This window comes from Sturnira hondurensis, unplaced genomic scaffold (genome assembly GCF_014824575.4).
Source record: "Sturnira hondurensis isolate 20B ecotype Veracruz unplaced genomic scaffold, ASM1482457v3 Scaffold0001872, whole genome shotgun sequence".
Classification (NCBI taxonomy): Eukaryota; Metazoa; Chordata; class Mammalia; order Chiroptera; family Phyllostomidae; genus Sturnira; species Sturnira hondurensis.
The window spans coordinates 26,344,256-26,488,434 of record NW_028074503.1 but is presented as its reverse complement, the minus strand read 5'-3'; the positions used below and the strand labels follow the sequence as shown (position 1 = coordinate 26,488,434).

General features: G+C 39.2%; 1 protein-coding gene and 2 pseudogenes across 1 annotated transcript; 2 read left to right on the top strand and 1 right to left on the bottom strand.

The window, feature by feature from the left end:
• Positions 1-29,269: 29,269 nt before the first annotated feature.
• Positions 29,270-29,854, top strand: LOC118980196 (39S ribosomal protein L11, mitochondrial-like; annotated as a pseudogene).
• Positions 29,855-30,157: 303 nt separating this feature from the next.
• Positions 30,158-30,742, top strand: LOC118980186 (39S ribosomal protein L11, mitochondrial-like; annotated as a pseudogene).
• Positions 30,743-48,114: 17,372 nt separating this feature from the next.
• LOC118980180 (netrin receptor DCC-like) lies at positions 48,115-108,632 on the bottom strand. Its single transcript, XM_037036654.1, has 6 exons — positions 108,433-108,632; positions 91,610-91,764; positions 62,108-62,256; positions 60,387-60,525; positions 52,353-52,402; positions 48,115-48,285 (listed from the first exon to the last, which is right to left on the bottom strand). Exons 1-6 carry the CDS (start codon positions 108,630-108,632, stop codon positions 48,115-48,117), a joined length of 864 nt encoding a protein of 287 aa, XP_036892549.1.
• Positions 108,633-144,179: the final 35,547 nt, after the last annotated feature.

Here is a 144,179-nt window from a genome sequence, read left to right as displayed (position 1 = left end):
ATATGTCATCTGGTTAACTCACTACAGAGGCCTTTACTGAAGAGGTTCAGGTCAGTCCAATTAGTTACTTGCCTAGATTAACTATTTACTTGTTTAAAAAAATTAACCCAGTCAATTCTGCCAAAATGCCAAGTCTCCTATGCTTGTAATGAGGGACTGACTGGTCACTCTGAGGCAGAGAAGATTTACTTAAAATATCTTATCACAACACAGTAAACTGGGCAGAATTGGTGTGCATTTAATGGAGGGTACAAAAATGGTCTTTTCCTCAAAAAGAAGGTTTAAAGAGAAAATAAGTTGCTGTGCCCATTTACTAGAAAAAGCAAGCAAGGAGACAACAGAGTCACTGGTCTTCTATTAGTCCATAGCGACTCATATTTACCTGAGGCTGACACCTCAAATGGAGCTGACAACTCCCACCTGTTGACTTTTATATCCTGTGAAGCCCCCTCCCCCAGAGTATGGGCTGGACCCACTGACTTACTTCCAACAAACAAAATGCAGAAAAAGGGATGGTTACAAAGAGACTGGATTCTTTTTTGAGTTGCTCCCTTGCTTCTTATTCTAAGAAAAGGCAACTGCCGTGTCAGAAACCTCCCGAAGGAGAGGGGTCCACGTGGCGAAGAACTATGTCTCTAGCCAATGCCCAGCGGGACCTGGGCGCTGTCAACTGTCTCCCATGTGAGCTTCGAGGCAGATCCTCCCGAGTCAAGCTTGGAGATGAGACCAGAGCTCCACTTCATACCTTGATGACAGCCTTGTGAGTGAGTGGCCCTCAGCCAGAGGCAGGCAGCTAAGCTATTTCCGTGACTCTGGATTTCTGAGTCACAGAAATTGGAGACAACGTGTTTGTTGCTCGAAGCCACTGAATTTTAGGATAACTTGTTATGAAGCAATAGATGACACATTGCTTCCTTTACTCCCTCTTTAGTGATATAATAAAAATATCATCTTCACATGTATATTCAATTGTATCTATGGCAGTAGACTGCTTAGGAATATGCATTCAATAGTGCCTTCCTAGTGACTTTTTAGATAAGCAAGCACTTGTAAGTATTCAGCAAAATATTCCAGTATTATATATGGATGAGCACACACACACAGTTTTAATCTATTCTTAGAGGATAGCTGAACGGTGAGCAGCAGAACCTCTAGAACCAAATTACATATCAACACCAAGCTCTGATATATATAATAACTATCCTCCATGTGGTAGTTATGAAAATACTTTTGCCTCAGTTCCTTCAGCAGTATAAGGAGTAATAGGACCCACCTCACAGAGTACTGTGGACAGTAAACAAATAAAGACATTTAGTATACTTATATTAACACCCGGCCCTATATAGGTATTACTTGCATCTTTTGGGAAAGAAATCCTGAAGAGTTTGTCTTAATAATCAGTGGGAATTATGAGTAAAAGCTTAGAAGCATGTTCATTCAAAGAGGAAAAAAACTGAATAAATGTTCAAAATTCAAATCTGCAGGCCTTAAGGTCATAAAAATTTTCCTAAAAGCTAACAATTGACACCAATGTAAAATATGGTATTTTGAAATAAATTAAATTTTTTTGCATCATGAAATATAAGATGAAATTGCAATGAGTAGTTAGTTATTTATTAACACATTTATTTCAAATGTGTTCCTATTAATCATTTTTAGGATAAACTTTCCTAGGATATGAATCCCAGGAAGCAGATTGGCAGTCATATTTTCAAACAAGCCTTCAAAACAGACATTTTAATTTATAAGGCCTGCCAAAATTCTAGGATCAAGACCATGTAACTAATAACATATAATTAGGTTTTTAAGGTGATTTTGAATATCCTGCTCATCATATTAAAATCTCCAACACTTAGCCTCTTCCCAAATAAAAAAGCAAAGAATCACAAAAATCGCCAACTGGACGGTCTCTATTATAGGTAAAATTTGAGAATGACATTTTCAAAGCAATGTGCAACAGTTTCAAAAGATTTCTTAAATCCCCTACATAGTAGGGCCCACCACACTTGAACAAAGGCCTCTGTAGAGGCAAGAGCTTATAGACAGTACTCTTGTGAAACACGCAGGTGAACTCTAGGTATTGGGAGGACAAATGGGGGGAATCTGACTCCATCTCCCTCACTCTTCTACCGGGCTAGAATGAGGTGTACTATGACCAGTCAATGCTACTTGTCCCAGCCTTGCATGAACAACCCACTTTTTCAGCTTGGATTTTTCATTATCTCATGAATGCACCTCAGTCATTCCCTACCTGCTGCTTTAAATAATGTTATTCTTATTGTAGGTTAATTATATCTCAATAAAGATGGAGAAAAAAGAATGTTATTCTTTACCTCTAGAAGCCTCCCTGCCCCTCATCATTCTAATGCTCAATCTATCTAATGCCATCCATTGTCCTGGCCAAAAACAAGGAGGTCCATTTTTAAAAAAACACTCATCTCTTATGAGAGATGTGCTCTGGGGTCAGGTTAGCCAGGTACGATTTCTGTATTGCCAGCCAGATGTGCACTTGGGACTGTTTCTTAACAGTCCTCTGCCACAGTTTTCTCATCTGTGAAATGGGATTAATTATAGTACTGACCATGTGAAGCTATTAGAAGAACCAAGAGTATTGTTATATGCACAGACTACTTAGCATTGTGTGTGGCCCAAAGTAGGTACTTGAAAGACATTAATGATTAATGTTATTGCCGTTAGTATAATCATTACTATTGTAGTTAACATTCTATGCTTTACACTTTTCCTTCTTCCTACATGCAAGAGAATAAGTTTCTTCTGTTTTTTTCAACTAGAATGTGGGTAAATATGGTGGACAGGGCAGAATATAGTTAAAACCATCACCTTGAATGAGACTTTGTGGTCAAGGACTATAGCTATGTCTTGGTATAACACAGAACATTGCTGCCAAATATAGAACATCAGAATGAAGATTCTTTTTTTAAAAAAATTCTTTTTTTTTAAATTTATTTATTTATCTTTAGAGGGGAAGGAGAGAGGGAGAGAAACATCAATGTATGCCTTTTGTTGGTTGCCTTTTGTGCGTCCCCTGCTGGTAGTTAGCCTGCAAGGAACTGGCCTGCAACCCAGGCATGTGCCCTGACTGGGAATCGAACCGCGATCGTCTGGTTCGCAGGCCCGCACTCAATCCACTGAGCTACACCAGCCAGGGCAGAATGAAGATTCTTTTGATTTGGCAAATGCAAGAATAATTAATACAGGTGTGTTGTTAAAGTGAAATTGAGAAGATAAAGTTGCCTTTTTGGTTAAAATCATATTTTATCCTTTTGTAACAAGTAATGAAAAACACTATTTTATCAAACTGGTCAAGCAAGTTAAATCATTAATCCCACACACATATTTCAAGTGCACATAAATACACGTGCACACATGCCCACACTTCTCTCAGGATAATAAAAGATCCAATATTTTTACTGCGAACCCTAAACTGAACTAAAACTTGCCCCTGATGTGCCTTTGCTATTGAACCACCTGTTGGCTCATGGGTGATATTCTTTCCTCTAAAAACACATTTCTAGTGTCAATGACCTGAACACTACAGTCTATAAAGAGCAGTCGCCCTCTATCCTGTGTCCCAAAGTTGGTCTCTGCAAACCTGTGTCCCCCTGCCCTCATCCATCCTCATCCTCTACAGCTCCCCACCCCACTGCATATGCTCTTCTGCTGACACTGGCCTTGTCTGGGTCTACTCATCCTGTTCAACTTGTTACATGAAAGACAAAGAGAACGGAATGGGAACGAGGCTTTCCGCAGTCAGCGTGACAGCACAGTGCTTGCCCCGTAAAAACAAGGCTGTTAGAAACTTACGGGAGTTCGGCAGTTAGACAGACAGGAATTTGTCATTTTTTTAAGGCCATGCAACAAAAAGGAGGAAGAAAGGGAGAATGGGAGGGGCATTGCAAACGAGGAAATTGGAGGCTGGGAAACTTGATGAGAGGCCCTCTTGAGAAGAGCTTATTGAATATGTAAGAAGGCATGCTATATCTAGGGAAAGGGAAAGATGGTTCTTAATTTTAATCCAATGTGCGGAATAAAGTGATAATTCTCTTGTTTTGTAATATTTTTAATTTGCGAGCACATTTTCCTCCCTCCCAATATGGATGTGAGGCTACTTTAAACTCAACATCTTTCTCACATGTTCTAGTTACATAAGTATTATGAATCAGATTAACTCTAATTTGAATTGCTAAAATCTGTTTTTGACAAATCTGTAAAAATCATGATGCTTCAGGGCACAGAAAAATGACCCCCCACTGAGAAAAAAAAGATCCTTTGAAAGAAAGCCAGAGATAACACTTACAATTAATCTTGTTTTTGATTAAATTTACCTCAGAGACCTTCTACAAATTCATTTTTTGTTGCCTGTGTTCAGGTGGAAATCAAATATTACGGACACAATGGACACTCTCAGATACCCACGAAGTAATAGGTTTGCAATACAGTGCTCTCAAAGGGGGGTCTTTGAATACTGTGAAGTGCTTATTTTCTAATACCTATAAAATAATTACCTCTGTGGTTATAATAAATGAATCTTCTTCAGAGGTAACTAATTTGCACCAGGTTTGGATTTTATTAAGTATTAGAAATCCGCTGTACACAGAACCAAATGTCTTTGAGTTATGTCCCCTCAACTTGACAAATCTGAAACATAAAGCATCACCCATTTCTCTTCAACAATATTGCAGATGCACTTGGAAATAAACATTTGGAAATACTAGATCCCAATGCCAACCTCTCCGAATAAAGTAATACAATTCAGGCAGTGTCAGATGCAAAATAGGAACACTGTCTAGGAATTTTACCCAGTCCAAACCTAGTACATGAGGAAATTATGCAGTTATATTTGGCAATAAGTATAGCTGGGTTTAGATACTTTGCAGTTTGGGTGGTGAGTTCTGGAAAGGATATATATATATTTCAAATTCTTTGTCAAGGATTTTTGCTCTAGCTGATGTTCTCTAAGTGAGGAATACAAGCACTAATGACAAATAAAGGAAGCTGTTTTATCCTATCCATTTCCAAAGGGGGACGAGATAAACATGCGGCCCTCCTGGGGGGTACACTACTCATCCTAGGGTGGTAAAAGGAGAATGTGCAACCAGTCAAGTAAGAGAAAAGCTAGATTGAAAAGAAAGGGCACAAAACGTGCCCAGCACTGTCAGCCCTCAGAAAATGCAAATCGAAGCCACCGAGAGAGAGATGCCACCTCTCACCCACTGGGATGGGTATCATCAAAAGACGGATAATAGGTGTTGGCAAAGATGCGGAACCTCACACACTACTGGTGGAAATGTAAATGCCATGGCAGCTTTGAGAAAAAACAGAAGACAGAAAACAACTCTGGCAGTCCCTTAAAAGGTTAAAGATCAAGGAGGTACTATGTGAGCCAGCAATTCCACTCTTCAGGTATCTATCTACCCAGTAGAAACAAAACATATATGCACACCAAACTGCTGCACACATAGTCACAGTAGCATCATTCATAATAACCAAAACAGGAAAACAACCCATATGCCCATCATCAGAAGAATGGGTAAACAAAATGTGGTTTGTATCAATAGTCCATCATTCAGTAATCAAAATAAAAAATTACTGATACATGATACAAAATTATGAACTTTGAAAACATTTTAGTAAGTAAAAGAAGCCAACTGACACAGATAATATATTGTATAATTCCGTTTTTATGAAATGTCCAGAATAGGCAAATCCACAGAGACAGAAGGTAGGTGAGAGGTACCTGGGGCTAGGGGGTAAGGAAGATGGTGACAGACTTCTAATAGATATGGAATAAAATCTTCTAAACTCAGGTTGTGGCAATGGTTGTAAAACTCTGAAAACATACTAAAACCCAGTCTATTGTACACTTTTAAAAAAGGTGAATTTTATGGTATGTGAATTGTATCTTGATGAATCTGTTTTGAAATGAAGAAGAAACATCATGAGAAAGAGATCAGGAACTTTGGGCTGAGCCTCAGGTTTGCATATTCTTGAATAAGTACCTTAGCCTCTTGAGTCTTGCTTTACCCCTGGCAAGGAAAAACTAAAACCAAAACCAAAAATGCAAACAAAACATTTTTTTAAAACTACATACCAGGTGAGATGATATTCTCTGGTTGTTCCAAACAATGTCTTTCTCAATAGTCACAGAGTCCCTATTTTGTGGCTCATGCCATATGAGAAATACAATAAAAACGTCTTCAAGATAGGACAGCGAGATTATAAAAATGAGTTGTAGAGGTACGGAGAAAAGAAACAAGATGATGTGAAATCACATACTAAGATTGATGGTGATGGATTGCAAAAGAAGAAATTCATAAAAATTCTACACTGGTGTGGATCTTAGGTCACTGATTGGGTGCTTGGTTAAGATTGTCAGGGGTGGGAAGAAGCAGAGAAGACTTCCCAGCACAGGAAAAGCCCAGAGGCAGAAACTTGCAAGACATAATGAACATACATGAACATATAAAAACATGTGTGTCCATGATGCAGAACAGAAGTGGAGCTCATGTGAATGGATGGTGTGAAAAGGTGAGGCAAACTGCGAAGGGTCTTGAAGGATGAGTTCAGTATATTTAACAGATATACTTCTGCCTCTGGAAGAATGGAGGTATCAGCATCAGAGAATGGGCTCTGGGGAAGAGGAACCAATTGTGTGGGGAAGATAATTGGTTCTGGGTTTGCAATTCTGGGTTTTGTTTTTTTTTAAATAAATATTTTCTGGTTATGTGAAATGAAGGAGAGTTTTTTTTTAAGATTTTATTTATTTATTTATTTTTTAGAGGGGAAGGAGAGAGGGAGAGAAACATCAATGCAATGTATGGTTGCCTTTTGTGCGTCCCCTGCTGGTAGTTAGCCTGCAAGGAACCGGTCTGCAACCCAGGCATGTGCCCTGACTGGGAATCGAACCACGATCGTCTGGTTCGCAGGCCCGCGCTCAATCTACTGAGCTACGCCAGCCAGGGCTTTGCAATTCTGGTTTTGATGGGATAATGAGACCTGTAAACTTCTGAAAGGCCCAGATAAAAAATCACAGTTGAGGATGTCTGTTGAGTATTATCAATATATACAGCCTTGGTACATTTTTGGTAATAAATTTGTTTGTGACCATCTTTCTTTTTTCTCACCTCCCATTAATATCAGAAGGTCAAGGAAGTATTAAAGTTAACCTTGAGTAGGCTAAGGTTCAGAAAAATAAAAGTTTGTGGTCAGGGTGAGGAAAAACAAAAATGGCTCAAAACATTATTCTAACAGAAGAAACTTCTCTTGCTGTCAATCTTCACATCTATTTAGAATCTGATAATAACTAGCCTGCCATTTCCTAGGTTCTTTTTATTCCTAGAGTATTTCTTCAATGCACAGGTACACTCCTAGGACTTAAATTCATCACTCAGAAATTATTTATGACATGCAAAAACTCACCTTTGCCCTCTAATTTCTCATGAGCTGTCACTTCTATTAGTAATATTGAGACAGGTTATACCTCAGAAAACATAGTGCTAATGAAGCCTAGGACATAGCTGCTCATTAATGAGCATTTGGGAAGAAAAGAAAAACACACCATTTCCCCTAGACTGAATCCCTAACGCCATCCATTTACTGTTGACATAAAATGTGCTTCGATTAGAATGGACCCACTTTCCTACTAGCAAAAGTGTAGGTTTGCTTTCATGGTCCATTTCTAGGCACATAGTTGGCATTACGGGAATGGAAAACAATCCATAAATGCTTGTTAACTAAGGATATAATCTCATTTAAATAAGAAATCCTGAAGCAAAAGTTGTAAGATTTTTACCCTCTATGCATAAACATTACACAGTAGTTCTCAAGCATCTTCTCCAAAAGTAGTTATCCCTTCTTTTTCAGGGTATGAAAGACATTGTTATCACATTACTGGACTTTATGGCATGTTGTTCTGTCCATGCTGGTATTTCCATCCCTATTCTGTTTAGTGAAAAATGAAGAGAATCATTGAGCTAGAGGGAGAGCCATCTGACAACTGCTTTAAAGTGAGCTAAGTGCTGAGCAGCAGGTCTTCCCTGTTGGACTGAAAGACCGATGCCACCTTTTCCAAATTCAGAAGAGAATCAGGGGTGCCGCAGACTTCATCCAGGAGACGGCGGGAGAGGACCAGTCATTACAGGTAAATTCTAAGCCATGGTCAGGCGATGGGGATTCCCTAGTCGGTACCACTAGGAAGTGTTCATTTTAAAGCATCACTTTGCACCATTCTGTGTGAAAGTGTTGTGCTACCATAAGACTCTCCAGGACATTTCCTGTGTTGATGAGATTGATAAATTTTAGGAGCAAAAGACACTTGCAGCTTCCTCTGCTGGGAATGCCTTTGTTTCCTTTTCTACTAGCCCAACACCCCCTTTTCCCTTAGACTGACCCCAGCATTTTTCCCCCTGAAAGTCTAAACCGACCCACACACATTGGATGGAGAACACCCCTTATGGGCTTCCAAAGCAGCCTATTCACCACAAGTAAAGCACAGTCCATTAAAACAAGAGAAGAGTAAAATGTAGAAAATAGGGTTTCCCAAATACAGTTAGCCCTTCTTCGAGTGCACATTTGCGAGTTATTATATATATTCCAGCCAAAATCAGAGAATGTTCTTATAGAAAGTTTAAATCATTGTCAACTCTGAGTTCTTCTCCCATAAAGAAATCAATAATTTAAAAGTTTCTAAAAAAGAGTAGTTACAATTTGAGAGAATAAATTCAGAAGGGCCAGAGTTTATTTTAAAATTACTAAAATATTATAAATATATTATAAATAACATAAAATTATAGAAAATATGAAAACTAATATTTAAAGTGATAATTAATCATTATTACTTAAATTAATAATTATTAATTTGTAGTGATTAATAATCATTGCTTTAAATAATATAAAGCAAGGGGTGATAATTAAATATTAAATATTCATGTTTAATATTAAAATATTAAACATAACATTAATACTTAGTAAAGGGTTTCTAATTGAGCAAATAATTGATTGGCTTATATTAAAACATTATTTAACCAAATCAAAACTGTATTCTACATATCTAGTACAGCACTTCTTAGGCTTTTCTGCCTAAATATATTTGAAACATACATGGGTGCTTCATCATTATTATGTTACCTGCATTATAATAGTGGTCACAACCTTTCCATCCTGATACCTACTTCTATTACTAAAGGCAACTTAATAAAATTTCTATTTATTTAATTTATTTTTAATCCTCACCTGAGGATATGTTTATTGATTTTTAGAGAGAGAAAGAGACAAACAGATAGATATTGGTGCGAGAGAGACACATAGATAGGTTGCCTCCTGTAAATGCCCTGACCAGGGATGGAACCAGCACCCTTTTGGTGTACGAGATGATGCTCCAACCAACTGAGCCACCTGGGCAGGGCTAAAAGTCTTCTTTAATAAACATGTCTTAACTTTTTAATTTTCTCAAAACAATGTACAAAGGATTAACTGATTAAGATGTATAAGATTGTGCACTCTGTGGCCATCATCAAAAATCAATAAACAGCCCTGGCTGGTGTAGCTCAGTGGACTATGCATAGGCCTACACACCAAAACATCCCCAGTCAGGGCACATGCCTGGGTTTCTGGCTAGGCCCCTGGTTGGGGGTGTGTGAGAGGCAATCACACATTGATGTTTCTCTCCCTCTCCTTCTCTCTCCCTCTAAAAATAAGTAAATAAAATCTTTAAAAAAATCAATAAACAACAAGTATTGGCAAGGATGTGGAGAAAAGGAAGCTTTGGGGCACTATTGGTGGGATGTGGATTGGTGCAGCCACTGGGAAAACGCTATGGAGGTTCTCAAAAAATCAAAAATGGAACTTCAGCATGACCCAGCAATTCCACGTCTGGGTATTTATCTGAAAAAAATCCAACAAACAAATCCAAAGCTATATTCCCATGTTCATTGCAGCATTATTTACGATTGCCAAGATATGAAAGCAACCTAAGTTGCCATTGGTAGAAAAATGGATAAAGGAGATGTTGTACATTATTACTCAGTCATAACAAAGCATGAAATCTTGCCATTGCCATAACTTCTAGGATAGACCTAGAAGCTACTATGCTAAGTGAAATAAGTCACACAGAGAAAAACAGATGCTGTATGATTTCACTTACATGGAATCTAAAAAATCACAAAATAAGTGAACAAGTAAAACAGGCTCAAACTCATAGATACAGAGAACCAATTCGTGGTTGCTAAACTGGTGGAAGTTTGCGGGGCTGGTTGAAAAAGGAGAAGGGACTGAAAAGCACAAATTGGCAGTTATAAAATAGTCCTAGGGATGTAAATTACAGCACAGAGAATGTAGTCAATAATGTAACAGTATCTAGGTATGGCGTCAGGCAGATACTAGACGTATTGGGATAATCACTTCAAATGTTATATAAATGTCTATCACTGCCACACAGCTGAAACCAATGTTGTACATAAACTGGAATTAAAGACAAAAAATTTTAAAGATTATTTATTCTGTATAACATTGAACTCATTTGGATAACAGAGGTCAATTTTCTTTCATTTACAGGTATATATTCATCTTTTTTTTGTTAGAATAGCCAGAATTAACTCCCTCACATACCTACCCAGTTCTCAATAGAAATTTTTATGCCCAATGCTTATCAGTGAAAGACCAAGATATAGAAAGATATGTATATTATATTCTTAAAAGCTTTAAAATCTCACCATGTAACATTTTATAATCTTTTGTTACAAATGAACAGCTCTTCTCATTTTATGGAAATATTGTAACATGTATTCTAGGCCAAAATGAAGTTCAATATTTCAGCAATATGAAATTATTGATCCTCTTGAACAAACTTGCGATTATTTGCCACTTTTAACTCACTTATAAACTTTAGAACAACTGCTAAAGCTCTGATCAAAGACTAAGGAAGAATGTTTATATGGCAGTGTTTTTATTTATTTTTTAGAATTTATTGGTGCTTGTCATTATATAGAGAGAAGGAGAGCAATTATGTTACCCCTGAAGTTGTGTTTTCTCCCCAAGGAACGCTACTCAGAAGACTTTCAAAACATATGCATGAAAGGTGAGTACCTATTACTTCTTGTAAAAGTATTATAAGATATTTGGAACTGAACAGGATTATGGCATTAAACATCTGGCCAGGTAGACATGGCAGAAATGAATTATATGGAACTCACTGTGCCTACATATAATTTTGAAAGGTAATTTTGTGAGGGTGTCACATACCACCACAGAACATACCAGAATTTGCAGAAAGGACAGTGTGGGCTATAGAACTCTATATCCAGTTGTTTTGTTTTAGTTGATTTGGGGTTCTGTTAAAGAAGAGGAAAAAATGAACATAAGGTAGGTTTCTGCCTGACACAGTGGGTGCAGCGGGCTGGCGTGTGCATTTTTAAAAGGCAAGCACCACAGATTAAGACCCTTTGTGAGGAGGGGTGGAACGTGTGAAAGCCAGGGATTCGGATCCCACCTTCCCATTTTCCAAACTGATTCATGAACTTGGACTCGATTAGGTACTGAATTTACATTTTACTTGTGATTTGGATGCTGGTGGCTCTCGAATTTCTCTTTCTTAGGACTGTTAGCTGAGAAAGTCCAGGGGGACAATTTGGGAACAATGTCACTCCAGAGACAGACCTCACTATCTTAGTTTGGGCTACTATCACAGAGTCCCCTAGCCAGGGTGGCTTAAACAATACATGCTTATTTCTCTCCATTCCAGAGGCTGGAAGAGTGAGATCAGGGTGCCCGTGTGGTTGGGTTCTGGTGAAAGCCCTCTTTTGGGTTGCAGATGGTCAACTTCTGGTACCCTCTCGAGCCAGAGCAGAGATGAGAAACAAGTTCCACACTGATCCTTATAAGGGCACTAATCCAATTCATGAGGGCTCCACCTTTATCTATGATTAATTGCCATGCTCCTTAAGTCCCCACCTCCTGAAACCACAGGGTTTCAACATATGAATGGAGAGGCATGCAAACATTCCTTCTGTAATGCTCACCCCTTTCCACTTCAGGGATAGGTGAATCTGAGTCCATCCTGTCCTCTCAAGTTTGCTGGTTGGGCTCTCTATCTCCATAAGGAAATGTCATTTCACAGCAAAGAGCGGAAGAAGCTTTGAGAGAACAATTTTGCTTGTCTCTAAGATAGATGATCAATCGAATCATCAGGATGAAGATATTTGCTTGATAAAAGAAATAAATCTGGTTGTTCTCCCTGACAGGAATCATTCATTCTTATCATGAAGGAACCCTGGAAAAATCCCTTCACTCATTAGCCTTTAAAATTGCCCATTTTTGACTTCTGATGATATGTAACTCTTTATGCTAATATGTTTGAAGGATTTCATCTAATCAGACATTGTTTAGACACCTGCCACTTAGCACTGATTCCTATACATCCCTCAACTCACTACCTCATAAGAAGAATTGGTTCTTAAATTAACTCATTAGTCATGTCAGATTGTGCTAGGTGGACTAGTGGGGGAGGGAGGAATGATTTCTTATACCTCTTACACCACGGTAAATAAAATGTCATGGTGCAATCTAACTCCTTAAATCTGTATGAGAAGTTTCTTGGTCTCAGAAATTTGATCTACTCTTTTTTTTTCTTCTGACAACTCCCACTAGGCCGGCTTCCAGAAAATTCATGATCCTTTCCCATTAAGAGAAAAATAATACAATACAATTGACATGAGGGTTAATTAGATAATTTCTTCAGAACACTTGACAAATCCACAGAGACCGTAATATTATTTTTTTTAAAGATTTTATTTATTTATCTCTAGAGGGGAAGGGAAGGAGAGAAGGAGAGAAATATCAATGTATGGTTGCCTCTCGTGAGTCTCCTGCTGGGAACTGGCCTGCAACCCAGGCATGTGCCCTGACTGGGAATCAAACTGTTATCATGTGGTTTGAAGGCCCGTGCTCAATCCACTAAGCTACACCAGGCAGGGCGGGACTGTAATATTAAAACCCAGTATTGTTATAACAAAACCAAACTGGTCTCTATGTTATTTGGGGCAACATGGCACAGGGTGTAGAGTTAGACACTCCCAACTGAAGGTGACATTCAGAATCACCTCTAATTTAAACGTTGATTCTGATATCTAACATTTGAATAGCCTTGAACAAATTCTTTAATGTTGCTCTGTTTCTTTATCTGCAGAACGGAGCTATTGATAATTATTTCCTCTGGCTTTGTTTTAGAATGAGGTAAAATAATATACATAAAGTGTTTATAATCATCTTTGAAATAAAATAAGCTTTTGATAAATATTTACCATTAATGTAGGAATTGGGGATAGATGGAGACCTTAATAGATTCAAAAGATATAGGTGAGAAATAGTTGTGGTAGACTATCAAACATTCTAGACTCAACTGACTGTCTGAGTCCTGGTGATTTATATCTGTGGTTCAGGTAAACTCATATTTTTCATATCTATATACCTATATGTATTATTTGCTGGCAAACAGTGGCATTTTCAATCAGCTAATAGAGAAAAAGTAAACATGAGTACAATGAGTAGGGGACCAGACAACAGATTAGGAGTCAGGAAATCTAAGTACTAATCCTATTACTATCATTAGCTTCATGATTCTGTACCTTAATTTCCTCACCTGGTTTTGAAAAAGCAAATGACAGCACTGGATGGAGTAAAAATTCTATACAAATAAAAACTATTACCAGAAATTAAAGTTTCCAAATGCAAGATTTCTTTCCAAACTTTTCATTTCAACTAATTTGTTATTGAGCTTTGGCTGACTTATATCTTACCATAAAGGACAATTCTATGGTTTAGAATTGTCTCCCTACCTACTTGTTATTCCATTTTCTTTCAATTTCTTCCACTTCACCACAAATTTGCTTAATTCTTCCATATGTCTCTTCTTCCAAATGGATGGAAAAGGCAGCCTCCTGAACTCGGTGATCATACCTTCTACCTCTCCTTCAACCTTGTAGTCTTTCTCTTAGTTCTGGACATAGAGAAGTGTCTGGAAACACACTGTGGGTTTACAGTCATACCTCACTGATACCATTGTTGGATGTAGCAATATTTCATTTTTTTCTCATGGAATCTTTGAATCCTTTAGGATTGCATTGATTTGTTGACCTAAGAATCTTTTTAAAAATATATATGATTATTTCAAAAGGTTGTTTAAAATTGCCTCTTTGTGATACAAAATATGTGTTGTCTTGGAAATATATCTCACTTTTAAGACCTTTTTGTATCGCATGATATTACAATTACTTTGTTCATCTTTGAACATGCTAGCCCACCAACCACCTGGAGTGACTAAGTCTAAATTTTTTCTTGATGTCATTCTTTCTCCCTTTATTTTATCATGTTTTAATACTTTATTTTTATTTTATTTTGTCTATTTATTGTATACCATCTCAAATCCTAGGCAGCATATAAATAAACACATGGAAAAATATATAAACACACAAATAATATATCATCTGAAGAGATTTCTTGCAAAAAACAGAGGTCAAATATAGTGAAGAAGGGTCTTAAATGGTACATTTGGTGCTTTTTATTAGGCAAAATCATTTGGTTTAAGTATGATAACTTTTTGGCTCCTATTTTAATTGCTTTTATGGAGAAATATATTCAAATAGAACATCACAATTCTACAGAGGTAATTACATAGATTTATACACATATTCTGCAACTGTAACAACAACTCAGTACACAGATGGTTTTCCTATACATTTCTGCCTGCTTTGTGGGCTTATATTTTTAACAAAATGGAAGATTTTTCAAGGAGACTCTATTCTTTTCTTTGTTTTATCTGTGGGATCAGAAGAGAAGGCTGCACTCTCTCTTTGGCAGATGTGGACCATGCCAGAGAATATCTTCCTGAGATTGTTCTAGACCCAGCCTGGTGGGCTGAGATGGAAGCACCTCGGCAGGAAGATGTATGTGTGAACCCCTGGAGGCAGACAGTGGTGTGGGATGTCCAGGGGTGGAAGGAAAAATGTGCTGGAGGTGACAAATCAGGGATGATGGTGGGATATGGTGCTTCATCAATGAACCCACTTCCCTAATGACTGATGATATTGAGCTTCCCTAGTTATTGTTGTTGGTCATGCCTATATTTATTTGGTGACCTGTTTGTCTGCACACACACACACAAACACATGCATAACATGGCCAGTACTATATGTAACTTCAAAAGTTTTTAAAAAAGAAAACAATGTATTGACTTCAGAAAGAATGCATACTTTTTCTAGATGAAAAGATTAGGATTAAAGCGTAGGAAGATTCCATTTGGGCTGGGATTTGTGTTCTAGATATAATTTTGACATGTTCTTGATTACTCAGCACATGGATTGAGAAATAATATTTATATTATTGTTATTTATATCTGTAGAACACAGCACAGTGTTCATTTCCTTTCACATGAATTAATCCTGGTTAAAGGTGGAGAAATGCCAAAGTGAGGAGAGTTGAATGTGAAATGGGAAAGAGGACACGATAAAAATAAAAGACAGAGGTTTTGTGTGGTGGGATGAAAGCTGTCTACCATACCTCTTACTATGTCAGGTAAAATCAGGCTGCTCGTAGGCAACAGGGAAAATTCATGGAGCACTCAAGCAGGAAACTGATATAATCAGCGGCAAGCTTTAGCCACTTCAATCAGAAAGCAGGAGGAGGGGAAACACAATCTAACAGAAAGATCAGATAGGGGACTGAAGATTATTATATAAGAGCAAGAAGTCCCATTCAAGAGATAGGTCAAGGGACCGGACATCACAAAGGAGATGCAAGAGGATGGAAGGAAGGACAAGCCAAAGAGAAGCAATTCAGGAAAAAGGAATCATGATGAACCATGCATGAGGAGGCTCAACAATGTAAAACACCCCCCACCCCCCCCAAAAAAAAAAACAGAAAGAAAGAAAACAATGTAAGGGACATGGTGACTTTGAGAATAGAGTCAGGAAAATAATACAGCAGTGGCCAGGTCGCGGAAGCCTATCAAAAACTCAATTAAACTTTGAGGAGTCAGTAGAAAGAAAGGAATTAGAGACACCGAGTGTGGGTAACACTTCAAAAAACATTGCTATGAAGAAAAGGACAGGGGGCAAGAGGTTAAAACCCCTTTCTGTTAATGTAGCAGAAAGGTGATGGCAGTCAAATGCAAATGAGAAGGCAACGGTAGGAGAGGCTGAGGATGCAAGAGGAAGATGACCATCGGATGGAGGGAGACCCTTGAGGAACGTGGAGGAATGCGGGGAAAGGGATGGATACAAAAAGTAATGTATCTTTTGGCAGGAGAGAAGCAAGATGCTGCCTAGTCTGTAGGTGTTTTGAGAGCTGGGCAGCAACCAGACCAGGTCAGGGGGAAACAAGAAAGAAAGATTGATGCATGGCAGAAAGAGTTGGCTAAGTTAGAAACAGCTGATTGCCAAATTACTTGTTCCAAGTCATAACAACTATTTACTGGCAGAGCTGAATGAAAGCCAACCACCAACTCTTCAGGATGGAGACACAGGATAGTAAGGAAAGATAGTCACAATAACCACTTCTCACCATCATCAACATACAACAAAAACTCCCTGAGGAAGTTCAACTACATTCCAACTCTTAGTCTATACAAAGCAGCACTCTGTTAAAGACAAAATTCTATCACGAGTCTGATTTTTAAGGTCTGTTGATGGTTTTCAATACCACAAAGTTTGTCCTTTAGATCCCTATGAGGAGATATATTTTCAAATTAGCTATCAAAAACCCAATTAAACTTTGAATAGAGTATTTTATGATGGAAAATATAATTTGATTTAATACCTATAGAAACCTAATCATAAAAGGATAACATACCTGGGAGGTTTTACGTTAACTCCCTGAAGAGAATCACCTGAGATTCCCAATCAATTATAATGTCACTAACTTTCATTGAAGAGGGATATAAATGCTAACCGCATAGCCACATGGCTGTATGTTTTGATGAACTATGCTCAGATAGAACCTATCTATAGAATAAATCCCTTGTAAAATTCGGTTCTTTGGAATATATTTACTTCAATGGTCATGCTTCCTATTCACACACAAGGAAGAATATGTAATTCACTTTGTCTACTTTTTCTCTTGGACAGCAAGAAATGTAGAGTCAAATTTGGTACACAAAAATAAGAATGAATTCTTCTCCAGATTTCCAGGACAACGATGTCCACTTTATTTCCATTAAAGCACAGGTTCACTTTATCCTTATTTCCTGCATAAAATAGACTCCAGGTACCTCAGCATTATATATGTAGCCCTTGATTTGTCATAAAAAGCTAATTATGAAAGTGTCAAAAACAAACAACTTGATGGAACTTTGTACCAACATTCAGCATGAGGCTTCTCTCGGGATGATACCCACCCAGATTACTTTAGGATACAATATGTACATAGACAATTTACTTTTCTTTGTTAAATGTTAATTACAATAATAATCGTCCAAATAAGAGAAAAACAGATTTGTGTTTTCTCAGCGTTACCAGAGAATGTCATAACAGAACAGGTAATAAACCAGCTCCACGAATTGCCTAAATTCCTGAAGCTCAGTATACACTAAGGTGCGACACAGCACACATTCACATTGGGCCAGACACAGCTGTCCTAAGCACGTGAAACTCAGCAGGAAACCAGCGACATTTCTGGGCTGAAATGTTGTATGTGAACAGCACACAAACTATCTCCTGAAGGTGCCAAACAGAAGCAAGAACAGTCATCCTGATTTTCTGTCTGCAGAGGAAGATAAAATGAGTACTTCCAGGCAACGGTATTATTGGTTCAGAACGGCCAAAAACTACCTTGCCTTAAAATTCATACTTAGGTGTCCATTTTTATTCAATTATTCAGATAGTAAGCTGTATTTTTTTAATTTCATGATCATACATAGACAAAAAAGTGGTGAAGTGGGGAGCTTCACTTTGCTTAAAGTCAGCATCTAGTTTTTCTGTGGGCTAGGAATTTTGTATCAGCGTGATGCTTTTGACTTTGAGTGTTAGCAACCTTACTCTGGCTAGAGTAAAGAACACGGAGTTTAACTGGCCCACAGAAGCGGAAGTGCAGAGATAGAACGGGGGCTTCTCCTGTGATGGGACCATTGACAGCTTGGTTTCTTGGCTGTTTTCTAGGCTCAGTTTTCCTCCATGGAGGGACTTTGTTTTCAATGTGGTTTCTCTCATGGTCATCAAGAGCAGCCACCAGCCAGTTACTAGGGTATGCGTCCTTAATCACTTCCAGTGGAAGACAGTCAAAGTGGTTTCTCACTGCTCCCTTCTAAGAGCAAGAAATACATTTTTAAAAACACCCCCAGGCCCTGTAATCCAATCCTCAAGTCTCATTGGCTAGAATCCACTCACACGGCCTTTCTGGAGCTAATCATTGACAACAACATAGGTTTACCAAACTCATCACAGACTAATCTGGACCCATCTGTGAAATACGTGTTGATGTCAGGATCTATTAATCTACACGGAAAGTACTGGGGAAAGATGGACATATAATCAAATCTAAGCTGCTGCCAGGAAAGACAAATAGTGGAATGGGTACTCATCAACAAACAAACAAATCCATGTGTTTATTCTATTTTTATGGAGCACCCCAAAGCAATCTGTTTATTTATCCAGTAAATGTTTACTGAGCATCTACTGTGTCCTAGCGCTCTACTAAGCCAAGGGATAAAAGAGATCAGCATCAGAACAGTGAATGGGCTGATGTATGTGGGTGAAAGGCCACTGGATTTGAGAAGGTCAAGAAATTATTAAATTAGACAACTGAGTAAAAGGGCCACATGAATATTGAAGCACTCAAGTTAAGGATTAAAGGGTAGGAAAAGGATTCTGTGACTGTTAAGAATAAAAGGAAAAGTTTTTGAGGTTTAACAGACTTTAAAAGAAACCTTATTCAGCATCATCAAGACAAATATGATTACTTTCCAAGCAAAAACAGTCTTAATAGTCAGTTTCCAATAAAAAATTGGGCAAATAGCTTCAAACAATAAGATATAAATATTACTATCTTTTAAAATGATTTAACTTAACTTAATGGCTATATCAAGTTGATATTGATCTTCATATCTTTTCCATGACCAGCCCCTCAACTCAAAACAAAACAAAAAAATACCCCCAAGTGCTGGTGTCCATATTATTACTATTTCCCTTTAGTTATTTAAGTCAATATAATGCTAGACAGTTTCCTATGCTCTTTCACATTTGCTAAACCAAAATATGTAAGTAGGTGAATTTAATGTCAGCTCATAGAATAATCTTTACTATTTATAGGCACATACAATTTTCCCACAAATAGACACATTTGCTCCAAAAAACTACAACTTTGCTTTGAAATGTCTCATCTCACTCACTTCTCACCGGACAACATTGTAGATACATGGAAAGTCAAACTGAATCACTTACAACACTGTTTTTCTTCCTGGTTGCCCAGAACTACTACAGTTCCCAGCTCCCTTCAGAGTTAGATGGAGGGCCATTTGACTATAGTTAAAGTCCATGGAATTGGAGCAGATGAGATAGCCACTTCCATGTCTGGTTCCTAAAAAATATCCTGTGCCTCTGTCTGATTTTTCAGGAATCTTACATTTGCCTAGTTCAGGCCCAGTTTGTCTTTATGGCTTCGTGACCCATATTACTCCACTATATAGTCCTTGCTTTGCTGAAGCGGGAGGGGCTCTCTCCTTTCTGAGCCTTCCCATGGGGAATACACTTCTGGGCCTGTAATCCTGATGTTTACTTAGAACATGTAAGTTCCCTGACTTGATCAATTTATGAAAGTCATCCATCTTTTATAGTATATATTGAATTTCATCTCCTTTTTAAACTAGCTTCATAATCCTAGCTTTGACTGATCTCCATGAATTTTCAATTCCAGGCAACTTTGAATTTGGGATGATCAAAGCACACTTTGTAATATCCAGGCTTCATGGGATTACTCTTGTTATTTCTCCACTAGAAATGTAACATAAGCAATCCTCCACTCCAGTTCTACTCCTACTCATCATTCATGACCCAGATAAAAAGCCCACTTTCTCCGTAAAGTCTTTCTTGGCCAGCTCAGCCCCGAAGTAAATTCTGAACTCTTGCAGCAATTCTCTGTACATCTCTGAGCTCCTCATAAATTACTTGGTGATATCTTCTATATTGTTGCCCTGGTCTATTAAGCATTTCCTTACATTTAATTCACTTTTAAGTTTTCTTTTCTTACATAAGTGATGGTATTAATTAATCCAGATTAAATTATGAAATATTAGCTAAAATATTTATCATTCTATGTCCTTGTTGAATGGCTGTTCCCCATACCCAAGTAACCATGTTTTAATCCCAAATTTGCCCCACCCCCTCCATACATACAGAAAGCTTATGTGATATGCAAAAGACAAAGTTCTCAAGAAAACCAGTTCAGAGTTAAGGCTGCAGATGTTAGACTAAGACGAAATTGAGTGAATAGCCAGATAACACCTGCTCGACAATAAACATTGCCTGGGCTGGAGGAGAAAGAGGTGAGATTTGGATGATGCCAGAGAAAGAGCCTGGTGCCTGTCCCGTGGACAGTGCCTGGGAATGTGGTGGCAAATGACATGTCTACTACTGGGAGAATTCTGAGTGATGAAGGGATTTATGCATTTACCCCTGGGGGAAGGTCATGGTGTTAGCAAGGCTCATGGAGAACTACTCAGCACCATCACTGTGCCATATTTGTGTAACAGATCTGGTGGTAGGTAAGGGCCTAAGAAAGAATGACAGAATGCATGCAGAGAGACCTGGGAGCACATCTGACATGTCCGCAAAACTCTAGGAGTTGCTGTGAGAGGCTCACAGGCCTGAGAAGCCAGAAAGTTAGAGTGAAGTTGATGTAAAGTGACTTGGGGGAGTCTGATAATTGAAAGTCAAGGCATGACTATGACTTTGGGGTTTGTCCAGAGGCAGCAAATAAGAGATCTCTTATTCTTTGAGGCTATCAGCTTTCAGTTTCTTACAGCTTGTAGCCTCCTAACTGATATCCAAGACTATTAGTCAGGGAAGTTCATAATTTCTGAGATGGTCTTGCTTAAGGAGATTGCCTTCAAGCCTAAAAACACATTATCATCAGGAGAAGCAGGTCTAGGGCTAGGGCATGAGTTGAAATAGTAAGCTGACATGTCTGATGCTTCTCTTCATTTTTCTTTATCTCTAGTGCAATACATTCATTACACTAACATTTATATAACTGTTTATGTGCCAAAACAGTTCCAAGCACGTTACTAATATAAGCTTATGCAATCCCCATAGAAACTCTACAAGACAGATGCTGTTACTTTCCCACGCAAAACAAATATGGAACGTGAGATGCACAGTTGAAGCCAGAGCCCAAGGTGATCTGGTTCCACAGCCTGTGCTCTTAACCACTAGCTATGCTGCCTCTTCCTCAAACTTGTGTGTTTTGTGGTATTTTTTTGGATTTGGTCCAAATATAATTATACATGAAAAACAATACAATAAGGTAGATAACAGAGAAGCAGCTCTGAACGAAGTAGGGAAGAGGTATTTGAACAAGTTATAACCTCACAGGCCTCAGCTTTTTCTTCTGCAAAAAACAGAAGAATTAGAAGAAGTCTGAGCTTTTTCTGTAGCATGGGTGATGGTAGGACAATGTTTCTCACATCCCTAGACATAGCTCTAATTAAAATTTCTCAGGATACTGAGGTTTAGAAACAAGTGTCAAAACTATTAAATAGCATAAGTAAATCACCACTGATGTTAATCCACATTTTAGAATGAGATCCTTACAATGTTCAGCTAATCATGTAAAATAATAGGATGTCTTGCTTTTAGCCCCCACAGGCAGGGTGAGTTACTGAGTACAGTGTGGGCAGGGTGAATTACTGACTATAGTGTGGGCAATCTCTTAGTGTCTTGTGGACAATATCACGTACAGTGACTCTGGGATACATGTGTTGGGTGTATGTACAACAGAGCAATTTGTGATTGCTAGTCTCTAAAAATGGACGCTGGTGAACCACACCATTTTGAAGTCCCATCCTGCTTGGTAACTTCATCTTGAAATCTAGCTGACACACTGAGAAGCCCAAACTTCGTGGACGGGACACATGAGAAGAGGCATGGTGCTCAACAGTCCCAGTCTGAGACTCGGCAAAGCCAACACCGACAGCCAACAACCATGGAAGGCATCATGGATGCTGCTAGGAAGTCCCCAAATACCCAGATCACCTGGAACAGAAGCATATGCAGTTGAACACAGTAAATCCGTAGAATCACAAGAGATAATCAAACAGTTATTGGGGGAAGTTCTTAGGTGGCTTGTAACAAACTATATAACAAAAACGTACCTGTCCTAGAACCCCTGGTTCAAGTCATGTAACGTTATTCTGAGGGTCACATGGAGCTAATTGGTCACAGGCACCTTACCATTGGTTTTCCTTCTAAATCCCTATAATCATAGATACTAAAACTGGAACATCACCTTTTCTGCTGGTGGTTCATAGTTGAAGGGGAAATACTTTTCAAGTGCATTTTTACAAAATAAGATTGAAGTAATAAAGTATCGGACTTCCCAGTATGAGGAGAAAGTGAACGGCAAAAGGAAAAGCTGTTACATCCTCAGCAGCAAAACAACATGAATGTTCATTTCTGCAAAACTGGGCATGACAAGCAGAAGCCAACGCATATTTTCCAGAACAATATGGGGGACTACCCTGCGCCTTGCGATGCTTTGCTGAGAATGTTAGAACATTGTCTTTGACAAACAAACCTCTGAGAATAGCTCGTACCTTGTTCTGTTTTCCTAACAAACTTGCTTGAGGGTAGAATCTATTGCAGATTTAACAAGCAAGAGGAGATTTTTTAGAATTAGATTTCTTCGGAGAAACCAGCTGAATGTTTACTCAGAACAGTTATGCTCGCCCGTTCACTTGAGCCGAGTGGCTATGCTATGTCTATGCACGTTATCTGGCAAACACTCCATGAAAATCTCATTTAAAGGCAGAGCCTGAGTCCTGCTTTCTAGTAGTTTCTAGACTGCTAGAAGCCTCAAATTTTCTTGCAGCTTCTTACACTGCAGGATCTGCCAGTAAACTATTCCAACAGACTGCAGTATTGTTTGATAAGCTCACCCTTTGATTACATTGATAGGGAAGCTACTCAGAATAGTGCAAAGACAAAGTGACAGCGAGTCCCAGTACCGCCCGCCCCCCACCCCTGTCGTTATCCTCACATGACTCCTTAGCAGGGGATTGAGCTGATTTTCAGTGTCTGCCACAGAGAGACCCTTAGAATGAGATTGCTCAAGATGGCAGCCAAGTACCAACATCTTCCTGAACTCTCAGGTTGGGGACTGATTTGTTTCCCTATGGTCACTGCTGAAGTGTCTTCCCCAAGCTGTGCTACATAATGGCTCCTCTTTATGAGAGATCCCTCCCCACAAAAGTCTACAATACAGTCAGAAGTTGCCTTCACACTCCTAAGGAGGCCCCGAGTCCTGGACAGTTCAGTGACCCTCCTTTCTGTGCCAGCCTCTGTGCCAAAGCAGGACTACCACCTTCCTCCTCATTCCACTTCCGTTTGGAATCCAGAAATACCCACAGCTTAGAGTCACACCAGTTCCGCATGTTGAACATGTTTCTTCTGAAGTCACAATCAGACGGCTTGCAGAGCCTCGGGGTCCTGTCCCTCACCACTTACAATACCATCACACTTTGAAATGAGGGGGAAAAAGTGAGTGGGTGAACCATGCAGGTTCACTGGTCAGATCTTTCTCTCTCTCACACACACACTCACACACACACATGCACACCCCCCCCCCCCCCATCATTCTCTTCTACAGCAATGGCCAGATCTGGACATCTCTAGGAAATGAAGGGGTTGTTAGTCAGTGACATGGAACAGTATGAGCAACCGTTTCATTGAGACACTGGAGAATGAGATACTGGCCCATTTTTCAAAAAGATTTTTTTTGTAAAGTCACTTAAACTGTCAAGCCCAACAGTAAGTTGCTGTTGATAGTGCGATCACACTACTTTCTGGAATTCATTCGGTTTCTAAATACTACCATGATGGAGCTCAACATTATTTTCTCTTTTCAATAAGACTAAATCTTCTCTACAGGCAAGAACCTTGTTTTAGACTATTATTTTCTTTGCTTGTTTTTAATCATGAATAAAGCTATCACTACGCAGTATCTAATATGTGTTGAACGATCAAGTCATTATTACGTCCACCCTCTGGCACTCTCCTGGGCAAATGGAACAGATGCTGACTGAGCTCACAGTATGTTTCAGCCAGTGAAAAAAGTGCATTATTATACACGTCAACTTATTCCACCCTAAATACAATTCGCAGCAACAGCATGACAAGAGTGTCCTGTCTTTCCCTTCGGAAATGTACATGATTATGATTGAGCCTGAGGTCTTTTTGAAGGCTTCATGTCACCTGACTCCCTCTCTTTTGCTCTCCAGATCAAGGACTCATAGGCTTCTCTCACTCAGACATTTGCAGCAACCATCATTGCCCCCTTATTTCTGGCCATGAAACAAGGTCATGGCCTCCTTATTTCGGGAGTTATAGAACAATCACAGGGTTATAAAGTAAAAGGAATATAGTCAATAACACTGTAATAACCATGTATAGCCAGGTGGGTACTTAAAACCAAGGGGGTGGGGGAGGGGGAGATAACGACAGCAACCACTCAGTAAAATACATAATTGTCTAACCACTGTGTTATACACCTGAAACTAATACAGAATCATACTGATTGGAAACTGCAATTAAAAAATAAAAATAATTAAATAAAAAATAAAACTCTATTTGCGACCAGAGGTGATCACAACGGCTTCACCTGGCAGGCCCTGGGCGGACGCTGTCCTCTCGGAACCGGGCATAGTCACAGCTAAGGCACCGTGGTCCCTGAAGGAAGCTGCGGTCCAGGTCTTAGCCCTGCAACTGGCAGCGGCAGAGCTCTTCTGCACATGCGCACTCACAGCCCAGGGGCCTTCATTCTCAGTCCTTCCAGCAGACGTGTCCCTGAGGCACCTCTGCCCAGACCTCCTTCTGGGGAGCTGAGGGAGACACCATGAAGACACTTTCTCTACTCTGACTCCTACTGTTTCTCCCCTAGCACTTCCCCCAACTCCAGCCTCAAGGTCCATGAGATTGTGCAAACCTTCTCTTCAGGGCTCCCTTGGCAGTGAATGAGACAACCCTCAATCCCCCTGACCCTCCACGCGTGTCGTTCCATGGTGGAGACGGAACAGGGGCATTGGAGTTTTCTCCGGTTGGGCTCTCGTTTAATCACAGCAATGATGTGATTAAAGCCATGACGGTTAGTTTCATGTTGGCCTCTTCCTGACTGGCTACTTCGACACCCAGTAGCTGAGCTTTCTCCAGCTCAGCCAAGCCCTTGACACGCATGCATTTAAGGTACCAGACAGCCTCTTTGAGCCCCAGGTTTAGGCTGCACCACAGCTCACCATCTCTCTGCCCTGGGCGGCCCTGCCCGGTCCTCCTGGAGTTCCCCCACATCACGGCTTCTGGTCCACGTAACAGGTAGCGGAGACTCAGGCCCTTTTAGAAGCTCAGAAACCAATGCTGCCAAAGAGGTCATGTTTCTAACGTCTTCCTGACTCCCCCAAATTTTCCAATGGTTCTTCTACATCAAAAGCACAGGCTATGGCCCTAAAGATATTTCTTCGATGCACTTAAGCAATGTGTACATAAAAAGAACATGACTCTGTATTAGGGAAGATGTCTGTATCTGTCATTATTACAAATATGCTTAAATGGGTTGACCAAATATGAACTTTAAAAAATGACTTTGATACATTAGTCTGTGAGTGTAAACATAGCCTCGGGGAAACACGGAAATATTAATAATAAAAATAATAATACCAACCTGTGCAAAGTACAGTGCACCCACCCCAAACTCACCATTTGACTTTCTAGTGTTTTACCTACCTGTGGTCAACCACAGTCCAAAAATATCAAATGGGTAGTTTCAGAAGTAAACAGTTCATAAATTGCAAACTGCACACAACTCCGAGCAGCATGGTGAAATCTCGTGCTATCCAGCTGCATCCCACCCAGCACGTGGACCACGCCTTTGTCCGGCATCTGCTCGCTGTACATGCTCCCACCCGTTTGTCATGCAGTAGCTGCCTTGGTTACCAGACAAACTGCCTCAGTGTGGCAGTGCCCGTGTTCTAGCAACCCGTAGGCTACTTCCTAATGGCCCCACAGGACAATGGTAGATGCTGGCAATTCAAAGAGAAGCTGTAAGCGGCTTCCTTTAAGTGAAAAGGTGAAGGTTGGGTATTATCTGTAGTTTAAGGTATCCACTCAGGATGCGGGAACATGTGACCCTTAGATAAGGGGGGGTACTATACTGGGCCTTTAGAGGCATTATTTTAATTGGAACAATAATCTCATGAGGGAGGACCCAGTATTGTCTCGTTTTATGGATAGATGGTTAATTAACTACGGAACGGTGACATGACTTAAAATAGGGACTTAACACTGAGTCTGTTCTGACAGACTCAAAGCCTTTATCCCTTGAAGCTCATTGCTTAACACATTTCCTACAAGTATTCCGACGTAGACAACTGAATAGCTCTGTTTCTGGTCCTTTCAGCCATAGAACCAGGATTAGTAGCTTTTATTTCCCTGCTTTTCACTTATAAAATTGGCTATAACTGTGGCAATCAGATACAATTGTTGAGCCCCCAGCGGTTATAACAGATTTTTCATATTAACTCAGGGTGGGCTCAGGTCATCTTGGAAATGGGAAAATATTCAGTGTGAGGAACAGCAAGGATGGCAGCTTTCTGTGCACTCATCTCTGTTGCTTTCTTTTTTAAAAAAATATATATTTCACTGATGATGCTATTACAGTTGTCCTAGTCCCCCCCATATTCCCCTCCACCCTGCACATGGCCTCCCACCTGGATTCCCCCACCTCAGTTCATGTTCATAGAAGTTCTATTGTTTGCTTTATTTTTTATTTTTTAAATATTAGCATTTTCTATCATTTTATTTAATATCTCCTTCCTTTAAAAAATTTCCCCCCCAAATGATCTAATATAAAAATAATTAAACTGTGTTATTCATTCTTCTGGAAAATGGTGAAGGCATTACTGCTTCTGCTTGTGTACTACACACTAGTGAGAGTGTTTTTCTGATTCTAGAACTAAAATTGTGGATGTCTGAATAGTTTTTCTCCTTTTCTTATGACTCTTCTCTAATAAAAGTAAAATTACAAGCAGGTTCTTTCCCTGCCTTAGTTCTTATTCAAATGTGTTATGTTACCATTTTCTGACCACCTCTTTCACATGCTAAAATACAAGGCATAAACTAGAGTATTACATCAACTCTTGAATAGTCCAGATTAAAGAAATTCTATAAATCATATTATCATTCCCATCCCCCTTTAATAAAACCAAGAAGAACCAGAGGTCTATCATCATAACTCTCTGATTCCTGGGATGGAATATTAGTGCTCAAAACATATAAATTCTTCTACTCAAGGGGAAACCTATGAGGTTTTGTTTACCATTCAGAAGCATTTTTCTTGTTGATCATGTCAGAAACTCCAATCAAAGGGCCCAACGATGTAATAATCCATTGTAGGCCTTCCTGTGGCTCTAATTCCCATGCACTGTTATCTCTGCTGTGAATTCACTCATTTATCAGAACAACAGTCATCTCTGGTCTACAGCCTCCTTCAACACAAGCCACCACTAAAGAGCTCGTAGCAGAGAACATTAATAACCAAAAACAAAAAAGAAAACTGCAGTGAATTATGGCTTTGGGGGGCTTGAAGATCTATTAAATTATACACCTGAGAGAAGTTTTGAAGGGTCATTTCATCTTTTCTGTTTATTGGTTTTTTTCCCTTCCAGTTTCTGTAACTGTAAAGCGGAGACTAGTGATGGTTTTTTGCTGCATTTCTTTGAATATTAGATAAGATCAGGTGTATTGTATGCACAAGGCACATAACAGACAAGTGAAGGTCTTTTCAAGAAATATAAGCTGCGTAACCTTTCAGACTTCACTGTTTGTAGCTAAATGTCTCCCATACTGTGGGCCAGGCTCTCCTCCTTCTTAGCAAACTTCTACCATAAGCTTTTCCAAATTCAATTTTACATGATCGGCTGTTTGTCTCACTCGGCCTCTTGAAAATTCATTCCTTAGTTGCACTGATACTTTCTATATTGATTTATAATCTTAGTGTCTACCACAATTGTAAGGCTCATAAAGAGTATAGGGATCTCCTGCAATGTGTGTGAACTTGGATCGATCATTAATGTCTCCTTGAATAGAAATAGTAACATTTCAATTTCTTCTGTGTCTAAAGTTTTTGTAAGGATTCAGGTACATAATTATAAGATTACTATTTCACTGGTTACTATACTCATAAAGGTATTTCTAAAATAATATTAATTGTATGTGATACAAGCCTAGTACATAAATGTAACATTTATTCTCAGAAGGGATTACAGAGCATAATAGTAGAAGCCATGACTACCTACATTCACTAGGACCCAGCATGACATATCCCCTAATTATAAATTAGAAGATTCATTAGAGGGGCAAAAATCAAATAAAATTGCCCTAGATATGGTGCCTTTCTCTATAGTATAAGTAAAAGTAGCTGTCATGAAGAAAATCACCTGTAATATATATTAGGTAAATTCAAAGAATATGAGAAACACAATTACTTTTCACCACTGACATCTACAAGTTTTTCCACATGAAGGTCAAACATAGGGCTCCACGAGGCTCTTTTAGAAAGTAATTGATTTAAAGGTTTTAGACAACTTGCCTTCTGAGGTTTTCTTAGTAAGGGATAGATTTAAAGGTTAAACCCAATTGCTAAGTTTTCTATTTCAGAGGTGGCAAGATAATGATCATCCAGTTGTTTATTTAAATTGATTATGTGACTAATGTATAATTTTGCAACTATTTGTCTTTTGTGCTGTCAGCACAGTTGCCCACAAATTTTTGGCAGAAAAGAATGTTATTTCTGTTTGAGTTTTTATAGTCAATAATGATTTGAAAACAATGGGTATCAGAATTGAGTCTTCTGGCAACTACTTACTTTTAAATAAAGTACTTTTGGATATAATTTTAATGGAAGTTCCACTGAATTTTATAGAATTATTAAAATTACTCTCTAGGCCCAACATGGCAGGGCCTAGAGCAGTCTTTGTTGCTGTCGACCTAAGGTGAAATAGGCCATGAACCCCACATCACGTCGAAGCAAAGCTGGGCCACTTGGACCAGTCAGGAACCCCAAGGTCTACCATGTGATCTGGCCCATCGTGTGGGCAGGCCAGGCCATGTCCATTCTCCCACTAGGCCCCATTCTGGGTCAGTGAGGCATTCCCACCAACCAGTTCTGCAAGAAGTTCAACAAGAAGAGAAAGGACATTAAAGAAGGCATGGCTTTGCCTACCAAGATCTTTGTGAAGCCTGGCAAGACGTTTGTAGTCAAGATTGTTCAACCCGATGCCTCCTGCTTCCTGAAGGCAGCCACTGGGAGTGAAATGGGGGCCTGGCAGACAGGGAAGGAGGCGGCAGGCCCGGCGACTTGAAGCACGTGTGTGACATTGCTTGTGGGCAATGCCTTGGCCCTGGAGGAGGTGACCTTGTCTTTTGTTGTCTGCTCCATTATTGGCTCTGCCTGGTCCCTGGGCATCTCTGTGGTAAAGGACCTCAATTCAGAGGAGGTGGAAGCTTTCTAGAAGGAGTAAGCCACATTCTTGGCTGCTCAGAAAAAAAAAACAGATTTGGCAGCTCAGGCAGGAGATGCCAAGAGGTGACCACTGTCTGCACACTCCAGGATTCTGAAGGAAGCAGCTGGAAAGGGGACCACTGGGAAGTCTGTGCTAAAGGGGAGAAGGGGAGGTGACATGAGTGTCCCCTGATGTTTTCTCTGATGTTATATTATGTATTTTTACATGTATAGATGTATCAAGGGATCAAGCCTAAATAAACATCNTTTTGGATATAATTTTAATGGAAGTTCCACTGAATTTTATAGAATTATTAAAATTACTCTCTAGGCCCAACATGGCAGGGCCTAGAGCAGTCTTTGTTGCTGTCGACCTAAGGTGAAATAGGCCATGAACCCCACATCACGTCGAAGCAAAGCTGGGCCACTTGGACCAGTCAGGAACCCCAAGGTCTACCATGTGATCTGGCCCATCGTGTGGGCAGGCCAGGCCATGTCCATTCTCCCACTAGGCCCCATTCTGGGTCAGTGAGGCATTCCCACCAACCAGTTCTGCAAGAAGTTCAACAAGAAGAGAAAGGACATTAAAGAAGGCATGGCTTTGCCTACCAAGATCTTTGTGAAGCCTGGCAAGACGTTTGTAGTCAAGATTGTTCAACCCGATGCCTCCTGCTTCCTGAAGGCAGCCACTGGGAGTGAAATGGGGGCCTGGCAGACAGGGAAGGAGGCGGCAGGCCCGGCGACTTGAAGCATGTGTGTGACATTGCTTGTGGGCAATGCCTTGGCCCTGGAGGAGGTGACCTTGTCTTTTGTTGTCTGCTCCATTATTGGCTCTGCCTGGTCCATGGGCATCTCTGTGGTAAAGGACCTCAATTCAGAGGAGGTGGAAGCTTTCTAGAAGGAGTAAGCCACATTCTTGGCTGCTCAGAAAAAAAAAACAGATTTGGCAGCTCAGGCAGGAGATGCCAAGAGGTGACCACTGTCTGCACACTCCAGGATTCTGAAGGAAGCAGCTGGAAAGGGGACCACTGGGAAGTCTGTGCTAAAGGGGAGAAGGGGAGGTGACATGAGTGTCCCCTGATGTTTTCTCTGATGTTATATTATGTATTTTTACATGTATAGATGTATCAAGGGATCAAGCCTAAATAAACATCTTTTGCCACTTTTCCCACCAAAAATGACTACTCTGGATCATGTGTGTATTCAGTGTGATAACTGCCTAGGAAATATAGGCAGACCTGTCCACAGCCAAAAATACAGTGGGTGGACCTGATGCAGGCACCCGACATGATCACTCAGAGTGACTACTCACTGGCTGTGACCATCAAGAATGAAAGGAAATCGAGCTGAATATTTTGAACAAATTAATTCTCTGATCCTCACTTTATTCATCTACTAATAGAGATAGTAAAAACTATCTCTTAGACTTTGTTCTAAGCATTACATTTAAATATGACAAGATCTAAAAGGAACTTTTTAGAATGCTCGGTCATGAAAGGTACTCCAAAAAACATTAGTCCTCTTCTTGCTTTATGTCAGTCTCCCATGTGTGCACATATTGGGTAGAAAGTTCTCTTATTGGCCTTACTTGCTTATTTATAAAGGATAATGATCTACATTCTATTGGAATCTAGAGAATTTTCCTAAGATTATATGTTCTTTGTGAAGAATAACAGTCTAAAAAGGAATATAATGGTAATGGTCTATCTCTATGAACAACATTAGGGACCTTATACTACCTAATTTCAAGACTAACTATAAATGTACAGGAAGAAAGACAACATGGTATTAGCATAGGGATAAACAAATAAACCAATGGAACAGAATAAGGTCCAGAAACAGAAACAAGTATTTATGTCAATTGCTTTTAAAAAATACACTAAATATTTTAATAATGAAAAGCAAGACTTTTCACAATGGTGCTGGCAAAATTGGCTATCTATATAAAAAACACAAAAAATAATCTTATAATCTTGGCTTCTTTCTCAATCTACACAGAAAAATTAATTTAAACTGGAAATAACTTGATATCCACCAAAAGAAAAATAGATAAATCTATTCAGTGTATCTGTACAATAAAGTTATACTTAGCAATAAAATGGCACATATTACTGTAACACACAACAATATGGGTGATTCTCAAAAACACTATGCTAAGTGAGATAAGCCAGGCACAAAAGGACAAGTATTGTATGATCCCACTTGTATTAGGTACCTAAAATAGGCAAAATGGTAGAGACAAAAAGAACAGTGGTTACCAGATCCTAAGGGGAGAAGGGAATTGGGGGTTACTGTCTAGTGGATATAGAGATTTTGTTGGGGATGATGAAAAATTTCTAGAGATAGTAATTATGACCATAGAACAATGTAAGTGTACTTAATGCTAATGAGTTGTACACCTAAATGGTTAAAATGTTAAATTTTATATTATGTATACTTTGCCACAATTTTTTAAAAAGGCAAAAATAATTCTGAGCTGAAAGGAGGGAGGAAGGAAAAGTCCAGTTTTTTTCACTCGTTTGTTTGTTTCTGCTCTATTAACTCATGGTCTTATGGTATTGTACAAACACTTCCCTGCTTTTCTCATCAATGCTTTCAAAAAAAGGAAATGGGTGTTTGAAAGACATTAATCTATGTAAAGGAATAGAGATGTGTTCCTATGAATTCTTTCTCTTTGTAACTCTATTCAGACAAAAGAAAACTAATTCTAGGTACCACATGCCATTCTAAGAGGTTTAAATTTTCATTAAAGTGAGACAGCAGACAGGCTTTCATGGAAATAATGTGACTCTGTGCCCACATCCAACAGGGATAATGGTTCTTTTAATTACAAGTTACTGGGCCAAATTAAAGGAGACATGATGGGCAGGCATTAGGTGACTAAATAATAAATAGTAATTGCATTTCTTCCTGTGCATTTTAAAGGGAAAAACACCTGAGAAATTCTACTTGATATTCCTTACACGAGGCACCCTCTGTGTCATGAAGTCACTTGAAATAATGTCATCTGATGCTGTGCATCCAATAACTTTAAATAACATCATTAACATTAAAATGAAAAGAATGGAAATTGGCTATCGAGAGGGCATCCTTCCTCATCCTTATGAGGTTTGTCAAACAAAAACTCTGTGACTCTCTCTTTGTTACACATATTTGTCTGGCATAAGTAATAAAATGAATATATTTATAAGGCAGAGGAGAGGGTGAAAGGAACAAACCATATGATTATCAAAAGCTTCAGCACTAAACCAGTCATTATGAATCAAATTATTATTTTTTTCAAGAGATTTAGGTATTAAAAAGCACTATCAGGTCATGGAGAGTTTGTGAGTGTACATTTTTGCTTTTTTCCCCCTGTATAGAACAGAATACACACTAGGTTAGGTAGAGTTTAGGCTTCAGGTCTGTTACTAAATTGTTGAGGTATTTAGACATGTCTATATTTTATACAGTTTTTTTTTAAATGAGGGATTTAAATGATTTTATCACTAAAGTCACTATCTAAGAGAAGGATGGTTTTCTGCAGGGAATATTTATGATTGGTGTAATACATCTGACCAGGCTTTGTGCTACTACGGGGCCATGAAGAAGAAACAAAACAAAAACCTGGCTGTTTAATACAGTTTGAGACGAGAAAGAATGGGAAGAATATTTACTCTGTTTCTCCATCTAGCTTTTGTGTTGAGCCCTGAAACTATTTCATATAAGAGTATTTATACCAGTCATAAAGTTATAAGTACTGGACCAAAAATAATTCAGGAGACTTTCAAGTAAAATCAGACACAGTTCAGGAGGGAAATCAAGAAGCCAGGCAGGAGAACTGTTTTCCTTATTAATCAAGTCCTTTTGTTGTGGCTTTGAATAAAAATATAATAAATATATTGACCCTGAAACTGTAGGAAATTAAATAAAATGGGAACCTATAATGATTATCTAAATATACCAGATTCAAATATTTGTTAAATGTATAGACAAACTGTTTCTTCATATGATTTTTGTTTGGAAGAAAAAGACCAGGTCGATGGAGTTCAATCATTACATACCAATAGACATTTGAATATGGACAGAAGTCTGGATTTTGGTGTAAAGCAGAATCAATACCTGAATTATTTTTGTGCATGACATAGAGAAATACAGAAAAACCTGAAGGAGTATTAGAGTAATAACTGATACAATGGCAATATGGAAAGAACTGAATAATGTCTACATGAAAAAAAGATTAGTGGCTTGTTTACGGTCCTTCAGATCTAGGCATTTTGACTATTGTAGGATTTTCTCCCATGAAGCTCATAGCTTAACTTTAGGAAGAGGCCGGGAAGTTCATAGGAATGATAAGGGAGACATGAGAATAGTTTTAAAGCAAAGAAAAACAAAATAAAATATTAAAGGTGCTAAATACAATTACTTACATGGACATCCAAAAGTTTCCGTTTGAAAATAAAATGAGATAAAGAGGAAAATGATAAATGGAGGGGGCATGAATGAGTGAAGCTATGTTTATGAGGTAATTGGTCTATTGAGACTGAAGACAGGAAAGGTCTACAGGGAAAGAGAACATCACTTAGGGTGGTTTCAGAGTTTAAGGTTTTGAATGACAGTCCCTTCAAGAGAACAAAAGCACAGTCAAGGTGTGGCCTGGACACCATGGATGAATTACAGTGCAGGGGAAGATTGCTGAGAATGAGGAAGTTGACTGAAGTTGGGGGACGCATCCCAAAATTGGACCACAGAATTAGCATCTTGCACACTGCCTGACGCAACCAATCTGTATTGACCGAAGCTGGATAAATGCATAAAGGTTCCCCGGGACCTCAAGAGGTTGTCATAATAGATTTGATCTAAGACAAAATGTGACAAAGATAAAGAGGCCTTGCTTGCATGTAAATTGTACAAAGTTTAGCGTGAACAGAGTGAAAGAGATGCAGATCGTGGGCATCATTCATGAAATACTCAAGGGTTTTGGAAGAGAACCAGCTCTACAGTGAGTCCATGAGATAATACGCCCACTCACAACACCGTGTTGATTGTGGATTAAATGAATGATAATGTCGTATTTAAGATGAGAAAGGTACCCTAAATTTAATAATCACAGGGCATCTGTAAACTATGCAGAGGAGGATGACATAGCAAACCAGAAACTGACAATCAAATGAAGAATATTTGTAGAAACTCAGGATACTTAGCTTGGAGAAGAACTGGTGGAGGCAAGGGGGCTTGACAAATGTCTTCAAATATTTAGAGTTGTGCCATAAAAGAAAGTCAATAGACTCACTCAGTTTATTCTTTAGAGACTCAGAGGAAATAATTATGACAAATGAGTGGAAGTTAGAGGGTGATAGAGCAATTCACTTTGAATATAAATTTCTGAAAGTGAGACCTACATATGACAAAAATGGCTGTTCCAAGAGGAAAAAAATATGTTCCCTGTCAACAGAACAGTTCAGGCAGGAGCTAGAAGATGTTTTAAAGAGAACTCAAATATATCAGATGAGTGATTGGAAGACTTCAGAGCCCTTCAGCAGTTATTTTTTCAATCAACAAAATCAAAATTATAGGTTCAAGGTAAATTCTTGGGGATTCTATTTTTTATTGTGTATGTGTGATAAACTATAGATTAGTGAGAGTTGAATGAACGAAAACTGTTAATACTAAAAGATCCATCTAACATCTTGAAGATTAAAGAGAATTTTTGTGTAAGACTCACACATTTACAAGTTTGAATTTAATTAATACATAAGTGTTATTTTCTGGGCTCTGAAAACTCTCCATCAAATATGAAGTTCAGTAAGTTGAGTAAGGCTCAAGTTCATTATAGAGAACAGCCTCCTCAAACCAGTTCTATCATTAGTCACAATCCTCTGCAAAGTCAGGCAAAGAATAGTTGGTTATTGGCATTAGGGGAAGACATTGTCCACGTATAATTCATTTCACAGGTACAGCTATTGATAGTTAAACTAAGTATACATTTCTTTTGTTGTGTGCTTCTTATGACAGGTATTATATTATGCACTTGATAATCATTGGTGACTTCTCATCCACGGAGCCAAGAGCATATGCAGAAGTGTATTTCCCAAGAATAGTATCATAACCAAAGTGTTTACATACTCAGTTTGAACCAAATAGCATATGACAGCATGACAGACATTTCTCCCTTTGGCCAAAGAGCACCACTTCCCATCTGTCAGCTCCTCACAAGACCTGCATGTCAGAGAATGAGTATATTTTCATATCGATACTGACTTCTGTGCATGCCTCTGTGTCAAGTTTTGCTCCATCGTAAAGTTCCTGACATCCATGCCCTTCTCAGTGTAGAGGAAAGAAATTAATTCCAGAATCAAAGCTAGGATTCTATAAAATTCTCTCAGAAGGTCACACACTCATTTATTCAGGAGTACACTAGACAAGTGTACATATCTACACACACCTCAGGGAAACTACAGCTCAAACCACGTGTGCAGGTATTTCTACAAATCAAAGCATTTATCATCAGTGAAAGAGAAAGATCATGCAAATGATGGCCTGAAACCAATGTTCCTTTGGTATTCTAAACTGAATATCCATATGCAGAATCTTGAAATACTTTCAAACCTTTAAGTGAAGATTTTTAAGGTAAGCATTAGCTCCGCTTATATCTATAAGAAACAAGAAAAACAAAGAAAAGCAAAACAAAAAAAAAGAAAATGCATCTTGGTCTGTTTAGCTTACCATGAACTATGATACAGGTGGTTTGCCTCAACAATCTAAATTTTAGGTCATTCAATGATAAGCCCTCTTAAATGGTGCCAGTATTTAATTGTTAAACAGTGGGTGCATAATAATTCTTTTTTGAACAAACTAATAAAAAATTAATAAATAACTATGTTTTCTAAATCACAAAAAACTTATCACCATTATATTTTAAAAGGCTGAAATAATCCATTGCTAATGAAATGATATCTGTATTCATTATGAGATATTAAAGGCGCTGTTTAATTCTTCCACTTTGGGGTGTATCAATTATATATTAGTGTTAAAAAGTGTAGGTTATAGATAGTGAGTAAGAAAAATTCTGTAAGAGACTTTGCTAAAATAAATACTAAATGTGGTTTATTATGCAAGATGGTTACTTGCATTTCAAATAAGGTACAGAGTGTTTATCATGCATCATGATCACTGAAGATGAATGGAGGACAACTTTCTGGATCAAACAATAAGTCTCTTCTCCCACCTTACTAATCATTATAATACAAAGGAGACAGAGAAAAGAAAGATAACCAGGTAGCAGAACAATTTGTTGGCTCTACCCCAGTGCTCTTCCTCTAAGATCATGAATAAAGTATCGAGGCTCCTAGTCCCATGATGAGATTTGTGAAATGCATGTGTTGTCCTGGGCTGGGTCGCTCAGTTGGTTAGAGAGTCATCTCGATGCCCCAAGGTTGGGAGTTCAATCCCCAGGCAGGATTCATACAAGAATCACCAGATGCATAAATAAGTGGAGCAACAAATTGATATTTCTCTCTCTCCCTTCCTCTCTCTCTCTACAAATCAATAAATTAAAAAAAAACCCTTAAATAATAAAATGTATGTTTTATATAAAGGACTTGATCTTGCTGATTCTTCCTTTCGACTTTTTCCCTCTGCATGTTCATAGCCATGATATAATTAGGTCAGCGGTTTTTTTTTCTTTGTTGAGCTGTGTTTTGTTTCTTCAAGGGCCTCACAGTCCACTGAGGGGTTTGAAGAAAGAGCTAAGAAATTGTCACCCCTAGGTACCCCTTCTTGTCTAGAGGTTCACTAGCAACTATTTAAAAACCAGCTTGCTAATAGGAAAAGCCTTGCTTTGTAGCATTTGCTGAGTTCTGTGTCGTAGACAGACCCAGCTGAGGCGATATCGAGCCCCAGTGGGACATCGCCACGCAGAGGAGGAAGGACACGTCCACCACTGGACACTATTTCCACTAGGCAGACTGGGGTAAGTCACCTCAAGTCACAGGTCATAGGAAAGTTCAATAAATCATAAGGAAGCAATGGGTTTAAAATATACCATTATAAAATATAATGTATCTAGTTGTAAATTTACATAATTTAATTTTTAACAATGAGAGTGTTTAATAATGGGCTCACAAAATTCCTTGAAATCTGAAGACCCACTCTTGCTAGCCCGTGTTAGCTGGGCCTAGGTCCTAAACTGACCGACAGCGGCTTTCCCTTGCAAAGCCTCGCCTGCTATACCGAGATGCCATGTTAAACTGAGTACACAAAGGCACTTTCTGGTATCAATACTATTTGAAAGCCGTTGGTCTAATTAGACTTTATTAAGGCGGGATCTGCAGATCATCCTCTATACAATTTAAGCTGCTATTTGAACACAATGTTTCCTGGACAGGAGACCTATTTAATCAGAAGTGTGTGTGATTGCGAGGGGGAGGGGTTCTTCATTTTAAACAAGCACCTTATTTAGGGGGTTTTAATGCTCCTTACAGTTTGAGAACTTCAATTCTGGGCCTCCAACTTCCCTTTCTTCAAGCTGGAGCTGGGGGCCTGAGTGCTGGTTCAGCCACACCCAGCTTCGTTCAGTACCCCCTGTAGCACCAGTTCAGCTCCCTAGACCTGGTGCCTCATAAACTCAGAACATCTTTGAGTATATCAAGCCACGTACAATCAGAAAATGCCCCAACCACCTCTAAACCATAGGCAAGCAACTGCTTCCTTTATCAGGGGCAGAAAATTTAGTTTCTTCTATAAGAGCAGAAACTATTCATTCTGAAGTATTGTCATTTGTCAGAATTTCTCATTCATTGCTGCCACTCATGGATGGAGGTGTTGAGGTTTCCTGACTGAGAAGCAACCCAGGAGGCTTCTTACTAAACTGGCGGAGCTGAGGTACTCAGCTCATGCCTGTCACGTGGTATATACTCAAGGAATATCTATAATTACTAAAACAAATGAATAAACACATGAACAAATGAAGCCAAGATTGTAATAGAAACAATCTTTAAATTCTTCATTGCCTTTTTTAAAATGAAACTTTCAAATTAAGAGAGCATTTGAGTATTTTTTAAATTGACAATGTTTCTTCTAAGAGCCATTATAACTGATTTCATCAAGAACATTATGTACATTAGGATCTAAATGAGACACAAATATGTATTTTTCTTTTCTCAAAGTCCACACAAGAAAATTCAACTTGGAAATATTAAAATATACACATCTCTTGAGAGATACATGTTGATAGCATAGCCAGGGACATGGATATATATTCTTTGTGACATTTAGATTCTTCTGTGCATAAAAGATACAAAGTTCCAGTCAGTTTTACATTTTAAAAAGATTAGCTTTACTTAAAGTCAATGTGAGGTATTTCTTCACATACAAATCCCTTTTGTGTGTTTTTCTTCATCCACATAAAACTAAAATAGGCAACTGTCTGGTTAATAACCACCTCCTCTCAGCCAAAATACCACGTGGTCTGTCAAAGAGATTTATCTGAAAGATGATATGTTTAGGCAGAAAAAAATTGGAGTTACTACAAAAAACCCCCCAAATTTCATATTGTTTACCTTGAAACAAAATGATTTATAGGAAACAAAGGTAATCTCTCCCAGTTCCATTAAAATTAGACATGTAATATGACCTTAAGTGAATTTTCTGAAAATATTAAATTGTTCTTCAATATTTTTAACCTATTATGTGCTTTTTGGTGTATTTGAAAAATCCATTTGTTTTAAAAATAGAGTACTTTCTACAAAATGTCCCAGAAACATGAAGATAATGCTCTTGGCTACCATCGGTTTCATATGGAGAGTTTTCCAGTGGACTGAGCGATGTTTTAAACAGCATTGGAAAAATAATGGCAGCTATCATTTTCTATGTGAAAGGGCAACATAATAAATAAGTAGATTTCAATGTTGAGTGTTATTGAGAATACACATTCAGGCTGTCTAATGTTAGTGGGGCTTTTTTCTTAGATATTTATTTTAATCAATAAACTTCAAATTTTAGAGCACCTTTAGGCTCACAACAGAACTGAACAGGAAGTACAGAGTTCCCAACGACCTCACCACCCCATACAAGCCTCCCCCAGAATTAACATCCTGCACCACAGCGGTATATTTATTACGATCAATGACTACATCATTATCACCCAAAGTCCATAGTTTGCACCAGAGTTCACCCTGATGGAGTTGTACATTATATATATTTGGACAAATGTTTAAAACGTATGCACCTACCACTGTCGTATCACACAGAATAGTTGTATTGACCTAAGACCCTCTGTGCTCTGACTATTCATCCTTCTCTCCCTCTCTAACCTCCAGAAACCACTGATCTTTTTACTGTAAAAATAGCTTTGCCTTTTCCAGAAGGTCATATAGTTGGTAGCCCCGATAATTGGTTTCTTTTATGTTTCCTCCAGGTCTTTTCATGGCTTGATAGCTTGTATCTCTTTCTGTTTTCTTTTTATTGTTGTTCAATTACAGTTGTCCCCATTTTCCTCCACTGCTCTCCCATGCCCTACCACCCCCACCCCCCACAGTCAATCCTCTCTCCCGCTGTTGTTTTTGTCCATGGGTCCTTTCTATGTGTTCCTTGACAACGCTTCCCCTTGTTTCACCTCTTCCCTCGCCTCTGGTCACTGTCAGTTTGTTCTTTATTTCCATGTTTCTGCTTATATTTTGCTTGCTTGTTTGTTTTGTGGACTAGGTTCCACTTATAGGTGAGATCATATGGTATGTGTCCTTCATTGTCTGGCTTACTTCACTTAGCATAATGATTTCCAGTTCAATACATACTGTCAAGAAGGGTAGGATCTCCTTTCATTCTGCTGAGTAGTATTCTATTGTGTAAATTTACCACAGGTTTTTGATCCACACATTTACTGATGGGCACCTAGGCTGTTTCCAGCACTTGGCTATTGCAAATTGTGCTGCTATGAACATTGGGGTGTGTGGGATCTTTGAATTGGAGATTCAGGATTCTTAGGGTATAATCCCAGCAGTGGAATTGTTGGGTCAAAAGGCAGATTCATTTTTCGTTTTTTGAGGAAATTCCAAACTGTTTTCCACAGTGGCTGCACCAGTCTGCATTCCCACCAACAGTGCACTAAGGTTCCCTTTTGTCTACAACCTCTCCAACACTTGTTGTTTGTTGATTTGTTTGTGTAGACCATTCTAACTGGTGTGAAGTGGTATCTCATTGAGGTTTTAATTTATATTTCTCTGATGGCTAGTGATGCTGAGCATCCTTTCATATGTCTCTGGGCCCTCTGTATGTCCTCCTTGGAGAAGTGAGAAGTGTCTGTTCAGGTCCTTTGCCCATTTTTTAATTGATTGTTTGTCTTTCTGGTGTGGAGTTGTGTGAGTTCTTTATATCTTTTGGAGATCAAACCCTTGTCTGAGGTATCACTGGCAAATGTTTCCCCATACACTTAGTTCCCTTTACATTTTGCTGATGTTTTCTTATCTATGCAGAAGCTTTTTAATTTGATAAAGTCCCATTTGCTTATTCTTTCATGTACTCTGCTCTAGGGAACATATCAGTATAAATATTGGTGTGTGGAATAACTGAAATGTTCCTGCCTATATTCTCCTCTAGGAATTTTATGGTGTTGTGGGTTTTTTAATAAGATTTAACTAAAATGAGTTCAGGGGATTATATATTAGACTTAGTTTTGTTGCTAAAGCAGCTATATCATAAAACACTACTTTTATTTACATAGTTGTGCTATTATTAGCTGGAAACATTTGCTCTATACCTCTTGCCTAATTTAAGACCATTTGGTTTAATTTTATTTGTTATTTAAATTAACAATGTTTGCTAAATGTATGCCCAGTTGTCTGACTAGAATTTTCTCTGAGTCTAACATAAGATTTCCTAAGGGTTCCACACCACAGGTGCTGAAACAATTACAGGTTTTATTTGTATTGCCAATCAACCTTGAGGGCTGAGGTAATGCTTTTCTCTGGGACCTTGGTTTTTCCCCTTCAAACGTCTAATAACAAATACTTGCTAGAACTTGGAATTGAGGAAAAAACAGAAATTTGTTTGGAAATGGCCAGGACTCTTTTAGATTGTTTAACATAGTTTGCTAAGCCATCCGCTTTGCTCACTTAATGAACTGTACTTCATCTGATGTGTTTTTAGGATTCCCGGGAGAAATACATAGTTGTGAGGGATAGAACCTCACATGTACACTCACTGCGGGAAAAACTGGGAAGTCAGACACTGGATTTCTTTGAATCTCCCCCTTAGTTCCCTTTCTCAGGACTTACACCCATCTCTTCCCTTGCTTTCCGCACACAGCTCTGGTGTCCGCTGGATGGATGAACCCTGGCTTCCGGTCTAGACCTGCCTCTGCCTGGAAACTGATTCCATTGAGAACGTAAGCCACTTAAAAGCAAAGCTTATTCTGAATTCTTATTTGTGTCCCTTCCCTCATATGGCCCTGTACATAGGAAGCGATGTGACCAACCAGCCTTGCTTGGGTTCCGATCCAAGGGCTGCCCCTCCCTCCCTGTGGCATTGGGGTGCATCACCTAGACTCTCTAAGCCTCAGTGTTCTTTTTGATAAAGTGGGAATAATTTATACAATCTACTGACCATATCACACGTTCATATCCACCAATTCCCACCCCCACCTTCCTTTTCTTCCTTAGACAGTTTAGATTCCATGAGTCTTTTTTTTAAATCACTCTCTTGAAAAACCTCTTAACTCACTCCACCCCTTCTCCCCTAGAAAAGACCAAACCAATAAAACCCAACTATCTGCCTACCTTAGTCCTGTGACCAAACAACAAATAATGGTGAGAAAAACAAAAACAACCGTGTTAGCTAATTCCATGCTAAGTTCAGGAAAACAAATCTCAAGTGGTTGGTCTGCACTGCTGAGCAATCATAATTGCAGGTATGTTGTGATCTCTTTTCTACAATCTGAACTCTTATCTTTTTCCCTGTCTTCAAGTTCTCTAAAACTTTACACTCTCCTGATGACCATTTCTCAGTAATTCTCATTGTCCTAGCTCCAAACTGAGTGTCATAACCTCATCCACACCCACTCTCCACCTTTGCTTATCTTGCCGAGACCGACATACCTGTTTGTCTCCACTGAAAGCTGCCTTCCTGCCCAAAGTCCAGCAGTCCTGCCATTTTCACTCTCTCCTCTGCATCACGGTGCTCCCCTGGGCACTGCACTATTTCCAAAAATCGTAGTCCCTCTTATGTTCAAAAGCAGAAATGACAACAAAAATAACTAAATAAAATAAACAATGAAACCTCCCTCAAGCCTATGACCTCTCTTCAAGTTGCTATCCATTTCTTTGCTCTATTTTAAAGCAAAACTTCTCAACAAAAAGGAACGCATCATCTGAAGTCACTGGAGGCAGCCCCTCAACTCTCCATTTTCACGCCTCCTCCCTCGGAGATCACTTCGCTGTTGTTCTTTTATCAAATCCTTCATTAACATGACATAGTGAAGCTGCACCCATCTCGGAAACACTCTTCCCCCTTGGCTGCTGGGACATGAGTCCTCTGCTTTCGCCCACCATTCTCGCATCTTCCAAATGTGCAGTGCCCCAAGGGTCGACCATTCTATTTCTAACTACAGTCTCGCCCTGGGTGTCATTGATATGACAGTTACTCCTAAATTTCTCCCTTCCGGATGACTAGTAATCAGACCTCCAGTCTTACAGACCAAGTTGTCCACATGACTGGCATCCCTAATTGTGTGTCTAGTAGTTTTGTAAATTCAAAATATCCCCCAAATAATTTATTGTTCTCTTTAAACCATTTTTTTTCCTCTACTCAGCCTCGTCTCATTAAAGAACTCTATAACCCACTCAGGTATTTTGTATATTTTGCAGCCAAAAACCTAATATCTATGTTCAATTCTTCTCTTCTCTCTGTCCTTTATATCTGACACACAAGTCAATCTTGTTGGTTCTAGACCCAATACATACTATGACTCTTCCTAGTTTTTTATTAATCTGCTTTGACTGTTGGTTCCAGCTAAAATAATCTTATACAGAGGACTCAGTTACATCCTAATTGGTCTGCCTGCTTCCACTCTGTCCATCCCCAAGAATTTTCCTCAGAGCAGTTTGACCTTTGAAAAAGTTTAATGAGATCACTCCCTGTAAAAAAACAAACAAACAAAAAACTCTCTTCATCATCCACAGAATGAAATTCCAGTTTGTACCATGTCCCTTAAAGCCCCACATGATCAGACCCTGACTCAGTTATCTGTGATCCATTCATATTGCTGTCATACCAGGGTCACAGTCAAGTACACACAGATCCCCCCTCAAGGCTTTTGTACTACTCGTTAGCATTACTGAAAATGATTTACCCCAGTGTGCATAAATAAAGCTGTCTCTTTTTCCTCTATTTGTCTCAGCTCAAGTGTCTTCTTCTTAAAAGGCTTTTCCCCAAATCTGATTTAAACTAAGTTCTTCTCTAGCACATTACTGTGCTTTATTTTCTTCAGAGAACTTACCATTCCATTGTGTTACTTGTTCATTTCTCTGTTTGCTTATCAGTCTTTCTCCCTGTCTGTGAATATAAGTAAGTTCTTGGAAAGAAGGACATTACACTATTGTCATGTAGCTTTTTCAGCAATAAGTACAGCTCAAAGTTAGTGTTCCAGTAGTTACTTTAATAAATATGATTGTTATAAGAATTAAATGAGCCCTGGCTGGTGTAGCTCAGTGGATTGAGCATGGGTCTGTGAACCACAGGATCGCGGTTCGATTCCCAGTCAGGGCACATGCCTGGGTTACGGGCCGGTTCCTGGCAAGGGACTCACGAGAGGCAACCATACACTGATATTTCTCTCCTTCCCTTCCTCTCTAAAAAAGATAAATAAATAAAATTTTTAAAAAAAGAATTAAATGAAGTGCTGATTTGATTGCTTCTCACATTGCCAGACAAAAAAATGCCTATGAAAAGTTCATTATTGCCATTATTATTATTATTGTTAGGTGCTCCTTAAATGTTAAGAATGTTAATTACAACAACTTGAACTAATATCTTAAGTATTTCAGATGAAGTATTTATATTTTTCCAAGATTTTATTTACCTATTTTTAGAGAGAGGGGAAGACAGGGAGAGAGTGAGGGAGAGAAACATCGATGTGAGAGAGAAACATTCCTCAGTTGTCTCCTGTACATGCCCTGACCAGAGACCCAACCTGCAACCCAGGCCTGTGCCCCAACCAGGGATTGAACCAGGGACCTTTCACCTTGAGGGATGACACCCAGCCAACAGAGTCACATGGGTCAGGCTCAAGTACTTGTAGTTTAACAGTTGTTTTCAAGTGTAAACAATATTTTAAGCCACCTTAGTGAATTCCATTTTTTTTTTGCACATAGGGAAATGTTGCAACTTCTCTAAAATCAAATCGCACGGTTAGCAACTTCTCTTAGTAAGTGGCAGAACTGAACCTGTTCGTGTCTTCTAACTAATCAATCATCCCAATGATATGAGAAACTTCTTTGAAATAAATTAAAATCGGAGACCTTATAACCAGACTTAGGTCCATTTAACTGAAGCCCATTATTAAACCTTCCACTTTTCAAAAACGTAGGACTTGAGGGAAATCTCATTAAACTTCATGGAAAAGCTGAAGTGAGCCATGCCTTTGGAGCTGTCCAGCAACGGAGCCATTAGAGATGTGTGTGAGGAAGTACAAATTACAAGGCAATATTAACATGTGACTAGAACTCAAAAGAGGGTGCTATTCTGTCACATAGTTTAGTCTGTGTCAAAATTCTTTGTGCGGATATACCAAAGGGCTGTGACTATAACAAATCTGCAAAGGGCAAACTATAATAACCTCAGAACACAAAAGAGCAAAAGAGCAAAAAATGGTGTATTTAAGTATTTGAAATATGAAGATGAGAACCATCCAGAAAGGGTGGTTTCTAATTCCATTTTCATTCTAAAAAGTTCCTATTGGCAGGGAGAGTTAATTCTATCTCCAACTTATTCAGGTGCTTAATGGACATCACAGGTAATTCTCAGGTCCCTCTTCTACAATTAGCCATGTAGGCACTTGAAAGATTATTTCTATATTCATATTTAGCTTTTCAAAAATTTAATTTTTCTTCCCTCTCTCTCTTTTTGTAAATTTAATATAATCTGCTTTAAATTAATTTAGGTGAGAATAAACCTTTTGTGGAGGGGGGATTGCTCAATTTATGGAGCACGTTGTTCTTGCTGGGAATATACGTGGTGCCTTGGAGTAAGTAAGGTTGAAAAAGTTAAAGATAGCACTGAGTGTAAGAGGCTTTTGAAGAAAGAAATAATTTGGGCAAAGCCGAGTTAAATCAAATACTTCTCACAGCCTTTGGTATCTCTAATAGGGGACTTTCTATTTCTCACCACATTTAAAAACATAGCAAAGACGGTGAGGAAAGTGGTCTCTAGGTCAGACTTTAGGAAGAACAGCTCTAAAAAAATCAGTGATGGTGTGATTCCAAGATACGTTTTGAATTCCCGAGTATTCTCATACTTATGTTATTCATGGAATGCACTTAAACTGGCATGATGCATTTATATCATTAAAAAATTGGTTATCCAACTTTTTTAGCATCCTAATATCCTTCCCATTTATTGTTTATTCTTATCCATTCATTATGTTTTTGCTGAAAAAAGGTGAGAACTGTTGACTTATTGGAACTTTAAAAAACCATCAAAAGATCATTTGCGGTGAGGAGCTCTAGTCTAAATTGCGATGGGATCTGAAGCTCCAGCTAATGGCCAAAATTAGGATTGTGGAGTCACTTGGGGACAATGTCATGCACATAGTCCTGTTTCTTTGTTATTAACTTTGACAGTTAGCTTTATCAGAGATTTTTTAAAATCATAAATGTGGGTCATTGGAACAGAAATATTCAGAAAGTACTATCAATAGTGGGAAGTGAGGTATTTCTCCCTAGCCAATGAAATCATCTGCCTATATCCTTGACCACTGTGATTTATCATATTCTTCCTTTTTTTCCCTGTGGGAGTGAAGACCTAAAACTTTCAAAATGTTTCATTTCTCTAGTAAGATAATGTAAAGAGGCAATCAAACAGTGTTCATGACTTGGTGCCCTCGCCCTTTTATAAAGTAATCAGGGCATAGAAGGTAGAATGGTGTGGGTGTTGGGGCCAGGAGGAAGGGAAAGACTGGGGTATGAAGAGTTGCTAGGTACAGACTACCAATAAAAAAACTGTACCTTTTGTGACAGAAGGATGGGGCTGAAAAACATGATGCTAAGTAACATAAGCCAGTCAGAGAAAGACAAGCGCCATGTGATCTTGCTCGTGTGTGGAATCTAATGAACAAACTGAAGTAACAAGGAAAATGGGGACAGACTCATAGATAGAGAGCAGGATGGCACCTATGGGCGGGGAGAGTTTAGGGGATGGAGGGGTTGAGTAAAAAGGTAAAAGAGACTCATGGACATGAAAAACGTGGTTATGGTGGAGGGGAGGAGGGTGTAAGGGGGCTAAAAGGCAATAGAAAAAATACAATTAAAAAGTAGAAAATAAACAGGAAAAAAGAGAAAGATATTATTTCATTATAAAAAATAGACCTCTGGAGATGGATGGTGGTGATTGTCACAAAACAATGTGAGTGTACTTACATTATCGCACCTTTAAAAATGGTTAAAATGGTAAATTTTGTATGTTACCACGATAAAAGTTATCAATTTTTATAAATGTAAGTACAATAGCATATATGTGAATATGGTTCTATCCTAATTGCAGACCAAATACAGTTTTATTTTTTAGGGGGTCTCATGAATTATTATATGTCATTTGATTTTAACATAATATAAAAATTTATAGTCAGTCTGTTCTACAAATTATCGACACAAACAGAAAGACTATGCTGTAAGAACTGTCAGGGAACATTGTCTCCCTTATCATTATGCTCCTATTATCACACCCTTACCCAAAGTGTTATGACTCCCTGGACATTAGCTGTGCTCAAAGAACAGTGGTGTAACGAATCAATATAGGATTCAATAAGATAAACACACGAGATCTGCATCTCCTTGAACAGAATTGATGGATAGCCGCACCAGGCACTGTGTTCCAACAGAAATCTCTGTGAATTATGATCGAGGACAAACACCAGTGTTTATGGGTTTAAATATTATTGTATTTAAATTGTCCATCAGGAAGCAAATGCCATTTCCTAAGTTATTGTGAAATGGAATCAGTTACCTAAAGTCTCCTTTCTGTCTGCCTTCTCTGTACTAAATCCATTTCAGAGACCTACTCTATTTGCGAGGGGAGGACTTAGAGCTCTGCTTGCAAAACACTCAGTCCCAGGGCGTATTTTATGAAGGATTTAGGATGACTCAAAAAGAAACAAACTTATCATAGTTTTTCCCGAGCTCTCTGAGGCCCGTGCCTCTGAATAACACTTAAAGAGGGATCGCCATTTACAGAAGGTGTGGTGAGCCTGGAGATGTCGTTCAGGACCATCTGAGCAAAGGGGTTTTCAGGGAGGCTGTGACGCAGCAGGGACCAAGGTGAACTCAGTGTCCTCTGCACAGCCAAGAGAATGCAACCCCAAGTTCAGACAGGAAACTGCGGAGGACCTGCAAATTAATATCATAACTCATAGTGGCTCTTCGTTTTCTGTTGCTTTAGCGTTTCCCCACCTCTTCATTTTCACACTGTTGCTCACAGTCCCTAACAAGTGGGTATCACAGATGGGGGTCAAATGCAAATGCTTCCCTCAGCTACTCACTTGGCTATCACTTCTGCTGAAAAGAGAATTATCACTAGCCCAAGGATAGGAGGCAGAAACCTCAGTCTAAACACATGTTTTCACACCACATCTTCAGAAGCATGCCCCTCGGGGGTTAGTGACCCCATGAAATGACACTTCGGTTCCCTCTGTATTGTTTTTTATTTAAAAAGACGTTAAAAGATCTGAGGCAAAACTGATCAGGTTGTTTTCTGAAGTTGGAAGTTGCTGCTTTAGTTCTCGCTTTGGGTAGTTTCCAGGTAAAGGAAATTGTATGATCACTAAAGTCATTTTCAAGTTATTTAAGCATGCCAAATGATGCTGACTGACACGGGAGTGACAGGCGTTAAGGTTCAGGAAGAAACGAGTCACGTTTTCTTCTGTGGCAGAAAAGGCATCACACGCAGTACTGCACTGTGACTAACTGACGGGGTCCTAGCTTTCGGAAATGCAACACAGTGACATCCACAGAGAAGCAGCTGGTGCGCAGGGATAAAGACGCCAACAGTAAGAGGAGTGCGGGAGAGGCACCCACCATTCTGCATTTAAAAACCCGAAACCCAACAATCCACGCCCAGGATATTTTTGTTTTTTTTCAACCTGGGTTTAATATTTCATTCTTTACAATCACTCTACAGTGCTCAGATGGGAAATGTCTGAGCCATTCAGGCGAATTTGGTATATTTTAGCTAATATCCTGTGCCATTTTCTCTAATTCTATAAAAATAAAATGATCGACAATCTATAAGTGGAAATACAGTTGCAGATATTGGAAGCCATGACAGATTTCAGAGATGATTCTCTCCAGCTCTCCTTTCATCAATGAGGATATAATGTCAACTTCAAAGAGTTGAAATAGGTTAAGTGTGACTAGATAAAAAGTGAATTTTCTCTCACATGTTTTTCTGCTAAACTCTGAGCTTCTTAGGGACAAAGACTGTTCATGTCTTTAGCATTAGACATATATAGATATACATATAGTAGATATATAGTATCCAGCACTATATATAGAGCTGAGTGCACATACGAGGTATGTACAGTTTATATATATGTATATACATATATGCTATGTATATATACATATATAATATATAGTAGATACTTGATAAGCATAGAGTAAATGTTGATTGAATGAATGATACAGACACAGTGACTTTACAAAATCTCAAAGAGGTATTGAAAGAGTCCAAGAATCTTGAATCTCAGATACATTAAATTGTTGTACTCCCAGAGTTTTTGTGTTGGAACATAAGAAAATACTCAAGTGCCAATTTAGTAAGCTATTTGCATTCTGTTAGCCTGTGCTTTACACATTAGTCAACTAATTAAGTTGTAATATTTCTTTAAGGTATAATTAAATTTAAAAGTAAATCTTAAACAAATTATCCTTATAAGAAGTTTTCCTAATAAAACAGTCACATTTTAAATTCTATGCTGTAAAGCATTATTTTCTTTTCTAATAAAATATTATTTCTTATAAACACAATTTTAGTACAAAAAAATAGCCATTGCATCACAACTTATTATTGCCTAAAACTAATATCTACAGCTCAAGCCATTCATTCCTTCAGAACAAAATTTGTGTTCACATTTACCCTGCAGAAAAGCAATCTAGTTTTTTTTTTTCTGTGATTACAGTTTGATAAGGTAATCTACCTGGTTTTCTTGAACAAGAGTAATAAAATTTCTCTTTGTTCTTTTAACTAAGTGTATAAGGTACTCTTGGTTTACATACCCTTGATCATGATTTCTTGGTCCAACTGTTAGGGTTAAGGTGGCCATAACCCTAACAAGTGCCTATGAATGAGACTCCCCAGTTTTACATACAGAAATCTTGGCCATCTGTGTGCAAAAATATTGGCACAACCAAATTCCCTCCTTATTTATAAATATAATGATCAATTATGTTTTTTATTTGCAAATATGATTCAGAATAACATTTTAAAACATGACTCACTTCCTCCTATACTAAATAACCACCCCCCAAAATAACATAAAAGTCATAATTCTGTTAGTCTAAAAGAATACAATAATTATTTGATTACAATGTTTCTTTTGAAATAAATTATGTTCCTTGAAATGGTATTGGTCAGAGGTAAACATTAATATATTTGAGATCTTTCCTTTCAAATAACAAAAACACCTCTCAAAATGGAATATGATTTTTGTTTCTCCATCAACATAATGGGAATGATAAAACAGTGTTTTTGTGTTTTGATACACAGTTTTTTTCCTTTTAGTAACAATCCGAGAAAAATAATATGTAATTCTTTAAAAGCTACGAAATAAGATAGCAGAGCTGGTAGAGAGAGGAAGAGGCATGTCAGCACCTGGGCCATCCACATTCATTCTGCAAAGTCCCTGGACAAGTTAAATTTTCTAGCAGTGCCATGTTCAGAGATAATTACAAGAGGACAGGCACTGGATACTTGCATTTGGTTACTGCAAACATTGCAAATAGTAGAAGGGTATGCATTATAGAAGTATTATGGAAGAATATACGGATATCAGTTGAAAAAGTCAATTTTGCAATCCAGGAATTTCCTCTTCAGGAAAGTAATAAATCCATATTCAAGTATAGTCAGCATCCAGCCTTACTCCATAATGCCTTATTCACATTTTAGAAGCGGACACACACCCTCAGTTGGCGTAGACTTTTAAGAGATACAGCCATGCTCTCTCCAGAACTTACAGACTAGTCAGACCAATCCCCCACTTAGGCCAGTGGACAGTGACATGATTCCATGGGTGCACATGACAGGTCATGACAGAGTCATGCCTGACCAGTCCTTGTCTGCTCTCCCTGCTACAAGTTTGGGCTGACTTCCAACCCTGAGACACACNGAATTTCCTCTTCAGGAAAGTAATAAATCCAGCCCTGGCTGGTGTAGCTCAGTAGATTGAGCGCGGGCCTGCGGACCAGAGGATCGCGGTTCGATTCCCAGCCAGGGCACATGCCTGGGTTGCAGGCCGGTTCCCTGCAGGCCAACTCCCAGCAGGGGATGCACAAAAGGCAACCATACATTGATGTTTCTCTCCCTCTCTCCTTCCCATCTAAAGATAAATAAATAAATAAAATCTTTAAAAAAAAAGTAATAAATCCATATTCAAGTATAGTCAGCATCCAGCCTCACTCCATAATGCCTTATTCACATTTTAGAAGCAGACACACACCCTCAGTTGGCGTAGACTTTTCAGAGATACAGCCATGCTCTCTCCAGAACTTACAGACTAGTCAGACTAATCCCCCACTTACGCCAGTGGACAGTGGCATGATTCCATGGGTGCACATGACAGGTCATGACAGAGTCATGCCTGACCAGTCCTCGTCTGCTCTCCCTGCTACAAGTTTGGGCTGACTTCCAACCCTGAGACACACTTGAAATAAGATGTTTCTAGAAAACTGGTTTCTGGCATTAGAGTCCTTTCTTCAGGTACAACTAACCTAATTTAAGCCCTTGTGAAAATTATATAAACTTTCCAGGCCCGGAAACATTAAGCATTGAGTAATACTACTTCATAAATACCCTCTCATTGGACCTTATCTGAGAGGGTACTTATACCCCCTCATTGGGCCAGTTATGGCCTATAGTAGGAAGTACCAGTGACAGACATCTTGTTTTCCTGGTGGAGTGGCCTTTAATCATTATAACATTTATAAAATCAAGTGTTAAATTAAACAAATACTTCCTATAATTAATTCAAGGGTGGTAGATGAAGATGAGGAATCAATGCCACCCACTGTGCAGTTCTGGGACATTTGTCCACGGTGGGAGACACCATTCACTCTGCACAGTGCGGGTGGGTGAACCAAAGTTATATGTGTACAGATAACAAAACAGTGAACATGTCAACAACTTACCCGTGAATTGACCACTTCCAGCGAGACATTCTGAGGCGGGGCACTTGGCACTAAAAGAAATAAAACAAGGGGAAGTAGTTATTCTGGAGTCACGAGAGAGAAACTGCAATTTTCGGGAATGTGTCTTTCTCACAGTTCATGATGATAAATAGGTAAGTGGATCCAGGTGGCACTTTAAAATTTTCCTGAAGGATGAAAAATAACAGCATTTGTTTATTTTTACTCACTTGGTGGGCCAGTTATCCATTTAGGGAGCCTGCAAAACTATTAGGCACGGGAGCACCTGCCGTGATACCAGATACTGACATTTAATTACAGCTTTCTGGCGATAATCTTCCCAGCGAAACCAATCAAAGAACACAGGAGGTTCCCTAGACTGGTTTTAAAGGCTTAGGATACTGTGCATTTCAGGGTCTGTGTGGTTTTAGGATGAAACGTGCTATTCTAATGGTCACTTGTGTTGCTTAATCCCTTTAATGCAATCTTTATTATCTCTTAAAAGGTGAAAAGGAGAACCACAACCAATTTTGTTTATTTGCTGTATGTAATTAAGCCCCTGTGTCACAGAGGGAGGTTACCAAATGGCCTTCAGCGAGTCAATTCTATTAACAAAGGAACGGTTTGTTTTCCTTTGTGGATTTTCTAGGAATTTCGTTCCTCTTGCCTGCATTTTGATTGCTCCACGCTTCATGAAAGAAGAAAGAACATACAGTTTTCTTTATCATATTTATGATGAATATTTACTCTACCAAAAAGTGAATATTTTACCATGTGAGCAACTCAAAGACACCATTCACTGTACAGCTGTTAGGCACTATCCAGATGTCTCCGACAAATCATAAAAAACAATGAAAGCTTGCCCTGGCTGGTGTGGCTCAGTGGATTGAGTATGGGCCTGCAAACCAAAGGATTGTGGTTTGATTCCCAGTCAGGGCACATGCCTGGGTTGCAGGCCAGTTTCCAGCAGGAGATTCACGAGAGGTAACCATACATTGACATTTCTCTCCTTCTCTCCTTCCCTTCCCCTCTAAAGATAAATAAATAAAATCTTTAAAAAATTGTTAAAAAAAATGAAAGCTTTCTGCCCCACAATAGGAATAAAAATAGCATTAAACAAATGTTTAATACGTAATCTATAACATGAGTAATACCTATCTTTGTTCATGATGAATCGGTGAATTTAACAAAGAAGAAATGCTCTTAGCATTTTCGAGAATTTCATGCCATGTTCCCTCTTTTTGTTCTTCAACTTGGACAGTATCTATGTTTTCTGAGGACTTATATTTTAAGCAGAATTTATGTAAGTCCTACTCTGATTTCACCTGCTGAAGAGTAATCACCAGAATGGCATGATACATGTATTATTAATCTCTATATCCTCTTATCTGACATTCAGTTAATATTTACAGACTCAATGATTAAATGAACAAAGGAGTGCTTACTTAAATATTAGCTCCTGGGCCTCTCTGGGCAGGGTGGGAATTGTAATCGCTTGTTTTGTTTTCATTTCCAATGTGTCTCAGCACTTCATAAAGGCTACAGCTGATGCAGCTTGTGATAAATCGCTCACTGGAGCCTTGTTTTTCATGAATTGCATCCACAAGCATCCTTTCAAAAACATTTCATAATTTAGGATGTAGATTTTATTATTTAATTTCTTTTAGTTCATATTATGGTTTTCTTATCTTAGCTTGTCTTTGAGCTTACTAAAAATGAAATCATATTTTTTTCAGCCTGGCTTTTTTTTGATCATTATCAGTTCTTAAGATTTATTCATGTTGTTGCATATAGCAATAGTTTCTATTTCTGTTTTTTTATTACTCCTTAGTATTACAATATAGTATATGGCTATTCTGTCTTATTTTTATCCACTGTACTGATGAATGATATTTGGATGATGAGAGGGGACCCAAAAAGTCTGGAGGTTTGGCCCCTTGTAGTACAGGTTTTCCAACTACATGATTATTCTAGAAAACCATCTGTATTAATATACCAGCTGGAATTGTGAGGAGTTGTGTTTGGCACCAGTGAATTTTTTTTGAAGATTCTTTCGATATGCTGGCCCATTTCATGATGGGTGATTTACGAGTGTACCTGCCCACACTGTGCTGAGTGTTCAGCAGTTTTCAGCCCAAACCAGCATGATTCCAGTGCCCCACCCTCTCTAGTCACCTGGTATCTCTCTGAGCGACATTTTTGTTTCCCTGGATAAAAAAAGTCCTCAAAGGGAAACATTTTGCTGATGTGGAAGAAGTGAAAGAAAAGACAGCAGAAGCATGGAAAAGCATTAAAATGGACAAGTTCAAAAACTGTTTTGAGCAGCGGAAGAAACATCTGGGGAGGCGTATCGCATCAAATGGAGACTTTGAAGGTGATCAAACTTAAAACATGGAAGAATAAATGCATTTTTATAAATAAATTGCTTTATTGGGGTCCCCCCTTTATGTCCAGTTGGAGATACACAAATAAATCTGCTTGAATATTCTTACATATGTCTTTTGGTAGACAGTTGCGCTCATTTCTTTCATTATATACTTACAGGTAGAAATACTGGTAAGAGCGGAAACCCTATGGGCTGACACATACACTAAGTTTTAATAGTTTTAAAGTTTTACTGAAGTTGTTGTGCCCACTTACACTCCTACTAAGAAGGTAGCAAAGTTCTAGGTGCTCCATATCTTTACCAACACGAGGTATTTTCAATTTTTTTTTACATTTGAGCCATGTGGGAGCTATATAGCTGTTTTTAAAACATTTTTAAATTGAATTTATTGGGGTGACTTTAGTTCATAGGAATACTCAGGTTTCAAGTGTACAGTTCTACTATACATCATCTGTGTATCCCATCGTGTGTCCACAGCCCAAAGTCAAATCTTCTACCACCATAAATTTGACTTCGCCCTTTACTACCTTCGCCCTTCCCTCTAGTGACCACTATACTGTTGTCTGTGTCTAGGAGTTTTGTTTCTCTTGTTTGTTCATTTGTTGCTTTCAGCTTTATATGCCACGTATAAATGAAATTTGTCTTTATTTTGGCATTTGTATATCCTTTTCTTGTGGAGTTCTTAAAATAGGTTTTTTTTTAACATTTTTATTTATTTATCTTTAGTAGGGAAGGGAGGGAGAGGGGGAGAGAAATATCAATGTATGGTTGCCTCTCATGCAACCCCCGCTGAGAACTGACCTGCAAGACAGGCATGTGCCCTGACTGGGACTCAAATGCGATCCTTTGGTTCGCAGGCCCGTACTCAATCCACTGACTTACACCATCCAGGGCTTAAAATACGTTTTTATTAACCTAAATCAGTTTTCCCCAAAAGATATCTTTAAATTTGTATTATTTATATCTTATATTCCATATATGTTTTCATTAAAATGTCAAGAACTAATTTTCTCTAAATTAAAATGATCAGAAGGCCTCTTCCACAGCTCAGTTCTACAAACGCTGCGCCAGTAAACCTGGACCTCCCTAAAGTACCTGCACTGACCCCTGGACACCCCAGCCCAGTATCCAGGAAGAAGAAGAACACGGAAGGCTTACCAAGATGACCCCTGCAACCCGTCTCTTAAAAAGAAGAAAGGTCAGATGAGCTGGAGGTAACAATGATGTGTGTGATCATTTACAAGGAGGAGGAAGAATTTAAATCATTCTGTAAAGAACTGAACATTAAAATAAGTACAAACTGAAGAATAATGCTGTCCTCTACATCATGTATTCTTAAAAATTTCTGAAACATGTAATTCGTTGAAAGTTTGGAAACAATGTATGAGTATTCCATGATAAGGGCTAACTTCTTAAACATGAAAAATTTTTTCCAGTTTATATTTCACATGATATTGCAATATTGATGTGGCATATACTTTACTAATCATATTATACTCACTTCTGCACAATTAAATAGTATCAAAATATAATTTCAGTAACACTAGCTTGTTCAATGATAGGTGATTGAATTTGAGAAGAAGGAGAAGTTTAATTTACTACAAATTTTTTTCTAGGTACTATGCTAGTAGATATGTAACCCTCAAATGTCATTTTGATGTAAGTTTATAAATGGCATTTCTAGAAAGCCAAGGATATATAAAAGAAAGGATACACATGTGGACTTCTTTTTGTAACTACCGCAATTTGATAAGTGTCGAGATTATTTTATGTATTGGGAATTGAAAGGCATAACATTCCAAAGGTGGGCTTTTAACAATGGTGTTGATGTACATTGTCTATTTTTGGCAATATAAATCTCTCTTAAGTTCCATTGATACCACACTGGCTACTCTTATCTTACTCATGAAAGAAAGTAAAGCATTTTTTCTATAGTAATTTTTGTTATCAAATGCTACTCCCTCCTTCTCACTCTCAATTCCCACAGAATTTACAGATAAATAGATAACAACACAGAGGATTCGATGTTTGGGAGAAGTAAGTGAAGCCATTTATTTGGGCTTTTTTATTTCCCTTATTTGACGATGTTTCCTTGTCTCATGAGGCAGAAGGAAGGGATTTGGTTCACTGCTTTTCTCTCCAAAATGTTAAGCAATTTATCATTTACAACAGGTTCATTAAATCCAATCAGAAGTGTTTGATCTGAAAATTCCTCTCTATATGGTGGAACATGGTGAAACCCATGGTGATGAGTCTTTCTGTAGAGTAGGTCAAGTTCCCACATTTGCAAATGAATCTCCACATGCAAAGTCATTTGGATTCCTCCTCTTAGCAAGTGTGTACTGTCCTGTACTCATAGTTTATAAACTGTAGTAATTCATACGTGTTTAGAAGCCTTATTTATGAATGAACTAATACGAGACATTTATTAGAGTAAGAGAAACTACTTCAGTATACTTCCATATTGAATCCTGCCTCTTTACTTACTAGCTTATGGACCTGGGTCTGTTGGTTACTAGTTTTTGTGATCTCTGGCTTAGGTTTGCCATCTATAAAGTTGGATAAAATATAGTAGTGTGAGAATAAAAGGTTAAAAATAAAAGTGCATAGGGCATGGCTTTCCATCAATAAACAGTCAATAAATATCGGTGATAACAGTAAGAAGCATATTCCTGTGAGTTAAGTTTGCCTATGAAATTTGGCCCCACTGTTTTTGGATATAGGGAAAGCTGGCAAAGGCACTACTAAGTGTGAATTAATTTGTCAAATCTGTTAATGACCTAACCATGTCAACTCACAACAGACAGTGTTTTGGAACAAACTGGAAGAACCAGTTCTATTCTACCTTAGATGTGAGGCTGCCTAGACTGATGCTCTATGATCCCAAATGGATTGAACACGTGGATCACTGTAAAGCAACGATACACTGCACAGAGGAATTTGAACAACAGCAACAACAAAACCCCCAAAGTTTCTTTCCAGAAAAACAAGTAAAGGAGAGCTAACAACAAGGATGGCTCATCAGGATAAAAGTGTTTATAAGTATCTTAGATAACAGGGTACATTGGGCTAGTTAATTTGGAAAATAGTATTTGCTTTTGTTTTTAAAGATTTTATATATTTATTTAGAGAGAGGGGAAGGGAAGAAGAAAGAGAGGGAGCAAAGCATGAATGTTTGGTTTCCTCTTGTGTGTCTCCCTGCTGAGGACCTGGCCAGCAACCCAGGCATGTGCCCTGACTGGGTATTGAAACAGCAACCCTTTGGTTCACAGGCCTGTGCTCAATCCACTGAGCTACACCAGCCGGGGCTGCTTTCTGTTTTTATTTGATTTGTCCACAATATAAATTTTTTATGGTAAGAATTCCTCTGACCTGATAAAAGATATAATTACCTTTATAAAACACATGTATGTAGACATAAACATATGTTAAATAAGCCACACAAATGGGAAGTCCCGAAGATACGCTTATATACACAGACATTTGTACATATTTGGCTGAGTTGTATGGTTCATTCAATACCTATTCAGTGAGTTAAGGGAAATATAGATGTGACTATAACATCATCCCTCATGTGAGGAGCACATAGTATAATGAGAAAAAGGGTCACACACGTTGGCATAGATTACATTTACTAAATACTTATATATATGTCATGTTCCTCTTTTAGGTGCTTACGCGGATTATCCCATTCAACTTTCACATCGCCTTGTTATAACATCCAGACAGTCGAGGAAGAAGGGCGTGACTGCAACTGTGAAATGGGCGACCATAACATGTGATTAAACGCATGCCTATATATGTCCCCTCAGCATGGACAGCTGCAGGAGAGAGAAGAAGGCATCAGACTGAAGTGCATAAGGGGCTGGGTGACAAAGGCACTGAAGACAAGAGTGGAGGATTTTGTTGGAAATTAAAAGAAGTGAGCTGATTATAAGGATGAACAAAGACCTGATGAAGCAGCCCGTTTCGAGAGAAGTTCCTCTCTTCCCCCCTCAAATGTCTCTGAGAGAAGCTGGGGTCCCTCCCACAATGGTGCTTGTTGGGTAAGGATCGTGGAAATTCTTTAATGTAGCGACAGGCATTTTCTAACTCTTTTTTTTAAATTAATTAATTAATTAATTAATTAATTTATCTTTAGAGGGGAAGGAGAGAGGGAGAGAAACATCAATGTATGATTGCCTTTTGTGCGTCCCCTGCTGGGAGTTAGCCTGCAAGGAACCGGCCTGCAACCCAGGCATGTGCCCTGGCTGGGAATCGAACCGCGATCCTCTGGTTCGCAGGCCCTCACTCAATCCACTGAGCTATGCGAGCCAGGGCTTTTTTTTTTTTTCATTTTCTAACTCTTAAATGTTACTACATTCCTAGATGATAATTCTTGGAGTAATGAGCAATAATCTCTCTTTCTCACTTATGACATTTAAAATCTAAGTGGAGAATAAGGACGCAGTATTATAGTTCAGAGTGTGAATTAAATCTACATAAATTATGTAAAATATTCATTTTCATTTGTTTTCCTTTTATTTTTATAATTATAAGTTGTGAAGTAATTATTCAGCCGATAAATATCCTGTTCCCTCTTCAATGAAAGAATCAGTTGGATGGACATAAGAATTGCATTAAAATTGACACCGAGGAGTTATCACACATAAAACATTTTTTCAAGTTGAAATTGCACATGCGTGCTACCCACGTGTCTTTTTTGCACTGCCCTTAAGAACACGGATGCCCTTCCTCATTCCATTAATATCATGTGAAATGTCTGCCCAGACTCTTTCTCAGAATAAAGAATGCTAGATTGGCCAAGGAATCACAAGCTAAAGTCATTTCTTTTTGAAACTCAAATATTAATAATGTATGGAACTACACACACCAACACAGAAAGCAGTGCTGAAAAGAAAGTTTGTCACCTTTTGAATATTTATGGAGGCCACATCCTTGCATTTTTACATTTGCCTAAGTTTTCACTGGCCCCACATCATGTACTCTGCTGTGCTTTATTTTGATTTTTCAGTAAATTTTCCAACATTTCATTCTCATCCATTTCTTAGATTTCTAATTTCCTCTGCCACTGCTTCATCAAGTCCAGCCTCTTCATTAAGACTTCTTTTCTTCTTTAGCAACATTTAAGAAAATATGTGTAATCTTTCACTTGTTAGGCATGGGACAATTAAATGTATATGTTTTTCTATTCAGTTGTAATACTTTCAATGCTGAACTATTTGGCCTAAATCCTTAATACATACTTTCAAACTAAGACGTATAAGTAGGAGAACTGTCCATTACTTAAATGTTTAACCATCTTCCTTTTTAAAAAAATGGGGCATGAAAGAAATATGCCAATATATTCAGTCCAAATACATGTACAAATGTGTTTGTATTGATGGAAACAAAGAAAAAACACAAACAACTATTTCGAGCTCTTAACTAGTCATCACACCTTGAAGATCACCTATGAAAACATTTTGACTCAGGAAAATACAAATCTGATTGTAAAAGTTTGAGTGAATGAGCCAAATTCCTACTTTATGCAAACATATTTCATACAGTTTTAGTGAGGGAATCTTGAAAAGGAAATCTACAACATACACAAAATATTACTTGATTATCACAATAAATACGAGAGTCATGCGTCAGTGCCTGTCACTTACCGTCAGAAAGAGTAACCACCGTCATGTCCTCAGTAGACACTCCTGGCCCGTAGCGATTATAAGCTAGGAATCGAAGCGCATACTCCGTGAATTTTTTCAGGCCTTCCAGCTTATAAGACAGTCCATCAACCTCTATATTCTGGAGACATAAAATGCCAAGACTGTGATTCAGGAGGCACATTAAAGCAGAAGTGGCAGCCATTCTGTTCAGTCAGTAAATTGGGTATTAGACTCATACTCACAAAACTACACTTCAGCCTTAAAACAAGTCATTGTAAAAACTTCTTGGGACACCCCCCTCCCCAGTAAAGCTTAGACCTGTCTGTAGACTCCCAGTTAAAACAGCACCACGCTACGTTCACAGTCATTAAGTTCCAATTTGATTAACACCAGCCAAGACACTGAGGCTTGTAAACCCCTGGGAACAGAGACTGGCTCCTACTCCTGAAATGAAATGGTTTACCACGAAACAACAGATTTCTTTCTTCCCTAGCTGAAATATACCCACATTTCTTGAAACTGTCAGAGAGCTTGCCACGATTTTTATCTGTCAAAATGCGGTGACGTGGGTTTGGAACTGTCCCTAGCACTTTGCAGCAGCGGGAATGAGGTGCTGGAGGTGAAGGTCGCAGAGAAATCAGAGGCAGTTCACTCTAGAAGGCCCCTGAGTTAGCTCCCCACAACGATGCTCTCCCTCACATCTACCTTGGGGAGCATCACGCTGGAATGTATTTGGATTGGTGATGTGCATTATTGGAGAGCTACAATATGCAGAAAAGTGGGCAGAACAGAAAGAGGGAAATAAGAGCTAAGTAGCAAGCAAACATGGAATGAACATAGGGGGCGCTCTTACACATTCTTATTTTGCAATATGACTTGGGACTTAGAACTGTTTCTGAATAGATGCAAAATATTTTTTAAAAAAACACTCTGCCATGCAGTTTACGTGGTAGCACAGAGGCTGCACTGTGCTTAGCAAACTTCACCACAAACCTAAGGACCCGGCTGTCCCAAGGTCACCTCTCTTTCTTTCCCATTTAAGTGCACACCTCCCTTTACATCTTTTTGCACATGAACTTGAGACTCTGGAAGTAAACCTCTCAATAGTTATATGTATGTCACAAAAGAGAACTGCTGAGCTTCCCATGTCACCATAAAGACTCATTCACTCTTACTTTACCCGAAAGTAGAATCGGCCTATTTTCCGGTGTCTGTGCTACCTGCCTATGGGAAATGAAATGTAAGAAAGGGGAAGAGCAGACTGAAAAACATGAAAAGTGATATATGACAGTCCAATGGTGGCAAGAAGACAGAAATGCCATCAAATATATAAGAATAAAAATAGCAATTTGGGGGAGGCCATTGACTACAAGATAAATCCTCCCATAGGATAAGGACTGAAAATGCAAATGTTTTCCAGGACCAGACAGGTTAATACGAATGTGGTTTATATTGGCTTAGGCACCTACATACTCACATGAAACACCCCTATCCACCCTATTGATTCATTTCATTACCCAAGTGCCTTTCTTACCACCAGAATCAAATTAAATTGCTTAGCATTTCCAGTAACAGGCACTTTAAAACTGATCAGCCATCCAATAAAGCGCTGGACACTGGACTAGACATCAGGAGCTCACACGCCTCTGTCTCCTGTGTTTCTAGCCCTAGAGCCATCCAACAGGTGGCAGCGGTGAGGTGGTGGCCGTTCCCTCGCCTACCTGTTCCTTTCCCGTGGACACCTCAGTGCAGAACAATCTGTAACCTTGAACTGGACCATTTGCATAGGCAGGGGGTTCCCAGGTAATAAGAATTGAGGTAGGTGAGGTAGATACAGCTTGCAGGTTTTCTACTGGGCCTGGGACTTGCACTGTGCACAAGAGAAGTCGATTAGTATAAGGTGGTTCTCTTTCTCAAGACAATCAGAATTACATCTCTTATAGTCTGAGGAAATTACAGCAGCATGTAGTATTTAAAAAAAAACATATGAAATAAGAATATTAAACTATAAAATATAAATATCAAGTAATGCAATTTTAGAGTTATTTCTCATTTTAAAATTCAGAAGAGGACTTATATTCATCTGAATTTCTTATTTCATTTTACAGTTGACAAAACTGGTCAAGGAGATAGGATTCTTAATCTAAATTCTAAGTGTGGAAAAGTTTCCACTACGTCAGTATGCCTTTGCTTGTGTGTCGCTAATAACTGCAGAGGGAAAAGGGAAAATACAATGAGAATACTTGTACATTATGATCTTACTTATAATTCAAATAGGCAGCACAGCTATGGATAATTTACCACATTTACTGTTTTCAAGTCAGCATTTTAAAGTCTTGCCTGATCCTGGGTCCTTTAAGTTAATTTCAGAATTTGATTTTCAATTTTGCTTTCTAGTATTCCATCTTCTCTGATAACTATTACTTAACATAATCAAGGATAAGTAACATCCTCATTAAAGTAATTGGATAGCACAAGTCGACAATCACTTAAGCAAGACACTTGGGTCCAGCTGTGTTTTGAGATCTAGGACTTTTCGGATTTTAGAAAAGTACATGGTACACAGACAGTGTTTTAGGTAACACCCTAGTAGGGTCGGTGGTAGCACCCTAATGTCAAATCACATATTTTCAGCAAAACATATGATATTCACACTAAATGAAATTATTGAAGACTATACATAGGCTAGCAGAAGATCAGGTCTAGGTACAAAAGGAGATAAGAGAATCTGTCAGATTCCAGATTTGCAAATTTTGAACTTAGGCATAATTTTTCATTTTTGAAAATATAACTAAATGTAAATACATTGTTTATAAATGGGATAGCCATGTTCTTTATTATAATCTAAAATAAATAAGTAGTCTCAGCATTGTGAGTATACAGCATTAACTTAAACATTTTGTGAATTCAGTCTTGGATACCACCCAGCTTTGGACAGCTATATGTTAAAGGCCTGTATTACAATTCTGTGAGTTTGAACTTTCATAGCAAAATAGCACATAAAAACCTAGCTGGCATATCTGAAGATACATTTCTTCTATTAGCATTGAGCCTATGTCTCTGAATCATTTTTCAGACTGTGTTCCATGATACTCAGCAACCTTAAGGCATTACTGCTCACATATTCATTTGGGAAAAATAAATATAGTCATGTCAGAAACACATATTTTATGTCATTTTCACAAATTTTCCCACCAGTTGCTAAATCTTGAGAATGCTTGCTGACAACTGCATTCTTTTTGCCTTAACAAATGACTGTTAACAGTTTCTTAGAAACTTATTTGGAAATCATTTAAAACCTACAGACAAATTTAAGGACGAGAATAATACAAAGAACACCCATGTTCTCTTTATCCTGATTTACCCATTGTTGAAACTTTGCTCTATATATTTTATCATAATCTATCTCTCTATACATATAGTCTTTCTCTCCCTCTCTTTCCATATATATATATGCAGGTTGTATTATCACTCACCATATATAAATTTATAGTAAATCTATAATCTATACATAGTGATAAATGCACTGTATACATATATATTGAGAGAATACCTATTATCTCTTGATAAAGAGAATCTATATCTATATCTCTCTATATTCAGATTAAGTTATACATACCATAGCTCTTTACTCCTGTACCATTGGGTACTCCTATGGGTACTCCTAAGAACCCATATGTACACAAGTAACTTAGCTATTATCTTTGGTGCATTTCATATTAAAACAATATTTTTATCAAATCTTCATCTGCATTGCAATTGTGTCCATGGACCTAATAATGTCATAGATGTAGCATTTCCCTTCCTTATCAAGATCCAGTCTAGGGTCAGGTTTACACTTTGTTGCCCTGTCTCTTTAGTCTGCTTTAAGCTGAAGCAGTTCCAAAGCCATTCTTTCTTTCAAGACATTCATAATTTTGAACAGGATAGCCTTGCTTTTATTAGTAGCATGTTCCTCATTTGGGGTTTGTTTTGGCTTCTTCATGTTGAATTTAGGTTATACATTCCAGCCATTAACGAAATGTCAGTGATGTCTGCACTTCTCGGGGCATCACCTCCAGAGTGGGGCACCAGACCTCTGTCAGTCACTCACAGCTTAACGTTGAGTACCTGGCCGAGGTGCTGTTAGATTTCTCCTCTGTGGACTGAATAGTTCCCCCTGCATCCCTAACCGACCTCTGGCCCCTGCTCCACCACTTACAGCTAATAATCAATCTGTGGGAGATACTACATTAGGACCATGCAAATGTCATGCTCTTTACCAACTTTCCTTAGAGTCAGCATCTGTTAATGGTTTTTGATGGGATCAATTTTTACCAGGGTTATAACAAAAGGTGATTATTTTTCATTCAAGTACTACTGCATTAGCCACTTGGCACTCAGCATTCTATTATAAGCAAGAGCCCCTGCCTTTTTCTATTAAGGTATATATTTTTGGTAGGGGGAGATGGTTTCCTACTTTCTTATGATCTTCAACTTATTATTGTCCTTAGTTATTTGGACGTTCGATTTATCCTAGATTTGGCCAGAGGGCAAATACCCCAACATTTACCACAGTAATTCCTTTCTTTTTGGCATAATATGTTCCAGGCTCATCTTGACCCTGCCTCAGAGCTGGAATCAAACATTTCTCCAAAGATTTCTGGTTCCCTTCTGAGGGAATGGTATTCAAGACAAGGATCTGAGTGTTAGATGTGTTCATTGCTACCTGGGTGTCTTTGCTTCTCAATCCTTTTTTGTGAACAAGGAACACATGACTGTGTATATACATACATACACAAATGCATACATGTATATACGTATACTCAAATGTGCAGATACATATACACATTTCTCATGACCCTATAGAGATGCCTCCTATTCCAAAGCACCTCTACAGGGTCCCTATTGCATTCCCCATTCTTCTTTTACATGTTCTTTATTCCACAGGAGGCTTTTGTCTTCCAAACAGTTGCATATACAAAGACACTTTATGAGAGCACCCCCACCTTGGTATTCTTCCAGGAAGGGAAAATTTTTCTATGGAAAATCCCATATTTGACTAAGGGGTCTTCAGTAGACAGTATTGAACAACAGGGAGTCTTGCCTATGTGAACGCTGATAGTGATACAATTAGAACTGTATTATAATGGAGACATTTTGCTCCTTGGTGCGGAGGTGGTAGACAAAGCAAATTAAAAACTTGCCCACTGATATGGTTCAACTAGATTTTCAAAGTGCCACATTTTAAAGAACAATGATAAAAATACCAATTTGCATGCTTCTATAATTACTTTTACATCCACAAAGATAATGCAAACAGTTCATGGGGGAATGTTTCTGATCTGAAGTCTACTGTTCTTCTAAGGAAGGTAGACGTTGAAGTAGCAGGAGAACTGAGACTATACGAACTGCTTACAGAACATGTTGCATGTGAAGTGTGCAGGATTCTGAAAGTTCAGAGAGCACGTCTGTGCAGCCCCGTGATGGGTAAAGTATTAACCCTGCAGAGGTCATAGCTGATCTCAGACATACAAACTTTTCTTAAATATTATTACATATATCAGGTGCATGGGTTCAATGTCATGACTAGCTGTGCATCTGCACATGACTAATGTTAAGCCATAACATTTAAGCCACCAGTTTGGCTATAACATGTGTTTCATAAGGGTGTGTGACACATGTGACCTGCACTGTAATTTTTGACCACGACCTCTGCCGGTGAATGTGTCCCTTCTTACCATCCCACAGCTAAAATAAAAGAGCACCCCTTCCTATTAACATGGCTCATTCTGGGAGCAAATACTAAGGCTTTAAAATGACCAAACTCCAAGGCCATCAGGGCTGCTGTGACATGTAACACATTCAATGAAGGTGGCCCAGAGCAGACACGTTCCCAGGAGGACTAGGAGAGGAGTGAGTATATGGGAAAGGGGAGGGAGCAATGTTTGGGGAGTTTCTGCTCCTTTGTTCCACTGGAGCACGAGAGGGTAATGAAAAACAATTCAGACTGTTTTCAATTTTTGAAGAACAAGTGACCTGAAAATCGGGAAGAACAAGCTGAAAGGACTACCTGGAGTGGTAGAAGCAGGGGGTGCACAGCCCACCAAATTGTGACTTGCCAAGCACATGGGAATCACACAGGCCATCCTCACAGCCACTTCCATCATGCCCGTGGGAAGAAAAGACCCCAGGGACATATGCAACTCAAGACAGCAGCCTCACAAGGACACGCACTAGGCCACACTCCTCTCCTGCCGAGCCCAGCCATGGCTGCTTAGGGTCCTGTCTCTTGGTCCAGAGAATGATCCGAACCTTCCACTTACTTTCCCAAATAAAAAAAGAGCAATTGTTTTCTCCACAGCGATATGCACAATGCTAGGTATACAGACAGGGTTTAATAAATGTGTGTCAAATGAATGACTATTTACAATTAGCAAATGTTACTATAAATCACAAGCCTAAAATACACTATGCAGCCTAACTTATTTGAGGTCGTTAATTCAGCATTGTCACGGCCAGTGATCAGAAAATCATCTTTCCCTGACACACCCGATGAGAACTGAAGTTGATATGCTTGTCCGTGTTTGTCGGATGCATGTGAGCCTGTGTGCATTTTGCCTACAGTGTACGAGCACATGCAGCTTAGTCACCAATGGGAGAACATCAGGCCGTGTGAACCATAATTAAGATTCAGTTCACACTGGTAGTGTCTACTCTGATCATCTCTTCACCCACTGAATTATTTTCCCTTCCTAGTGGCCATTAGACACTATCAGGGAAAAAACGTGTGCCTGGGTTTCTGGAAGAATTTCAAGCAGACAATATAGACACCTGAATTAGAAAGGAACATTTAGGTTAAGTATTCACAAACCAATATATGAGTTTTCAGTAATTTCCAGACATAGGATAACATTGTATTTGCCACTGTAAAGGTTCCAATGATCTTTTTCTGTGAAAAAGACTGACCTTTGGGACTAAATGATTTCCTACTTTAATGTTTATTATAAAATATAATTTATTTCATGATCTGATTGGATTGGTAGATTTTCTTTAATATCCTCAGGTATTAAAATGAAAATACTATCAGCCTATGCTGTCCCGAGTAAATATAAACATCAAGACATCAAAGAAGTATCAAATCACATATTTATCATGTATAGAATTATTTATTTTATCCAGACCAAAATACTGTCTGCATGTGAAATAGTCTTCATTACAACCTCCCTGGTGAGGGCCAATACTCTTTTTCACATAAACTATCAAATGTTTACACTTCTCCACAAACATGCTATAAATTCAAACTCATAAATGCCCTAATATTTTCCCTTTGATTTACAGCTCTAACATAGGTCTGTAGATAATATATTGCATTTTATGGTAATGGTGGGGGTATGTTTATATATGTACATGTACGTGTACACAGTTGTGTATTTATTCAGTTCCATATCCATAAAGTATATTGAAGAATAACTTACATAGATTTACATCTGACTTATTATATTCATAGTAGAAAGAGAGAGGGAAAAAAGGAGACAAAAATGTTCAACAATGTCAATTAGATGTGAAATCAATACAGTTAACGGTTTCTACCTTCCATTTCATTACGTTTTAGTATGTCAGTCAAGAAACTTAATGGGCTTAACTACTCATCATTGCCAAGATGTCATTAATAACCCCCCACTGATCCCGTCCATTGGACAATAATTTTGTGGCAAACTGCATCTAATGTCTTTCCATCGCTATTCAAAGTTACCTATTTCTTCAAAGACTGGAAAGATTTCAGAAAAGATACATAATCCATGCAAGTAACTCATCAATCAATGTCAGCCTCGCCAACTACCTTTTTAAATTTCAATATAGCCTTTCAGTAGAGATTCATTAAAACACCTATACCTAGGAACAAATTGAATAGTTATGTTGAAGTGAATGAGATGTATTATGTGTCACTATTTGCAAGGGGAACAGTAATTTCGGACTATATATAAATTTATAATATATCAGAGTACTTTATAATGAGATCTTATTGCATATTAATCCCCAAAATGGGATATAAAAGTTAGTTGAATTTTTAATAAAGCATGACTTATCACATATAATCAGATTGAAACAAGATGTGTGTGTGTGTGAGAGAGAGAGAGAATATCACAGTTTAATGATCTATAATTGATTAAAGTAAGAGTCAAAAAGTGTGGGGCTTTTTGTCCCTATTCTGCTTATAATAGGAACCAGTCACTGGCATCAAGGCATCCATGGGCCTCTTGAAACTGTAAAAATGTTTCCAAGAATGTAATATTTGTATTTTTTGAGGTATAGCGTCCATAGTTTCCATCACTGGAGTCTGCGATTCTTTCAGTGTTAGCTCCCAAAGGATTAGATAATACCTCTCGCTTCTTTTGGTTGTAAAACATGCTGATTATTATTAAATCATTGTAGTAATTGTTAATCACTTCATGATAGAAAATATAGGAACAATTTCACTTTAGAGAGACATTTTCAAATTTTAATAAACTGCTATTTTTAAAAGCTAAAACATGTGCATGAATAGATTTTAATATTTCATTTCCAAATCATGGGTAATTCAAAGACATTTGAATTTATCTGGTTAAATTCACCAAATATTTTAGGTTTTATACAATGTGAGGGCTTTTGATTATTAAGAAGTCACTTAGCATATATTAATCATTACCCATTTTTTCTTCTTTTTTCTTGGTCTGTTTCTATTCTAATGTATATCTACCCATCTACCTTCCTAACTTTACTGTATATAATTTTGCACTTATATGAATTAGACTAAAACATAAATTGTGATTTATCAGATATATGGTTCTAAAAATATCTTGGGAGTTTAAATAATCCCTTCAAAATAAGAATGTGAATATGATTTTCATAGAAAAAGCTTAAGAAGAATCAAGATATGCCACTGTCTTCATAATAGTGAACCAGGCTGATGTCTTTTCAGCATTATACTGCTGTTTCTCAGCTGGAAGTCAGCGATGAAGACAAATGTTAGTGTCAGAACATGCAGTTGAACATTTGAATATTTAAAGTCTTTTCTAAATGACTGTGCAGTACAATGTATCCGACTGTTCCCAAATCATCGATTTCATAGTCACCAGATCCTTTGTTTTAAGACCTCCTTTAGTATCAGTGCACTTAAAAATATGTATCTCGTGGGGTGGCATTCAGATAATGACTTAGAATTCATATGTCCTCAATTCAGACCAGATTTCTGAGGATGATTTCACCTCCTTCTTCACTTGTTAATTAAGAGAAAAAAAGTTTTTAAGTTCATCTGAAAAAAAGTGGATAGCAAGGGATGTAAGTAATTATTTGTAGTGATCCAAATAGATTTACACCACCACGCCTTCTTATTTAAACAACAATATCCATTGCCAATGATCTCACTGAATGCATCTCAAATGCAAGCCATTTCCGACACTATTTGCATTTATTGATAATAAAGTGCCTGCTTTGATTACTTCTTTGATTCTTTTCCTCCTGTAGTTAACAGCGTTCATGGTAATTTTATGAAATCTTTTCCTATTCTGTATGGGGAATGCAACATCAAAAGCCTGCAGGCAATGTAATGATTAACATAATGAAACCCCCTTTTGACTGAACTATACATTGTTAGAAGACACGACAGTAATTTGGTAAGAAGAAGCACAAACTAAGAGTTATAGTTCCTGTTGCAAAATCACATAAATATGACAAGATTTGATTGGACAAAGTGGTTATTGCCTAATCATTTGGATTTTAATAGGTACTATCTGCTAACTCAAAACATGCACAACTGTGTATAGATATAGATACATCTATACACACACATATAAAATGTGTATAATACATATTGCTTAACATGTATTACTTATATATACATGCATCTATCTACATATATGCTAATACATTAAGAGATAGATATTTTGACAGTGCAGTAGGAAAAATTTTAACAGTTATTTGTTAAGAAGTAGTTTTGAAAGTAGTCTCCCTGTGATTTATCCTAGAATTCAAAGCAGCTTGATAATGAAAGCAATTATAGAAATTGACCTCAAAATAAGGGCTTTTCCGTAAGGTATTTCAGGTTTTTCTCTAACACAGCCAAGTAGTAATAGCCTTGGTGAAGTATGTAGAATTGTTTTTTTTTAACTGCACTTTAGAACACACAGGCATTGCCTCGATATATAAAATACAGTGGATAATGTACATTTCTGACTGCATTATTGTGGTCTCAAACCATTTAAACTGGAGATTGCTAAGTAATGTCAAAAGCAATTGTTTTTATGATCTAGAAATATTGCCTAAGCAGTATCAAACATAGAAGCTAAAAACTTAAAGTTTCAGCCAAATGTGCTTAAGTTTCCATATTACTAAAGGCAGTCTGATGTCACATAAATCTAATGAAACTGACTTCTTTTTCCTCTTAAATTTTCCCCCATAATAGCTTGAGTTCAGTTACTTTCCGCTGAGATTAAGAAATTTAGATAAAAGTATCAGCTAATTTTAAAGAATAAGTATACTTTTATATGTTTAGCATGTGATACTGTCTCCAGTACTGTGAAATATTTTATTATGATTGAAATTTTCAAGAAATTGAGGACAGAGAAAACACACACACAGAGAAAGCACCTACATATAAACAACAGACCATATACGACCAAGACTAACATCTAACTTAGCAGACATAAGATATATAAGAATTTCAAATATAGATCTATTTATGGAGAATATAGTAGGCAGGGACAATTATGTGAGAGTTTGGTCAAGAAGTTCAGCATCACTAACCCTCAGAGAGATGCAAATTAAAACCACAGTGAGATACCACTTCACACCAGTCAGAATGGCCATCATAAACAAAGCAATAAACAAGTGTTGGAGAGGTTGTGGAAAAAAGGGAACCCTACTTCACTGTTGGTGGGATTGTAGACTGGTACAACCACTATGGAAAGCAGTATGGAATTTTCTAAGAAAACTAAAAGTGAACATGCCTTTTGACCCAGCAATTCCACTGGTAGGAGTATACCCTAAGAATCCTGAAACACCAATCCAAAAGAACCTATGCACTCCAATGTTCATAGCAGCGCAATTTACAATAGCCAAGTGCTGGAAGCAACATAAGTGACCATCAGTAAATGAGCAGATCAAAAAATTGTGGTACATTTTCACAATGGAATACTACACAGTGGAAAGAAAGAAGGAACTCCTATCCTTCATGACAGCATAGATGGAACTGGTGAGCTTTATACTTAGTGAAATAAGCCAGGTGGTGAAGGACAAATACCATATGATCTCACCTAGAGTAGAACCTAATCAATAAAACAAACCAGCAAGCAAAATATAAATAGAGACATGGAAATAAAGAATAAACTGATAGTAACTACAAGGGAAGGGAATAATGGGGGAAAGAAAAGGAAGGGTCATCAAGGAACACGTGTAAAGCACCCATGGACAAAGACAACAGAGGAGGAAGAATTGAATGTGGGAGGTGGTGGGGAGAGTAAGGGGAGGGGAATGGGGATAACTCTAACTGAACAACAATGAAAAATAATTATACATATCAAAAAAAGAACTTTTCTTGAAAAACAATTAGAATTGCATTGATAAATGGGGGCATACTAAGATCTTGAACTCACCTGCTCCCATGGACACACCAAATCTACAGTTACATACGGACCAGTTGCTTCTGGAAAAGACTTGAAACCTAGCTAAACAGCTCCTTCACAAAGAATAAAAAATAAGATACTCCAGGCAGGTAAAAGAGGAAGGCAGTCAATAATATTGTAACAATTATGTTTGGGGACCACTTTGGAAAGTATGTAGTTGTCTAATATGCTTCCTACCTGAAAATAATACAGAATAATACTGAATGTAAACTATAATTGAAAAATTAAAAAAAGATATAAATTAAATTTTAAAAAAGAAGAAGAGGAAGAGATGTGGGCTTGCCAAGATCTCACCTCAGCACAGAAACCAATAATCAGAAGGGATCTCATAAGCCCGAAGCTTCCCATTGAGGGGCAGGGGGCTCATGTCCCAGCTCAGTATCCACAACTCTTGAGACCTGTACTAGAGAGATGAGCCCCCCCCCAAATGTCTGATGTTGAAAACCAATGAAGCTTAGCTTAGGTTCAGGATACACAAAGTGCTGTGTGGAACAGAGATATTGCTCTTAAATGATTCATGTGCAGATTTGCTTTCCTGGAGGCCTAATACAAAAGCAATCTTGAGAAAGAAGAACAAAGCTAGATGTATCAGACACTCTGATTTTAAACTCTATTACTAAGCTATAGTATGCAAACAGTGTGGTATTGGCATAAAAACAGAGATCAACAGGACAGAATAGAAAGTCTTGAAATAAAGCCCCACATACATGGTCAATTAATTTATGACAAAGCAGAAAGAAAAATGCAATCTGGAAAGGATAGTCTTTTTAAAAAATGGTCTTGGGAAAACTGGATAGCCACATGCAAAAGAATGAAACTACACTATTATCTTATACCGTATATAAAAAACTAACTCAGAATTAATTCAGGACTTGAAAGTAAAACCGAAAACATAACACTTCTATAAGAAACCATAGGTGGTAAGCTCCTTGGCCTTAGCCTTGATTTTTTTTAGTGGGGAGGGAATCTGTCTCTAAAAGCAAAGGCAATGAAAGCAAAAACAAACATGTGTGACTATATCAAACTAAAAAGAGTCCGCATAGCAAAGGAAACCACTAACAAAATGAGAAAGCAACCTACAGAATGGGAGAAAATATTTGCAAATCACATATCTGACAAAAGGTTACTATCTAAAATATATAAATAATTCACTAAAATCAATTTAAAAATTCAATTCAAATGGTCAAAGGATATGAATAGACATTTTTCTGAGCAAGACAAACACAGAGCCAAGAGGCACATAGAAATGCGTTTAATGTCACTGATCGTCAGGAAAATGGAAGTCAAAACCACTATTATGACAAGGAAATGGCTATTATCACAAGGAAAAGAAATAACAAGAGTTGGCAAAGATGGGAAGAAAAGAGAACCTCAGTGTACTGTTAGTAAGAATGTAAATTGGTGCAGTCACCATGGAAAACAATATGGAAGCTCCTCAAAAATTATAAATAAAAATACTACCTGATCCAGCTACATCTACTCTTGGTACACATCTGAAGAAAACGAAAGCAGTATTTGAAAAGATACGTGCACTCCTAAGTTCGTGGCGGCATCATTAGCAATAGCCAAGATATGGGAAGAACCTAAGTTCCCATCAGTGGATGAGTGAACAAAGAAGATGTGATATATATATATATATATATATAAGTTCTCATCACAGGATAAATATTTCTAACTTCACAGGGTGACAGATGGTAACTGGACTGATTGTGGGGATCAATTTCAGGGTATACAAAGAGTGAAATATTATATTGTATACCTGGAACTAATATAGGGTCATATAACAATTACACCTCAATTTAAAAAATACAATTTCACTGATGGAAGAAGAAAGAACAGCAGAGTTCACGTGTGAAGGAAGAATCTGGTGAGTCAGGATGCATGGGTGTGAATGAGTTTGATAGGTAATGGCCTTGACATTAGCCTTTCTGAAATAGAACATAACAAGCTGGTTAAGGGAGAAAAAAAACACTATATACTTGGGGAAAGCTTCAGATGATCAGGTCTTTAAGTCCAAGTAATAATTCCAAAGTGAGCTAAATTAATGATGGCACAATTAATGCCATATTGAAGAAAAAACTCACAAGCATGAAATTTATTTTCTATTTTGTTAGCATAATAAAAAATCAAGTAATATTCTACCACTTTTAGGGTAATATGGCATGTGGATCAAAACAAAACAAAACAAAACCCCTCCTCTAAAAATAGTGTTTCCTTGGGTCACATTACTTAAACACTCTTGCACATCACTTTCTCTTGGATTCATAATCTACGTAACAGGGCTATTATAAGGGTTATATGAGGTTGTATAGAAAATAAAGTGTTCCAAGTAAGGTGGTAGCTAATTTTATTGTTACCTGAACTCGAGTTTAACTTTTCCATATTTTGGTTCCCTCATCAGACAACTGAAGGAAAGAGTACTGGTTCTTGATTCTCAAGGTTGTTAGGACAGGAGGAGATGATGGATGTAAAAGAGAAATGGGCAACACAGCATTCCACGGATGCGTTGTCATAGTAACAGGTATGTTAAGCTTTTTAACCTCCTCATAAATTCTCCACAGTTACTTCTGTTGTTGTAGTTCTGACCATACGTTCATGTTTAATTCCTATGGAAGAGTCTCAGCATGCACAAGCCCCTCACTTGTTTCACACTGGGCACGTGCATATACTTCAGGATTGCACTATTTCTGCACACAAATATATCCGTCTCTGCGAATGGATGTGCATCAGACAGAAGGTTTCTTCAGCTTAGTGCAACCAGAGTGTTGCCCATAGTGAGAATGTAACTTCATCCCAACAACCTTTCTCAAGTCGGGCTTGTATTATGGTCAGTGTGGGGAGAATCAATATAGGAAGCTTGTAGTTTTAAGAGAGCAGTAAATGACATGTATAGACTGCTTTTATAAAGAAGTTCTGCAACCATTTATCAGAGGAAAAGGAAGCAGTGATCTTTTTCAGACAGTCAAGTGAGTAGTTTTTTTCTACACAATGACAAAAAATATCCTACCTTAAAACATGCCATCTCTTTGGGGGAAAAATTTATTGTGTATCTACTTCCAGGCTTTAAAAACTGAGGAACGGCCTTGGATAAACTGGCTCTTTGGGGAGGGACCATACATTAAGGATGAAATTTAGAATGCTCTTCTTGAAGTCGGAGATCTGGGCTACTGTGATACAGGAGAGACCAACACATGACATCCAGTAAAGCTTTGGTGACAGAGACCGAAGGTGGGAGTGTGGCCTCCACAATCAGAAGCCCTCAGTTCAAATCCAGAACCTTTGCACAGGCTCTGTGGCTGGGGTCAAGGCACTTATATCTTTGATTTTATGTTTTCTTATCTTAAAAATGGGGTTAATACCAGCTCCACCTCATGAGTTTATAGTGAAGATTAATACTAAATATTTTATGAATGGCATCTGGCACTAAGTAAATGCTTGATAAATATTAACTAACTTTACAGAGAAGCTAGGCCTTGTAAGAATTGACAGGGGAAACAATGAGATCTTTCATTAAATTTGAAGTCTTGCTCTGGCTGAGTTGCTCAGTGGGTTGCAGTGCCATCTGGTAAACAAACCAAAAGACTGAGGATTTGATCTCCAGTCAGGGCACGTACCTAGGTTGTGAGTATAATCTCAGGTCAGGGTTCATACGGGAGGCAGTGATTGATGTTTCTCTCTCACATTGATGTTTCTCTTCCCACCCTTTCCCCTCTCTTTCTGCTTTTCTTTCTCTCTCTTTCCCTTTCCCTAACATCAGTGAACATATCCTTGAATGAGGATTAAAAAAAAATTTGCAGCGCCCTGGCTGATGTAGCTCAGTGGATTGAGTGAGGGCCTGCGAACCACACGATTGTGGTTCAATTCCCAGTCAGGGCACATGCCTGGGTTGCAGGCCAGTTCCCAGCAGGGGACTCACGAGAGGCAACCACACATTGATATTTCTCTCTTTCTCTCCTTCCCTTCCCCTCTAGAGATAAATAAATAAAATATTTTAAAAAAATTTGCAGCCTAAGGTGGTGGGACCACAAGGAGCCAGCAGGGAACAGGGTGGGGTTCTGTGTGAGTTCAGAAGGACTGTCAGGGGGGAGGCCACACTGGGCCTTAAAAGCTTTGGGAGAACTTTGATCTGGAAGAATCACAAAAAATTAATGCATTCAGGCATTTTGTACTCTGTTGCCTACACGAAGAGTGAATGGAAGGGGGCAAATGGAGGGGCTGGGAGACCCGTGGGAGGACAGGCCACACTATGGAAGAGAGAGGTTAACAGTTTGAACTCGAATGGTGGCGGCAGAGACAAACAGAAAGGCGAATTCAAGGGCAACAGAAGATAAAATCAGCAGCGTTGGATGGACTGCAGTTGGAGCAGAAAGGAAGCCTCGGGAACAGCTCGTGTTTTTGATCTGCATACCTGGGTGTTTCTGGTGTGGCTCCTGGACTAACTCTGGACTGAGCAGTGTATGCATGGATGCGGGTGTATCGAGGGTGAATACCCACGCTGGGTTTGAGGAACCTAACTGTATACAGAGATCTGCCGCTGGTTATTTATTCCCAGATGGTCAGTCACAACCTAACAGTTTTCTTCCTCTTTACTTCTCTTTAATTTCTTGGGCTCCCAGCTAGATAATTTCACACCCTACATCTATGAAGAGCCTCATCACAGAATTTTTTCATCTTTATTTATTTCTGCAATTCTTTTTCTTTTCTTTTTCCATATATAGTCAGTGGCTTTTCAGGAACATCAGCTAGTTTCCAGATTTTTGTGTTCATCTGTCTTTTTTTTTCTTCCCACCTAACTTAGCTCCTCTAAATCCACATTTTGATCTTACTAGAAATATATAATTACCCAGATTAACAGATCAGACTATGCTAAGGCCCTTTTCTTCTGAGAAATGTACATAGCTGTTGAAGAAGTATGCTCCCCTTTGCACCTAATAAGTGAAAAAGAAAGAGCCCAAAATAAAATATCTTCCATAACAGTGATTACAATAAAAATTCCAGTAGCATTGAAGCTGGGTACATATCTGACCTTGACAATACTGAAATTAATATTCACTGTGCAATTCCACTGACATTTATCACTGAGAAGCACCTTTAACGCCCTTACACATACATGCACGCACAGGGAAGATTGATAATCGCACGGGGCAGAAAACCTAGTTGTCCTCTATCTCTAAGAAACATCTAAAAGGCTCCTGGTCTGTTGACTGAACCACCCTGAGGATTAAGTTTATTTTATTTTCAGTATTCAAAAGATAAGAAGTTTATTAAACACATGGAAGATTTAGGCTTGTTCAGAGATAGCGTCAGGAAGACAAATAGACTTCAGCACTTAATCATCTCACAGAAGCTGGACGAAGACTTTCAGTAAAGCTGAACACAGGGACACCGGTGCACTGCTCCGGATCAGAAACGCCTGTCTGTCCTCAAGCCCACCTCCTCTGCTTCTATTCTCCTTGGACCATAATTTATCAGACCAATAGGAAAGAAATGCCTGGTGTTTAACAGCTTTTGAGACTGACTGTGGGTAACTACAGAGTAAAATAAACTCATTGCTAAATGTAAGTGTTTTTTAGATAACTCTTTCAGAAATATTTCCTTGAGAAGGGTTAAATATATCCATGTACTTGAATTTCAACAACTCTGAATCTCAATTTAATATCAGATTGGCAATATTTGATATTTTTAATTTCTTCTTGACTGCTTTCTGGTTGAGTATGAGAGATAAAAGTATACACATAAGCCACCACTGTCAATATAAACATTAATGTGAGCCATTAATATTCATATGTAGTTTAAAATTTCTAGTAGCCACATTATTAAAAAACTAAATAAACAAAATTAATTTTTAATTATACATAGTTAACCATATATATCTAAAAAATCATTATTTCAAAACATAATCTATGTAAAATTTACTGTGATATTTTACAATTTTTATACTGAGTCTTTAATATCCAGTGTGGATTTTGTACTAATAGCACACATCAATTTGGGCAAAGCATATTTCAAGTGCTCAATAGAGCCCTGGCTGGGTAGCTCAGTTGGTTAGAGCATTGTCCCAATATGCCAAGGTTGCAGGTTCAATCCCTAGTCAAAGAGCATAAAAGAATCAAATGCTCTGTAGCCACTTGTGGCCAGTGGATACCATACCAACATTCTAGATGTAGGAAATGCTACTAGGATAATCCAAGAATGCTTCAATTAGAATAGAGTAAAACTCAATATTTCCAAAGTAACTGGCAAATTTAGTATAAGAACAGTAAATTAAAAGAGTATGTAGAACAAATCATATTCAAAATGATAATGTTAGCAAGCTGTTGGCATAACAGTATAAATCAGTGATATATTAATATTACACGTTATTTGTAGTTAAATATTATACTAAATGATAGAAGGTACCACCAGAGGTAGCTTCAAGTTTTCTCTGGGAGTCCTAAGCATTTTTGAGAGGAGCTTGTAGATGGAATTACAAGCCCATCAGCCCTCCCCACCCCCCACCCCCAAACAATGGAAGCAATAATAATTATTTTTTATTTCACCACAAGGTAGTTGGAGAACACTTTGAATTAAGACAGTGAGCTGAGGGTTAAGATCAAGTGATTTATAATAATGAGTTTAAATTATGTGCCTAGCATGTTCTCAACAAAACAGGTAGCATAACTCACTTTCTGGCTTAAGCTCAATAATATTAAGATTTTTAAAGCCTTACACTGCCATGACTATGTTTTTCTAAACTAAAACAAATTTTAACTCATTAAACAACTGTTAAAATGTACTTAACTTTAAATTAGTTATTTTTCCATTTCCCTGAAATAATCAAGGTCCACCTGAGTTTGAACATAGAAGGACACACAGGTATGCACACTTGCACTTCAGCAGTATGGTAGAAAGGTTATGGTAGGTTTGCATCCCAGCCCTGACCCTGTTTATTTTGTCCCATTTGATGGTGTCACAGCTAAGGTAGGAGTTGGGTGAAGCCATATTTCTTGCTCGCAGGATATTTGATAGGTACAGGAGATTGCTCGGGGCTGAGTTTAAGGTGGTGCCATGCCATTACTGCTCCAGGTTGGAGCTGTTAAAATCAAAGTCAAGATGTTGCCATCAATGTCCGGGAGGAAGTGATGATGGGCCTTTTATCAACTGAAGGTCAAACAGCCAAACTCGGAGCATGGGTCAGTGTCAGTTACGGCTCTTGCAGACTGGGTTACGCAGATGATTCCTTCACTTGTTAGCTCCCTTCGGGTCACCTAAGCAGCTGGCAGTCCTTAACGCTCAGAAAGCACTAGATCCTGCAGTCCTCAAGCCAGCAACAGAATTTCAAAGAGAGAAAGAAGGGAGAAGCATATCGAATATGATTTAAGGACATTAGAATTGTTTCTTAATACCTCCCTGTTTGAGCAACAATGACTGAAGTTATTTTAAAATGAAAAGATAACTTCTTAATTATGAGTACATATTTATTTATTTATTGTTATTGTTAAATTTCATAGTTTGCTCAGTGCTCAACCTGAGCACCTGTTATCTTACTTTAACAGTATGCCAGAATTGTAGGGCGGTATCGGTACTGGTTTACATAGTCTACCCCCACAATTTATAGGTGCTCAGAAAGATCTTTGCCTTTAGCTAAAATAAGATGAAGGCACACTGGACTAGAATTAAACCCATGGGATAGGTGTCCTCATTAAAACAGTGGGAGAGACACATACACAACCCTGAGCTAGGAGGCTGAATGTAGGCCTGGGGCACCCACCAGTGCACTATCCCATCCTCTGATAGGCCTGAAACTCTCTGAACTCCAAGTTTATTCATTTTAAAATTCAATGATTTGAATCAACAGTCTCAAAGGAACTTCATGGATTCGACATTATTTTTCAGACAATCCATGGCTTCTGGGTGTCCTGAGTTAGTGGCAGATATAAGACCCCAAGACAGAGAAAGCAAAAAGAAAAGAGATGTTCCAAGTCCAGAGGCAAACTCCTCCTAAATTCTGTGGCCTTTGCCTAGGCCTGAACCAGGCTTCCACTGGTCAAATTCTGATGTGTCGCAGAGCCACCAGGTGATTCACACTCTGGACCATCCCTGTGTAGACACCCTGTTAGAATTCAACTTCCTGTTTAACGAACATGGGCAAAGCACACACTGGAAACCAAGCTGGTTCTGGTGCTAATTTGCCCATTTTAAAAGGTTTCCTTGAAAAATCCTGGCAGCTGGAAGCCCAGGCTGCAGATCTGAGGCTGCCTTGGGTCCATTCTCCTTTCTGGTGTTAGTTAGCCATGCCAAATTATACTTCCCTGGCCTGCCTGGCAACTTTCTAAAGGAGACTACTCTGTGATTAATACTTTGGTGAGTCTCTTGTGTGCATGGCACTGTGCATATACCTGTGGTGCGTGCATTAAGGGTGTGCAGGGCACAGATGTATTACAGTTTACAACATGGAAAATTCGCCCATGTTTTCCAACAACAGCTCAGTTTGACACTATTAAAAGCTAAATACAGCATTGCATCAGCCATTGGACTAGCAGTATGAGGCATTTGCTTTCATTTTTATATTAAAAATATTGGGCTCTTTATGTAAGTTTACAGTTTAACTGAATAAATAAAACCCAAATCTACTTAACAGTCAAACCTAACACGTCACAAAAATAATCCTTGATTTGTCCCCCAGTGCAACCCCCCTCACTATAACCCCTCCAAGACAGCTTCTTACTCAGTTTCTGACCTCAGCAATGGTTCCACAATTCACCTCCTTTCTGAGGCCTAAAATTAAAGAGTAAATGGGACTCCAGGCTTTTTCCCCACATCCAGCAGCCAGTCTTGTCCCCATCTCCCAAAGCTACCAGTTCTCAACACCTCCTCAATGTGTACCAAAACTTGAGCTACCAACAAGTCTTGAATAAAGCACCTTAGCTTTCTCTGTAGTCTAATTGCTTCACCTTTGAAAATGAAGATTGGACCATGTCGCCCCCGCCCCCTGCGTAGATGCCTCCACACTGAGACTGAATAGACATTCCTCAGTGTGGGTTTCAGGGTGATCGTAGCTGGGCCTTGCTGCCTGCTCATTCGTGTCCCCCGCTCCATGCCCAATCTCCTGCAGCACATGGGTCTTTCTCTTGCTCTTTTTCTCCAGGGTCTGGGCATTTGCTGTTTGCTTGGCCTGAAATGTCTCCACCCAATATCTTTGTTGACATCCCTCCAAAATTCATTTAGAGGTCCCGTGAAATACCCCTTCTTCCTATAGACTTTTCTGATTTTCCTTTGTATTATAAATCACCTCTTTCTTCCTCATTCTATGTTCCCTTAAGCTGCTTTATTCTTCTGCATGCTTTATTTTTGTTTATTGTGCCTTTCTGTCACTAGAACATAAAACCCATGAGAATTACTACTTTGTCTTTTTTACTGCTAAATTCCCAGTGCTGAGAAATACAGGGTAGCCCACTGGGGACACACAAATAATATTTGTTGAATGAATGAATGAATGACAAGATAAGGTTCAAAATTTGGAAACTGAAAAATAAATTTATGCAGACTAACAGATTGATCCAAGTGGTAAATTAGCCAAAGTAGGCTTTTTGCTCTTAGAAACCTTAAATAAAATCTTAAAGTAGAAATAGAAGAATTTTAAGAAACAGCTTAAAGAAGAAGAGAATTTCAAACATATGAAAAACAGAGAGATAGAAATGAACAAATTACATGCAGTATTAAGGAATAGTACTGCAGGAGGAATAATTAAAATCCAGCATTGGAGAAATGCACAATTATAAGAGTTAGCATCCTTTGAGGGCTGACCATGCTCTAGAGAGCAAACTATTTTATACTAATTACCTTATTTAATCCTTAGGATAATCAGTTGAGAGTGTACTTTGGTGTCTCATCTTACAGATTTTCTCTTAAGCTTTGAGACATCCCTGTAAGATATTTTTATTTCACTCTCCTTCCATTTGGGAGATCTGGAACACCAATTGTAGGTTTAAGTAAGGAGGTAATGGACAGGTCACTTGCACTGGCCATGTTACCTTGTTCTATGAGTTCCACCATTTGACTTTCAGTTGACAAAAGCCTCATTAAAATTCATTATCATTTCCTCTCAGACACTGATGGTAACCTTTGGACTCTGATGTTAACAGCTATGATCTGAGGCAGCAAATATGTGTTATCAACTTAAAATCTTTCCATCTCAACTCATGGCAATTCCCTGTACTTGCCAAGTATTCTGAGATCATAAACTCTGGCTCAACTCAACATCTATATTAGGGGTGGTCTGGGGCTTCCCATGGTGGAAAGTTTGGGCTGCGACGGAAAGGAGTTTTCTCTTTCTATTATTGAATATTTTATTGTGGTTAAGTACAGTTGCCCCAGTTTTCCCTTCTTTGCCCACCTCCACCCAGTCCACTCCCTGATCCAACAGTCTATCTGCTCCCTGTTGTCCATGTCCATTAGCCATTTATACATGTTTCTTGATGAGTTTCTTCCCCTTCTTTCCACCTTCTCTCCCTCTCCGATCCCCTCGGGTCACTGTCAGTCTGTTCCTTGTTTCCATGCTTCTCGTTCTATTTTGCTCAGTTGCTTATTTTATTAATTATATTCCTCTTAAAGGTGAGATCATATGGTATTTGTCTCTCACTGCCTGGCTTCTTTCCCTCAGCATGATATTCTCCCATTCCATCCATACTGTTGTGAACAGAATAGACCCTTCTCCAAGGAGGACATACAGAGGGCCCAGAGACATATGAAAAGATACTCAGCATCACTCGCCATCAGAGAGATGCAAATTCAAACCACAATTAGATACCACCTCACACAGGTCAGAATGGCCCTCATAAAAAAATCAACAAACAAGTGCTGGTGAGGCTGTGGAGAACAGGGAACCCCAGTGCACTGTGGGTGGGAATGCAGACTGGTATAGCTAGTGTAGAAAACAGTATGAAATTCCTCAGAAAACTAAATATGGAACTGCTTTTTGACCCAGCAATTCCACTGCTGGGATCATACCCTAAAAATCCTGAAACACCAGTTCCAAAGAACCTAGGCACCCTGATGTTTATAGCAGCACCATTTACAATAGCCAAGTGCTGGAAGCAGCCGAAGTGCCCATCAGAAAAGAGTTTTCATAGAACAGGAAACGTTGTGTGTTTTTCTCCCCTAGATATAGTCTTACAAATTAGAAATGAAGCTTTTATTAAAACAATATAGAATGAAGGAACACTGGAGCTAGAGAACAATAATTAAAGTTACATTTTTGTGTGTGTGGCATATAAGATGTACTATATGTTGCAGCAGATAGAATATAACTTGCAGTTAAAAGAATCAATAAAATAATGAAATGAGTTTTACTTAAGTTTGGTTGGGTATTATTATATCAGGTTGGTCAACTATCAATTTCTTAATGTGATACTTTTTAAAACACACTATCATATTTCATACTAAAACCCAAATACATTAAATTATGTATCACTACCTTGTACTCCTAACTTTAGGTTAAAATAGAGAGGAAATAAATATAATCCCACAGCACGATTCAGAAAAAATTATCTTCCAGATATATTTTTGTCATACAATTCACTCCTAATTTCTTTGACATTCTCCTGTCCATCATATTATACTTCCTATGCCCAGCAACTAATAGAAGGCTTGACACATATAGTAGGTGCTCAATAAATGCTTGTGGATTGCATAGATTAAAAAAAAAGGGCTCTCGACATGAGAGAATGTATAAATACATATGTGATCAAAATGCCCTGTTCTCTTTCTGTCTTTGTGCATTAGTAATACTCCCCAGCTTCCTATAAAGTAAGATATGCCTGGGAGCACCCCATAGAAACGCTCGGCTCAGCTGTTTCTTCTATGAGTAGTTTTACTCAGCGGCCCCAGCAGGATGACAGTATCCTCAAAGATGTTCAAGCTCTCTTTGGCTCTAATTTAGTTTAGCAAGCAGCCTACTTTCAGTTTTTTTTTAAATCTGATACATAACCAAACTAGGCATTTAAACTCAGACCAAAACTATTTAGGGTACCCCTTTATCCCTGGCTGGGGATACTTGGGGATACTTAGGGATACTTCCCCAAAACTACAATTATTACAATTTCATGCCCTCTTTCTTAGTGCTACCCAATATCAGTGAGAAATAATTTGCTTTTTTGCTTTCTTTTAAAATAAACTTTTATGGACAATAGTGTGGTGATTGCTGGTGGGGAGAGTGGTATAAGAGGACTAGAAGGCAATGAAAGAAATATAACAAAGAGTACATTTTTAAAAAGATTAGTGAAAGTGATTTTTAAATAAATGTAAACATAGTTATTAGAAAAAAATAAAATATTTTTATTAAATGTATTGGGGTGGCATTAGTTAAAGAAGTTATATAGGTTTTAATTGTATTTGTTTTTGTTCTATATATTTCTCAGCAAGCATATAGCTTCTCTGGATGTTTGGTCATACCACTGGAAGAAGCCTGAATTATGCTTTATGCTTGAGATAAAAGAGAATAACAGTAAGACAACAGAATATTTTTAGGAATAAATTAAACTTGTGTTGTACTACTACGTAACCAAAGCAACGCATAACCTTTGTTCTTTATCTTTAACTTTGTTTTGAAAGATACTTTTAACTTTTATTAATTTGAGAAATATTTAAGGAACTTTAAGTAACTAACCAGAGAATATGGTCAGATCTGGATTCTCTAGTCTTTTAAAAATAAATATTTTATGTTATTTTAATGACTAAAAAACATTCAACATTCTCAGAGACTAATCTATTAAATGGTTTTTTTTAATTTATTTTATTTATTTATCTTTAGAGGGGAAGGAAAGGAGAGAGGAAGAGAAACATCAATCTATGGTTGCTTCTCCTGCATCCCCTGCTGGGAACTGGCCCCTGCCGGGAACTGGCCTGCAACCCAGGCATGTACCCTGAATGGGAATCGAACCACGATAGTCTGGTTCGCAGGCCTGCGCTCAATCCACTGAGCTACGCCAGCCAGGGCTTAAATGTTTTTTTTTTTTCAGTGAGTTCTATTTAAAGTAGTTTCCACTAGGTCTTGAGAGTCAGAACAATGTTCAACTTGCCCTGTACCCTCATTTACTAGCATAGTGACTAGATCAGCTCTGTCCAATCAAACTTTCTACACTAATGAAAATGTTCTCTGTGTGGTCTCAAACGGTAGCCATTACTCACATATGAACTTCTGAAATGTGGCTAATAATACTAAAGAACTAATGTTTTAGTTATATATATATATATATATAACATATATATATATATTTGTGTGTGTGTGTGTGTGTATACACACATATATACATATGTATATATATATATATGTAAATTTTAAGTGCTGTTTAACAGCTGAAATGTATCTAGTATGCTTGAAAAACTAAATTTTAAATTAAATTTTATTTTGGTACACAACTTTACATAGATACCTGTGGCTTGTCATTATACTAAGAAACAGTGAAGGTCCAGAACTTAGCATAAAATAATTATTTTGAATGAACAAATGAATTATACTCACATTTGCTCAGAACTCTTCTAGCAGTGATTAAATAACCCATCCTTCCAAGCCTTCCTCTAATTCTTCTACTAACATATGCCATTGTAAAGGACATAATACCGCATCTAGTTGACCATTAAACCCAAGTGGGTTCCTTAAGCCTTTTGTTGCCAAGGAAGTTAAACTACTAGCTTTTAATTTCTCTCTCTATTTTCTTCATTCATTCATGGGCCTGAGCGAATGAGCCTGTGCTGCTTCTCACATCTTATTTTTGTAATACCAGAAAACCTGTTGTGCAATGAGAAGCTTTTAAAATTGCATCAGCATACTATGCTACCAAAAAAAGTAGAAGGTCTGTGCTTATCTTTATTTCTTTCTTTTATGCACTAAAGCCATGTACTAAACACCTGGCCCATTGCTGATGGGTTCACGGTCAAGTTTGCCACAAGAGTCACCCTAAATATTCACTCAAATCACCGTGCAGTTCAGTTAATAACTGGAAATCAGCTCAAGTGCTAAAAGAAATGATCTGGACAGAACTGTAAGTTACTCAGTTTGCTTAATTTATATAATCACAATGAAATAACTACAGTGATATTTAATGGTTCTGCCACACATTAAGTACAAATCAGATTCAACCAGCATCTTGTCACCAACCAGCTATTCACAAAATGGCAATGCTGTGACATATTTTATAGGATAGAATGTTTCCTGATTATAGTACCCCAAAATTTAGTTAGGATAAAGATGTACATTAGGTAAAATAAATTAGAAGACAGCCCAGTCTATAATAGCCTGCTAAAGGATAGGAGGAAGATAATTAGGGGAAAAGTTACTTATATATATAAATAAAATACCCTGCCCAGAAAAAGTCTATCTATTGTTAATATAACAAGTACAGGTTTCCATGACATTGATATAATCTGGCAGCAAGGATAGTGGACAGGAATGCACATGTGTGAACAATGACAACTTCACTGTACTAGTCAGTGGGGGTGGTAGACCCTGTTGAGCAAGCATGTGTATTGTGTGGCCGTCACAATCACAATGACTGAGTGAGTAGAGCAATGACTCTGCATCCAATTTTGCATCAAGCTTAAACATTCCTCCAAGGAAACTATTCAGATGATATGAAGGGCATACCTATGGGCAACTGGTGATTGGCAGCTTTATCACAACAATGCACCCGCTCATGCATCGTGTCTCATGCAGAGTTTTTTGGTGAAACAACAAATCACCTAGGTGACTCAGCCCCACTACAGCCCAGATTCAGCACCCTGTGATTTCTGGCTTTTAGTTCTGCCCCCAAACTAAAATTACCTTTCAGAGGGAAGAGATTTCAGAATGTCCATGAGATTCAGGAAAATACAACGGGGCAGCCGATGGCAATTGGAAGAACCATGTGAGGTCCGAAGGTGCCTGCTTTGAAGGGGACTGAAATGTCATTGCCTTATGTACAATGTTTCTTGTATCTTAATCTTCTTCAATACATGTCTCTATTTTTCATATTACATGGCTGGATACCTTCTTGAAAGACCATATATACATGTAAAATTATAATCAAGCCAGTTCCAAACTGTCAAGAAGGGATTATATCAGCCTAATTTCCTTGGTGATTGCCCGACTAGGCCACCGCTTGGTTTGCAAGTGCAGGGCAGTTGGAGTTATGCTGCTATTTGACCCTGTTGGGGCAGGGGCCTTCTGCTGAGTGCCTACACGGTGCCGAGTAAGAGTCAGGGGCTTCCCTTTCATCATGCTTCATCGTCAGATCCTGGGAGGAGGAAGAGTAAATAATATCTCCAATTTATAATTGAGAAAACTGAGGTCTCGAGGATTAAGAAACTTGCCCTAAGACACAGGTCATAATTTTGGGAGACAATATTCAGAGATGCCTCAGCTCTTTCCATAACCACCATTAAGTGAAGCACTGTCAGGATTTTAAAACAAAACCCAAGACACAAGGAGAGAAGTAAACATGCTCATGTACTCTGGCTAATGTACTCTAAAGTCACCTGACTCGGGGGTTGCTTTCCCTCATCTTGTCAGTGCAAAGAATATAATGGACAAAGAATATTACTTACAACTGAAATAGAAAAGGGTTTTGTGGATAATTGGGTTGTGGTCCAGCAAATAGGTTTCCCATTCTAACACAAGCCTCTAGCCAGTATGCAGTCCATTTTTATCATTCCCGATTAAACTGTCGTAACAGCATGGTAAAGGATCCCTAATAATAATTCAAAAATTCTCCACATGTGGTATGAAGAGATTAGACAAGTCTTAAGCAGGCAGAGACTTAAATCCTGCTGACAATACAGTGGAGAAATTATACTCCACAAAGGCAGGGGAAAGAGCGAGGGTTTAGCAAAAGGAAGATACAATCAGGGAACACAAACCTTTCTATAAATCAAGCCACTCTATTCTGGGCGATTATTTCATAAACTGGATCTTAGGCTGTTGATCTCTTTAAATGATTATTATAAAATGTATGCACTTTTGGAAAGAGTTGTTGGCTGATTTATATTTCAGACATAGTTTCCATCAGTGTTTATTCCTCGAGAATGTGGCTTTCATAATAGAGTTGATATTTTCAAATAATATGGAAAACTTGAATTCAATTTGTATAAAGCTATGCAATTTGAGTGTACAATTACTACATCATATTTGGAAAACCAGTGATGAAAGAAGCCACCAAATGCAGACCCAGATGAGAGCCATTTTCAATAGATAAGATCATTTTGTCAGGGAGAGAAATAATGATGGAAATGTGCCCCCTTCCCCCTTGCCTCTAAATTCTGATATTCTAGCCAAATAGCAAAATCAGCCTTTGCATTTCCTCTAAAAACACAAAAAGAAGAGCTTATAAGAAGTGGAGAGAGAAAGTTCTAGGTGGGAAGGGGAACAGGTCATGGAGGAAGAGGAAGAGAGCAGGAGAAGAGCAAAGGGGCGTGGCCCCCAGGAAATAGACCCTGAATCTCCAGAGTGTTCTGGCTCCCTCAGCAATCTGTGCATTACTGAGCAGGCTTGGAGAAGATGAAGTGTTCCTTATGCCAGAAATATTTTTAAATCACCAAAATGGCACTTTGTGTTAACAATAGAAGATAAAATACACATGCAGTACCTATTAGTCATGATAACATTATTTATTTATCCCAATGTCTGTAATAAGACAAGTGAGCTTCCCAGTACTGTTAATCGAAATGAACTGAAGGAGTTGAGTTGGCTAAGTGTTTTGAACACGTAAAGAATATTCTGAACATCCTGCTTTGGCTGAATTGTTCCCATCTGCCTTTTTACTCAGTAAGAGAAGAATTTTCCAATGGCAACTGTCAAGGACACAGAATCCAGTCACTGTGCAGAGGAACAGAGAATGGCCTGCAAAGGAAAGAACCTTTACTCTGAACACAGGAGTACGGACAGCGGCGATTTAGCGACACGACGCTGCCGTGAAGGCCGCAAGTAGGTTCGCATTCCAAGTTCATTATCACTGCCCTTAATTTTAAAAAATCAAGTCTCCTTCTAAAGCAGAAGGATGCCCCATTTTCATTTTCTGGAGAAAAGATACCTTATATGCGACAACTATGCCAACAAGCCCCATAGTTTATTCAGCCAGGGACATAGTTTCTATTTTGTGTCTCATCATCACTCATGCTAACTTTGAGGCCCAAGCCCGGTGGGGTCCTCTGCCCAAGTTCCCACACTGCCTTCTGAATGAGCAGGAAGGGCTGATACAGAAAGGACCAGAGCAGCTGTCTTTGCAATACAACACTTATCTGAGGAGGTGGGTGTGATATGATTAAAGCAATCAGATGCTATGCCTCAGCCAATCACAGGAAAGGAGCCCGCAGCTATTCTGTGACTCAATTGACAGACAACCTCTGACAAGTTTCCTTTAGTTGTCTTGTAACTGCTACATCTTTAGAATATTTGCTTCCCCAAGAAGCTTCTGATATCCATGAAATACTGTTATATTGTTATATACATATGCTTTTTTAATGTGCCTCAGCATGGAATAGTGTTAGGAACATAATAGATGTTCATTAAAAGCACTTAGAATGATTTATATCATTTTTTCTTTTATAATGTTGTGTGATACAAATAATTACTGACTATTTTTTAAATCAATAATACTAAAACAGCAGAAAATACTGTATCCTAAGCATTTTTTGTGTGTGTACGAAAGAAGACATTATAATTATTGTCAAAATATAAAATACTTTCTTGTCCTTCATCTTGGAAAGTTGGCATAAAATGAGTTTTTAAAAAACAGTGGAAATTAATTTCTCAAACTGCATATTTAGAAACACTGGTATTAATAAAAGAAAAAATAATATTGCCCAGTCCTAGAAAGTGAAGCTGACTACCTAGGATTTTTATCAGAAGTGCAATCATGGCCCTGAAAAGCAAACCTACTGAAACAGTTGCAGGGACACCATTAAGAATAGGAAATGAAGAACTCAGAGTGCCCATAGGAACTGGAGCTTTTGAAAGTGAACGTGCTTTTAAGTTTAAGTTCTACTATTAGAAAATTGAACAAGAGTTTTCCTTAGAGAGTTTTTCATGGGTTTTTAAACTGGTCAGTCTGTATACAGCATGGCATATGTGATTTTTGAAAATACATATTCTGACCTATTTTGTTTTATTCAGCTTTATAGATTAAAAAGAATAAATGTTTATAAGTTGTTGATTATATATGTATATATATATATATATGTGTGTGCGGATATACACACACACACACACACACACACATATATATATATATATATATATATATATATATATTCTATGGAGAGTAAGTCAATAAAGAAACTGACAATTCAAATAGCGTGTTAATGCAGACACTGTGGAATGAAAATTGACATTACCCAGTGATTTCAAACCAAACAGCCACAAAACAAAACATTCTTCAGGAGGGAAACCTGCAAGCGGGGCCGGCTTCACAGGGACAGGACCAGAGAAGTTGTATGAGGCCCCAAGTTCAGAAGGATCGTCCGTGGAATGTGGCTTCATGTCCTGCTGTGGCATCTGGGTCCTGCAAATTATTTGGTTGGTCCTGCCTGGGAAAGTGCATTTTCTAAAGACTGTCTGAAACCTGTACATTATTTCCTGAGGTTTAATGTAGAGATGCCACCTGAGGTTTTATTTCTGTGAGGCCAATACTTCTGAGGCTTGTATCGCTAGCCCATTCCCCTTCCACCCTAGCTCCCCCAACAATTTATCACTCTGTCTCTGTAGCCGTCACCCAGTGGAAGAAAGAATGGGGACTTTGCCAAGTGTAGTAGCCATGTGACCGGCACCCAGATGCTATCTCTGCCTGAGCACACCTGCTTTCTCTTCTTGAACAAATTTTTTAAAATTATAAATAAAATAAAGCTGGCAAATTGCTCATCAGTAATCGATCTTTTCAAATGACGTTAGAAGATTAGTAGAAAGCAACATCTCATAAGATGCAGATGTGTTTTTTGAGTGTACATGCTGGGGGCTGTTCCTTTAGAAAGGCAGAAATCGCTGAATTCTAACTTGCTCAAAGAACACTCGGCCACTTTACTCTGGGGTCACGTAGCTTAATGCAGTGATCTAAGTCAGAGAGCAGTGCGACTGCCCGACGGAGACTGTCTCTTTCCACTCCCCGAGTCACGGTTCCCTTTCGGAGGTTTCTGGAGGGCACCCGGGGCATGTTAAAGTTCTTTATTAAGTCCCTGCACTTAGAAGTCCTATGCCATTGTTCTTTTGCCTCTGATGTTACATTCTCGCAGAAAAACTTGGAAAATCTGAACAATCAGGGGAGAAGGCTGAACCCCAGCGTGGAGGATAAAGTACGAGCAGGGAGAGCAAGTCAAGCACTCACTTAGAAAGTAAACATGTAGATTGTACGGATGGATCGGGTCCTTAGAGTTGTTAATTTGCCATTATGAAGACATGGCCTAAATGGGAAGGCCATTTTCTTAAGAAGTTATCTTACCTTTAAAATCTTCAAGTTACATACACTGCTTCAAGAATCTTCCATCCATTTTCTTAAGAAATTTCTATGAATGCATTCAAGGGTCTTGCTGGCAAAAATAAACACTTCCTAAATGCGGCCTTTTGCCTTTCATACTCACGCTCAGGCTGAGTGGCCACCTTGATAGGTTGCGAACTCTCCCCGGGCCCCCACTCATTGTAGGCCACGACGCGGAAGGTGTACATGGCTTCTGGCTTCAGGTTTCCCACGGTAAGCTGAAGGGACCCAGGCTGGGATGTATTCAATGCTCGTTCCCTGGGAAATCAGAGTTGCAAGGGAAAGATTATTCCAACATCAATACTTTTAGCCAAAATTGTAATTAATGTGCAAGAGTAATAAGGTAGAAAATAGGCTGCTTCCTCATTTAATGTTGACTCTGGGGCATGATTCAAGACCTTTGAGACTTCCTATGGGAAATAACCCACCTGGAGGGCCCACAGATAAGAGGTTGAGAGGTTACTGCGGGGTTCGAGTTTGTGCCAGTTCCGGGCAACTTACAAACTAAAGTCTTTCCTTAGACACTTTAAAATTTAGAATTCAAATCTCATGACAAAGAGCTATGAAAATGAGGAGAGACATCTGAAATGTAGACAGAAGATGCCTATCACAAACCTCCAGCTAATGACCGATTTTCAATTATTCCACCAATCAGTCTCTGTGAGTATTGCCGACAAGACAAACGTATTTCTGCATTTCCTTTCACCGAACGGAAGGAAAGGGCAGATGCCAAGTGTTGATGTTTGTGGAGTGTGAGTCCCGTGGTTAGTTAACAGCAGTTAGTACAAGAGGTGGACGCCCCTCTGCATGGAAGCCCCGCCTTGTTCTTCAAGCTGCATCCGTGTGTGTCCTGTGCATTCTCAACTAAACACTTCCTTGGTGTTTCCAAACAAACACATCGATCTGCTGACCACATGGGATTTAAAATGCATATGGAGAGAAAACAAACCCTATGGACATGGATGCTGATCTATAGGAAAGGAAAACTACTAAAATATTCTTTAAGGATAGATTTTAGACATTTACACCCTTGTTGGCCTCATATACTTGATTGAATGGGTGAAGACAGAAATCTGTTTAAGTTACTCTATAGTCCTTTAAAGTTTCTATTTCTAGATAGTATCTCTTACATCTCAGTGGAATTATACATAGGTTTTAATTTTGCCATTTGATTTTATTTGGGATTGGGAGATATTTAGAATGAAACCTGCATTTTTCTGTCAAACAAGGCTGAAAAAGAGAAAAATGAAAACGAGGTTGAAGGGAATGAAGGGTGACCCCCTGGGCACGCAATGTTCACCCTGCTGTCATGTTGACTACTGTGGCAGAGGCTGGCGGGCTCACCCTCCACCCGTGTCTTCTTCTTCATGAGTCGAACCTACCTGAGGCATGTGACTGGGCTGGACCAGTGAGTCTGTGTGTGAGCTGTGCTAACACTAAGCCTGGCCTGGAAAAGCCACACACATGGGGTGAGCAAAAAGAGGTTTGGAGCTGTTAATGTGGAAAATGATACAATAACGAATAACCCAAGAATAAACTCTGTGGCCCTGGCCAGGTAGCTCAGTCGATTAGAATGCCATCCTGATACTCCGAGGTTGCGGGTTTGATTCTGGGTCAGAGCACATAGAGCAATCAACCAATGAATGCATGGGTGGGCGGAGCAGCAGGTCAATGTTTCCCTCTCTTTCTCTCCCCTTCCTTTCTCTCTCATATCAATAAATAAAAATTTAAAAATACATGAATAAATTCTGTGTGTTGCATACTCACAACTGCAAACCTACTTTTTTCCTGCCCTGCATGGTTTCCTCCATCTTCTCTTCCTCCAGGTGTGCCCTCGAGACAGGCAAGCCTGGTGACCCGGGAGGCCATATACTCATGACAGAGGAGTCAAAGTTTGCAAGATTCCTGGAGAAGAGGTGGAGGTAGAACTGCCTTCAATCACAAATGCCCTTTTTCTACTTTATGGGATCAAGTAGCTTTTTGTTTTAAAGGTTTTATTTACTTATGTTTAGACAGAAGGGAAGGGAGAAAGAAATAGAGCAGGGGTGTCAAACTCATTTTCACTGGGGACCACATCAGCCTCACAGTTGCCTTTAAGGAGCAAAAATAATTTTAGGACTATGTACATGTAACTACTCCTTAACTGTTAAGGAGTTAAAATTACATTTGGCCCTTTGACGGTAACCATGAAGCTGATGTAGCGTCCAGTGAAAAGGAGTTTGACACCCCTAGAATAGAGGGAGAGAAACACTAATATGTGATTGCCTCTCATGCATCTCCTCCTGGGGACCTGGCCCACAACCCAGGCCTGTGCCCTGACTGGGAATCAAACCAGTGACCCTTTTCTTCACAGGCTAGCACTCAATCCACTGAGCCACACCAGCCAGGGCAGAATCAAATAGTTTTGAGCCATTATTTATTATAGCAGTTAGCATGATTTTACCCCATACTGCTGATAAATTAAAATATACACTGTGTGTCATTACCAGGGGCTAAGGGGAGGGAAGAATGGGAAGTTAATATTTAATGAGTACAAAGTTTCGGTTGGGGAAGATGAAAAGACTCTGGAGGCAGAGGGTGGTCATTGTTGCTCAAAAAGGTAAATGCACTTAATGCCACAGGACTCTTTACTTAAAAGTCATTAAAACTGTAAACATAATATCACATAATTTCTACAATTTAAAAAACACCCTGTACTTCCTCCCAAGATGGAGGCATAAGTGGAAACACTGTGCCTCCTTGCACAAACAAGTTTAAAGACAACAAAGTTTTAGTAACAAAAACGTAACCAAAACACAGAAAAATGAACTGTACGGAAGTCCGACTACAACGAACCATTCATCCAGACCGGTAAGAGGGGCAGAGGCAGCGACTGGTAGAGCGGGAGTGGGTCTCACATGAAAAAGAGGCCCGACCGACCCAGATGCACAGGCGGTGGTTGGCAGATCCCAGGTGTGGGGTGGCAACGGGCGGACCCAGTGGGGGTGCAAGGAGGCTGGCTGACCGCAGTCACACATTCGCACACAGATAAACCAGTCGAAGGAGCGAGCAGTGAAACAGACCACGCAGGATAGGGCCCCAGCGCTGGGAATTAAAGCCTCAAAGCACCAATTGGAAAATTTTTCAGGGTTGAGGTGCCGGGAGAAGCTCCCGGGCTCACAGAGAGTTCGTTGGAGAGATTCACAGGGTTCTGGAGGGTGCACAGGCCCACAGACCTGGGAGCCAGCACCAGGGGGTGCTGGTTTGCTTGAGGGAAGCAGCAGAGGGGATCAAAATCTGAGAGAGAGTGGAATAAACGCCATTGCCCCTCTCTGACACTGCCCACACATATAGCGTCACAACCCAGCAACTGGGTTGCCCTGCCTTGGTGAACACCTAAGGCTCCGCCCCTCATAAGTAACAGGTGTGAACAGACCAAAATATTATGGCTCAAGAAGTACAGCTCAAAGCCCCAGAGCCAATATTTCTAAGTGACCAAGAGATTGCCAGTCTCTCAGATGCACAGTTCAAAATACTGGTCATCAGGATACTCACAGAACTGGTTGATTTTAGTCACAAATTAGAGAAACAAATGAAGGCTAAACTAATTGAAATGAAGGGAAATGCACAGGAAACCAATAGTGATGGAAAGGAAACTGGGACTCAAATCAAGGGAGTGGACCAGAAGGAAGAAAGAAACAACCAAACAGAAAAGAAGGAAGAAACAAGAATTCACAAAAAATGAGGAGAGGCTTAGGAACCTCCAGGACATCCTTAAACATTCCAACATCAAAATTATAGGGGTACCGGAAGGGAAAGAGGAAGAGCAATAGTGGTGAGCTTATTTCCAATAATAAAGGAGAACTTCCCCAGTCTGGCAAAGGAATAGACTTCCAGGAAATCCAGGAAGCTCAGAGATTTCCAAAGAAGTTGGACCCAAGAAGGAACACACCAAGGCACATCATAATTACATTCGCCAAGATTAAAATGAAGGAGAGAATCTTAGAAGCAGCAAGAGATAAGGGGACAGTCACCTACAAAGGACTTTCCATCAGACTGTCAGCTGATTTCTCAAAAGAGACCTTACAGGCAAGAAGGGGCTGGAAAGAAGTATTCCAAGTCATGAAATCCAAAGACCTACATCCAAGATTGCTCTATCCATCAAAGCTTTCATTTAGAATGGAAGGGCAAATAAAGTGCTTCTCAGATAAGGTCAAGTTCAAGGAGTTCATCATCACCAAGCCCTTATTCTATGAAATGTTAAAGGGACTTATCTAAGAAAAAGAAGATGAAAAATATGAACAGTGAAAGGACAGGAAACTCAGTTATTAACAACCACACCTAAAACAAAAGCAAACCAAGAGAACAGCTAGATCGGGAGCAGAACCATAGAAATGGAGATCACATGGAGGGTTAGTTAGCAACAGGGGAGTGGGAGGAGGAGAAGGGGGGAGAAGGTGTAGAGAATAAGTAGCATAGACGGTAGGTAGAAAATAGACAGAGGGGAGGGCAAGAATAGTATGGGAAATATAGAATCCAAAAAACTTGTGACACATGGACATAAACTAAAGGGGGGATGGTGGGGGAGAGGGTGTGCAGGGTGGAGGGGAATGAAGGAGGGGGAATGGGACAACTGTAATGGCAGAATCAATAAAATGTATTTTTAAAAAAAAACACCCTGTATGAATCTGGATACTGCACAAGGTTTGGGTGTTTCTTTGGGAGTGCTGTGTTAAGTTGCTCCAAGGATGAATCGTGACCTAGTTGGGGAGGCATCTGGGTGGGACTCACAGAAACCTACAGTAGGGAAGGGGAGGAGACATCGGATGATGCTTCCATGTGCCACCGAGCACACTGCTCTCTCCCACTGGACTAAGATGATTCAAGACAGTATGTTGTTTTTAAAAAGAAAACTCAAATCAGATTGTATAGCTGGTGGATGTGGATTTGGGGGCCTCATTTATTTTCTTTAAGTGAAAGAAATTTTATAGACATCGCCTGCTGTAGCCCTTTTATGTGGATAAGGTGGTTTTATTATTGTTATTTTACAGACGAAAAAAAAATGTTAGAGAAATATTTCTCCCCTGAAGAACTCACAGTTAATGGCTATCACAGAAAAGAATGAAATCTGGAGCTTTCTCCTCAAACACAGTTTTGATATCAAGTAACAATAGTGGTCAGAGGAGGGGCTTATCTGGATCACGGGCACGTTGGGTAGGACGCGTGGGATCCTGCAGGGGAAGGAGGCCCACGGGGTGTTCGCCAGGAGCTGTGAGGGCGAATTCGTCTGTGATCTATTGTGAGTCATTTCCTATCCTTTCCCGACCTTCAAGCAGCAGCGTTGTCACTGAAGGTCGGATTTTCAAACCAAACTTCTTGGGTATCTATAAGGAAAGGCAGCTCTCATAATTGACCTTATTTTTATAACGACTGAATAATTTAGAGGAAATAGCTGTGTTCCAGGACATGCTGACCTAACCCTTGGAATAGGCACTCTTCAAAGGGAAAAATGAGACAAGAAAATCCGGGCACGCACAAGCAAAAATGTCTAAAATCATATAATGAAAATATCACTCACATATAAAAGGGGTTTCTGGACTTTATTACAGTGAAGGGAGTTTTAGGCTTCCATAATCTCTATGAGCCTCCAAAACATATTCAAAATTAATAATAAGCATGGGTAAAATTATATGCATCGATAAGGACAATTGATAGTTTCTCGATGTTACAAGAAGGGAGAACAAAAAGTCTTTAGGAAACACTTATTTGTTACTGATCTGTAAACATACAAGTAATGCAAATGCAATGTGCTTTTCTTGCAAACATGGCTTTGGAGACAACCCTGTCGGCCTCCCCCCTTCTAGTCTCATGCTGGTTCTGCTTTAGACCGGCCACTCGTTTTTTCAGTGCGGGCTCTTCATGGTTTTATATAATGTTTTCACGTTTTCATTTTACGGGTTGCTTTTTCCAGAAATCTGCTTATCACATCCACATGGGGTCACGGCAGAATGCTGTGTAGGCTGTAGAGGGGATTCAGGATTCTTAATCTGGGGTTCATGTGTCGGCTTTCTCATTAACTTATCTGAACCCCTGATTCCTTGAATGCTAATTGGTGTCATAAAATGTTTACTTTCTAGGGTTCCTAAAGAAGGAAACGCAAAGCATACAAAGCAGTAGGCCTGGTGCTTGGTACTCAGTACAGAGTCTTCCACACATGAAAGTCAGGCTGTTTTTTTCAGTTTTACTCTCAAACACCATCACAGCCTCAGGATAAAATGCGTGCTCTGGAGTCCAAGAAGAACTTTTCCACGAAGTGTTCAGATGTAGAAACATGAGGAAAGAAATTAAAAAGAGATGCAATCATAAAAAAAGGAAAATAAACAGATTTAATTAAACTATGGGCCTGCCCCCAATTTTGCTTTTTAATTTTTGTTCTGTCAGGTAAGTTCTGCCAGCAGAGATAAGTTAAATAAAACACACGGGACCACCCCTAGAGGTATTGAACAGGTTCCATGAATGAAAACAGGAATATTGGTTAAAGGTGGAGGTTTTGCTGCCACTGACTGAGGAGGACCAGGGACTCCGAGTTCCGCCCGCCAGCAACTGGACGGCCCTGGCACATGTGGTGTCCGGGTGTGTTCCCAGGCTGCTCTGATGCTTCTTTAGGTCCTACTGGAAGGAGAGCGAACCGCTACTATGACTCAAATGCATTCTGGGAGAACGGCACTCCCTGCCACATCGCGCTTCATGGATTCATCCCGTTACAAGACCAAAAGATTAGAAGGAGGCTTGCGATCACCCCTTTTGTAGAAACTAAACATTGCAAGTCATTTCCCAGCAGGTAAGGACAATCTGAGTTGGAAAGGCAGTTTGTTACTGTGTTTCTCTCACCCCACCATGGAACAATGCCAGCCCCCTAAAGTCATTTAACTCTCCATAGTCTCTCTACATTTAAGAGGTTCATTATTAGGATTTTTTGTCTACGCACTCTAGTCTGTTCTTCTCTGTAACTGGCAGATAAGCACACGAGGTTCTGAGGACCAGAAAACACAGATGTTAGGAGTTGGTGCAGTTGTGCGTTGGGGTGTTCTCTGTCACTGTCACAGCACCAGCTGCTCCTGGCCATGCAGCAGGAGCCCCAGCCCCCTGCCTCTCCGTGAAGTTCTCTGCCATGGCTCTCAAGACATCATGACCCTTCCAATTTGCAGAGCTCAGAGTCACGGTTTCTGGTGGCAGACACTGTCAGACAAAACTCCATTACTCTCCTCGTTCCCCCTGACTCTGATTTAGTAGTGTGGGGTTCAGGCAAGTTCAAGATAAATTGACTGAAATAAAGGAAGTAAGTCACCAGACCTTTCTAGAATCCATTCACATCAAATTCAATCCCAGAAAACCCATATAAAGTCTAAGTATACAAGGTTGTTTCCTCCTGCTAACTGAAAAAAATCTGTGGGCAGCTTGCCTACTTGGACCTTTATATGGGGACCAAGAAGAGTTCATCCACAAGCATGTCTCTCTTATAAATTCTAGTGGTGAGCGTGCTGGGCCACAGGGCTGAGGTTTCTTAGAAGAGAACTGCTGTGATCTAAAAGCGCACATGGTGACCCAATCACAACCGTGCTGCTGCCCTTCTGAGTTCAGTCTGTGAGTCCTGTTCATCTTAAGCCACGAGGTGGGACAGGGGGACATGGACAGTGAACTTGCTTCAGCTGCGCGGAGACCGAACTCTGGGCAGGCAGCAGTCCCTGTGCCTGCACTGGCCGGGCATCTGGCCTGTGCCTACAGGGCACTGCACTGCAACAACGGCTTCTCCTAGTTCTTTGTCATTGGTTTTCCCAGTTCCGTCTGTCTTCTATTGACAGCTACTCTCTTCTAACATACAGAGTCTGTCGACTCCGTGCCCCATACCTTGAGCTGCTGCCATGCTAGGGTTAACACAGTCTCAGCCTCGCAGGACGTGGTCCAAAGACCTTCAGGGTGTGGGCTAACCTTCCACACTCATCCGCAGTGAGTGACCACTAATTCAAACGACCTCGCCGGGTCGTAAGCTCCTATTCTTATGTCCTCAGATTTCAGCAGCATTCAGTGCTCTCTCCTTTGCACATTTACTGCTCCTGGTTTATGCATCTGCTGTAGAACATGTCCCATTGGGTTCATAAACACGTCCGTCTGTTTGATGCAATTGTTAATTATTTTAGAAGAGAAGCCACATTCCATTCATATTTTACTTTTTAAAGATTTTATTTATTTATTTTTAGAAAGAGGGGAAGGGAGAGAGAAAGAGAGGGAAAGAAACATCAATGTGTGGTTGCCTCTCGCACATCCCCAACTGGGGACCTGGCCTGCCACCCTGGCATGTGCCCTAACCGGGAACCAAACCAGAGACCTTTCGGTGTGTGGAGCAATGCCCAACCCACTGAGCCACACTGGTCAGGACTCCATCCCTATTTTATTGACCTTCAGCATATATACCCACTGAGCACAGAGAATCACTATGTTGCTGGTGTTTACAATTTTTTGGAAAGAATGCATAAATAAATGAGAAAAGTTTAATAGAACAAGTGCGTAGTATTGCCACATAGCGTGATCTCATAAATGCTCACAGAGCCCGATTCTGTCCAGTTGCCACCCCAGCTCAGTTGGGTGACCTTTGTCACCTCACCCTCCTGTGCCCCAGTTACACCAGGTGAAAGCTGAGAGGGGGACCTACTCAAAGTCTTTCCAATCTAACATACTTAATTGGGAACAGAAAATCACTAGGGTGTGTTTTTGTTTGTTTTTTAGCTGAGTTTAGCACTTTCGTATTTACATTTCAGAAGTAAACAAAGATTAAGCGTGATATTGTTTTTTAGTGGATTATTTGTAACAACATGTCTCTAGTATACATATTAAGTAAACAGCTGTGAGGTGAGCAACAAAAACTGTCTCAATGCATCAAATACCTAATTAGCTGCTCCAAGAGACAAGGGTTATATTAATGTTCCTTTGTAAGGGAGGAACTATGCTATTTTTAATGAAAATATTGTTAACATATCCTTTCTGTTCACTCCATGTTCATTTTTATTTCTTTAGTGAGGTAAACAATGGTGAAATGATGAGATTTCAAAACTGAAATACAGTATATATTAGAATAGGGTATCTCATGGCTCACATAAACTCATTACTAAAATTCTGTGGCACACCGAAAAATATACCGTTTTTTGCTGATCTGACAAAAATAGTTATAATTTTGATTCATTCACACAAGCCAGCTATTGTTGTATTGACTGTTGTCATTTTTTATTTGACAATCTAAGAGAAGAGACCGATGCCCCTGACTAAATAGTCAGGCAGTGTGTGTTTTAAAAATTCTTGTGGCACACTGGTCAAAAATCACTGGCGTAAGGAATAGGGTTAAAAGTGACAGCAGCAAGCTAGGTGACAACCACCCAAATGCCCCAGGTCTAGTACCCCAGGTAGTATTGACTCCAAAGTCTGTGCTACCTTGAAAGCAGGCAGGTTCAGAGGTGACCCAGCGACCCCAGGGGACGGAGATCATCTTCTTGGGCGGAGGGATTTCCACTATGCTTTGGTTACAAATTCTGAGGTTTTTTTCCCTAAGCATAGTCTGAAAAACAGGCTTTTAAATTTATTTCTTTACTATCATCTCTGTTTGAGTATTTGAGAGACTAGTTACATGACAAACAACTATTGCAATGATAAATGAAAAGCTCTTTCATGAAAACAAGTTTTAATTACCTTTTTATTTTTTTAGTTTCAGCCAATGTCCCATAACGAATATGGCTCAGCTCTGGGTCCTGTTCTAGTTCTGACTTTTTTTTTGGAGGGGGGGACATCTCATCCTTCTCTAGCTGCAGTTATCATCTGTACGCTGATAAATTCCTAATCTACATATCTGGTCTAATCTCCTCTGAACCCCAGTTTCCTATTTTCAAGGTCCTGTTTGCCATTCTTACTTGAATATTGTAAATGTACATCAACCCATCATGTCTGAAACAGAATTCAGGCTCTTTATCCCTAAATCTGGATCGTTTCCAGCACCTTTATCTTACTCAGCAAATTGTCCCACCACCTACCATTTAAATAAGCCAGAGACCCAGAAACTATCTTTGAAAACCTCCCTTCTCTCACCACTAATGTCCAATCCATCACCTGGTCCTGTCAATGTTGCTTCCTAAATATCTCTAGAACCTGCCACCGCAGCCGCATCTCCGCTGATATATTACTCGGATGCAGCATCCCCTCTTGCCTAGACTTCTGCCGCAGCCTATAAACGGCTTCCTAACTTCTCCCAGCTACTTCTGGCCAATTTCCACTCTGCAGCTACCCTCATGTTTCCTAAACACAAATCTGGCTATTGCACGACACCATGCACATTTCTGATCTTCTCTTGCAGACGCCTGTTCCTTTCATTTCGAGCTCTTAACTTGGTGTGTAGTTATATCCATCCGTCAGCAGAATAGTCCTCCCAACACTACTGAAGTGCTTCCAAAGAGACTGTTGGCTTCTCTATCACTTCAGTCACAGTACTAGACGTAGCCACCTCCTAGTGGATAAACAGCCATCTATTTATATGTGGCATTTATAGGTGGCATGTTTTAAAATAGCTATTAAATTCATTAGAAGAATTAAATTACTCTTCTCTCATTCAGTGATCTCTTAGATTTGAACATCTCTTAGTTCTTCACATTGTGAGCAGGAAAGGACAGTTTTACATTTCGCCGAGAAGCAGAGGCAAGCTAACCCTGCCGAGTGGCAAGCCAGGGTCAGAATGTAATGCTTTGGATTCTGGGTCTTGCCCTCTTTCCAGCACAACACACCCTCTTCCTGGATAACAAGCTTCATCAGCTGCACAGTCCTACACTCTGAAGCGCAGGGGAGTGATATGTAAACACCATGTCGAAAACTTAACACCCAGCAAACTGTAAGATGAATCCTCCGTATCAGTCATGAAAAGCAGCTCTCTAATCCTGAGCAGCGAGCCGAGGTTTTCTGAGATGGCACAAAGCAACGTAAAGCATACAGTGCTGCGAATTGGAGGACCCAGTCCAGGCTTGGTTCTGCCATAAAATACGCACGTCAGGACTTCGAGCACTAGCGGAGCCACCTCGGAGTCCTCCCTGCTTCCGTTGCAGACTGAAGATCCCGGTCACTCATCGGCCTGCCTCACAGGCTTATCGTGAGGATTAAGTCGAGTGATGCGCGCATGAAAAGTGCTTTTACTTCTCTCATCTGAACTCCTGCAGGACTATATACATGTGCCTCTTGTAGGAAACATCTTTTACTTTGTGTGGTACAGTGAGATCCCTGGGCTAGAAACCTCGCATTTAAATCCCGCTTTTAATATTTACTAGTCATGTAGCTCTTTGGGCAGTACTTTGTAGACTCTCTGAACAGAGCCATACATGCTCATCCGTAACAGGAAGATTGTCATTCTTGCTTTATCTGAGGATCTAGCGGGCTGTTGGTGAAAGTGATAAATTCCTTTCTAATTACGAATGGGGGGTGGGTATCTGTGTTTCACTGACTCTTGGTTCCAATGCACACAATGACTTGCATGAAGCCCTAGCTAACAGGAATTGGGTGCTTTTGCTGCACCAGGCAACAGTCGTGTGTTTTAGGTACCTTTTCTTAGCTTCATTTAAAAACACTCATCACAACCTTACATGTCGGGTATTATTATAATTCCAAGTGAGGAAAGCGAGGCACCAGTAATTGGCCCAAGGCCACACAGCTAGTATAATACTGAGCCAGGACTGTAACCCACGCAATTCAATCCCACAGCCACACAGCCTGAACCTTTTGGTGACATTGCATCACACTCTTTAAGTACCTTTACGTTACTAAATGGGATGGTGTTCTATATGCACATCACAAAGTTTGCCACGGTAACTTTCATATGGTAAATAAATGATGCAAATCATCTTTGCTGTTGAAACAGGAAATGATCAGGAATAAGCCTATAGAAGAAGTCCATGTCATAATTCTAAAAAAATAGAGAAATCATAGTCCTTCCCCAGGTTAATCCACGAGGAGCAGCAGTCAACGACACCTGCTTCAGAGCCAGTCCTGCAGTGAGTCTTGAGTCTATCACTCACTAGCTGCATCCCAGAGGTGCACACCTCTTCTTCTGGATAAGGTGTTGTTGAGAGGATTAGATAAGAAAATGTATGCAAGACGCTTAGTCTGGTGTCTGGCACGGCGTGTGCTCAATGAATGCCTGCTCTCATTACTCATGCTGACTCCGTGGGCTTAGGCGTGTAACTGAGCCCTCACCTGAGCTTCAGTCTCCGAGCAGAAGGAAGTTGAACTGTGAGTCCGAAGATCCCCTTCAATTCTAATGACTTTTAAGTACTACGAGGGGACAGCTGGATATCTCCGAAGCAATTTTGTCTTGTGAATTCTGTCTTTCAGGTTCTAGAACTTATGGGGCTCTCTGATATATGGAATAAAAGCACCCAAGTGACCAAATAAAATATGTTTTCTATGGCACTTGCTTTAGTGACACCACTAGCCGACACCACCACCACCATTTTCTATGGCACTTGCTTTAGTGACACCACCACCACCATTAATCTAACCGGTCGGACAGGTTAATGATGATTTCAGCTAGAGTAATTTTCCTGACAAAGTGATTGCTAATCTTAGGCAAATGTTCAATCCACTACCTTTTAGAAAGCTATGATATTAAGGAGCTAAATAAACTTATACGAGCAAAGTGAGTATCTCAGCTCAGAAACATGCGGTATATGTTCACTCTAGTGGAGAGCTAGGAAACACAAGAGTACAGGTAAAGAGTAGGTCGAGTTTTACATTTAGTTGAGTTGGTTGTTGCCAAGAAATTCATATGAAACGAGAGTGTAGTAAGCAGAACATTGGTGCATGTTTACAATGATTGGCCGAGGGATTTTAGCCGTTTAACAAGTGAAGGATGACGAGCAATGAAAACACTGTCAAATCAATGAATTGTAGGTCTCTGTGGAATAAAAGGTTTGCTGTTAATCAGTGTCTTATATAGAAGATAAGAAATCAAGTGTCTAGAAGGTGCCAGGAAAGTATGGTGCTTAAACAGTGATCATGGAGAAGCTGCAGTGATTGGTGTTGATGAGGACTGCGGTGTGTCCAGAGGAATAACCAGCCAATGGGCTAAGGGGGACGGATCCTTGGGCTTGGAAGATAAGAAAAATTTCAATAGATAATGATAGAGTGGCTTTAAAAGTAGAAAACAGTGAGCAGTTATAAAAACAAATGGCTCATACAAAAAAATAGCAACCTATTATTATGATTACTTGCCCTACTTTGAGCTTCCTCGTCAGCCTTTTCCCCATACCATCTGAGCTCACACTACTCTGAGCAATGAGCCCCTCCGCTCTGCCTCCTCGCAGGGACTGACTGACCTGGATGCTTTCCTCGAATTTTTCAATTAATTCTCACAGCAATTCTGAGAGCTACAGCTGCTCTTCTCCTTGTCAACTATAGCAGGATAATGTCACACTTGTTTTTCACATAATTTAAACCACAAAAATCAACATTGCTAACTAGTAGTTTCACTTCCAAATCCATCCATCTGGACTTAAGTGGCATATTTCAATCATCATAAATTTAAGAATATTCGCCTTTTTTAGCAGTGGAGTAAGTTATCCAAACTGTACTTCAGAAGATAACTAGAGACGGTGAGGAGGATGGATTGGAAGGTGAGAACCTACTGTCAGAGATCAGGCAAGTATGACGCAGAAAACAGAACAGAAGAGACAGGACTCAGCCGTGGCCAAGGCAGACCCCACAGGCTTGATGACTCATGTCAGCGCTGAGAGACAGCGAGCGGTGAAATAGGACTTGGTTTGTATGTTGGGTTGTTTGCTCTGCTTAGTCAACAGAATAGGAGGAACTAACATCAAATGAAACAAAGGAGGAAAATATATTTAAGGAAGAGACAGTGAGTATGATTTGGGGCAAGCTGAATTCAAGGTGCCTCCAGGAAATCCTTGTAGATACATTAGGACAACTGGGTAAGAATTACTACCTCCAGTTTTCACAACAGTACACACTCAGACCCGAAGAACTTACGAGGCTTATCAGAAGGTCACAGAGTTCAGTATTTGCAGAGATAAGACTAAAGCAAATTCCTGCTTCTTCATGGAAATGAACTATCTTAGTGAACATAGGCTACTTGTGTATGTATATTTTTTTCTTTTCTCATTAAAGTCAGGTCAAATTATAAAAGAAACAGAAATTTTAAAAAGACATACTTTAGCAGTATCTGTGAACTACAAAGGAAAACCTTTTGAGACACAGCACGAGAGAAGCTGTCCTATTCTATCCAATTATCACACTGTAGCATTTTGGACTAAATACCACGCTGGCCCCCCAACCATTATTGTCCCTTGCACATCCCAAGGGGTTCCTAGAGATCACTATGTGCTTACAGCCCTCACAAACTGGAGAGCCCAGCAGCCTCACACTTGAATTCCAGCCTCTCCCCAGATGCTCTCTACAGCACTTCAGGAGGCCCTGGAAGCCCTGCGGCAGCTGTCTAGTCCACTCTTCTCCAGGGAATGAGTCATGCCAGCCATGGTGAGCTCAACCCGCGGACCACCGGGGCCCAGCAGGGCACTTGCTGCTTTCCCCTGCCTCTCTCCCCTTCTTTCTCCCTCTCCCTGTCTGTTGCCCCCATGCCACTACTGCCCCCACACTGGTCCATATGTGTAGATGCATAAAACGGAGCATTTCCTTTGGCTTGTTATACTTTACAGGAGGTGAATGTAGTCCTTATTCAAAATGAAAGAGAAAGCTGCCACGTCCCAGAAGCCCCTGCCTACTAGTGGGTGTCTTCTTTAGACTGGTTATGTGTAACAAGAGGTTTAATATGGAAGAAAAGATGTGGAACGCAGAACTCAGCCCAGTCAATGGACAGACACTTCATAAAGACCTAAGCTGCCTTATGCAAACCCGCACCTATGGGAGAGGATAATGATGACCTTCTCTCCCCGTGTGAGAGGCAAGTCCAGTACATTTGTCAATCAGTGTTCTTCTCTACAGGATATAGGAAGTTGGCGATATAGGGCTGCTCTGAAACAAAGTGGCTTTCGCATGCTGGTCCCTTTGAATACCTTTGACTGGCATTATAGAAATTCCAGAGAGCCAGGAGGAGAGCAACTCACAGAATGCCTAAGGAACAAAATGGAAAGATCCACTCAGAGAACATCCTATCTTTCTAATTCCTTCGAAGTGAAATATTTACAGAATGGCTTTACTTTCATCTTAAATACAATTTTCCAAACATTGAATGTGCTTATATTCAAATACACATGTTCAAATATTGATAAATAATGACCTGTAATGATGATACCAACCTCATGGGCATTTGACAAATACTACAAAATTTCATTTCAAACAATATGGCAAACTAGATATGCTGTAAGAAAAATTCACCTGTCATCGCACACCAAAAATATTGGGTAAATTATTAAAAATCTCTCACTAAAAATTATCCACAAGTATGCTAGTGGCAAAGTGAAGGAATTTTTATAGAGAGAAAACAGACCCTGTGGAGCTGGTGCTGGTTGAGAGAATTTACTCATCTATGTAAGTCTAAAGCTAGGGTTTTTAGAAACCGACAGGAGAAAACAGGAGGAGACAAGCTTGCACGCAGGTAAAGTAGAGTACGATCTCCAATTAGAGCATCTTGCATAGCCAATATCCTGAAAGAGCAAGCCTCCCTGAATGAACTAGAAAATAAAACTAGGCTCTTGAGAGAACTGGTGAATGAATGTGTACACCAGTCTCAGTCTTAGCTTAGCTGGAACATGAAAAAAAAGTCAACTCATTTAAGTTGACATATCAAAAATGGCAGAAAAACAAATCCTATTGGACTTATTGGACTTTCCGATAACCAACAGACATCAGTATGAGACTTGCACGGGCCAGATTACCCTTAACAAAACTTTTGTTTCATGTGGTCTCATTTGGTAAAACAAATTCTCTCAGGAGGTTGTATCTTAAACTTTGGCCTCAGAAATCCCCTCAGATAAACTTCTAAGACTGGAATCAAAAATCCAGACTCATCCAGACACTGGAGAGAACAAGCCACCAGGAGGAAGAGTTGCCAGGAACCAATCACAGACTCACAAAGACTCAGATATTAGAATGATCGCATACAGAACACAGAGTCGATAAGTTCAATAAATTTAAAGGAATAGCAGAAGATATTACACAGTTTATTCTTATAAAAGAGATTGGAACTTATCTAATCTCTGTCTTAGCTTATAAATAAGCCCTCAAGGTCTTAAAATTATGGAAGATATTAAGGGGAAGATGTTGAGAGGAGAAAAAGAACAATGATAGAGTACAGTCTTGAAACCAGACACACACACCTCACCTCTCTGCCTAGTCCATAATAATATATATTAACAACTTCTATCAACTTCTAGAGACTCTTGTATGACTGCTATAAATGCAAACTAATTTAACACTAACAAAAGGGTAGGACTATTTCCTCTGCAGTAAAAAGTAAAGTGGGGCTCAGAGAAACTAGAATTGCATCGTGTGCTCTCAGGAAACTGTTCTGGGGCCTCGTGATGTCAGCGCCAGAGCTGAGATCACAACCCAGCCAGGGCTCCTCCACGCCCAGTTCCGCCGACGTGCAGGCTGCTGCTGTTCTGTTTATCACTTTGAAAATCAAGAAAATAACACTAATAGCAGATTTTCACAGGCTTGTCTCTTTTAAAGTTTTCTATAAATGACTTAATTTGATTCTAGAAACACTGCTGCTTTAAAATACCACACAGTTAAAGGAGACGTACGACCTCCATTTAGTAATGAGTGCGTGACCCAGAGCGGATTCCACACTGTCTCCAAACTCCCTGCCCAAGGTCCCCACCGCCAGGATCCCACACTGTACATGTGAAGAGTTGGAGTATTGCTCTGAATCTTACTGGTGGCACGTACCTGTTGTCACCTTCTCTGGAGAAAAAGACTGTAAAGGTTTGAACGTTCCCTTTTGCTTCTGCAGGTGGGCGCCAGCTGAGACGAATGAACCGACTGGAAACCAAGACAGGGACCACATCTCTGGGAGCAGAAGGAAGGATGCTGGAGCTTGGGATAGCTGAGGAGGAGAGAGAGGAGGTTGTCAGAGGTGCTGGTGCCATGGGTGGGCAATGGGCAGGGAAGCAAAGCAGACCCATCAGCAAACAGAATGGTCCATTCACATAGATGCTAAAGGAAAGAAGACAAGGGGAAGCAAAGAAACTATGTGGACTTAAAGGTACGATAGGATCCCATGGGACGTATATAAAAAGGGGGGTGATTAATAGCCTAGGTCTACTGCATATATTCCAGTTCCTATTGCTCATAAAATTGATAACCATAAGAAGAAATGTCCTATTTAAGCAGGAAACAGGGAAACATAACCATGAACTTACATGTATTGACAAATGCCTCAGGTAACAAAGTAGTTGTTACAATGCCTTATTCCACTCAGAGTCTTTTTACACTGTTCTCAATATAATTTGAGGGAGCTTTCTCATGTATTTTTCTGAGAGCACATAACATTTAAAGAAGCCAACTAAAAGTGATGGAAGCTAATAAAAAGTAGAAATGGTTCTCATGGACTACCTGCTAGCCAGGGAAATGACAAAAATGACAAAAATTCGAGAAGACATAAAGATACACAATAGTACAATGCTGGTAGAGCTTCACTAAATTTATATCCAAATTTAACAGCTGTTATTCATAGGAATAACTCAATCACCCTCAATTGGAAAACTGGTTTTTCGAACCTTTGGGGTAGTTCTAATCTATAACAGAACTTTTAATTAAATGTGTGTGAACTCATAATTCATCTTTACCAAATAGCTCTGTTTTCTTCTTAAGAGTTCAGCTCTCCAAGTCCAGGGAACATGTATTTCATCATGATGGGTGATTTCTGGCCCTGAATCACAAGAACCCATTTGCCTACATCTTATCTTCAAACTGGTGTTTGTAAGCCATTTTCCCCCAGGTCTAAAAGGCACCCTCCTTCCTTGCATCTACACTCTCAATGGGCTGGCTGCTGCGAACTGGTGCTGTCCGGTTAGTTAGAAAATCCATCTGGGGCTGGGGGGCTATCTCATTCCCCAGTGATTCTAGAGACATTATCAGCTTACAAATGCACGCAAGTTGCCCAGGGAAAGAGGCTTTAAAGAACTGCAGAAAGCTTTCACAGTTATTTCTGGCTCCGTAGATCCTGAGCCAACTTCTTCATAGGTAAAATATCCCTTGCTTTCTTGATCAACACGGTATTTGAAATACATGGAAGACTGGCAATAATTCAGCTAATCTTGCATGGCATAGTGGTGAGGGGAGGGTGAAAGACTGATACCTGGAGAAGTGGCTTCCCTTTCCAAAATATGGGTGGCACTAAGCGTCCTGATGGACACCTTTCCTTGTGTGCACTGTGGACAACCCAAACGAGCACACTGATGTGAATGCAACCTCTCCCCCCTCCAACCCCACCTGCTTCTCCCGCGGAGCTGCTTAACTCAGTTGTGTCTCACTGTCCCCTGAACTGTCCAGTCCAGAAACCCCAACTGCATGCCCTAGTCCTGACTCCCTCTCTCTCATGCACCCCTTCTAGGATTCTCCCTCTCAGACACGTGGTAAATGAACTCCGCTTTATCTCTGCTGTCACACTTATACCCACCCCATTATTCTCTCTCACCAGGACTGTCACCATCTCCTCCAGCTCCCCTGCGTCCCCTTCCACTTGCCTCCCTCGTGTGGATTCTCGGTATAGCATCGGAGTCAGCTTGTAAAAGACACATCTGGTCACTTTGCTCTACTGTTTATTGTCCTTCCTGCCTTCTCTTTCCCTCAGGGAAATTCCAAGCCTCTCCATCTGCCCACCAGACTGGCTCCTGTTTATCCCCTTTTCTTGGTTTGGCTTCCTCCACAAAAAGGGCCTTAGAAGGGGATTTAAGTTCAAGTGCGTAATTTAGAAAGTGACCTCAGGAAACACCAGTGGGAAGTGAGGCAGCAGGGAGTAGGGGCTAAAGGAAGTGAGCTGTCTGGCAGTTCTCACGGTGGGAAACCGAAGAGGATCCCACTGCGGCTCTGGGAGCCAGAACAGCACAAGTCTACGTGACCCATCCCTGAGGGAAACAAGTTGGGGTGTTGATCTGCCATCCTCCTCCATTATTGAGGATGACCCCAACTTTCCTTCATTATAGCCCAGCGGGTTCCTACTGGCACAAAAATACCACCTTTGGGCAGAGGCTAGCAGGGGCCCACAGTAAGCAGCATTTATTGGCTCTACTCATTCAGCAAACACTCATCGAGCACCCATCCATGTCTGCCCTTCTGGGCACAGAGAGCCACGCCCAGTTGGGTGCTCCTGGCTTTTTAGCAGGCTCCCTGGGTGCTGAGCCTCGTGCAGCCCCTAGGGCCTGGGCTCAGGCGGCTCCCACTCTTTGGGAAGCCCACCTCATTCATTTAACTCCCACCTTCCTCTTGACTTAGTTGCTCTTCCTTCAACAAGACTGGCTCAAAGTATAAATAATTGCAAAACATGGATCTTACAGACACTAGTTGATATCTACCATATGGAAAGCATGCCTAAAAATCAATAAAGTAATAAAGAATCTTATTCTAAAGTAGGATTCAACCTGACAAATAAAAGAAATGTGCATTAAAATAAAGTCTAGAAATATCTATCTGAATAATATCTCTAAGGAAAAAAAAATTGTCAGAGCAGCAAGAATTTAGAGAATGTTAGTGCCCAGTTTTGGCCATGGAGTTACCCCCCTTTGCCCTCTAAGATGAAACAGTAGTCTTTTCAGAAGCCAATTTGGCCAACTTTTTAAAAATGAAAAATAGTCAAACAATTTTACCAAACATTCTCATGGCACATTTTCTCAAAATGTTATACCTATACATTTTATCCATTTTAAAAAAATGGGATTCTTCTTACTGGACTTAAAAAAAAAAGATTTTTTAAACAGAAAGGTGATCAAGGATGACTTTGAAAAATCTTTGGAGAATTTTCAAAAAGTTAGAAAAACAATTTTTATCAAATCCTTTCTTCCCCAAAGCACCTCACTCACAGATGGCAACACGAAAGCGAAAGCGAGGTAGCGTCTCCGCCCGTTCACGGGCTGCCAGCAGGGGGAGCAACGGGGCTCTTCCCACCGCAGCTCTCCTCTCAGGGCTCTGGGTGTGTCTGCTCCCAGGGCTGGGCTCCACTCCGATAAGCTCAGAACAGAATTAATCACGGACTCTTTACTGCAGTTTAAACAGTTGTTTTATGAAAAGGAAGGGACACATTTTTAACAAAGGAATGGCTTCTGACTTGATACAGGGAAATTAATTTTGTTCACACTAATCCTCCGTGCTTGCTCTAAACAGTAACTGGTCTTCACAGAAGGTCTCAATAAGGAACCAATCAGGACTTCTTTTCTTTGCTCCTAGAGGCCTAATCTCCAGTCTGGCCCTAATCTCTCTGGCCCGTTACTGTTGCCCTGGTTACAGCTTCCTTATCGGTTGTCATGGAGAAGAGGAGAATTTGCCAGACTCTAACATAGTCCTTTTTTAAAGAACCTCTTTTTAAAAAATTTTATCAGAGCAAAATGCAAGAAAAAATAGGTGATTTCTGAAGATAACAGAAATGCAAAGAATAGATTATTTTGAAACCAAAAACTAATAATAATAATACTTTTACGGCGTCATTAAAAGAGTCTTGGTAACAATTACATTATTGGGTTAATTTTTCTATAAAGCCACATCCCTTCTAGATACCAGAGACTTTTGTTCTGTCAGATTTTTACTCTACAGCATTTATGGATATTAATTTTCTCTATGCTTATTAACAATGCCTGACCTCCACTCCTGTGAGGCATATGAAAGATGATAAAACGTATTCATAAAATCACAAAAGTATTTCATTTGCATAAAACTTCAAACTACCAATACACTTTTTCCTTGCCACTCCCTGTGTTGTTAACTAAAATTGTAAATGTTGCCACCAGAGCAACCAGATGTTAGATTCGCCGCATCTCCTTATTATCTTGAAGATTTAATAAACATAAAATATAAACAGCTAATGTCAGTGAAATGACAGGAACATTTAATTGTCCTAAAAGCAAACATCTATTCATTTTCCTTTGGCATTTTTCCCTGTTGGTGTCACTTGACATGAAACTCTAGCTTTTAATGGTATAATGGAGAAGTAGATAAAACTTAAATTTTGGTTAAAGTTTTTGTCATTTAAAATATAATTTCACAAGCTTACCAAAAAGGAGCTTGACTGTATATGATTGAAAATAACAAACAATGCCATTTTATAAAGCTGCACTTTATTTTCAAAATTCAAAGAACTGTGACTTTGGAGCAAGTATATTAAGAACCTTAATGTACTTGGTTCTTAATATACATTAAGAATCAAAATTTTTAAATTATGAATTTTTTAAAAATAGTGATTTGAAACTATATTTTTAAAATGGATATGAGATAGCTGTTAATAAACTCTATTATATCACATTGAATCTTAACCTTTACATAAAATAATTTATTGGATTAGCATTTCAAATGAATGATGATATTTATTGAATGTCTGTCAAGCTCCTACGGCTTTGCTTAAAGAATTATTTATTTTTAAACCACGTATTATACACTGAAAGAATAAGGAACTAAATTGTTATATGACCACCAAGCCTGAGATAGTCTCTTACTTATAAATGAGTACCATCCTAATTTTTTTGGTAGGGTGTTTATTTAGAAATCAGAACTCACTTTCTCACTAAATCATTTCTATTCTGTTCCCAGAAACCTATTTAGTTTAACACTTTATAAACTATCGTAGTACTTACACTATGAAATTGGAGGAAACCTGTATAAATTTTCTTTGGTAAAATCAGTTTATGCATCCAATCACGGATCCATTCAATATTCACGGGGGCACTTCCCACGTGTGCGGCACTGCAGAACAGCCCGTTTCCATCCATTTCCCGGTTCCAGGGCTGCACGCTGCTCTTGTCCGGCTCCCTGCCCCTGCCTCCCCCTCAAGAAGTCCTCTCACCTCATTCCAGCTCTACTTTCTCAGTCACGAGCAGGGAAACCTGAGAAAAATCCAGTAGAAGGTCTCTGGGCAGAGGGAGCTAGGCTTGAGGAATTCCCGCAGGCTTCTGTTGCAGGTGGGGTTCCTTGCGCCCTCTCTGTTCTCCCCACTGAACTTGCTGCGCCCCGTCAGGGCCTCACACTTTCACCTCTGCAACCTGAGCAACTGCCTTGCTGCCCTGCCCTTCAAATTTCACTTTGGCTGCCAAGTCCCTGATCCCCACCCCGGCCTAGGTGCCTCTGTCCTGGGCTCTCACAGGACCAGGATAGGTGGCCCCTCAGGATGCTTACTACCCTGCACTCCAGTGGTCTAGGCTCCGGAAGAGGAAGAACCAGGTCGACACTATTTACCACTTTAATCCCCGAACCCAGCACGGTGCATTTAGTTGACTCCCAGGCATCCAATACATTCTTGCAGTGTTAGCAAAATGAAAGGCTTTGCAAATTTGTGAAATTATAATGATTAGGCTCTGACTAGAAAATTCCCTGTCAGAACCTTCTGAAATGGGTATTTGAGAATATGTACGCAGAGAGCCCTGAGCTATTATTGCATGCTGGTTATACTAATAATTATTACTCTGCTAATAAATTACATGTAGATTTAAAACCTAAACTCAGAGGCAGGTTCTGAGAGAATGTAGGTATGGGCAAGGGGAGAATATTTCACTTAGGATTGAGTGAAGATAAGAAAAACGTTCCAGAAATCCAACTATGCACTGAACGACATAGAAGCTGTGTTTAGATAAGAATAATTCCTGAGAGAAATAGTGCTTTCATTAAGAAGAGTGTAAGAAAGCCTGAAATGCTGGGTAGGCTTACCTGCCCATCCAGGAGGAAAACCTTGGGATCTGTTACCAGAAGTCGGATTCCTATTCTAGGACTATACATCAAAGGCAATTGGCAGGGCAAGGTGGTATGCTAAGAAGGATTGCCTATGCCCACCCGTGATGATAAGATGAAAAATGAATTCTGGACAATATTATCTTATCAGCAGAGGTAACTATATCTCTCAGAATATGAAGTCTTTTCAAAAGACAAAATGAGAAGAAAAGTAAACTGGTCAACCAATACATGTGTGAATGAATGCTTTTAGACTCAAAACTGTACATCGTATATATATGAAAGAACACACTGTGTGCTTTTAATGATTTATTTTCACTTTGTTTATTTAGGGAAGTATTGTTTAAAGAGCTTAGCCAAGATGGAACAAGGAGCACAGGCAGCTTGGGGAAGAGGCTAGTCCCTCTTCGCGTAAACAGATGGATGTGACTGGAAAACTGCAACTAAATAGAGGGGATATTGTATCCCTGCTCCGATACTCTGTGACTTGGAAAGTTATTTAGCTTTTCTAAGCCTTACTTTCCACACTAAAAACTGATCCAAAATATTTAACACGCAAGGTAACAAGTTGTGATGAGGAATGGGTCTTAAGGGCTTCCCACAGCATAGCACATGATTTGCCCTCAACAAATGGTTGTCTCTATTTGTCTGTTGCCAAATGCAGAGAGCAGGCAGTCTGTCGCGGCTAGGCTCCGACGCCTGGCCGGAAACCCAGAAGCACCGCTGCACAGGCTTTGGGAAGAATTTGGGCTAAACCTGATGGGGGAAGTAAGTCAGGGACAAACACACTTCCTTTACCCAAGGACAGGACACGGTCACCTCAATATTTCTCCCTATTTTCTTTATCAGATGGCAGAGAAAACATCACCCTTTGTCCTTTTTGTCACCCCTCCCCCTCCCATGTCTGCTCCTTCTCTCAGGGCTCTTTCCTTTCTCTGTATTGTCTTACTAACTGTTGTAGCCTTGCCATCTGTCATGATTCCAAGGCTTTTCAAGGCCACCTCTAATCACATGTCTTCCTGGCCCCTTTCAGCAAAGCCCAGGGGACTATGCTGCTCCCTGATCTCCAGACCCCTTTGTTTCCATCCTTTCCCCTGAGCTCATATCTTTGAATTTTTCATCATGGTTTATCGTTCTTCATGCCCAGGGACCCCAAACGTGTCATTTCAATCGTTCCCCTGTCATCAGAGCTTCCTCTAGGGAGAGAGACTGACAGGCGATGACACCTCCTCTCCCATCCCTCCATCCCAGCCATATGGCGCTTTGTCCCGGGAGGCTACGCAGCCCTCTTGTGCGGTCTTGTGTGGCCGTGAAGAGCATCTAAAGAACATATGCATCGCTGGCGCCGATCAGCAGGGCGGGCTGCAAGGAGCACTGCGCTTCTGCTCGGTTTTCTTTGGCAATAAGACACTACCGAAGTTCAAGAGCCGACAAGTCATGCTGCTATGAAAACTAATTAAATCAGTGCTAGAGAGTCTTATTTATTTGTTAAGTAACTGATTTTTTTCCCGATAAGAAACTCAAATAAAGGTAAGTTGTAGATCATATAAATCAAGGAAAAAGAACTAAAGCTTTCAGCTACTCTCTTTAGCGATATAGGTCCTTTTAAGAATCACTTTCACAGTTTCCGGATTCCAAGTGACCAAAAAAACAAAGTTCCAATCCCATTAATGGCTCAATGAGTTCTGTTAATGGTGAGCTTCCACCAGCTCTGTCCATGGGATGGAAAACAAAATGTAAATTTATTTATTTAAGGTTACAGTGTAAGTGTGGCTGTGGGAACGCTCATCGCCAAGGTGGGCTAGTTTCAGAAATGTCTCTGAGACTCAGTTGCCAAATGACAGGTTCACCCAATATCGTGTTTCTTCGCACAGGATGAGGACAGGTGTGTGAGGAGGCACCTGAGGCCAGGAGCGCATCAGCAGGGGAGGGGAGTTCATTAAGCATCTGTGTGTAGTGCACTTGGCTCTAACCCCTAGCTGCTCATCCTTAAGTTTTATAGCCACCAAAACAAATTAAAGGGAAATAAAAATAAAAATGTCATAAGAGGATATAAAACTAAGATAAATTATTCCTTGTTCCCATTAAGTTTATAGAAGTAGAGCCTGATATCACTGCTTGAACCCACTGCAAAGCAAAGGAGGCGTAGAATATATGAAAGATGCTCCCTTAGATCTTTGTTTCATTCTAAGTTTGTCCTTCTAGGCCTATGTACATGGGGAGGTTGGGTGAGTAGGGAGGGAGGGAGGAAGAAAGGAATAGAGAAACAGAGAGAAGGCAGACACAGGGACCAATTCCATCTTTTATAGGAAGTAAGATGCTGAACAGGGGGGACTTGTACCTGCAGGTGAGTGATTAGTCATGTAAGCTCATCTTTTTTCTCTTTTTTTAATGTACTGCAGTGAAGAAAATGATAGTGAAGCTGTAAACCATGGAAGAGGCTCATTGGCTTGAACCTCGCACTCATACTGCAAACCTATTAAGTAGGCAAACAAAATAACAACCAGAGATGATTGATTAGGTAATAAAGTATTACATAATCATAAATTGTGGCTACCCATCAGATGACAGTGTTCTCCTTGGTCACTCTAAAGAGAACTATATTAATTCCTACAGAAAAGATGGGTTTTTGTAAATGTCTTATCTAATTTTCTTTAAAAAAATCATTAAATGTGTAGATTTAAAGGGTGACTCATGTCAATTTACATTACAGTTGCTAAATTTATATAATAATTCAAAATCTAACATAAGGCCTGTGGAATTTTAAAATATAGGATACAGGTGTTCATCTACCATAATCAATACATCTATTTTAAGTTGCATTCCTGGTTGCTATTATAGGTAAAGTAAAAGATAGGCTTCTCCTTGATTTGCATGTTCATCCTGATCAAGCAGGAAATATGATGTATGACATTTTTTTTATGGAATGGAAAGAGTCCTCGGAGACAATTATAAGATGTGCTATATCTCCTATTTCAGTTAGTAGCTGGGCAAGTTTCTTCTAGGTGCAGCTAAGTCAGTCTCTAAGCTCACTGGCGCCCTGGTTCTATCCTGTGAGGCAGCAACAACGTCTTTCACCTCTGTCTCTTTTCTCTTTTCTTGATTCTTTTTCTCTGGAATTCATCCCTATTCTTCCTTTTTTTTTTTTGATTCATCCAAATTACACACAGAATTTGGAACCTGACCACAGCCTCACTATCCAATTTAGGGGTAAGAGCTGGCTTTAAATTTACTATGATACAGAAACATTTGGAATGAGGAGGTTAAAACAATGGAATTCTATGCCAGGCTCACTACTGATCACATGACTTTATTGTAATACCTACTATTGCTATACTTTTTCCAGTGTCAACACATTGCATAAACATTCCTATTCTTTTATGCAACCACACAGACACAAGCTACAGCAGATGATACCCATACAGTGCTTTGAGTTCAGTTAAAGAGAGGGTCTAAAGACAGAAAGAAAAATAAATGGCACCAGCCCCTGTCTTGGCCAATCTTAATGTACATCAGCTTTTTCTATTTTAAGCAAAATCATGCATTGTCCTTGCATAGGAAACCTCAATAGTGTGACTGTGAAATATAACACTAAAAATATCTACAAACTCCACCAAAAAAGAGACAGCTCTGGCAACAGCTGAGAGTTCAAGGGCTTCCTGGGTTTCCGCCAGGCTCTGTCACTTACTCTCTGTGTGAGACGGGACGAGATGCTTGAAGTTTCTCTGCACTGCTGCAAAGAGGGTCAGAAAAAACAGTAGTCCAGGATGCAGTGTGCAGAAATGAATGTTTAAAAAAAAAGAAAGGAAAGGAAAACCTGGAAACTGCTCCAAAAAGATAAAGGGGAATTATATTGTGCTATTGATGGGGGAGGCAGTTCTGTGAATATGACAAAAACAAAATCCGTGAAGAAAAATATTTAAAATACGACTGCATTCAAAGCAGAATTTCTGCATGGAAAAGTATGATAAGTGGAATTGAAATACAGGGTCTGGCACAAATAATGCCCCCGTTTTTTTATTATAAACACTTTTATTACAAGATCATAAGCATGTAATTCTGTAACATACCAGTATCACACTCAAGCAGACCATAGGACCTTTTAGGTAAAAATGTTCAAATTAAAACTATAAATTATTACACCCACAGTATTACCCTATCAACCACACTCAAGCAGGCCTTACTTCTGCCAGACCCTGCATATATGACAAACTGAGACAATATTTATAATAATACTGCAAAGGGTTAACTTTCCTAATATGTAAACAGATGTAACAAATCAGTTATTGTAATCAAGCAAAAAAGATAGAAAGGCTGAGTTATAAGCATGGGGATGCAGTTTCAATATATGTAACTTATTTCTGATATATTTGTAAGTTCCTGCTGTTATAGCCTTTTCAGAGTAATTATTAATTCCACAATAAAGAATGAATTCACTAGAATAGATGTCAACATAAAAATACAAAGTACTGGGACCTTTACCTTCAAGAATGCAGAAAAAATGTGTCACCCTTCAAATGAAAAGGAAGCCAGCATTATCACGCCTTTTGTTATGCAAAGTGAAGAGTAAGTGATGTCCCATAGTCACAAATATGTCCGTTGACAAGATAAAAAAAATGACCTATATAGAGTTCAGAGCTCCATGTGACACTTAGGGAAACATTGTTAAATTACTAATACGCAGCGTGGGATTCTGAAGCTATTTATTTTATAATAAGCATGAAAATATGGTTTTGGAAGTTAACGAGCTCTGGCCTCTAGTGTTTTCCCGATTACGGTTGTGTCTGTAGAGGTCACAATATGATATTTAAATATTTAAATAAATTCACTCCGAGGATGACTAGAAAATAAAACAAACAAATAAACAAAAACCAAGATGAATGAAAGGACACGCGTTGTGGTTGAACTCTCTCTGAGCAATGAACCTGTGCTCTGAAAGGTCAAGGCCCTGCCACACGGGCAGCCGCACATGGCAATACTTCCTCCTACAACTATCTAGGTGTGTAGTAGAGAATTAATGGAAAATGTGAGATAATCATGCTAGATCTCAGTCACAGAGCAGATTGCAGTCATTACTAAGCGAGGGCAAGAGGCAAAAAGTAGACTATATTCAGTAACTTGCTTCCTAAGAAAAAAATTTGGAAAGGGAAAATAGTTTTAACTTCATGGTTAAACCCTGGCAGACTTGAGCTACTTAACCAAGTGGTAAAGTTATCAACCCCGGTGATATGTGGCTATCACATGTCCCTGAAATGGAGTGATGAGAAGGGCACTTGACCTCTGTGGTAGTCTTCCCCCAATCTAAATCATAAAAAAAGCTTCAGACGAACACAGATTTGGGAGGTAGTCTGCAGGATAACCAGCCGTACTCTTCAAGATGGTCAAGATCAAGAAAAACAAGGAAAGACAGTGGGAATTGTCACAGAAAAAGGAGATGGGTGAGACATAACAACTAACCCAGGTTGTACACCACACTAGATCCTGAGACAGAAAAATAATATTGATGAAAAAAACTGGTGAAATCCAAATAAGGTCTAGAGTCTAGTTCATAGCAATGTGCCAACGTCGGTTTCTTAGTTTTGACAAATGCACCATGATAATGGGGGATGTTAACAGTAGAGCAAACTGCTACAGAGGAGCTCTGTAATGTCTTTATAACTTTTCTGTAAATCCCAAATCATTCTGAAATAAAAATAGTTATTTAGGAAAAGAGGGGGGACTGTTGCTCTAGTTATAGCTGATAGATCAACCATATCGCTCTTAGCTCTTTCGTTTTTAAAGCTGAAAGGAGTCTCCTTGGTAATAAAAGTGATAGGGGATGCTTATCTATTAGCAGTGTACCACTTCACTCTGAGTGAAGATTCAGAAGAAAAGGAACCGTATCACGTATTAGGATTCTTGGTGGTCATAGCTAACATCTATCAGCAAGGGCGAACAGATGAATCGTGGGGGATTGCAAAGGATGTGCACTGCCCTGACTCCCAAACACACACCTGAGAGAAAGCACTCAGACTGCCGCCATCTGTCTGGGAAGTGTCATCCCCCCCAGAACATTTATGATTCATGCTGATGCTTCTGTATCCCCTGCTGCTAGTCTAGCTGTGTGTTCACTTTGTATCTCATCATGGGGAGCAATGCACTGGATTCCAACTAGATTCTTATTTCATTCTATTTTTCAACTTTCATAGGAACTAATAGCTAGCAAAATTAAAGGTGACAGCATGGAAAGACAGTTTTGCTGAGGTTGGCAGGATGAATTCCCAGACAGCGTGAACCTGGATAGTCACCAAGGTCATTTGTAACCTGGGGAGCCATGGGCAAAAAGCTGGACATGTGGGGCGCACTTGGTTTTATAGCATATGATCACACATGGGTGACATGTTGTTCTAGGTGCTGCCCTGAGAAAGACCAGAAATACCATAAAAATAGTAAGAAAATGATAAGTAAAAATAACCAAGCCACTAAAATTCAAAAATTTTGGGTGGGAGGATTAATCTTTTCTAAATGCATAACTATGAAGAGGAGAAAAGTAATGAGGAGAACAGCTTGCCTATGGAAGTCTAGAAAGCAGAGTAAAATTTACTGAAGGGAATATTTACATACCAATGACTCAGAGGAAAGCATTGAATAACCACAAGAATCCACATAGGCAGGCAGTTAAAATAGTGTTTCTAAAAACTTACATTTCACAAGCCATGCTGGTCCAGGTAAGAAAGTCATAAATCACTAAAATCTAGCATGAACTTTCATATAAGTTAATGTACCCTCTAAATATGGCAATTTATGACTCCAGCAAAGCTGTACACCCACTTTAGTTAACAAATTTAATTTCTTCCTCTTCTAAGACTTTTCTCACCTCTGACTAATGGCAATCGCGATAAATAATTTTGAAACACTTGCTTTCACTCCCCCTCCACGTCATGCATATTGGCTCAGAAACATTGTCTAGTTTTCCACGTTTCGATTTGTTTTTCTGAAGGATACCTACCCAAATACACTCTTATTTTCTTACTTTCTCATGTCTTGTTTTAAAATCATTTCACTATTTTTAGCCCATCAGAACAAAAAAATACAAGGCATAGTCACTCTCATTATATTTGTTTCCATAACAACCCAGGCTAAAGGAAGCTGTACTGCCCTGTCTGGCTGGTGTGGATCAGTTGGCTGGGCATCCTCCCACTGAACAAAGGGTCACTGATTTGACTCCCTGTCAAGGCACAGGCCTGGGTTGCGGATTTAGGCCCTGGTCCAGATATGTACAAGAGGCAATGGATGTTTCTCTTTCACATCGATGTTTCTCTCCCTCTATTTCTCCTTCCCTTCCTCTCTTTCTCAAAATAAATGAATAAAAGCTTTAAAAACATAAAGGAATCTATACTTATTATCTCAGTAATTGACAAGTTTGGCAGGTTTCTTTTTTTCTAATGCAGTTCTCACCAGGGACCATGCTATAAAAGCATCTGACTGACCTTTGTATTATCAATTGCAAAATTGGGGGATGTGTGTTACAAACCTCATAAGTTATCTTAATGACTTATTAGGAAGCTTCCTGTGCTGTTTTCACTCAGAATTTATTATCTGCTACAATATGTATTTAGAACTCACGTGAAAACAATCACTTCTAAAATTTTGAGTAGGTCCTTGGGCTGTAGGATTCTGGGATTTGTTGAACAAATCAATGGCTACATTTCATGTCCTTTTTGGTTTTATACATTTTGGTGAAATCTCTTCTCTGGCCTTGGCTTTTCAATCTTTAAACAAACCAAACCCCTTTATAATCACACACTGACATTTCCTCTTTCCTTTCCCTTAGTACGTAATAGTCTTGATATGAAAATCCCTTCTCCCCTCTTGATTATTATTAATAGTTCCCCTCCTTAAATATATCTAACTTGCTCTCCTTTTTTAAGAAAACTCAGTGACCCACAGTTTTTTAAATATAAATATGTCATTACTTTTATAATGATAAGGAAAACTCATCTACCAAATTCTTCCTACTGACTCGGGCACATTATTGATCTCTTTAAATTCTGCTATATTGGCCACATATTTATGACCAAGGCACCTTCAACAATCTTCCCAAACCCATTCTTAATTCTGGTTTCAGTGTCTTCTCATAAAAATGCCACCCATATGGAATAGATGTGCAAAAATATGGCAGGATAATTTCTGTGGAAGAATTCATTTTCACCTCTACTAAATTAATCTGGGTTGAGACTGAGCCATGCAGATAAAAGCTGATTTAATTCAGATTTTAGCATATGTTTTTCCAATATATATTTTAAAACTGAGCAAATCTGTTTCACTCAGACAGGAATAGTTTTATATATAGAAAGCTTCTTTGAACCCTCTGAAAAGGGATAAAAAGACATAAAACCTTTTATTCATCTAAATTATGGTCTGCCTTCTTCGACTAAAAGTTACCTTAAAACAAGGTACATATTTAATTCATGCATTTATCCATTCATTCATCTATTCATCTTATAGTTTATTCATTCAAAATATTTTGCAAAGCACCTTCTATACCAGACACCGTTCTAGGTGATGAGAATGCAGTAAACAAGATAACAACCTGCCTTGTGGGAGATCATGTCCTTTATATGTATCTGTATTGGGGATAAATTAATGTGTTAAACAGAATAGAAGCTTTAGTAGTCACAGGATAGGGTGCCTGGGCATTATTTGACGTGTTTTTGACCTAGAGGAAAAAAAAAAACAAGTCACATCTGAAAATTAAAGGCAATATAGGGCAGTAGTTAATTACAGGTTCCAGAGCCAAATTGCATCTGCCACACACCATGTGAGTCACCTCACTGCTCTGGCCTCGGTTCTCTCCCTGATACACTGTGGGTGGTGATAGAATCCCATTACCTAGCCCCTAAAACTGTCTTGACGGGCAACTGAGTGAAAATTTTTCTAAAACACGTACTAGAATGCTTGAGTCATAAAAAGCACACCATAAGCTTCTGTTAAATAAAGGAGATGTCCAAGAGGAAAAAAGAACCATGAATCAGTGCCCATGAATGCCAATGTCAGCACTGTACTGCATTGGACAAACATTTTAATTGTCCTTCGATCTTATTTCCTAATTTCAAAGACAAATAAANACCTATAGGAAAAAAAAAACAAGTCACATCTGAAGATTAAAGGCAATATAGGGCAGTAGTTAATTACAGGTTCCAGAGCCAAATTGCATCTGCCACACACCATGTGAGTCACCTCACTGCTCTGGCCTCGGTTTTCTCCCTGATACACTGTGGGTGGTGATAGAATCCCATTACCTAGCCCCTAAAACTGTCTTGACGGGCAACTGAGTGAATTTTTTTCTAAAACACGTACTAGAATGCTTGAGTCATAAAAAGCACACCATAAGCTTCTGTTAAATAAAGGAGATGGCCAAGAGGAAAAAAGAACCATGACTAGGAATTAAATCATGAATCAGTGCCCATGAATGCCAATGTCAGCACTGTACTGCATTGGACAAACATTTTAATTGTCCTTCGATCTTATTTCCTAATTTCAAAGACAAATAAAAAAAAAAAACAAAAATTCCCACTGACTCTTTTCACTTAGGTGAAGGGAATTCAAATGGCTTCCTGATCCCAGAAGAAAGTTGGGTAATTAAAAGTAAATAAATACATAAATAAATAAATAATTTAGAACTCAGAAAGTACTCTGCTGTTTTTTTGCCCCATAAGTTAGTTGCAAGCTCCAGGAGAGTACTTTAGGCTATAAAAAAAGAGACACGGACTCTGGCCAGCAGTGGTTTATTTTGATGAGAAATTGTACCATCACTGATATTTGAATTATCCCTATCTATCATCCCTACTGTGCCAATTAGTCCATGCACAGTTAGTCGGTTCTCCTGTAATTTTGCATTGTGAGAGGCACTGGGAAGTTCAGAGATGCCTCCGAAGGCGAAATGGCGGAGAATGCCTATGCACCTAAGCTCTTGGCTGCAATGTTACCATAGAGTGTGCACAAGCACAGAATGTTACAACCAACCTGTACTGACACCCACTCTAGCTGCCTTCTTGGTATTAAAAAATGAATATTAAGGGCTGAGCGTTGTGTTCTTGTCATGAAAACATATGCTAGATAAAAAAGGGGGTTAAGATTATTAAAAGTCATATTTCTCAGGTTGGAATTATTGATGCGTTTGCAGTATTTAGGAGCTTGTCAGAGTTGCAGTTTGATTTTGCTGTGAACCTACATGCATATCGTTAGTGTCATCTTTAAAATATTCACTAATTCAGTGACAGGATGGTAAATTCTTTTCAGTCTAGAAGGTATAGAGCCACTTGTTACTCTGAAAACCTAAACAGCTTGTACTTCATACAGGATAAAATTAAGAAAGCTACTATTATATGAATCACAGATGCTAATTTGCTGGCATAAATGTAGAATGATATATTGTACAATCCTGGCAATTATGTCAGAAATCAGTCTGGAGTAATTCATTAACACTTTTCTTCAGAAAAAAGGAGGAAGCTGACATCTGTAATTCATATTATGATCTATGGTATTTTATATTACATTTTTTATTTTATGAACAGTAGGCAGCTATAAGATAATCGAATGGCTAATTATTAAAATACTCAGTTTTTTTTTAAATTCAGCCACTCTCCAAGAATGCGGATTCATTTAGTAAATTACAGGTCTCATCTACAGGTGAGGAAGAAGGAAGCTGACGATGTCAGAGAGACACATTAACTCTTCCAGGGCCTGATGCAGCCTCTACCATTACGCCTGATTCTGCACAAGAGCTGTGGTCCAAGAATTTTGTCTAAAAACCAAAGCAATATCAATCAAATCAAGCTTTAAATATACTAACAACCACATTGTTTAAAATGTGCTGAAGCAGAGCCGGCCAAGACGAAGGCATAGGTGGAAACACTGTGCCTCCTTGCACAACCAAATTTAAAGACAACAAAGATTTAGAAACAAAAATGCAATTAAACAGACAGAAAAATAAACTGAACCGAAGTCTGACAACAACGAACCATTCGTCCAGACCAGTAAGAGAGGCGGAGTCGGTGGGAGAGACAGAGAGGGGTCCCGGCAGGAGGAGGTGGTGATTGGCGACCTGGGCGGGTGCGGGACGAAAACCCAGTGAGGCTAACAAGGCGGCTGGCTGACCGCGGACACACACATTTGTGAGCACAGAAACCGGGCAGGTTTAAAAATGGTCCGTGAGACAGACCCCGCAACCCAGGGCCCCAGCCATGGGAAATAAAGCCTAAAAGCATGGACTGGAAAAACTCTTGGCTGAGGTGCTGGGAGAGGCTCCTAGCCCCATAGGAGAGTTCACTGGGGAAACCCACAGGGTCCTAGAATGTACACAAGCCCATCCACCCGGGAACCAGCATCAGAGGGCCCAATCTGCTTGTGGGAAGTGGTAGGAGGGATCTAAATCTGAGAGAGAGTGGAACAAACACCACAGCTCCCTCTCTGACCCCGCCCCCAGTCACAACCCAGCAACTGGGCTGACCCACTCCAGTGAACACCTAAGCTTTCGCCCCTCATATGTAACAGGCATGGACAGACCAAAACATTATGGCTCAAGCAGAAGAACAGCTCAAAGTCTCAGAGCCAATACTTCTAAGAGACCAAGAGATAGTCAATCTATTGGATGCACAGTTCACCACACTAGTGATTAGGATGCTCACTGAACTGGTTGATTTTAGTCACAAATTAGATGAAAAAATGAAGGCTACACTAAGTGAAATGAAGCAAATTGCACAGGGAACCAATAGTGATGGAAACAAATCTGGTACTCAAATCAATGGAGTGGACCAGAAGGAAGAAAGAAATGACTGAACATAAAAGAACGAAGAAGCAAGAGCTCAAAAAAATGAGGAGAGTCTTGGGAACCTCCAGGACATCTTTAAACATTCCAACATCCGAATTATAGGGGTACCAGAAGGGGAAGAGGAAGAGAAGTGGAAAACTTATTTGAACAAATAATAAAGGAGAACTTCCCCAATCTGGTAAAGGAAATAGACTTTCAGGAAGTCCAGAAAGCTCAGGGAGTCCCAAAGAGGAACTTTTGAACCCAAGGAGGAACATGCCAAGGCACATCATAATTACATTACTCAAGATTTAAATGAAGGAGAGAATTCTAGAAGCAGCAAGAGATAAGGGGATAGTCACCTACAAAGGAGTTCCCATCAGACTGTCACCTGATTTCTCAAAAGAGACCTTGCAGGCAAGAAGGGGCTGGAAAGAAGTATTCCAGGTCACGAAAGGCAAAGACCTACATCCAAGATTGCTCTATCCAGCAAAGCTTGCATTTAGAATGGAAGGACAGATAAAGTGCTTCTCGGATAAGATCAAATTCAAGGAGTTCATCATCACCAAGCCCTTATTCTATGAAATGTTAAAGGGACTTATCTAAGAAAAAGAAGATTAAAAATATGAACAGTGAAAGGACAGCAAACTCACAGTTATTAACAACCACACCTAAAACGAAAGCAAGCTAAGTGGACAGCTAGATCAGGAGCAGAACCATAGAAATGGAGATCACATGGAGGGTTAGCAACAGGGGAGTGGGAGGAGGAGAAGGGAGGAAAAGGTACAGAGAATAAATAGCATAGACGGTAGGTAGAAAATAGACAGGGGGAGGGCAAGAATAGTATGGGAAATGTAGAAGCTAAAGAACTTGTGACACATGGACATGAACCAAAGGGGAGAATAGGGGGATGTGCAGGGTGAAGGGGAATGAAGGGGGAAAATGGGACAACTGTAATGGCATAATAAAATATATTTTTAAAAATCAATAAATAAAAATGTGCTTAAGCAGTCGCATGCTGCTTAAATTGTTCTGAAATATATGTTTATGAATTTACTTAAAGATATATTTATGTATTTAAATACATTACTAAAGAATTATTTATTTCAGGAGCCCTCTATCAAACAACTGTGAATGTGTCCTAAGGAGACCGAAGTGACCTAAGATGACTGTACTTCTGAGCACAGTGGGACTTCTAGTCAGCAGAGCATGTCGCAATGGATGAGACAAGCCCTCCCTTACATTACACGGCCAAGGTGATGAAGTATCACTCTCACGATTAGGTAGCAGCTTATAAAGCTCTACCTTAGCAGACTGAGAGGGGAACTTCTGCTGGTCTGGGAGAAGTGTGCTGCCATGTTGTGGGCCACATGGCAGGTGACTGTGAGTGGCCTCTGGGATCTGAAGGTGGCCATGGGGTCATGGCCAGTGAGAAAATGGGACCTTAGTCCTGACCAACATCTGGACCATACCCTGATTAGACCCTGAGGCAGAGAACTCAACAAAGTTATGCTTGAACTCCTGACCCAAGGAAACTGCAAGGTGATGAATATATATCATGTAAGTTGCTAAGTTTGTAGTAATTTGTTATGCAGTGGTAGAAAACTGATGCAGGTCAATATGGGAAAGTTCTGGAAGAGCAGGTACCACTCTCCTCTTTCTAGGAAAGTAGAAGCTATCAAGCCCAGAGAAGAAAATCTCAATTGTCTTCAGAATGGCCCATTGAATCTTGAGCATTCAATATATATCATGGTTATTATCAATTCATATTGAAGCAGTTGGAAGCTTTTGTTTGTATGCACAACAGATTTAATATTATTAGAGACAAGGTAAATCTATGGTAATTCTCCAAATAGTGTTTAAGTGAGGTATAAACCTCACTTTTTAAAAACAACTTGTCAGAAATAAGGTATTATTTCTGTTCAATGACCTGTACCCATTGAAATACATAACTTGATGAGTTTTGACAGACGTATAAAGCCACAAGATTACTGCCATAATCAGGAAACAGCCCTACCAACTCCGTGTCCTCATGTCCCCTTGATGCTGTCCGTCATGCCACCAACAATTCAACCCGTGATCTGCTCTCCATCACCACAGATTCAGGATTCAGTGTGCATTTTCTAGAAGGCATACATTTTCATATGTGAACTCATATACATGTACTTTCTAAGTCTTGCTTCTTTCACTCAGTATAATGCGGATCCTCTAAATTTTGGTGTCATGTCGTAAAACTGAAAAAGCATTATGCTTAAAATTCAATATCTTTGAAATCCCCCTGTTGGCATAATGGCTCCGCCTTGCAGCATGGGAATGACAAGTGCCATCTCTGCTCACATAAACACACCTGTGTGTATTATAGGGACTTTACTCTTTATGAGAATATAATATTCATCATATCTAGTGCTTATGTTTGTTTTACAACCAAAGAGATTTCAGGGGTTTTTTGGCTCAAAATAAACAAATCACAGATCATGTTTGTAAGAGGAAAATCCATTGAAAATACAGTCAGAATGACTACTTCATGACTCTCAGTAATTAACTGACATCACAAACTAGATCAATCAGTCAGAAAAATGCCCACACATACCCTTTCTACTTCATCAACAGAGATTGCTCTCTCTACGTCTGTCCTAGCATCAGGCCAGCCTGAGCTGCAGAATTTGGGTGACACCTCTCATAACCAGTTAGTCCAGTAGAAAATTGGTATAAAAATATGGCTTAAAGGTTGAGCCCATTTCAATCACCCTCAAGTGTTCCTTTCGGAAATAAAAGATCATTGCTCTATTCGGCTCCCTTTGAATTGTTGAACACTATTTTCTTCCCCCATTCATGTAAACTAAAAAAAAAAAAAAAGAAAGAAAGAAAAACATAAATAAATACAAGAGACTTGAAAACATTTTGGGGAGAAAAGAAAACTAGAAAACCTTCCCAAGCTGGGAGCAGCTCTCAGCCCCACGTGGCGGTGCTCCCAACTGGCATAACAGAAGAGGCAGAATGCAGAGACCCTCATAAAAATAACTCCTACAACCCAGGGGAATTCTATCCAGACTCAGAATCAGGGATGTAAGAGGCAAAATGACATACTTCATTATCTTTTGTTCATAAAATAAAGATGAGTTTTAGCCAGTATTCTAGCCCTATGATCCCTCATCTCCAAACTCTAATGAAAATGTATCTGTATGATGAATTCTGAATGTTCAAGTTCTTATTTGATCTTTCCCCCAACCCTCCTTTTATGAGCTTAAGGTTGCCAGGTTACATCACCTTTGGAAGGAGCCACCCTCAGATGTCCCACTCCCGCTGCAGTTCAGCCCTGGGAACTGCGAGGCGGCCACAGTTTTTGCTTCGGGCATTCCAATGTGCTGGGAAGCGGAGGTTTGGGGAACATGCCTGGTGAACAGGTTTGGAGAATCCATTACACAGACGCGTTCTCAACAAGCAAGAACAAGTGAATGTGAATTCCAGGAATGATGGTTTCCTGGTATTGTTTTCCTTGTCCGAAATGAGGCCCAAATCCAGAACTACAAACGATTTAGAACTAATGCCCCAGAGGGACTCTGACAGGTGACAACAGTGACCACACTGGCATAAGGAGGAGGCATAAACTGCCAGGGAGTAGGACACAGAATTTCCAGTTTTGCCTTTGATGTTTACAAATGTCACCTGACTTTGCTGAAGGAGGATGCCACTCGGGCTTTTGCGAGCACAATCTCTAGCTTCAAAGTCAGATACTGCATCACTGTGTCTTTCCTTTGAAATCTCCGAGTACATGCAGAAAATAAATCACTCTCAGGAAATAACACTCTGACAAACATTGAAAAAAATGTCTTTTAACTACAATCTTCCCACCTCAGTGTCAAACTCTGAATGAAGAGATAAGCCACTCATTGGGCCCTTAGTTCTAGTCTCCCAACAGGCTAAATGAAATCCAGGTCTGTGTATAAGAAAATGGGTCACTCACTGTAGCTCTTTGGTCCCTGTATGTACAATGACCTGCAGATGAATCTTGTTCATATTTAAGAACAGGATGATGCTCTAGTAATGTATCATTTAAAAAACATGCATGTATATTAATTATATATGTTTATGCTTTCTGATTGAGATACTAATGTATAAGCAAACAGGGTCCAACACCTTCTTCATACTCGGCCTATAAATGCCACTTCATTATAATTTGACTAAATAAAGCTTAGATTATATAAAACTATAATTAAAATAGAAAAGTCACTGCTAAATGACTATCATTAAATGTAAGTCCTTCTATATTGGGGTTGACAACCCATAAAGATATTTAATATATCTTTGCCTGATCAACACGAATTCTGATGTTCTAATGAACCTGTAGTGCAGAAAAATGTCATTCACTGTACATACATCTTTAAAAAGCAGACACTCTAAAGAGAGAATCAGCCTTGACATGTCTTTTTGCACAGCATGAGTCTGACTGGCTGACAGTCAATAGTTTTACTCGGCTCCTACCTAGCACCCCACCCTACTCCATTCACCTACTCAGCACTTCATAAAAATGGTCTCTGGTTCTCTGATATTATTCATGGCCTTTCCTCTCAACAACTCCTTCTATCCAACTCATAGTTGTTCCTGATTTCAGCATCTGATCTCTACATTTTATTCTCTGTATGACCTCCCCCAGCTCTTCACCACTGGGATTATGGCTGCAACCCTGGCCTTGACCCTTGGCTTTATTTACACTTCTCTTGATTGAGTGGCTTCCTAGCTGAGAAGTTTTGGAAACTGGTAAACAAATCTTTTAGAACAGTGGTTTTCAAACCAAAGTGCCTTTCTGTTCACTGTTTAGTGGGAAGGAAAAGAGTGAAGTTGAGCTATAGTTAGTGTACTAGGGATTGCTTTTTCTCTCACCTCTTCCACAATATTTATAAAATCTGTGTGGCCTATGGAAGGTGGGATGATCTAATTGAGTGGTGGGTGAAAATCCAGGAGAAGGGATGATATCTCCAGGGAAGGAGCAAGACATATATGTATGTGCAGCTTTGGGAAACTATCTCAGAACAGAAGGGATGAAGAGTCTGTAATACAGAGAATTCAGCCCAACTCTGGGTACTCATTGCTGAATCCTGTAGATAGGGTTCTCAACAAAAGAGAAGGAAGACAACTAAAATAGTACTTGGATTTTGCACTAAAATCTGTGGAATATTGTGAATTTACAGCAATTGCATTAAATTAAGTCGATGAGTGTGGATGATTTTTACATCTGGAATGGCTTGGAGGTCCAGCTGGGTCTTTCTAGGAGACTCTTGGCATCAGCAAGACTGGTGAGGGCACCTGCACTTTGGCACAGACTCTGGCAGGTTTGGGGGCTGACACCACAGCATCATCCAGTTCAAAAAGCAGGATATTTAGTGGATGGAAGGTGGTATTTCCTTAATAGCACATGAGTCCTGTACCTTGCTTGGCTGTTGGTAAAACAGGCTCTGAGAAGAGTCTTACTCACTGTTTAATTTCTCAGATTCAAACAGTTCTGGGTAAATGCCTGACTCGGTCAAGCCTAGGACTGGGATGCCTCCCGATGGTGCAGGTGTACACGGCTTGTGAACATCTCTACAAGGTTTCTCCCAGACCCATTAAAAGAAATGAAGTATCAAACAAATAACGTGACCTTGGGATTGCCTTCAGAGTTCTGTGATTATAAATGCGTGTGTGTGTGCGTGGGGTGGGGGGGCGGTCTGGAATTGCCCTCCCTACTTTCAGAAGAGGAACCTGAGCTTGTATTAGAAGTGAGTTCACAATAAACAGCTGCACAACACCAGCACTGCGCTCCAGGTCCTGACACCTCTCATCGCTGCCACATGCCTGTCTGCTCCAGCAACAAGGCACTGCTGCTGCCAGTAACCAACTAAATGAACAAGATACATATTGGGATAAAGTACCATTGACTCTTATAACGTTGTCATCTGAGCCATCTACGCAGAAAGAAACAATGATTCAAAGGCCAAGGGAGGAGCAGATGGGAAACAGAAAGACTAGATGTTGGATACCATCCCCACCCACGTTTCACTGGATGGAACCTAAAAGTCTGATAGCATTGGCCATGCACTGGAGTGAGCTTCCACCGGCTGAGGACGGCAATTGTGCTCAACTGCTCTCAAGTCAGGATTCAGCAACCTCATGTTAATAGCTTGAAATTGGCGGTGGTGAAAGTATTCATACCCCAGAAATCGATCCATATTACAAATCATGGATGTTTTCCTAATTATCACAGAACTGGTTAGACACCCTTCCACTTCAGGGTCTCCTTGGGAAATTTACTTATTAAAAATACAAAAATCAAATTATCATTGTTTCTGTCTGCCAAAGTCCTCAAATTCCACAGTTGGTGACCATACAAGTACATTAATAGAGCAAGATGACACACTTTCAGTATAAAAGTATCTAAAGAAACTTGCCAGCTACTAAACAGTGATGAACTCCATAAATCTTATCTCAGCCAACATGTAAGGTAGATAACTTAGAGACAATGATGTGTTTTCCAAGTTCCCTTATACACTACAAAGTTTGGATCATCCATTTACATTTATTCTGATTTGTTTTTAAAAGTAATGGCAAATTTTGTTTCTCCAGTGCAGAACTCATTTTTCATCTACCTATGACTGTCTCTGTCTCTTCTAAGTTAAGGTAGTACTTATTCTCTGTACCACTTAATTGGAACTCAGGGTCTACTTCTCTATGACATATTTTTATTTGAAGGAACCAAACTAATCTCTTTTGAAATCACAAGTGTGTTCATAACTCTTGATAGCATACCCAGTGACTAGCATGTTATAGGCTCTTGATTATAACCATCGCACATAAATATTTATATGTGGGTTGGTACGGGGGGAAGTTTTTCCTCGGATCACACGCATCAGCCACCACATGCGCAGCCAGGTCATCAAAGTGCCACTTTAGGCACATCCTTCCTTGGTTGCTTCCTGCAATGTCAACAGTTTGTCAGCTTTTATCCTTCCTGTTGTTTCCAATATGCTTAATTTATAACTTGTCTTTATCTTTGTCAGTGAGTAACAACTTCAGCATCCTTCCAAGACAGTCTAAATACAGGCTATTTGGCCTAGCAATCCTTAAATCTTTGAGTACTCTTCTCCAACAGTATTTATTAGTTATTTTCCTTAGCAAATTCCATAATTATGGGTTTTCGAAGCCCTTCTTGAGAGGATAAAGGAAAACCATGATCGTACTTATTTGTATTTTTTCAAAGACAGGAAAAGAAAATTATGTTCATGTTGCATTTAATTTACATTTTAAAAGGTGAATATACTGTTGGTTGAACTTTACCCTCAAACCCTTCATGGTGATAAGAGAGATTGGGTGGGTACCCCTCCCCCACTCTGAAATTGTTAAGTTGCTTTGTGATGTTTTCTAGAGCAGTCTTTTAAGCATTCTCAAAAATGAACCAAGTGGCCCCATTAGATTTAGCTCTTCACAAAGACTAAATTTGCTCTTCATCAGCATATACTACAGTTTTCCTCTGACTCAATCCCCCTAAAGCCTCAAATACAGTTTCATTTGAAAGTCATGGGTGAAACTATGTACAACTAAAAATTCAAACCACATTAAGCTCTCAAAGCATGGACATCAAGGACCAAACACGAACTCTATCTTTTAGGAAAGTGGGGACAGTCCCTTACTGTCCTGCTGAGCAGAGGGACATTAAACCTAAGTGTATTTGAGACACTGGTGGGAAGCAGATGGTTCATTCTACAGATCCCAGGATAGCCTAGTACCACAGAAGACCCTGGTAAGGCAGGGTCTGGAACCAGAATAGTCTGGAATTTTGTGTTCAGCACACCTGGTTCTCTCTATCCCCACCACCACTTAGCATAGTCAAATTACTGCTGTGCCTCCCTGGGTAGGGGAAAGGCGATGCAGCCTATGGAGAAACTGAACCAGAAAAGTTCTAGACCTGAGGACCCCAAACACAGAGAAGTGGGAGAGTAAAGAGTGAGACAGGAAACAGAAAGACGAACTAAACTCTGCAAACTGAGCGCGAGGAATCTCGCATCTCCTTCCCTACTTGACTCCAGTACCTGGGAACCAGATGTATAAACCCAATGAAGAACCACCACAGAGGAAAGGCTAAAAAAAGAAGGTGCTATTTAGGAGACACTCCCAAAACACAAAGGGCCACCTGACTGTGTCCTCCAGAGAAGCTAGCTTATCATTGGATAGTCCTGCTTACAAACCACAGCATTTTAGATGAAATTTTCAGCACTCCCACTTTGAATACGAATTGGCAGTCTGAAAGTCCTAGAGTCCGTGAACTGCCCTCCAGCATGAAAGAGACAGCCAAAGAGCAAACAGAAACTTGGAGGAAACAAAGGTAACAACCGAAACATGGAAAGAAATCTGGAATAATGGCTAAAATCAAACCCCTAATATTGAAAAACACAGTTAGAACTCTCATACATTGCTGGGGAGATTATAAAATCATATTTGATTGTCATGTCTTTGGAGAACTTATATGGAGTTTCTTATAAAGCTAAATATGCATCTTTTATATGACCAGCAATTCTCTTCCAAATATTTACCAATAGAAATGCAAACATATGTGTTAACAGTGACCTATTTGTGAATGTCCATAGCAGGTTTATTGATAATACTCAAAAAACAATTCAAATATAGATCACCAAGAAAATAGGTAAATAAATTGTGTCTTATCTATACAATGGAGTGCTACTTAGAATAAAAAAGAATGAACTCTTAGTACACATTATGACATTAATAAACTTCAATAGCTTTAGGTTAAGGGAAAGAAGTCAGATCAAAAGGGGTAATACTGTTTGATTCCATTTATAAGAAACCTAAATACAGGCAAAACTATTCTATGACATTAGAAATCAGATAAAGGTGCACTGTGCGTGAAGGGGCGAGGGGTGGGGCCATGAGAGAACCTCCTGGAGGGATAAGAATGTTCTGTATCTCCTTTGGGTCAGTGGTTACATGGGGGCGTAAAACCGTCAAAATTTAATAAATTAAACATAAGAGCTGTGCATTTTTTGTTTATTAATTATGACTCGATAATAAAAAAGCAAAGTAATGGACTAGAAAAAGTCCATGCAAGCTTTCAAAGAGATAGCTATACATATTATTAAGTAACATAGAGGCAAATATTAAAAGAAACACCTAAATGTTTGAAAATGATTATCGCAAAGGGGCAAGTTGTTTCTATTGAAAGCAGCATGATTTCTCTATGCTCCCTTCATCCCTCTCTTTTTCTTCCCTTCCTTCTGTATTTATAAACTTAAAATATGTTTTTAATCATTTTGAATAATAATGAGACTAATTTTAAAGATGATTTGGAATCAAAGAACAGATAAAGAGCTCCCCAGGCAATAAAATTTAAGGGAGTTCATTACCGCCAAACCAGTATTACATGAAATGGTAAAGTGTCTTTTTTAGAGGAAGGAGGAGGAGGAAGTGGAGAAGGAAGGGAAGGAAGAGAGAGAAGGAGGGAGATGAGGTGGAGGAGAAGTAGGAGAAGAGAAATAAGGATAAAAAATATGAAGACTAAAATAGCAACAAATACATACCTATCAACAAATGGATCTAGAAACAAAGTAACCATACACGCAGAATAGAAGCAGACTCAGAAATATAGAGAATATTTGGACAGCGGCCAGATGGAAGCGGGATTGGAGAGATGGGAGAAAAAGGTAAAGAGATTAAGAAGAACAGATTGGCAGTAACAGGACAGTCACGGGGATGTAAAGTACAGCATAAGGAACATAGTCATTGATAGTCTAATAACTATGTCTGGTGTCAGATTTGTATGGGATTTATCAGGATAATCACTTAGTAAGTTATATAATGACTAATCACTGGAATATGTACCTGAAACTAATATAATATTGTACCTCAACTATAATCAAACAATAAAAAGTGATTTTAAAAAAGTTAATGCAACGAACAGAGCAAAACAGAACACAATTTAAAAGGGAAAATTAACATTCTAGTGCACCGAGAGCACTGGATCTTAACAGTTTCCCAAAAACACTGGTTTGCAAATGCAGCAAGTTGGGGACAATCTATCTTTAGATGGTGCTATTGTCATTGGGACAGCAGAGATGAAAGGGTGGGGACAAGAGACATGAAATGTCTCAGTGTCATCCTCAGGTATCAGAAAGAAGATGCATTTTTAAGCCAAGTTGAGAGTCTGTGCATTTATTTTCTATGCTACACCTTTCTTCATGACTGGCCTTATTATTTTTACAAAATAACTATCAGTGAAAAAAACATTCAGGGGAAAACAAGTGTATTTATACAAAATCAGCAAAGTGTATGCTAACCAAGCAGAAGTTTAACAATGTAAACTATCTTCCCCACTAAAATAAATGAAAAATGAGGCTATGTCCATTACCATTAGGGCATGGTTTATGTGACCTTAGGGTAATATTATTCATATGCTATATTATTCATATTATTCATTCAATATGTTCCATATATTTTAATATTCATTCAATATTATCATATGTTCCAATATTCATTCAGTATTATTCATATATTTCAAGGAGCCATCCTGAGACCTTATGCAAATATTCCAAAAAAGCTAAGGTTATTAAAATAACTTTTGAAAATTCTCTTTGGAAATTATCTTTAGAACCCCTTGTATATTTAAGTTATGAGAGAGTTTGATGCTCGAGACTATCTGGCTTTCAGAGAAAAATATCTAAAAATACTTTGGTGCCATATGTGTTGAATAGTTTGGTTTTCCAGGTGAAGAGTTCACTTTTTAGATCTATGGGGGAAAATAAAGTATGACTATAAAACAATGACTACTTTTAATATATGCTTGTTACCTAACTCTGAAGCTACTTTTAAAGGCAGAGTTCCAAAAACATTCAAAGTAATCTTCCAAAGTAAGTACTTGGAAGAAGAACATTCACGTAGACACTGAAGGTAATCGATGTTTGTGGTGGCAAAGTTCTCATTAGTTCAAAGTTATACATTTTATTTCTGCCAGGCATCAACAGATGTAATGCTTCCAAGTACAAACAAAAATCCTTAAATATGACTGGTGACACCGGGGGTCAGAGCCACTCTCATGTAGCATTGGCTGGGTTCATGACCACTGAAGGTGGATCTCCAGACTCACTGTAGACTCCGAGAATACGAATAAGATTTAGAACCCAGTTTCCTGGAAAGCACCAAGGTAAAAATGTAGGGCTTGTTAGTTTGGCCAGTTTCAGGAAAATATGAGGACAAGTATGAATGAGTTCGATCTGAACCATCCTAATTATCATCAACAAATAGAAGCCAGCCCAGTCTTTTGGGGAGCATCTCTCCTCTGACTAAATTCTTCCAAAAATGTGTTGCTAAGGTTCTATTAAACACGTGTTGCATCTGAAAGTGACCAGACACCACCTGCCAGACTTTGGTTCCTGGATCACCTCTGAGGGTTCATATTTTACTCTTTGAGTCCTCAATTCTTTAAAGCCAGGCGTATTTGGCATAAGATATTGGGCATACAATCAAATAATTCCAAAGTAGACAGTGTGATCCTCATTTTAACCTCGTTTGTGAATTTAGATTTTACTTTTTCTTGCCAGTGATTTCTACGTGTCAACATTGTGCCTGTCAGCTGAAATGGCATAGCAAGTTCTTTCTTATTTATGCTCTCGTTTGACCTGAGCATCTGGATGATGGCAATGTTGCAAGAAAACAATGACAACAAAGAATGCGAACTTCAAAATGAACAGTTCTTAATGTTAGATATTAATCAGCGCTCCTTTTTATCCTCTACATATTTTGTATTTATCTGGAACAAATAGTTGGGCAAATAAGATCAGTAGGAAAATCAATGAGCAGCCCAGAATATGTGATTAAAGCCTGAAGAGATAATATTAACTGCTTTTAGCAACCTCTCAACATGGTGTCTCAAATAACTGTCGAAATGAATAACCTGATTTCAATGATAAAAATAAAAGGAAAGCACTTCTAAGTTTATAGAAGTTGCATCATCAACTAGGCTGGCCGACTCTACTTAGGCAATGTATTAGCCAAGGAGAGGTGAAACGCTAGAGAAATGTTTTCTTGCCTTCTCAAAAATTCTATGCATGAATAATATCCCAGTGGCTAACATCAAGGAAATGGTCTGCAAAAAGATGCCTTGATGTTAAAAGGCAAACACATCTAAGAACTGTGATTAAAACCCCCCAGTTTGTACAGAATGCATTTGAAACACTCTGTGGTCTTTTTGGATTTGTCCATACTATTGCCTCTCCCTCTGTCTTACCCACACCAGATCTTTTATTGAATTCACTGACATTTCCCCCTCAGTTCTCTTTAAAACATCTGTACCTGTTTTTAAAATTTTTGAGGGTTTATTTTGTTGTCATTCAAGAGAGACAGAGGGGAAGAGCGAAAAAAAATATCGAGGTGAGAGAGAAACAGTGGTGGGTTGCCTTCTACATGCACCCCTATTGAGGATTGAATCCGCAACCTGGGTATGTGCCTTGACCAGGAATCGAACTGGCAACCTTTCAGTTATGGGACTATGATCCAACCAACTGAGCCACACTGGCCAGGGCAAAACATCTCTACCTCTTACAAGTGCAGTTCCTTTCCTGTACGTTCACATATCATCATGCGTTTCTTTTCAGACACACTCAATCACTTGCTGTTACTTGATCAATGTGTTTCTTTCTCCTGCAGCATAAGCTCCCTGCTGTAAATTCATCTGGTTCCCTCTTATACGTGGTACGTTCTCCTGTGGGAACTCCTGCATCAGGTCATACAATAACAGTACGAAAGGTTCATTGTGTCTGGGTGTGCACTCCAAGCAGCGCTGGGTCGGCCTCGTTTGAGAAGTGCTGCATGATGTTCAGGAAACAGAGTTGGGAATGAAGGCAACTCCAACACCATGAGAGCTTATTCTACTGAACCATTTGCTTGATGTGACAATTTGGCCTGGAGAATCCCTGGGGGTGGGTTGTTAGGTACCCATCCATTTTGAGCCAAACACCAAACCCAGCAACTGTTGGAAGCACCTATCAGAGTGAGTACCAGTAAAGAGAAAACTGCCAGAAGAATCATGAGGACACATAGTTTCAGGGGATGGGAAGAGGTGCTGAGGGAGCCCAATGCTAGAACTTTTCAAGCAGAGAGAGCAGAAGTCGTATCTGGCAGAGTAAAAAACCAGGTGATGCTCTGAAGTGTCCTCGGGTCTTAAACAGCACTGTGACAGACAGTGGTAGACTGAGTTACCAGCCACGATCCAGAGACAAGACACACTCCACAAAGAAGAAGGTGCACTTTTGCAAAAGTAGTAATGAAATTTTAAAAAGTAGTCATGAAATGAAACCCCTAGCATCCCAGAAACTGTTGTTTCAGTGAGATCCATACATCTTTGGAATGTATTAAGTACCAGAGGTCTAATACAAGAGCATTTTCCTGGATAATTTTAAATTATAGATTAGAATAGTTTACTGTGAATTTAAACTTGTAGGTTAAAAAATGTATCTTATAAGACACAAATGTAATTGATCAATATTAGTTAAAAACCTTCATCACATGTCTTATATTTGTATTATTTAAAAATAGAAACAATTATGATGAGAACACCAGATACTCAAGGAGCTGCAAGAGGCCCAGAATGAATGTCTTGAGCCCTGACCTCCTGCTGCACCTTCTCTGGACTGTCTTGCAGGGATGCGGGTTCCCTGAACAAGTCACCTACAACCGAAAAGAACAAGCACAGCAAGTCACTCGAAGTGGTAACATGAGGACGTACAGAGTTCAGAAAGTTGGGGGCAGTTCTATTTTTCGTCTTGCCATAGAAAACACATTGGAAAATTTAAGAAAAGATTTTGAAGCACCCCCCAAATCTGACATTGCTAGCTATAAACCTGACAGAATTTGAAATTCACTGATATTCATCTATGCACATATTGTATATATTAACTTTCCTAACTTGGAAATGCTTTTCAGAAAAATAGTAAATACCTACAAATTCTGTTTTTAATTTGTTCAGTTTGTTTCTAATTGATCCACTAATTTGGAATCATTAATTATAACTCTGTCGAGATTGAACATGTCTTCAATAATAAAGGGAAACCTAATTTTCTTAATGGACATGATTAGGAACTGTTTGCAGTACATCACTTCTACCCTAATCACCCATCAACTCTTATCCTAAAACCACGGGCAACACTTCTAATTCTTACCTCCTTGAGCTCTCTCATGAAGATGCTTCACTGTCCTCACACGGTTAGCACCGCCTGGTCCTGGTATAGCTTATTCTTGGTTTTCTTCTATCTTTCCAAATACTAGACATTTAATGTTTCATTCAGCCTCACAGCATAGCCAAACCCCCCGTGTACATACAGACAGGTAGTATTTATTTATTTATTTAAAATTTACTTTAATTGTTGTTTAAGTACAGTTTTCTGTCTTTTACTCCCGACCCAGCCCACCCCCCCAGTGCTCCCCACCTCCCTCCCATTTCCACCCCCCTTAGTTTTTTGTCCATGTGCCCTTTATATCTGTTCCTGTAAACCCTTCTCCTTTCCCCCTGAAATTCCCTCCCCACTCCCCTCTAAACACCTACCAACCTCAGGGAGGAGAAAGCACCATAGAAAGTAATTGTTTGAGAACTAGGAAGAGAAAAGTATCATCACAGGTACAGAATGAAACCAATGTCGTTAATGAAAACAGTGGGCCAATCTTTCCAGTAGGATATTTAACACAGCCCCCAGGGAAGACACTAGCTATGGGAATCTTCAGTGAGCTGCGCGTTTGCTGAAAGCATAATTCAGCCGAGAGTGAGTCATCTGATATGTTCTTGTGCCTCACTGACAATTTCATCACCCAGAAAGTAAAGAAAGCAGTGAGCAAAATGGCAACTTGGGACCTGGTTCCAGCCAAAGATAAAGAACAGGAAGATGAGATGGATACGAGGAAACTCCTACTGGAGTGCTGGAATCACCAATGAAGGGGCTGAAGGCCTGGGCTGAAGACCTGGACTGGAATGAAAATGATTTTAAAAAGAGAGCAATTGAAAAAAATAAAACAAAGAGAACTCACAAAAAAACAGATATGCCTTAATCGCCACAAACTCTAAAAGGAATGACTTCATAAGAAAGACAATCCAATCAAAAAAAAAAAGTGGTGACTATGAATTCTTAAATTATCTCAAGGGGAATAAACTAAAAACATAATAGGGCTGGTTGCACATAGAATTTTTTAGCAAGTTCAGATTAAAAGAAAATATATTCCAAGACCCGAGAGTGACTCACAGGCCTCTGAGAATTGCTTCCACTCCCCTCTCCCACTTCCCTGCAAGCCCCCACACCTGCCCCCAGCCCCCTCACTGCTCCAGCCTCCCTCACTGGCTCTCAGTTCTCACAGGTCCTGCTTCTCACCTTTGTTGGTCTTTGTCCACATTATTCCCCAGTCTTGGATCACAAGCACCCTGTCCCCCTGCTGCAGCCCACTTACCACAACTACTTTCTGTGCCTCTTTTGGATTGTAGCTCCGAGGGTAACTCCCCGGGAAAGTCTGTATCCACTGCCTGTTATACAGTCTACCAACATTTACCAATGTACTTTTATACTACTACATTATACATTGTTGTATTCTTCCAACACCTCCCAGTATATTTGCATACTATATATATATATATATATATATATATATATATATATATATATATACTTGTATCATGAGGTCCAGTGTCTACCTCAGCACTTAGCACATATTAATATTACACATGCAATATATTTTATTGTTGAATTCACAAGAGAATGACTGAATACCAATGACAGAAGAAGGGGCACTTGACAAAGATATGCCCACAAAAGGGATATTAAAACTGTTAGAATAATGTTAGAATAATAACAGGTAGGCTAATGGTCAAAAGGACCTGGTATTTGCAAAACAAGAAATATTCAACATAGGGCTTTTCTAATAGTCAGATAATGTTTTCCTTTCCTTCTGCCTACTTTAAAAACAACCATGATGTTAATACCGGGGAAGTCCTGTGGCATTCTGTCTTTAAGGTCAGACCCTAAGACAATTTAATTAAATCCTGAATTGATTCTGACAGCTCAAGGGCCCTATCTATGGCCTAATGATGGGGCAAGGCTGATGTGGTCAATCGTGTTTACAACATGCTTGCCAAGATAAAGTTTTTCCTAGGCTATTGGATTTTATAGAAATAAGGGAGAACCAGCAGAATGAATCTATATCTTAACGAAATTCTGGGTTCCCCATTAAAACAACAGTTTCTCCCAGACAAAGTGAAATGCGATTGTGATAGAAATGGTGACCATGGGGTTGCTGTCTATATGCCTATGTGAATTCTGGTTCGTTTTTTCAGGAGTTTATCACGTATTTCTTTCCATCGCTAATCAGACCCCAGGAATCTGGAAGGAAAACATTTTGTAGCAATATAATGAGTGGTAATGGAAAAGAAATGCAATGAAGATTAAATAAAAAAATAAGAGTCAAAACTACTTTCACTTCTACTCCTATAGCAAAACCAGTGCTGAGTGTCCAGTGTGACCAGTGAAAGGCATATCAGGCCAGCAGTCTGCAGTTTCACAATCTTGTAGATTTCATTTACATGAAAGTCAGCTTGGAAATTGAAAAATTTAAAATCATTCACTGAGCTGGTCAAAACCTATGTGGCAATTAGATACAAATAGTTTGATAAGAAGCAATTGACTAAGTTACTTGTTATGTCTAAAATATAAGGCTTATGTGAGTAATTTAGAAGAAAATCTTTAAATTGTGTTCTGTTTTTCAAAACAGTTATTGCTTATAGCCTCAAAGTTCAGCACTGAGTGAATCACTGAAATAGCCAATAAATCATTTGATAAAAATGTAATGGCCTTTCATTAAAAGAATTAGGCACAGAGTGAGATTTATAGGACAAACCTCATTAAGCATAAAGTGAGTACCTCAGGCAAGTTACTTAGCTTCTCTTGTTCATATTTTTTCTATCAGTAAAATTTCTATAAATCAAATAATTATTAAAAGATTACAAGAGATAATACATGTAAAACTATTTTTTTTAATTTTTTTATTTATTTATCTTTAGAGGGGAAGGGAAGGAGAGAGGAAGAGAAACATCAATGTATGGTTGCTTCTTGTGCATCCCCTGCTGGGAACTGGCCCCTGCGAGGAACTAGCCTGCAACCCAGGCATGTGCCCTGACTGGGAATTGAACCGCAATTGTCTGGTTCACAGGCCCAGGCTCAATCCACTGAGCTACACCAGCCAGGGCCATGTAAAACAATTAACTGCAGTGTTGAGAACATAATAGTTGCTCAGTTAATATTATTTATATTGTATTATTTTTTTAAAGGTGAAAAATGTATATACTTAAAATGACAATTTAGACTTCCAAAACCATGTAAAATAGATTTATAAATGTTATTTTAGCAGGTAAAATACTCCTAAGGAACAGAGACAATAGAACCATGAATTTAAATCAAAGTCACCAAATATATGCATATAGTTGTAAGTTTAAATAAAATGTCTGAGAGAGAGGTTCTGTGAATGCTCAGGAATCTGAAGGGGAGAAAGGAATGGTGCCCTGGGGTCAAAGTGCAAGAAGTGAGTGATGACCCAGCACTTCACTTGGAATATGCTATAATATTTAATGTAACTTTCAGTCTTAAATGCAGCTCACATTATTTTACAAGTGGTTTGTTCAAATAACATTTCATATAAAAAGAAGTTACATGTAAATGGCCCTTCATTTACCTGTGAAAAGATATATTCCCGAAATGTGCTTTTGTTTCCAATCTCTCATTTTCCATATCTACCAACTCTGGCTGCTTTTTGATTCTTTTCTCATTTTTCTGAATTTATCATAAATAACTGTGTGTGGGAAGATGGATTTGTGGCATTTCACTATCCTTAAATTTCTCACCAGATTTCACAGCAATCTACATATTTAATGAAGTGTTAAATATGCAATTCATATTTTGTTTCCTTA

Excerpts from the sequence above, each read along its gene's own strand:
- LOC118980180 (XM_037036654.1), bottom strand. The coding sequence starts at position 108,632 with ATGGCACCAGCACCTCTGACAACCTCCTCTCTCTCCTCCTCAGCTATC. Across the intron at positions 60,526-62,107 it reads TGTCCACGGGAAAGGAACAG|AATATAGAGGTTGATGGACT; the intron begins GTAGGCGAGGGA and ends TTATGTCTCCAG. Across the intron at positions 52,403-60,386 it reads GGTGGTTACTCTTTCTGACG|TGCCAAGTGCCCCGCCTCAG; the intron begins GTAAGTGACAGG and ends TATTTCTTTTAG.